At 47.2% G+C, this 103,320-nt stretch overlaps 5 protein-coding genes across 9 annotated transcripts; 2 read left to right on the top strand and 3 right to left on the bottom strand.

The window, feature by feature from the left end:
- Positions 1-2,099: 2,099 nt before the first annotated feature.
- Positions 2,100-32,476, bottom strand: Smg5 (SMG5 nonsense mediated mRNA decay factor). 2 transcript variants are annotated; one of them, XM_059265604.1, is made up of 22 exons: positions 32,249-32,476; positions 25,605-25,703; positions 24,766-24,889; positions 24,227-24,383; positions 21,436-21,525; positions 19,945-20,034; positions 18,994-19,072; positions 17,095-17,220; positions 16,927-16,995; positions 15,975-16,186; positions 15,351-15,488; positions 14,590-15,192; positions 12,341-12,516; positions 11,350-11,425; positions 10,599-10,774; positions 8,969-9,127; positions 5,796-5,855; positions 5,304-5,463; positions 4,847-4,937; positions 4,017-4,091; positions 3,540-3,678; positions 2,100-3,396 (listed from the first exon to the last, which is right to left on the bottom strand). In XM_059265604.1, exons 1-22 carry the CDS (start codon positions 32,320-32,322, stop codon positions 3,313-3,315), a joined length of 3,057 nt encoding a protein of 1,018 aa, XP_059121587.1. In that variant the 5' UTR covers positions 32,323-32,476; the 3' UTR covers positions 2,100-3,312. The 2 variants fall into 2 exon arrangements, with proteins under 2 accessions (XP_059121587.1, XP_059121588.1); XM_059265605.1 differs by lacking the exons at positions 2,100-3,396; positions 3,540-3,678; positions 4,017-4,091; ... (1 more) ...; positions 5,304-5,463; positions 5,796-5,855 and adding an exon at positions 6,126-6,297.
- A 2,148-nt stretch (positions 32,477-34,624) lies between these two features.
- Positions 34,625-40,497, top strand: Tmem79 (transmembrane protein 79). The gene is made up of 4 exons (XM_059264785.1): positions 34,625-34,923; positions 35,441-36,412; positions 36,649-36,862; positions 39,567-40,497. Exons 2-4 carry the CDS (start codon positions 35,650-35,652, stop codon positions 39,778-39,780), a joined length of 1,191 nt encoding a protein of 396 aa, XP_059120768.1. The 5' UTR covers positions 34,625-34,923; positions 35,441-35,649; the 3' UTR covers positions 39,781-40,497.
- Positions 40,498-41,131: 634 nt separating this feature from the next.
- Glmp (glycosylated lysosomal membrane protein) lies at positions 41,132-44,583 on the bottom strand. Its single transcript, XM_059264784.1, has 6 exons — positions 44,437-44,583; positions 43,709-43,963; positions 43,312-43,512; positions 42,819-43,037; positions 41,752-42,008; positions 41,132-41,639 (listed from the first exon to the last, which is right to left on the bottom strand). The coding sequence occupies exons 1-6, from the start codon at positions 44,551-44,553 to the stop codon at positions 41,474-41,476; spliced, it is 1,215 nt and encodes a 404-aa protein (XP_059120767.1). The 5' UTR covers positions 44,554-44,583; the 3' UTR covers positions 41,132-41,473.
- A 5,288-nt stretch (positions 44,584-49,871) lies between these two features.
- Cct3 (chaperonin containing TCP1 subunit 3) lies at positions 49,872-71,671 on the bottom strand. Its single transcript, XM_059265599.1, has 14 exons — positions 71,400-71,671; positions 69,041-69,102; positions 67,561-67,611; positions 67,421-67,483; positions 66,086-66,182; positions 64,439-64,556; positions 59,856-60,042; positions 57,941-58,090; positions 56,302-56,434; positions 56,038-56,119; positions 53,585-53,765; positions 51,191-51,436; positions 50,523-50,654; positions 49,872-50,196 (listed from the first exon to the last, which is right to left on the bottom strand). Exons 1-14 carry the CDS (start codon positions 71,428-71,430, stop codon positions 50,092-50,094), a joined length of 1,638 nt encoding a protein of 545 aa, XP_059121582.1. The 5' UTR covers positions 71,431-71,671; the 3' UTR covers positions 49,872-50,091.
- Positions 71,672-71,771: 100 nt separating this feature from the next.
- Positions 71,772-81,955, top strand: Tsacc (TSSK6 activating cochaperone). 4 transcript variants are annotated; one of them, XM_059265602.1, is made up of 4 exons: positions 71,772-71,874; positions 73,625-73,684; positions 79,851-79,976; positions 81,725-81,955. In XM_059265602.1, exons 2-4 carry the CDS (start codon positions 73,648-73,650, stop codon positions 81,940-81,942), a joined length of 381 nt encoding a protein of 126 aa, XP_059121585.1. In that variant the 5' UTR covers positions 71,772-71,874; positions 73,625-73,647; the 3' UTR covers positions 81,943-81,955. The 4 variants fall into 4 exon arrangements, with proteins under 4 accessions (XP_059121585.1, XP_059121583.1, XP_059121586.1 ...); XM_059265600.1 differs by having other exon boundaries at positions 71,851-71,934; XM_059265603.1 differs by lacking the exon at positions 71,772-71,874 and adding an exon at positions 71,891-71,987.
- Positions 81,956-103,320: the final 21,365 nt, after the last annotated feature.

Below are 103,320 nucleotides of genomic sequence, written 5' to 3'. Positions count from 1 at the left end.
ATCTGAGGTTGCTAGGCAGGAGGCTCCAAAAGCAATTTCAGCTGCATCTCAGAAGGCATCCCTGCTTTGCCCTTGGTGAATGTTGGTCCATCTGGGAAAGACAGACCAATCGACACAACAATGTGGGAGCCCGTTTTGAGGTTCCTCATGACTTTACCCAGCAAGTCTGCATAGAGAGGATGACTGGACCATGGGCCTGAGTGCAGGTGTCTGAGATGGTCTGCACTTGGCTGTGCTGGGGGGAGGTCTTTTGATCCACCCCTTGGCATTTCTATAAATACCTTAGGGTGGAGACAGTCAAGGCCCGTTGGAATAGGTTCTAGGCCCTCTAGAGGCTATCCTTTATTTTCTATCTGATTATCTCCACAGTCTAAATCTTTCTAATATTTCCTGCTGCTTGCACTCAAGAAAACTCTGGGGAAACTGTGGGGTTGGTGGGTAAACACCCCACACGAGTTGCCAATCCAGTGGCGCTAGGTATAAAGAACCTTAGCTTCAAGTCTCATTTCTTATTCCCCCTGGAGGGCACCAAACTAGGCCCAGGCAGTAGATTTCTTAACACTGTTCTGTAAACCAGGAATGGTGATGCTTCCTGGGCTCTCTATCCCAGAATGGAAGGAACCACCAAAGTCCAAGGCCAGGTTGGTTGTACAGCAATTTAGAAGCCTACCCGAGTTCCCTGGACTCTAAACCACAAGTGTTGGTGATACAGTTCAGTGGTAGTGATGTTATAAAGGACTAATAGATTAGGAGACGTTAAGTCACGTGAATTGAATTTAGCTAAAGGAGCACTACCTCCAAAGTACCCCAAAGGTTAGTAATCTAACCAGGCCTGGTGAGATAAGTGGGTGCTAGGATGTAAATGTTTACACACCAAGAGGGACAAGCCATTAGGCTGTCTCATGACAAAGAGACAGTGGTTTATGGGCCACCTAAAGCAAACCTCTTACAAGGAAGCTTAGGGCAATGGAGGTCACAAGTGTCACTAAGTCCAGGTCCACCATTAAGTCTTCTTTGCTGTATCAGGAAAAACAAAATTCTGCCAGGTGGGCAAGACCCTGGGTAAAAACTATTCAAAAAAGAGAACACTGGCCTGTTGGTTGTGGCACACGCTTTTTAAAATTTTTTCCCAGAGCTGAGGACCGAACCCAGGGCCTTGCGCTTGCAAGCTCTACCACTGAGCTAAATTCCCAACCCTGGCACATGCCTTTAATCCCAGCACTTGGGAGGCAGAGGCATTCGGATCTCTGCAAGTTGGAGGCCAGCCTGGTCTACAAAGTTTCAGGACAGCCAAGACTTACACAGGGAAACCCTGTCTCGAAAATAAAAAACAAAACACTGGCTAGGCATAGTGGCACACATCTTTAATCCCAGCACTTGGGAGGCAGAAGCAGGAGGATCTCTGAGTTCGAGGCCTGCCTGGCCTACAGAGAGTTCCTGAACAGCCAGGGCTACACAGAGAAACCAAACCCTGTCTCAAAAAACCAAACCAAACCACTTGTATGCTTAAAAAGTTCTGGCAATATGTTCTGTCTTTGCTGTGTAAATCTACCTGCTTAAATGCTTAGACTTGCAGTCTCCTGTTCCTGTTTAAATTAAGTGCAACCTGGGGCTGGGACCTGAAAGAAACTTGATGACAGTGTTTGTGGCATGTAAAGTATAAATATGTCAGTAAAATTTTCTGTTCAAGGTCCATTTTGTGTGAGTTTGAGTATTTTGCCTAGATGAATCCACACCATGTGTGTGCCTGGTGCCTGTGGAAGCCCGAAGTGGATGACATCAGATCCCCCGGAACTGGGTTATGGATGGCTGTGAGCCACCATGGAGTGCTAGGACTTGAACTTGGGTCCTCTGCAAGAAATAAGTGCTCTTAGCCACTAAGTCATGTCTCCAGCCCCATCAAGGCAGACTCTTATTTGGGCCTTAGTCTCAGTTGGCCAGGTGCTTAAGAGGTCTCCTTTTCAAAGTGTGCAGTGATTTCCCACTGAAAAGGCGCATCACTCTCTAACAGTAGAGTACTTCCAAACACATCAGGTTCCCCGCCCCCATTCCCACCCCCAGGGGGCTCCAGTACAGAAGGCACAGCAGACAGTGTGGGCTTGGGGGAGGGGTCTTTATTAAGTGATGCTTGAGTCTCAAGTCTGCCAGAATTGGAAATGGGATAACCCCACCTGTCCCCTGGTTTTCCCAGCCCTCTGTCTTAGTGGAAGGCAGGAAGCCAGCTCCTCTAAGCACAGCCAAAGCAGCTAGGCCAGTTGGGGTAAGGAGGGGAAAGATCCCAGCCCAGCTGTGCTCGGCTTCCAGGCTGAGGGGTGGACCTGGGGTAGCCATGGCCAGAGGCTCCCCTACAGCTCTGCTCTCAGGGCACCAGTCTGCCCCTGAGCTCCTCATGATCTCTGCCCCTGTGTCACTTGACACTCCAAAGCCAGCCCATGTTAGCCCGCCACGGCTCTAGTCCTGGGGATGGGCAAGGAGGGTAGTTCAGGGCAGAGGCCCTGAGTAAGCAGCTTCCAGGGATCTTGCCTCTCTGCCACCCTTCCTCCAGCCCTCCCTGGATGGTGAGAGGGGTGGCCTTGGCCCTCACTCCTTCCTTGGCACCCTTTACCCCAGCACAGCAGCCAAGAGCACCAAGCACAGTGACTGGAACTGGTGGAGAAGGGATGACCACTGGCATATAGCCAGCCAGCCCACACCCTAAGTGGGCCTGGAAGCTGGGCAGCAGCAGAAAGGAAGTGGGGCCTTGGAGTGTGCAGCCCCTACTCTGTGGCGTAGGCCATTTCAGGCCCTGCTTCCCTAAGAGCCACCACAGCCGGCTCCAGGGCTGCCCTGTCCCCCATGGGAGACGAGGGAGAGGGTCCTTGAGGATGGGCAGGGTCTGCAGAGAACTGTGCAGACACTCAGTATCTCCCAACTCTTCCCTGAGAGCCAGGGGCCCCAACTCGCAGCCCCACCCCCCCTGTATCTTGGGTGAAGACAGGGTCCTTCTCAAAGTCCAGGAGCTGCTCCAGTGGAATGCAGGCCCGTGCCAGCCCCGCCCCGGGGACACAGGGCTAATGTGGAAGGGGCCAGGGGTCCGCAAGCCACTCCTATTCCAAGCCCTCCTCACGTCCCTGATTCCGCCTCAGCAACAGCCCATCCTCCCGCTGGCTCCCGGGCCCTCCCTGCAGCCTCCGTGCAGCTGGCCTGCCTTCCTGTTGGCCTGCTTGAGTCTGCGTGTGGGGGGGGGGGGGTGACTACAGGTGGTGGTCCTGGTTGCCAGAGAGAACAGGAGAAATCTGGAGTCAGCCCCACTGCAGGGCCTGTGGGCCAGTCTCAACCAATCTCCTTCCACTGCCTGTAGAAGTCCAGCACATTCTTGACATCCACACTGGCATGGGCAGCAGCTTGCAGGGCAGCCTGTGGAATGGTGGAGGCGGGAAGATGAGGGAGGGCCTGACCTGACATGGTGGGAAAGGGGCAGCTTCTCTGGAGCGGGTGTGTGTCTGAAGATGACTCCTAATCTCTTCCCGACTCCATTCCCCACCTCACCAGTGACCTACCTGCATGGGCCCCGACAGCACACTGGGGTTGTCCAAATGAAGGCCTGTGATGATGGTCACCATGCCACTCGGGTCCTCCTCCCCTGCCCCTTGGGCCAGAGTTAGCTGTCTGCAGCTGTCCAGAATCTTATAGAGAGTCCTGAGAATGTGGGGTAAAGGGAACAAGACCAGACATGACCATAATCTACACATGAAAATCTCCACGCGACAGGGCAAGCTAGAGCCTGGGGAGCGTCAAGAGACAAGAGCCAACAGGCAGCTGGTGGCAGTGGGTCCAGAAGCTGGCCCTGGAGTACGTGCTGGGAGATGTAGACAAGATGTTGAGTACAGGCGTCTCTGGGCTAAAGTGACTGAGATCATGGGAGGGCCCTGGTAGGTTATGCTGGCCCATCCTGCTCCAGGGGTAGGGGTAGTTCACAGAGGGGCTGGCAGAGTCAGCTCCTGACAGTTTCTGCGGGGAGAGGGCTGACACCTTACCAGGCATCTGCATCCTGCCTCTTCAGTTTATGCCGCTCAAAGCTCTTTCCCACCTCCTTCTGGCAGCGAATGTATCTGCAAAGGAGACCGCAGAGGTGGAGAAAAGGACAGGGAGGGCACTTCACACAAAGCAGGCCATTGTGGCTGGGCAGGGTGTGTCAACTCAGGGAGACAGGGTAGCTATGTCCCTCCCATCAGGCTGTTTGGAACCATTTTGAAGTAGCTTCTTGGATGCCAGGCTGGCTTTCTCTACTGATAACATCGAGTTTCTGGTTTTTCCCAGGGGAGGAGCTGGGAAGGCAGTAGAAGCAGATGCTTTCAAGTCAGAGCTTCTAGGGGTGACCTCCAAACAAACCAGCCTTGTGTAGCTTCCTGGCCAGGCAGGCCAGAGGCAGGGTAGAGGAGGAGCTCTCTCCTCTCCCGCTCCCTCAACCCCAAAGGCTAGGAGGGTGGGGTCTGGGCTGAGTTTCAGCTTCTCCCTGGGTGGCTTAAACAGCCTCCATAGTGGACAAATAGGGAGCCTGCTCCTTCAGTCTCCAACTGAAGCATAACAGCTCCTTCAAAGGAGCCGCGGCCTGGAGCTGGGACCCAACTGCTACGTTCTTCCAGCAGGTGCTATCCGAACTCTGCCTCAGAGACACAGGGCAGCAGCTCTGCCTCCTCAGGGCTTTCAGCTCTTCTAGCCTCCTAGTCCTAGCAGCTGAGACCCCCCAAAGCGGCACAGGAAGCACTGACGAGGCCCCTTACTTGCAGGAAGCCAAGAGCGCCTAAGTACAGCTAGATAGCGGCCCCAGGCTGCACAAAGGCCCCAGCTAGACCTAGGCTCTCACCTGTTTCCTTTTTTAAACTCTGCCTCCAGGTACCGGATACCATCCCGGGCCCCTGGCTGTTCCTTCTTCAGCAAATCCAGGCCATCAATCACTAGTAGGCAGGGTGGGAATAGGTAAGGACAAGACAGTAAGCTCAGACTGTAGACCACGCTGCAGGAGGTGTCTACAGGGAATGGGAGATATGTGTAGGACTGTGATGCCCACAAGATTCTGGGAATGTCTTTGAAAATGTGACCAGCCAGCAACGTGCTTGACAACTCACCAAGCACTTCCACTTAGGTTTCTCATTCACTTGCCCATATCTTTTGCAGTGATGTTTAGCACAGATGCCTATGCTGAGGCTGCAGTTCACAAATGGTAGGACTTGACCAAGACCACATATACACTGGACATCAAATAAGGCTTTCTCAATCCCAAGGCACACACCAGCTGCACCCAACCTTCCTGATAAACTCACCTGTCCTGGGAATGATGATGATAAAGCGGCCACTCGTGGCCAGCTGGCGGATGAGAGGGAGGTGGTAGCACAGGGCCTGGGTGTCAGGGATGAGGTAGGGAGACATGGCTGACTGGGCCTTGGGCTGCTGCAGGCTCCCTTCCAGCTGGGAGACCTCGAGCTGGGAAGAAAAGGCTGAGTGGCGGGAGCTGCACAGAGCCCAGCGGGCCGGGTCGAGGAGACAGTAAGAAGACACTAGGCCAGTGTTAAGGCGGCTTTTACAGGGCTCCTCCTACTGCTGCTGGGACAGAGGGGTCTTTCTACCAGTGACCTTGAGGGTAAAGTGGGCGAAATCGGGGTAAAGAGACAAAGAAAGCAGAAGGAAGGCTGAGCATCAGGGAGAATATTCCGGAGGCCAAGAGCGAGCTCTTGGAGGAGTGGTCCAGAGGCACGGCGGGAACACCTGAGGACGGACAGATGGACCAGGAGGAGGGGGGTGTGCACACTGCGCACCTGTAACCGTAGCTGAGCCATGTCTCTCATGAGCCTGTTCCGCCGAGCCTCCTCCGCCGCCTACAAGGAGACACAGCTGTGAGAAGAAGGGCCGTGTCCCTCCTCTGGAGTCCAGAGGACTAGATACACAGTTTGTGGGAGGTCCCGACACTCCTGTTCCAGGAGGGGAGGAGGGAGGCACGGAAAAGGAGTCTTTTCTGATTGCTCTACACCCCTGAGACTGACCCAGGGAGGGTCACGCCCGTTAGAGTCCTATGGAGAGGAGACAGCTGAGGATTTCCAGCATGTATGACAATGCCTGCTGAGCCTTCCTTCGGCTCTGACCTCGGTTCCTCGGCTCCTTCTAGCCAGGCCCCCCTCAGGGGATACCAACCACACACCCCCTTGCCTGCTCTCCACCTGCCCGTGCTGTCCAGGACACACATGCACTGTCTGTGTCCAGCAGCCCCGTCCACTCTTCTCTGGGCAGCCTTCCGCGGCTGCTTGGTAAGTGAATCACTGACTGTCAAAATTAGAACACTTCAAGTGGCTTATGTCTGTCCCCTCTCAGCACATACATCCAGTGAACCTCTGACTACACACCAACATCCTTCCCTTACCTCAAGAGCACAGGACGCTCTAATCCACGCTGTCCTGGTCTCCTTGATTAGTCCCTGCTCTCTCACAAGAGTCCCAACAGTTCTCCAAAACTGCCCGGTGCCCACCGTCACCGTATCTGGAATTCTTTCCGTTTTCAAAATGAAGTTCCAAGCCCTTCATACATCCCAAATGTGGACAAGGGTGAGACCTCTTTCCTGTGAGGTGACTGACCACCACTGAAGGCTCTTAGGTGAGCCAAGTGTGTCCTCAGACGCCATTCTAATGACACCAAACCAGACAACTCTATAAAGTGACTGGTTAGTTCTCTTCAAACAAGTCAGGGAGGTAAAAAAATGTGCAAAGCTGAGGATCCGTTAGAGACTTAACCAATGTCACGGAGGGGGTCACACAGAATTGGTGGAGATGGATAGTCCACAGTTAAGAGTACACACCAACTCCAGTTGCTCAGCTTTGATAATTATCCCAGGGTTATACCTGACTCGCTCCTATCCTGCAGACTCTTGCATGGTTAAGAACTACCCTGCCCCAAATGCCAACCATGCCCCTTTGAGGGGCACTGGTAGAGGAGGAAAGAAGAACCAAGCTGACAAGTCACATCCTGACAGGCTAGCCAGAAGACAGAAATGGAGAACACAAACTAGACAACATCCCCTCTTCTTCACTGAAGAACTGAGCCTATAAACCCGACTGTTTATGTGACATCGTCCCTGGGAAACTCCGAGATCCAGAAAGGGGCTCAAGGCCTGAGGGATCAGTGCTCGTGAGGAATCACCTGAATGCAGGAAGGGGAAAAGCCCGTCATCACCAGTTCAGCAGCTCAGACAGATGTGGGTCTGCTGGCCTCGAGGGAAAACCTCTCTTCAGAAGGGCCAGTGAGAGAGTTCCTAAGCCTGGCAGCCACTTGGCAATGGGACAACAGCTCCTGGCAAGCATATGGGCTGCACAGAACAGTCAGTTTGAATGCTCATGGTTGGCACCAGGCATGGTGGCATACGCCTATAACCGTAGCATGGCTAAGAAGTCTCAAACTGAAACAAACCAGAGAACTCAAGTTTTCTCTAAGACGTCAGAGCCCTGGTCCCCAACTTGACTTTGGTGTCTTGGAACTGTCCATAGTCTTCCCAGACATAAAATGAAGATACAGGCACCCATGCCACAGGAAGGCTGTGGGTGAAATGACAGGGCACTTGCAAAACAGATTAAGCACACAGACTGCTCAGTGTGTGACAAGAGATGGCAAACTTGGGGTCAGTCAGTGACAGAGGCAGAGTAGGAAGCAGGGTGGCCTGCAGCATCCAGAACCACACAAGAAGGTACTCACTGGCCCCTGTCCCTACCTCTTTGGGAGCTGTGAGTTAGAGAAAATGCCTACAGAAATTCCAACTGTCTTGGTTTGTTTGTTTGTTTATTTATTTTCGAGACAGGGTTTCTCTGTGTAGCTTTGGGTCCTGGAACTTGCTCTGTAGACCAGGCTGTCCTCGACCTCACAGAGATCCACCTGGCTCTGCCTCCGGAGTGCTGGGATTAAAGGCGTGCGCCACCACTGCCTGGCAAAAGCTTACCACCTTTTTTTTTTAAATTTTATTTTATGTGCATTGTTATGAAGGTGTCAGATCCCCTGGAACTGGAGTTACAGTTGTGAGCTGCCATGTGGTTGCTGGGAATTGAACCTGGGTCCTCTGGAAGAGCAGCCAGTGCTCTTAACTGCTGAGCCATCTCTCCAGTCCCCCCAACAGTTTTATTTTAAAGCTGTGTAACTTCCCTCACTATTTTTGTAACCCCACCTCTGTCTTCCTGTACCAGGATAACAATAAAAGCCTTAACACAAAAGCTTGCTTTTAACAAAATGTGCTTGTACCTAAGGCAGCAAGGAAGGGAGCTTCTGGGTGAGCATGCTCCCCTTTTCAGCCTGTCAAAGTGTCCACAGCAATGGGACTCAGAGGGTCAGGAAGCTGCCAGGTCAGAGGAGACTGGCTGACACACAAGGAACTAATTCTCATGCCTGACACCCACACTCCAGCTCAGGAAGGACAACACTGCCGGGGCTGCACATGCCCAGAGAGACGCACACTAATGCTCACGGAGCGGATGGCCCACAAATGAAGAGACCGCCATATTTACTGCTTAACCCCAGTGTCTAATGAACTGACAAGCCTGACAGAGTGAATTCTCAGTGTTTGTGCTGAGCATTACAGGCCACTGCTTGCTCTCTGGATGGGACTACATCTGAAACAAGAGTTCCTCCATGTTTAAACTCCCCATTCTGTTCCATTCCCCAGTCTTAACCTCTGGTGAAAAGAAGGCGTGGGAACACCTGCTGCGCATCAACAGGCAAGGAGCCGACTGGCACCATCATTCCATCTTCTCACCTACCCATACACAGCCAATTCTATGGATTCCTGTCCTTGAGTATCTCTCATGCCCTACCTAGCAGCTCCACCCCTCAGGCCTTGCTGGGCCTCTGAACTGGCTTCCTGGTTCTTCTGAACTACCTGTGCACCTGAGCCCCCCGCTTACTGCTTCTTCAGGAAGCCCAGTGGGAAGAGTTCCCAGGGAAGGGAAGGCTGACTCACCATACGGAACTGGGCCTGAGCCTGCTGCAGCAGGCTCTCTTGCTCAGACTGAGCGATGCTGACGAAGATGCCGACCTCTGGATTGAACTGCAGGATGCTGCCTTGTAACCGAGCAACAAAGTGCCCGAAGCTGCGGATGCAGCAGACGCGCACCACCGACTGGGGAGAACGGAGACAGCTAATCCGAGGAGGAGACTCTCAGCAGCTCCCTCAACAGCCCTCCCCCTCCCCCTCCTGCCGCCCCGCTAACCCAGCCACCTCAGCAGCAAGGGCTCCCTGGAAAGGCATGTGGTCTGTAGAGTAGGCAAGGGCACCAAGATGCAGACCCACTAAGCACTAACTGTAGAAAAAGAGAGGCTAGCGGGACAAGGAGACTCCTAGGAGATGAGAGGGCCAGTTCTTGGGCTGAAGAGAAAGTAAGAGACAGTGGGAGTGGGGCTGAGGTTAAGAGCTCAGTGTAGCTCAGTGGTACAACGCCTGCCCAGCAGGTGTGGGGCCATGGGTTTGATCCCCAGTACTCCAAAAAAAAACGAAAAAAGGGAAAAAAGGCAGCAGCCCAGGAGTGAGGAGGCAGGTTCTAGAGCCATCTCTCCTAAGGCTCTTAGTGCCTCACATGTAAAACGAGAGACACATTAGGATCACACCTCTCAATTTTATTTATTTCTCTCTATATCTATCTATCTATCTATCTATCTATCTATCTATCTATCTATCTATCTATCTACTTACTTAATAAGTATACAACATTCTGCCTCCATGTCTGCCTGCAGGCCAGAAGAGGGCACCAGATCCCACTACAGATGGCTGTGGGCCACCATGTGGGTGCTGGGAATTGAACTCAGGACCTCTGGAAGGGCAGCCAGTGCTCTTAACCTCTGAGCCATCTCTCTAGCCCCACACTTCTCAATTTTTTTTGGTCAGTAAAGCCCTTCTTTATGCCCCTCAGATAAAAATCTGGCCTACCTTAAAATATAAAAACAGTCGGGTGGTAGTGGCGCACGCCTTTAATTCCAGCACTCAGGAGACAGAGGCAGGCGGATCTCTGAGTTTGAAGATAGCCTGGTCTACAGAGCAAGATCCAGGACAGGCTCCAAAACTACACAGAGAAACCCTGTCTCAAAAAAAAAAAAAAAAAAAAAACAAAAAACAAAAAACAAACAAACAAATACATATAAAAACAAGTGCAGCCATGCTTCTCTGGTTGTGGAGAAAGCAGCCAGGAGAAAGGCTGAGGAAACGTGGTAGCCTGTCTGCTTGGCTTCCCTTTGCTGCCCCCAGATGGCCTATGTGGTAATAGACTCAAGAGAGAAAGCTGCTGACCAAAGTGGACGGACCAACCGACCGTTATGTTCTCCAGCTCTGCCAGTCAGGCAGATGTTCAGTTCTAGCCTGACCCAAAGCAGCTGAAAAATTCCAAGTCCTGACTGAGATGCTCTGCCCTCAGCAGACAGAGGGAAGAAAGGAAATACTACTAGCAGCACCCCTTTGGAAAGATGCCTGTCAAGGTAAGCCTGGAGCCTGGAGGATGGATGTCCCCGGTCTACGAAGGTGTCCTGCCCAGCCAAGGAACCCTGCTTTGCTGCGGTGCGTGATGAAGGCCTGGCCTTGTGGCAGGAAGCAAGTCCCTTACCTCCTCTAAAGCACTGAGCAGCGGCCGATCTGCATCGAAGTTAAAGCGTCTATGAGCAGTTCGGAGAGGAGGTAGGTTCCGCAGCGCCATATCCTCTGGGAGCAGCAGGCTAGCAGGGAGGTCAGGCAGCTCACAGCCTTCAAGGAGACCCTGGACTTCAGGACACAGGGCCAGGCCTAGGCAGAAGGAGACTGTCAGAGCACTGCCCTGGGGAATGGCCACAGGAAACACAAACCTCCTACAGGATGACCAGGCTGGTGAGGCAGGACGGCCCTAAGACGAACGGTAGATGGAGGGAAGGAAGAGACACACCGGGCCACGCCGGTGGAGCTCTAGGACAGCAGAGCTGGAGCCAGAGGAGAAAGCAGGAGGAGAACAAGGACAGTGAGCCTGGGGAGGAAGCTCTTGGTGAGTCTCAGCAGGAAGAACAGCAGGAGTTTTCTAGTGGGAAGGGGGTAGAGCGATGACCTGACCAGCGATGGTGTCAATCCTCAACGCCTACAGGCAGCACGGTGAGGACACGACAGCCTGGCGCCTCTGCTCTCACCAGCCCGTTCCTTCCCCGGGAGCACACCTCCTCGCACACAAGACCACCAGCTCAGTAGGAGCAGTGTTGGTGTGGAAACTACACTGACTGCTAGCTATGTGCTAGGGAGGCTCCTTACCCCCAAATCTAAGTTAGAAGAGGGGGACCAACCAGGTTTGATGGGGCCAGTAAGAGAGAAGGAGAATAGTCCTAGGGCCCACTCACCAGAATCCTGGAGTTCACCAGCTGCTGGCAACAGATTCAGCAACACAGACAGGCGGTTCCACAAACTTTGAGAGCTCTGGGGAGAAAAAGAATACCTCCAGACAGAGACAGTACAGGAAAGCGAGGCAGGTAGCACACCGGGGCCTTGTGTTCTGAGACTCAGAGGGACTGGACAGCAGATTAACAAGAGGAAGTGCATGCAGGATTGGGAAACTGGATCAGGTTAGAGCAGGCAGTGTGGCCCCAGGAGGAGCTTTGGAGACTGGGAAAGAGTGAAAGCAAGACCCATGAGCTGGCTTCTCCTGTCTAATGGACACTCACAGGGAAGGACAGGGCTCTTCACAGTAAACAAGACTACAACACCGGGCATGGACTGCAGCAAGCTCAAGACTGAGGCTCTGATCCGTGGGGGCGCAGGCATGGCCCCACCCAGCCCCTATGGCAGCAGTCTGACAAGACCAGCTCCTAAGAGTGCCTCTCGAAGCCACAGCCTCTGCCTGGAACAGCCCAACTTTGCCCCAGTTTTTGTATCTGTTGCTGTCCTCTACTGCGCTGTCCTTTTTTTCCTTCGAGACAGGGTTTCTCTGTGTTCCTGGCTGTCCTGGAACTCACTCTGTAGACCAGGCTGGCCTCAAACTCACTGAGATCTGCCTGGCTCTGCCTCCTAAGTGCTGGGGTTAAAGGCGTGTGCCGCTGCCACCACTGCCCAGCCTTTGATGCCTTTCTTTCCTTTGTATTCTTTCATGTTTACTGAGTCTGGCCCCCAACATTTCCCACAATGTCAGCTATTAAGTCAGCTTTGGGAAAATAAAGCGGAATTGGCAACTTCCTCTCCCTCCCCTGGACATAGGTTCTTGGAGGGAAGAGCTCACGCCCATTCCTGCCAGGCCAATCAGGTTCTTGGCAGACCACAGACAGGCTACCTAGGCCCCTTCTGATCTCACACCCTTCCAACCTTGTGGACCTGACCATGTGGGATGTGGGTAAACACCTGCGCACAGACGATGATGAGGTCAGGATTGGTCCGCAGCCAGTCGAGGAAGACCTTCACAGCAGGAAGGAGGCCCTCAGCCATCAGGGCCTGCAGCTTCTCCTGAAGGCTGCGCTCATTGCGACACGAGCGGCTGCTGGACTCGCTCCCCTCCGACTCAGAGCCATCCTCAGAGGCTGGGGTGGGGCAAAGGAGAGAAAACCGGGGTAAGCAGTGAACAGCATTTGGCAACAGGCCTCCATACTCTCAGAGAATGTTACCACCCACTCCACCCACCTAGAGTCTCAGTCACTGTCAGACCCCTGCCCCGCTGTACCTGGCCACTGATTTTTTTTTTTAAAGATTTATTTATTTATCATGTATAGAGTGTTCTGCCTGCATATATGGCTGCAGGCCAGAAGAGGGCACCAGATCTCGTTACAGATGATTGTGAGCCACCATGTGGTTGCTGGGAATTGAACTCAGGACCTCTGGAAGAGCAGTCAGTATTCTTAACCGCTGAGCCATCTCTCCAGCCCCCAGGCCACTGATTTTTAAACTAAGAGCTTCATGCTGGGATTAAAAGTGTGTGCCACAACACCTGACCTTGTTTAAAATTTCTTAATCTCAAAAGTTCCACCCCATGCCAGGCACTGTGTTAGGCATTAGGAACACAAACAGAGAAGATATATTATATTTAGTTCTCCTAAAGCTCAGTCTATCTCAAGACAAGTAAGCCAGTAAAGTCTCACCAGACAGGAGAGGGTAGAGGCTGCAGTGGAGCAGATGGTACAGGTTACCCACAAGGAGAAGATGTCACTGGCCTCAAGCAAATGCCAGATTAAAAAAAAAAAAAGAAATATTTCGGGGAGGTGGTGGCTCACACCTTTAATCCCAACACTGGGGTGGCAGAGGCAGGCAGACCTCTGTGAGTTCAAGGCCAGCCTGGGCTACAGAGTGAGTTCCAGGACAGTGAGGACTATACAGAGAAATTTCGTCTTGAAACAAAACAACCAAACAAACAAAAACTAAAAAAAAAAAAAAAAAAAAACAAAAACAAAAACAAAAAACAAAAAAAAAAAAAAAACAACCAACTAAACAAACAAAAAACAAGTGGTGGCCTTATTAAGGCGAAAAAGGACATGCTTCTGCATCCTTCAGACAAATGGGGCACTGTATACGAAGTCTGGAGGTTAAAAACAGCATTTAGGCCAGACGGTGGTGGTGTACACTTTTAATCCCAGCACTTATGAGGCAGAGCCTGGTGGATCTCTGTGAGTTCAAGGCCAGCCTGGTCTACAGAGCGAGATCCAGGACAGACACCAAAACTACAGAGAAACCCTGTCTTGAAAAACCAAACAAGCCGGGCGGTGGTGGCGCATGCCTTTAATCCCAGCACTCAGGAGGCAGAGGCAGGTGGATCTCTGTGAGTTCGAGGCCAGCCTGGGCTACAGAGTGAGTTCCAGGACAGGCTCCAAAGACACACAGAGAAACCCTGTCTCGAAAAACCAAAAAACAAAAAACAAAAAAAAAAAAAAAACCCAACCAACCAACCAAACAAACCCAACAAAAAAACAGCATTTAGAACAGGGCCGGGCTAGAGATACGGCTCGGTGGTTAAGGGCACTGGCTGCTCTTCCAGAGGTCCTGAGTTCAATTCCCAGCACCCACATGATGCTCACAACCATCTATGGTGGGATCTGATGCCCTCTTCTGACATAAAGTCAAGAGAGCACTCATATACATATAAAATAAATGAACCTTAAAAAAACAAACAACAAAAACAAACAAACAAACAAGAACAGGGCTGGCAGCTCTTCCACTACAGATTGCTAGGCTGAAGGCAAAAAAACACCCTAACCCCTGGGGATGCTGCCCAGTGGTTAACACATGACCAGCATGCAGGAGCTCCTAGGCTGGCTGCACAGTAGTAGAAAAAGAAAAGACAATACTAAAACAGTCTAGCCTAGAGCTTGACATAGAACAGGCTCCACAGGTGCTGCTGTTGAAGAATGCTCCCTCTACAATGATGATACTTGAGTGACAGGAACACTATGTCCAGCTTTAGGGACCCCTGGGGGGAGCTGGATGCCTTGAGGGAAGAAAATACAATGGCCGACAAGGAGGAAAGAGCCCAAAGCCACAGGGCAGTGTGGTGGAAAAGGACTCCTGATAGCAAAGCACCAAGGGTGAGGTCACTCTAAGAGAAGGTGGTCTCTCACAGCCATAGTATAGAGATGTGCACCCAAGCAGGAGGCAGACTCAGGTACCTGGCTCTAACGGCTTGTCCACATCTCCGTTGACACAAGACCTGGGACTGGACACACTGTTGGGTTCCGTGGTGGGCTGTAGGAGCAGGTTGCTGAAAGTGGGGGCCAGTCGGAAGCAGCGCTTCGTCTGGAACATCTGGGTGGACATGGCCTGGAGATTGCTGGCAATGCTTGCCTCACTGGGGCCCAGAGGGCCGTTGAGGGAATCAGGAACCTCTGACCTGGCCTGAGGGGGCTCCAGAGCTGGAGACCTTGTCCCCTCTTCATCCTCCATGTCCTCCAGGTCTGAGCGGGACTCCTGGCTGTTCATTTCTGAGTCTGTCTCTGCATCAAACGCAGTGCCCCGGCCTTCCAGGCTCTTATCAGAGCCGCTGTCTGAGCCGTCACTGGCCTGGGCAGAGTCACGGCTCGAGTCTGATTCAAAACCTTCACTCAAGTCGCTGTCGTCACCAGCTTTAGGAGGATGGTGGCGGCGACGGCGACGGAGACAAGAGAGTCGGGAGTGCTTACGGTTCTTTCTACCCTCCTCAGTTTGAGGCACCACAGTGGGAGGCTCAGGCTCCGGCTCCTCCTTTTCTAGTGGTTCTTTTGACTCTGGTTCATCTGTATACAGGTGAAAGTCAGGGGAGACGAACTGAACAACACTAGACCTGTAAGCTGGAACACGCCCTCTCCCACCAGCTCTCCCACAGTACGCAATTCCCTCCTTATTCCCCGAGTCCATGCAAACTTTCCAGTCCCAGCCCGCCCCGGCCTCAAACCTGTGCCATCACTCTGAAAAGCCGAGACAGGGTTCTCGCCCTCTTCCAGCTCCGCCTGCAGCCGTATGTTGACATGATTGACGAGGTGGGAGAAGAGGGCCAGGGTGAAAGCAATGGCTGCACTATACTGCTTGGATCCTAGAACCAGGAGAACAGGAGTAAGCATCATCACGTCCAACTTGTCTTACCTCTCTCAGTCATCCAATGGGCCAACTACTCCTCAAAGCTGGTTCTTGACAAAGGTTTCTCGAGTCTCTTGAATAGTATCCACCTTCTCACAAACTAGAATATACCAGCTCACCCCACACTTTTCATGTAGGTGTATCTTCTTGCCCTAGCTTATCTCGCTCAAGCTTTGAGACTGTTCCTGGTAACCCAAGATTCTTGGCATCTAGCACCGCCTCTCCCACTACCTCTGCCAGAAAGGTTTCCAGATTCTTCCTAAGTGCCCTGATACCAAGGCCTGGGCCCTGGAGAGTACATGACTGTCTATGGAGGAAGTCCATTGGTAGGCTTCCTCGGCCTCCCTCTACACACATACGCAAGGAAGGGACTACTTGTGGAAGGAAGTCTTGTCACACTGCCAACAGGACAGTGGGGAGCAGAGGGACGCCGTACGAGTACCTGCTCTCTTTAAACTGTGCACGCCCATAAGGCAGATGATGGCCATCTGAAAGATGAGGAGGTCAGGGAGGTAAGCATATCCACTTTCACATTCTTCCTCATCCTCGTTCATTAGGCCAAGGTTGGGTGAGGAGGGCAGGTAGAAGAGACAGAGGTTGAAGTCCTCTAGGACTGACTGACAAAGTGAGGTCAGCTCAGAATCCATGGAGCAGCTATGGGGAGGAAGAGGGACAAGCGATGTCAGTGATGGTGTGGGGTGGCACAGAACCGACAACCAGAATCAGAGACTAAGGATGTAGCTCACGTGTTGGCCAAGAACGCCTAAGGCCCTGGGCCCAACCCCTGGCACACCCAACAAACACGTAAGTCACCTAGGCATGATAGTACATGGCTTTAATGCCAGCACTTAGAAGGCAGAGGCAAGCAGATTTGATAATTCAAGGCCAGACTGATACATATAGGCACACAGTGAGTTTCAGGCCAGTAACACCATTTTTCAAAATAATAATAATAATAAAAAAAAGAGGAAACACTAAGGGATCCTATGGAGACTATGGGGACTTGAGAGTGGGGAGACACAGACCAATGTCAAAAGATAAAACTGTCTAGTTTTTGAAGTTGTCTAGTGTGAGCAAGGCCCTGCTTCAACTGATAAAAACAACAAACAAAATAATGACTGTTTCAGACCCCACATGAAAGAGGGTTAAAAGCCCCAGGAAAGGCTGTGGGTGTCTATTCAGTCAGTCACTACTTCAGCATCTAGTAAGCACTCACTTGGTGTCAGCCAGGATGGGCCCAGACACAACCGTGAGGGACGCCGAAGATGAACTGACTGGTGAGCCTTTCCCACAGAAAGCACAGTGCAGCAGATGCTCCTTCCTTGACCCATGTAAGGAGCAGCCAAGGCAGGGGCTTGCCTGACCCCATCCTGTTCACACTCACTCCTACTCACCTGCTTTTGGGCTGTAACAGGCTTTGTAGGTACATGAAGTTCACCAACAACCTCTTAATGTCTTTACATCTGGAACGAGAGGAACCCAGAGTACACGTTGAATGGTCTACAGTCTCTGTGGTCGCACTGCAGCCACCACAAACGTCCCTCCCCTCAGGCCCCACTGACCGCTTCTTGCTGGGGGACAACTTCCTGGTCTCAGACTTCTTCAGCTGATGGTACATTTTGGTTGCCTTGTCATACAGCCTCTTGAGGTTCCCATAGGCTCCCTCGAAGGACACCTCTGACTGGATGCTGAAGGAGAAACAGGGGTAAACTACTGCATCTGGACAGGGAATAGGAGGAAATGGGAAAGGTCACCTGCTGGGACCTTAAGAAGCTATTACTAGTAAATAGAGGGGGTTTCAGCCTCAACTTCTTTGTACATATTTGGAGTATGGACACAGACAGATGGACATGGACACAGACACACAGACACAGACACAGACACAGACACAGACACACACACACACACACACACACACACACACACACACACGTACAGGTTCATCCAAGTAAAGGTATTATTTTCCTTACTTTCCTCTCTATATAAAAGGGAGCAATTAATCCTACTTTGTTACAAGTTTAACTTACCATCCCTTAAATATATTATCTCAACTTGCAAACAAGGCAGCACCCTATAAGCATTTACTACAACTAAGTATATTTATCTGCATTCTTTGTTAATGCTGCAACACCTAATCTGGGTCAGGCACACAGCATACCCCAATACTATCTACACACAAGATAAGGAAAAGAGCCTGCAAGAACAAACTACCCAAGGTGCTTACACACCTGGCACACTGTAGGCTCCATCTTCAATGCAAACCTATTTCACTACAAAACCAACAACTTTGGCACTATGTGACATGTTTATCTTGTTTTGTTTTTTTTCCCTTGAGACAGAGTCACATAAGGCTGGCCTTGAACTCCTGCTCCTTCTGTTTCCAATTCCTAGATCCCACAAGGGAGTTCACAAGCATTTATAACTCTAGTTTCAGGGATCTGATGCCTTCTTCTGACCTCCTTGTGCATCAGGTACAAATGAAAATAAAGACATACATGTAGGCAAAACACTCATACACATAAAATAAAAAAAACAGGAGCTGGAGAGATGGCTCAGCAGTTAAGGGAACTGGCTGCTCTTCTAGAGGACCTGAGTTCAGTTCCCAGCACCCACATGGTGGCTCACAACCATCCATAATTAGATCTGGTGCCCTCTTCCGGCATGCAGGCATGTATACAAGCAGAACACTGTATACACAATAAATAAACCTTTAAAAAAAGAAGAAAAAATAATCCCAGCACTCGAGAGGCAGAGGCAAGCAGCAGATCTCTGTGAGTTAAGGTCAGCCTGGGCTACAGAGTGAGCTCCAGGACAGTCTCCAAAGCTACACAGAGAAACCCTGTCTCAAAAACCCCCCCAAAAAAAAAGAGGAAAAAGAAAACAACAACAAAAAATGAATTAAAAAACAAAACAGGCTAGATGGTGGTGGCACACACCTTTAATCCCAGCCCTCAGAAGGCAAAGGCAGGAGGATCTCTGTGAGTTCAAGGCCAGCCTAATCTACAGAGAGAGTTCTAGGACAGCCAGAGCTGTTAAGAGAGAGAAACCCTGTCTTGAAAAACAAAACAAACTCATTTCCTTTTAGAGAAAGCCAGCAATCCTGGCTGATATATATACACGTATGATCCAGCAATCGGGAGATAGAGGAAGAAGGACCACTGCAAGTTTGAGTCAGCTTCAGCCAGCCACAGGTACACAGCAAGACCCTGTGAACAATCTCCCATTTACACTGTGTTGTTATTTTAATGTCCCAAGGACCTATCAATCCACGTGGCTCTGTAAAACACAGCAGGGCTGTGTCAGCATACCCCTAAGTGAAGAGACCCTCAATCTAGCATACTTCAATTTTAGCCAGAAGCTGGCAAAAGACAGAAAAAGTAGAGATGGGGGAGTGGGAAATCAGGGATGACAGACGGGAAAGCAGGACTGCAGGGCTAGGGAAAGAGGTGGCGAACACTTACCAGCGCAAGTAGCAATACATGGCTTCCACATTGTAATACTTGCTGCCTGCAAGGGTGCCCAGCTGGTTGAAGGGCATTCCTGGAGTCAAAGACAATTCATGCAGTTAAAGTCCACAATTCCTAGTCACGATTGCCAGGCCCAATCAACAAACACTAAGCATCAGAGAACTCCAGGGGAAAAGCTAGGAGCAGCCGGCAACCCTGGAACCTCAGATGACCAGCACACCAGTCTCCTCCTCAGAAGAATCACTAGTTTCTTTTCCCATCATTCCATTTTGGTTTTCTGGGATTTACCTGACCCCTGGTGCATCCCTTCAGTTACACTGTGGGTCTTTAATGGAGTCTTCTCCTTTCTTCTAGCTCAGTTGGTTTGTTCAAAGTCTGAGTTTCTTACTACACTCTACATGTGAACCCCATTTCTGTCTCTAATAGCATCTTTAAAAGTATATATATTTTGAGATAGGCTCTCATGTAGCTCAGGCTGGTTTCAATCTTGGTATATAGCCAAGGATGATCTTGAACTTGTGAGTTTCCTAATTCTACCCCTCAAACACCAAGATTATAAGTGTACACCACCAGGCCTGGCTTCTGCGGTGCTAGGGATCAAACACGGGGTCTTTATGCAGGCTTGGCAAGCACTCCATCAACCCCTGTATTGACTCTCATCCCTGCTCCCACTACCCCTTCTGTGGGCAAGCTGATGTATGATCTCTTCTTTACAGAGACCTCACAGAGAGAGGAACCATTTTCTCATTCTTCTCTGTTAAGACTTGTCCATTTCTCGCCCCTTCCTTTGTCTTCTGTGTGTCACAAAGGGAGAATATATGCCCATGGTGAACTAGGAGAATGGGAGAATCAAGGACCTGGAGGAATGAGCACAAGGCCTGTCTATGACCAACAGAACTTCCTACCTCGGAAATGATCTGATTTACATCCAAGGAGGACACTTACCAATCTGGGGAGCTACTGACAAGGCTTGATAGTAAAATCTCTCAGCTAGCAGCTCAGTGTCCACACCAGCCAATTCATTCTGATAACGTGCTATATAAGAGAGAAAGGGGGGAAAAGTGATGATTTTAGATTTTAGAAGCCCTCCCTGAAAAGCTGTAAAGAGCCTGGGAGGCAGGGACATGAACTAACACACAGGCTGTGAGGTCTTTGACACAATCCTAAGTCTGTGTGACTATACACAGCACTCAACTCTCTTTCTTGCTAATGATTCAAAATGTAAAGAATCTGCTGTGCAACAATCCTTTTCTACACTATGAATATGTATTACTCTCATTGGTTAATAAAAAAGCTGACAGGCTGGTAGCTGGGCAGAAAGTTAGGAAGGAAAGCAAAACTGAGAATGATGGGAAGAAGGAGGGCAGAGTAGGGAGAGATGCCAGCCTGCTGCTGAGCAAGCAGAATATATAAAAAAATGTGGTAATGGGCTGGAGATACGGCTCAGAGTTTAAGAGCACTGACTGCTTTTCCAGAGGTCCTGAGTTCAATTTCTGGCAACCACATGGTGGCTCACAACCATCTGTAATGAGATCTGGCGCCCTCTTCTGGCTCGCAGGCATACATGCAGATGGAACACTGTATATATAATAAATAAATAAATCTTTAAAAAAAAAAATGAGGTAACAAGCCATGAGCCACATGGCAAAGCACAGATAGAAAAATGGGTTAATTTATGTGTAAGAGTTAGCTAGAAAGAAGCCTGAGCTATCAGCCGAGCATTTATAATTCATATTGAGCCTCTGAGTCAGTTATTTGAGACCTGGTGGTCAGGACAGGAAACGTCTGCTTACAAGAGCATCTATAAACTGAGCAGGTTCATCTTGAGTGTCTCTTCCCAATGTAGGGAGTTGCAGCAAATACAGTTGCTTGCAAAAAACCTCTGGTATTTGGTTCTGGAATGCAACTGGTTGATTCTACAGGAAGACGCTGGTCCAGTTAATGTAAAACGGAACTCTATGCATAATAGTGACCACAAGTAGATAGACCAGGAATGGGGTGGAGACAGAGCCAGAAGAGCTTCTGGTCAATGAAATGTAATGCGCCCAGCATATCTATATCAGCAGCCCAATACGGAATGGACGTCTACAAAGACTAGAGACTCAGCACCTTTCCAGCCACTTACCACGCAGTTAAGTGCTCTCTGAGCTTCCCGATGCTCAAGTTCCTATCCACCTAGGAGCCCATAGAGATAACAGAAGGCTTCCAAGGAGAAGGACCCAAGCTACAAATTTTCCTGACCTACTGAAGTAATGATCAAAGGCATTTCCCCATTCCTAGCTCTCCAGAGAGCTGGCTCACAGGCATGAAAGACAGAACACTATAACCAACTGTTTCTTCAGCTCTCCAATACATAAAAAATGGTACCAACAACTGAAGCAGTCTGCACCCTTCCCATAGCCCAAGGCAGAGAAAATGCAAAGTGAAGATTCTTACACAAATCTCCCAGGTACACCAGACATCGGTGGCATGCCATCTGTGCCCAATCCATCTCCTTTCCTGAAGCAGATACTGGCTTCTTGCATCCTGAAAGGGGGTGGGGTGGGGTGGGGTGGGGAGGAGAGACAGATGTTGATTTTTTTGTATTGTTTTGTTTTTGTTTTTCCTGGAACTCACTTTGTAGGCTAGGCTGGCCTCAAACTCAGAGATCAGCCTGCCTCAGCCTCCCAAGTGCTGGGATTAAAGGTGTGCCCCACCATCGCCCAGCTCAGATATTGATTTGTGAGTCCATTCCTCTACACCCACCTAGGTAGAAACATCTCCTAAGTGAAGAGGAGATGCTAGGCCAGCCTTGCAACTGTATCATAGAGCTGAGAAGACACTTATTAAGAAGAAAGTAGACACACAGAGGTACAAAAGAAAGAAGACCCTCAAAAGAGGACAGTGCTCAAGAGGAAGGTCATCTGAAAGGTCAACACAGGAAGTCTAATAGAAAGGGATGAGGCTCCAGTATTAGGAGAGGAGACAGGAAGAACTACATCAAAGCAACCTATGTGAAGGTACAAAGTTTAGTAAGATTCACAAATGCATGCTACATTGAGGGTTTCTTCACTCAAGAGTACCCTGACACATAGCTGGGTGTGGTGGTATTGTGTTCCCCAAAATACTGTGTACCCTAATAAATTTATCTGGGGTCAGAGAACAGACAGCCACTAGATACAGAGGCTAGAAAATGGTGGCACTCACGCCTTTAATCCTAGCATTCCAGAGACAGAAATCCCTCTGGATCTCTGTGAGTTCAAGGCCACATTGGAAACGGCCAGGCATGGTGACACATGCCTTTAATCCCAGAAAGCAAGCCTTTAATCCCAGGGAGTGGTGGTAGAAAGCAGAAAGGTATATAAGGCGTGAGGACCAGAAACTAGAAGCATTTGACCTGGTTAAGCATTTGGCTGGTTAAGCTTTTAGGTTTTGAGCAGTAGTTCAGCTGAGACCCATTCTGGATGAGGACTCAGAGGCTTCCAGTCTGAGGAAATAAGATCAGCTGAGAAGTTGGCCAGGTGAGGTTAGCTGTGGCTTGTTCTGTCTCTCTGACCATCCAGCATTTCACCCCAATAACTGGCCCTGGGTTTAATTTTATTAATAAGAACTTTTAAGATTCCTGCTACAGCTGGGTGTGGTGGTACATGCTTTTAATCCCAGCACTTAGAAGGCAGGGTGACTGTGAGTTCAAGGCCAGCCTGATCTACAGAGCGAGTTCCAGGGCAGCCAGAGATACATAGTGAGACCCTAACTCAAAACAAAACAACATTTTCAAAGAGCACCTGGCCTCATGCCCTGTTGCTTTGCTGGTCCCCTTGGTAGGGAGTCCCGCTCTGAAAAACTTTTCCTGATGTTCCTGCAGACTTTCTACTAGACTGAATGAAAACACCAAAGAGAAAAAGTGTAGTGTTTGGGGACCGGAAGGTCTGAAGCAAATTCTGAGGCTGTGGACCCTTTCACTTTCTAGTAAAGCCTACAGACACTGCCTCCACACTAATCTTGCTGCTGTTTTGTGGAACTGGGGCTTGAACCTAAGGCCTCACACAGTCAGACAAGCACTCTATCAATGAGCTGTAGTATGTCAGCCCTCTTTGCTTATGTGTGCGTACACATGCACATGTTGTGTGAGAACAATATGTATAAGGGCCAGATGTAGACACTGGGTATCTTCCTCAATTGTTTTTCCCTCTTTACAATTTTTTATTACATTTACTCTTTATTTTATGTGTATATGTGTATGTAGGTGGGTGTGTGCATGCCACAGTACACATGTGGAAGCCAGAGGACAACTTCTAGGAGCTTATTCTCTCCTTTTATATGGTGGATCTCAGCGATTGAACTCAGGTCATCAGGCTTGGCAGCACGTGCCTTGGCCCACTAGCCATCACACTGGCCCTCTCCACCTTAGTTGAGGAACTGAACCTGAAGCTCTTCAGGTCAGCTGGACTGTCTGAACAGCAAGCCCCAGGGATCTTTCTGACTCCACCTTCCTAGAGCTGGGGTCACAGATCTGCAAGAGTCCTACGTGGTTTTTTACATGGGTGCTGGAGATCCAAACTCAGGTCCTTATGCTTCTGTGGCAAGCACCTGACCCAGCTCTTCCTTTTGTTTCTCGGTATTTTAAGAACACAAAGCACAGATGCTCTGCATCTGACAACAACATGTCAGGTGGTAGCAAGGACATGGCTTCCATCTCTGACAGAACGTCTACCTCCTAGTGAAAGCTGGGGCAAGGCTCTAGAGGAGGGAAGAGTACCTACAGAACAGGAGAGATGGAGGGAGGGCCTCTAAAGGGATCTGAGCTAAAGGGAAAGTGTGAGCTCCAAAGTAAAGCCACTGCTGCTAGGACCTCTGTTGGCTGCACTTCTGGAAAGACTGTCAACAATTTTCCCAACATTTCTGAAGATTTTAAAACTTTAACCAAATATGGAAAACATTCCCTAAAGCTAAAAGCAACAGGACCAGCAGAACTCAACTGGAAGAAGAAAACAAAGGTTAATAGCATCTTCTAGAGCCAGATCTGCACTACAGCCAGGTCCCCTCCCTTAGCCTCCACATTACTTCACAATTCTGGGCCTCTCATTACTTACAACCTTCACTGTAAGTAACTCACGCTTGTTTGGATAAATCTGATTTTACAAAGCATCTGAAGGTGTTCCACTGCCTGGCTGCTCACTAGTTATTCCGACTTTGAAGATGACAAGGCACAAGAACCTATTCCTCAAGCCTTTCAGGTTTCACTGACCTATGAGGGGGTCCGTGACATGAGTCCAGTCAATGCAGCACTGTAGTTCAAGCTGGTAGTGGGACTGGATATAGAGAAGGAGATGCTGGTAGAAGCCAATGCCAGCGACCAAATGAGTCCTGTAGGCACATTCCAAGGTGCTCCGGCTGTGGATATGCTGGAGATCAGAAAGGCAGAGAAATCAGCCCAGAGAACCACTCCTCTGCCACAACCTCTTCATCTAACTGAGGAAATAAGCTTCTGTTCTTGGCTCCAGGATCTCAACCACATCTCTCTTCCCACAAAAAGTTACCCCTACAGCCTCAGATCAACCTCTCTGGTCCTCTCATGTGAAACTAAGCTCCCTCCCTTCTCCAATTTCAATTATGTATAACTTTCTCTTTCCTCTCTTCTGTCCGTGTGTCCTTATCCCATCCTAGGTCCGTTCCCACCCCACCCCCACCTCCAAGAATGCTCTGGACCTACTTTTCTAGCTCTTTTCCTTGCTCAACTTCGCCTCTTTAGACAAGTTTTGTTTCCAGTCCTAGGGCCTCCCTTACCTTTTTGTTAGTCTTGATAAGCTGGATAACTTCATAGTATACCTTTCTCCACAGAAGCTCCTCAGCCTTCCTCCCATAGTCTACCGGATGCAAGAACATAAGCTTCACACAGAGCTCACGCAACCTGGGGAGGTGTAAAGGAGCATGAGGTACTGCCATCCCTTGACAAAGAACACACAGAGCTAAGGGCAAGGCATGGGCTATTACTGACACCAACAGATCTCTGCCTCCCAAGAGTCATCAGTGTCAATGATCGGAACTACAACCTAGGAAGTAAGAGGAGCCCCCAAAAGACAGCAGCAGCAAGTAACAAGAATTTTTTTTTTTTTTTTTTTTTTTTTTTTAAAGATTTATTTATTTATTATGGATACAGTGTTCTGTCTGCACGTATCCCTGCAGGCCAGAAGAGGGCACCAGATCTCATTACAGATGGTTGTGAGCCACCATGTGGTTGCTGGGAATTGAACTCAGGACCTTTGGAAGAGCAAGCAGTGCTCTTAACCTCTGAGCCATCTCTCCAGCCCAAGTAACAAGAATTTTAACAGTCTTCATTCCCCCTAGAGTCTCTTCTCCATTTTATTTCCTTTTTTTCCCTTCACATGACCAATCCCTTCAATTCAAATGCCATTCTTATGGTACCAATCTAGTGGATGTACAAGCTGTAGACGGAATGAAGGATTCTCATTTCTTCTCTCAGGAAAGCCAGAGACTTCATGGTTCAGTAGTGTACCACGAGGTCAGGAGGTTAAAGGTAACGTACATTTATTTATACCCAGCACAGTTAATAGATAAGACAGGGAGGGCAATAGTAAGACTCTAGTTCAGGATCTCCAGCTTACTTGTTCCTCAGGCTAACGTTCTCTGGTTTGAACACTTCTTGATAAGCAGTTTTGTTGCAAAGGATGAGGTCTAGCCGATGCACAGCCTCCACCACAGCCCTGCAAGGAAACAAAGAGCCCCTGAGCCATGTGCACAGTTTGAGTGCTGGGTTACTGATTCTAAAGAAAAAACTCAAAGGCAGAGGAGAGGGAAGGGAGGTAACAGGAAGGGAAGAGTTAGGGTTAAGGAAATGAAAAGACAGGCTGTAGGCTGAGCTCTACAAAACATGAAGATAGACTTCATCCTGATACAACAGCCCCCAATCAAGGACACATGGCAATGATGGAGAGAACGGTTGTCCCACTTGAGGGAGGTGCTACTGGCATTTAGTGGGTGCTGCTAGAAATCTTTTGATGCATAGATGAGCCCACCAAAATAAAATACTATCCACACACATCCACAAAACACACACACACACACATTTACAGATAGATACCCTTGGAGATCAGCAAGAGGATGACAGATGCCCTGAGCTAGTGTTACTAGCAATTGTGAACTATGGGTTCCAAGGAGTCAAACTCAGACCCTCTGGAAGAATACTATGTGCTTTTATCTCTCCATTCACAGACACATACATACATACATACATTCACATGAATACATGTATATGTTTACTGATACTTTATTCACTATAACAAAGAATTAGAATCAGCCTCATTGTCCACCAGTAGATGAACAGCTAACTAAAATTCAGTATACAAAAAAATGGAATACTATTTAGCTATAAAGAAAAATGAAGTTAACAAATCTTCAAGAAAATAGACTCAGACTAACAATATTAAGTGAGCTCACAATCTAGGGAAGAAAAAAATTCCCACATATTCTCACTCATATGTGAAATCCAAGTACATGTGTGTGTGCGTGTGTACATATGTAAACAAATGCACCTGTGGGTACAGTATAAAATGAAGAAAAGGGAACATGGAAATATAAATATAAAGGAATGAGGGAAGATGGAGTGTTGTGGAATATTTGTTTACATTGTAAGATGTGCCAAGGTGCCTTCTGATTGGTTTAATAAAGAAATGAATGGCCATTAGCTAGGCAGGAGGTATAGGCAAGACTTCCTAGCAGAGAGAGAGGAAGAGGAATCTAGGTGCATAGGAGATGCCAGGGGACGGACGCACAAGTCAGAGGTACAGAATGGAAGAAAGTTTAAAAAATCACACGGTAGAATGTAGATTAAAACATATGGGTTAATTCAAGATATAAGACCTAGTTAGAATGTAGATTAAAACATATGGGTTAATTCAAGATATAAGACCTAGTTAGAAACAAGACTAAGCTATAGGCCAAGCTTTCACAATTAATATAAGTCTCTGTGTCATTATTTGGGATCTGGCTGGCAGGACAGAGAAAGACTCATTAAAATGGAGTGCAGGTAACAAGTTATGAAAGAAAATATAAAGCTAAGTGTTTTTTTTAGTTCTAATTCTGTAGTGAGATTTTTTTTGTTTGAGTGGTGTGGTCGTTGAATGTAATGGGTCACCATAAGCCTATAGTGAGTGGCACTACTAGGAGATGAGGCTTTGTTGGAGTAGGTGTGGCCTTGTTGGAGGAAGTGTGTCACTGTGGGGGTGGGCTTTGAGATCTTCTTCGCTCAATGTGACATTAGTCTACTTCCTGTTGCCTGCATATCAACATGCTGTAGTTCCTTTTCCAGCACCATGTCTGCCTTGCAACCATGCTCCCTGCCATGATAATGGATTAAACCTCTAAAACTATAAGCAAACACCTCAACTAAATGTTTTCCTTTATAAGAGTTGCTGTGTAGTCAATAAGACAAAAAGACAGCCTACAGAATGGGAAAAGACCTTCACCAACCCCACATCTGACAGAAGACTGATCTCCAAGGTATATAAAGAACTCAAGAAATTAGACATCGAAATACGGAACAATCCAATTAAAAAGACTATGAGATACCATCTTACACCTGTCAGAATGGCTAAGATCAAAAACACTAATGACAGTCTATGCTGGAGAGGATGTGGAGCAAAGGGAACACTCCTCCACTGTTGGTGGGAATGCAAACTTGTACAACCACTGTGGAAATCAGTATGGCGGTTTCTCAGAAAATTGGGAATCGATCTACCTCAAGACCCAGCCATACCACTCTTGGGCATATACCCAAGGAATGCTCAATCATACCACAAAGATACATGCTCAACTATGTTCATAGCAGCACTATTTGTAATAGCCAGAACCTGGAAACAACCTAGATGCCCGTCAACTGAAGAATGGATTAAGAAAATGTGGTACATATACACAATGGAGTACTACTCAGCAGAGAAAAACAATGACAGCATGAAATTTGCAGGCAAATGGATGGAACTAGAAAAAATCAGAACCAAGGAGGCTATATAGCAGGGGGGACCCTAGGATGACTATGGCTTATAATAAGTTTTGGTTTTACTCAATTACTGGGCAAGCCTCAATCAAACGTTTCACTATTAGGATAAGAATTTATACTGTATCAAGCTGATAATAGAAAAATAAATAAATAAATAAGTAAAAATGGGGGGAAAAAGAAAAAAAGAAGAAAAAAAAAGTTGCTGTGGTTGCCAGGTGGTGGCAGTGGCGGCACACACCTTTAATTCCAGCACTTGGGACGCAGAGGCAGGTGGATCTCTGTGAGTTTGAGCCAGCCTGGTGTACAAAGCAAGTTCCAGGATAGCCAGGGCTACACAGAGAAACCCCGTCTCAAAAACAAACAAACAAACAAACAAACAAAAAGGAGTTGCCATGGCCATGGTTGTCTCTTCACAGCTACAGAAGCTCTAATCAAAACAAGTGGTATATAAGTCCATAAATTTAAGGAGAAGCATTCCAAGAGTATGTATATACACAAATAAAGGCAAAAAAAAAAAAAAAACCCTACAAACAAAATTGAGCAATCATGTATAATCCCAGCATTCATGAGGCAGAGAGGCACATGAGACTTCATCTCAAAAAGGGAGAAGGTGGCATGGCATGATGGCTCAGCTAAGGATTAAGACACTTGCTATGAAACCTGATGACCTAAATTCAACCCCTGAGACCCACAGGGTAGAACTGACTCCCAGAAGTTGTCCTCTAACCTCCATAGAGGTTCTGGCACCCATATCAGGGCAAAAGTATGTTCACACACATATGTGTGTCGTACATCTTCCACACCAGGCCCTCTGGAGGCAGAGGCAGGTGGATCTCTAGAGTTCAAGGCCAGCCTGGTCTATAAGAGGGAGTGCCAAGACAGCCAGGCCTACACAGAGAAAGTCTGTCTTGAAAAAACAAAAACCAAACAAACAAAAAGTGCTTCAGATTGAGTGTGGGCACATGTGATCCCAGCACTACAATTGTGTTCTGTGTATTTCAGAACAGCCTGAGCTACACAGCAAGTTTGGGCCAGCCCAGGCTATACAGCAAGACCATATATCAACGACTGTAGGCTTGGCCAGGCATAGTGGTGAACGCCTTTAATCCCAGGACTCAGGAGGTGGGGCAGCTGTATCAAGGCCATAACTATCCACATAGTAAGTTTCAGGCCAACCAAGGATGCATAGTGAGTCTGTCTCAACATAAACAAAAACATAACACAAAGATTATAGGCTTGGAACCAGACTCCCTGGTTCAAATTTCATCTATATTCATAACCAGCTCTGTGGTCCGGCACAAGATATCCAACTTGTTTATGTCTCAGTTTACCCTGCTATAAAACGGGAATATGATAATTACCTACTTTTGTTAATAAACAAAACACTCGTGTCAGTGCTTGGTAAATGTTCAGTAAGCATTAATCTCCCTCCTTTTTGTTATATACTGAGGTGTTTGACTTTAGAAGCTAAGAAGCTAGTCAGTCATTAGATCATTACTCTACAACAGATACCCAAAAAGGCCCAAAGGTAGCTCTTCTCTAGAAGGGTAAAACACAAGAAGCTATGGAAGCTGGCACATTAGGCTCATCTGTGGATGCAAAGGCAATCCAAAAACAGAGACCGATGATTCCCAGAACAAACCAAGATGTGTTCTTAGGCCAAAAAGTAGACCACAGCGGGCTTAGATTCTGTATGGCCCAGCTGCACACCACTAAAAGCTGCCCTATACAGGGCCAAGTGATTCAGCACTCAGCTGAAGGGGTGGGTTGGAAAGCAAAGCCTTCTCACAGGCAAGCTTGACATTTCAATATTCTAGAATTCAGTTACCTTTCAGTCTACCTCGAGGTAAGAGCCAATCCCTTCCTGCAACCTGGACTTCAATGCCACAGGCAGCAGCTTAGTTCATTGGACAGAGTTTTTTATTTGCCTTTTTTTTAGGGTGGTGGTGGTGGTGGTGGTGGAGGGCAGAGGATCTTGCTGTCCTCAAAGTCCTGAGTTCAAGTGATTATCCTGCCTAAGCTTCCTGAGCCTTCGGTGCCACAGACACATGTAATAAGAGTCTAAGTGTTTTATTTTCTGATGTTGCTGTAATCCTGAACCCAAGGCCTCCACTAGACTACACCCTCAGTCCAGGTGTTTGTATTTTATGAACAGGATTCAGAGATTTCCTTACGTTCTCAATTTAAAAAAAAGTAAGTTAATATCTCATACTCCAGAAAGCACCAAGGACAAATGCTTAAATCAGAGAGCACTTAGCAGCTTCCCCCCATTGTCTATCATATCATAAGCTTCTTCAAGAAACTGTAATCTCCCTTTGATAAACCATGAAAATTAGTCTTGACTCAAATCAAGGTAATATAAATTTTTTTTTTTTTTCCGAGACAGGGTTTCTCTGTGTAGCTTTGGAGCTTTTCCTGGAACTCACTCTGAAGCCCAGGCTGGCCTCGAACTCACAGAGATCCTCCTGCCTCTGCCTCCCGAGTGCTGGGATTAAAGGCGTGCACCACCACCGCACAGCTAAAGAAAATATTTTTAAAACAAGTACAGAACTAACTGGCCTAATAAATAAAATGGTATTTGAAGATTTCCCAGCAACCCTTTTCCTGCTTCTTTTTCCCTAGATAGCCTTAAAAGATATCAAAATGCCACATTTGTAGACAGGTAGCTATGAGCATTTCTCTATTTGAGTTCAATGACAGCTCCACAGTCTAACAACACATTTATCATAAGTCAAGACTGTTATTCATTACCTGTGCCTTACACACACTGGCTGCCTCAAACGTTTACCCTACTCAAAACCAACACCATCACGGATAACCCATATGCACACATACATACATATAAGCCATGTGCTGCAAACACACAGCTCGATCTGTCAGTCCTATGAAACAAAGGTTTGAGAAAGCCAACTGGACACAATCAGTAGATTGGCCAGCGCCATCAGCCAGGCTGGAGACAAGGAAGACATATCACAGACACTGGCCACGCTGGCCTGACAGGCAGCTCGGCACTTCGCAGCATTGCTAGTTACACAGGCCATCTCCAGGGAACTCCTCAGCCTGGGGACTACTCCTTGGGGCCCCACAATGGGAGGCCAGGGACTGCTGATGGGGATCACCTTCCTATTTCTGGAAGAGCCTGTACTGCCCAGAACACGCAGGACACACAAACACAACCAGCTCTTGGTTCTTAACTACCAAGACTGGGCAGGGCCAGTACTCTTCTCAGGCAGACACCTCCATTCAGCAGGGCCTGAGGTAAATGGGAGCCCAAGGCCCACCTTCCACTAGAAGGCAGAAAACTCATCATCGTGGTCTCTATACTTCATCCTACTGTGACTCAGCTCTGGGATCTAGGCTCCACTTGAGCTACACAAGAGTGTGGACGCAGACTGTAAGGAATGAGTCAGTGGGGGACTTGAATACTAGTCTTCTGGTTTTCTTTCTCATTTAGAGTCCACAAAATCCAAGCCAAACTTCAGAGTGTGTGCTAATCAAATCCATTTTCTTTTTCTTTTTCTTCTTTTTGGTTTTTCGAGACAGGGTTTCTCTGTGTAGCTTTGCGCCTCTCCTGGAACTCACTTGGTAGCCCAGGCTGGCCTCGAACTCACAGAGATCTGCCTGCCTCTGCCTCCCGAGTGCTGGGATTAAAGGCGTGTGCCACTAACGCCCGGCCATATCCATTTTCTATACATTGAAGTTTCTTTTTTAAAAGATGATTTATTTTTATTTTTTGTGCATTGGTGTTTTGCCTGCATGTGTGTCTATGTGAGGGGCCAGTGCCCTTAACCGCTGAGACACCTCTCCAGCCCCAGGCCCTTCCTTTTAAGGAAGAAGAAACTGAGGCCCAAGGTCACACAGAGTGAGAGGGGGCAAATCAAGGACATGGACCTGTTTTTGCGTCAAGGGCTGTTTCCAGTAAACCACTGGCGCTCAGCAGGGTTCTGAGCACCACTCCCCTTCGGGTTTTTTTTTTTTCCCACCTGTGACCCCCTCATCCTCACCTATCCAAACCCTCCCAGCCTCCAATTCCCACCGGATCGCTCCAGTTCCCCGCGCCTAGCCCCGCCGACGGCAGCAACACGCTCCCAACCTCCCACCCACCCAATTCTTCTCAGCTCCTCCTGGCTCGCTCGCCCCAAAGCTCGCAGGCTGCACCCCCGCCCTCGTCGGGCCCGCCCGCCCGCCACAGGCCCCGCCCCTCGCCGGCCCCGCTTCCCCACCGTGGCTGCACACACGCCCCGGCCCTCTCACCGGTAAAGCCGCTTGGTGTGGAGGACCTTTGCTTCTGGTTCGCTGCTCTCCACCGGAGGGGGGCCTTGGCTCATGGTGCCGAGGCCCGGGGGCGCCTCCCGGTCACAGGCCCCCGCCACCCACCACTGGTTCCTCCACTGCCGTCTCCAGCCGTAGCCGCAGCCGCCACCGCCGCCGGCCCTGCTCGGCCGCCATCGCTGTGAGGCGGCTGCCTGAGATGGCTCCGCCTCCGCCTATCAAATCTCGCGATAGCTGCCGCAGGGCTGCGGGCCGGTGACCGCTCCAACCAAATCTCGCGAAGGATTGGTTCCTCTCCGGGAAGTTAGCCGAAACTAACTCTGGGCAGCATGGCTTCTGCTGGGTTCGTCTGACGTCCTTGAGGAGAAAACTTTATTGTCAAAGATGTCGTCAGAGAAACCGGGCGTCCTAGAGCAGGCTTATCGTCCTAGCACTTAGGGAGCCTAGGCAACCTGCAGCAAGTTCCCAGCCCGCTACCTAGTGAGGCCCCTGTTTTCAAAAAATTAAAAGTACCAAATTTAAAAAGAGCGCGCTGGCGAGGTGACTCAGCGGATAAAGGCGCCTGCGGCCAACCTAAGCTCGACCCCCGGCACCCACATGGTGTAACGTGAATCGACTCAGGCAAGTTGTCCTGACCGCCACACACGTGCTCCACGGCATGTCCCCACCCCGTGATAAAATGTGATTTTTAAAAAAGTTAAAGATCCTAGGGAAGGAAAAAAAGACTGTAGCGTGAACAGCTCTAAATAGGACAGCTAGGGGGAGATGGCTCAGAGCACTGGCTGCTCGTCCAGAGGACCCGGGTTCAATTTCCAAAACCCACATGACCGCTCGCAACCACTGTAACTCCAGTTCCAGGGGATCCGACACCCTCACACAGACACACAGGCAGGCAAGACACCAATGCACAGAAAATAAAAATTAATAATTTAAAATAGGCAGCTACCCCCAAGACACAGAAATCATTGCAGAAGAGGAGCAGCGAGAAGATTTTAAGAGTGGAGATCTGCATCAAAACGGTCCTTGCCAGACAGGAGAGTGCTGTTGACACGGACTCACAGAGCCTGTGACTGTGTCCCAGCATGGATGTGGGGAGGAGGACTAGAAGGTGATGGCTGCTGGGGAGGGACAGTGGTTTTTGTTTGTTTGTTTGTTAAGGAATTCCTCCAGAGACATTACTTTCCTTTATTATGTGTGTACCTGTGTGGTGGCCTGTGTTCCACCTGTGGTGGTCAGAGAACCTGGGGAAGGCAGTTTTCTCCTTCCGTGGCGTAGTTTCTGGGGATCAAATTCAGGTAATCAGGCTTGGTCGTAAGAACCTTACCTGGTAAGCCATCTTGCCGGCCCTATTGCTTTCTTAACCATAAACCTAAAAACAGGGTGTTTGGGGTCCTGTATGTATACACATTATCATGGCGATGTATGTACCGCTATGCTCCCGGCTCCAGCCACCAAGCCGCCTTTCTCTTCCTAACACAACCTGAAGTCGTTTCTGTCTGTCGGCCTTTGACTTGAAGTTCCTCTATAATGGAACAGTCATACTCCTGAACGCCCATTGGGTTTCGACTTAAATGTCACCTTAAAGAGGCTTTCCCTTACTGAATTTCTCTTACTGATTCAGTGTGATTGTTGTTGTTTTGTTTTTCAAGACAAGGTTTCTGTGTAGTCCTGGCTGTCCTGGAATTTGCTCTGTAGACCAAGCTGGTTTACTCATTCACAAAGATCCACCTGCCTCTGCCTCCTGAGTGCTGGGGTGGGATTAAAGGCGTGCACCTGGCCGGGCGGCGGTGGCGCACGCCTTTAATCCCACCCCAGCACTCAGGAGGCAGAGGCAGGCGGATCTCTGTGAGTTCGAGGCCAGCCTGGGCTACCAAGTGAGTCCCAGGAAAGGCGCAAAGCTACACAGAGAAACCCTGCCTCGAAAAACCAAAAAAAAAAAAAAAAAAAAAAAAAAAAAAAAAAAAAAAAAAAAAAAAGGCGTGCACCAGCACTCCCAGGCTCAGTGTGAATGTTTAATGCCTGTTACTCCAATAGCTAGAAACCTTGATTGTTACTTTGTTCTCTTCTGTCTCTGTGCCTAAAATAGCACTTGTTGGTTGGAATTTTTTGTTTTTTTTGTTTTTGAGACAGGGTCTCTCTATGTAGCTCTGGCTGCCCTGAATCTTGGCTTCTAGACCAGCCTGTCCTCAGACTCATAGAAATCTGCTTCTGCCTCCTGTGCTGGGATTGAAGGAGTGCGCACCCCAAGAACAGCACATTATTGAATAAAATAGATACACATTTACAGAAAGAACAAACTGCAAGTGTGGTCTTTTCCCAGCTTACTCTGAGTACCCTTTGGCATACAAACCCACTTTTCCCCTGACGCTTTCCTGAACTGGAAGCTCTTACACATCCCAGAGCACCTGAAGTCCACACCTCTGTGTCCAGCTACACCCTCACTTTCAAAACGGATGACATCTTCCTTTAGCACTCTTCCAGTCCAGTCGGCAGATTCTGTAGGGCAGGGCCTGCGCCTTTAATCTGAGCCCCACCTGCTCTGGTCAGACAGGTTTGGAGACACAGGTCAGGGGAGGGAGACTGGGAAATACTTGCCGAGCCAGCCAGGAGCTAGGCAGTTCCTTTCCTGGGATCCTCCGCCTCTCCGCAGATGTAAAGTAAGAGGGTATGGTGGGTCCAAAGGGCAGGGGTAGGAGGGGCCCTAGAAGTGAACAAAGAGAAAGAGTCTGCCCACAAGCAGTGGACTGGAAGGTGGCGGGGAGGAAAACGCAGGAAGGCCTGGGAACAGCCGCACTAGAGCTGAAAGTCTGAGTACAGCCCAGCCCGGCTGAGTTGGGTGAGCCTGGCAAGGGGGGCGTTTCGAAAATGACTGCCTCCTGGAATGGGGACTGAGGAACTGGGTAGCCGGCAACTGGTATCAGCTGCCAAGAGAGTTCAGGCGGGGATCTGCGGGGCAAAGGGCAAGTGGAAGGGTGAAGGGGCAGTTTCTCTCTAGCATGATGCTGAGTTCCTCCCATTCCAAAGCCAGAGTGGCCATGAATCCGGGGGTTTTGGTGGAGAGAGTAGAAGGCAGGTGTGGGCGTAGGCTGAGGCCACAGCTGCCAGGGCTTGTGCCCCTGACTCAGCCCTGTCCTGCTGGATGACACTTATTTTGAAAGTGTTTCTCCATTTCAGCCCTCCGCCGCCGCCGCTGCCCTGTCTGTCTCAACTCGACCTTCCTCCACACTGTTCTCTCTAGAGTCCCATGAGGCCGGCTGCTCTGGTGAGTTCCAGTCTGAGGAACTGTCCCGGGGCCAGAAGACAAGGTATTTTCACAGAACTTGCCCACTCCCTTTAGGATGGTATCACCTTGGGATAGACCTCAGAACTGAAGCCTCCTCGCAATGACAGAACCAGAACCAGAGACACTGGCCCTGCTGGAAATGAAGGGGCCCGAGGGTCCAGAGAAGAGCCCACCACAGGCTTTGGTCCCCACCGGCCGGCAGCCAGAGGGAGAAGGTGGGACTGAGTCCCCTGGAGCCGAGTCCCTCACCGTGGCGTCTTCAGTTGGTTCTCCCGTAGTCAGAGAGGGCCCCGAGGATGGTCCAGACAGCACTGTGAGTGAGGCCGCCACTTTACCCTGGGGAACCGACCCCCAGGCCAGCGCCCCACTTCCGGACCCCCCAGGCTGGCGAGATATTGAACCAGAACCCCTAGAGTTGGAACCACTCACCAAGTCGGAGGACCCACTCAAAGACGATGCCAGCTTGCTCCTTGAGAAGACAGTTAGGGCCTTCGTGCCCATTGACTTACAGTGTATCGAGCGGAAGCCCCAGGAGGAGCGCATTGTGCATCGGGAGGCCGGACAGGGCGAGCGCAGGAATTTCCTGCCAGCCCGACTCAGCTACCCCGAGCCTGCAGAGTGCAAGTGGGCTGAGGCCGTTGTGAGACCCCCTGGCCGGTCCTGTGGGGGCTGTGGGAGCTGTGGAGGCCGCGAGGCGCTGAGAGCCGTGGCCTCGGTGGTGGCTGCCCTCATCTTCTTCCCCTGTCTGCTGTATGGGGCATACGCCTTCCTGCCCTTCGATGCTCCGAGGCTGCCCACCATGAGCTCCCGCTTGATCTACACCCTACGCTGTGGGGTCTTTGCCACCTTCCCCATCGTGCTGGGTGAGTCTGGGCCGTGGAGAGGGCTACCTAGGAAGTGGGCTAGAGGGGCTTGGTTGGAGTGGTTTCTCTTCATTCTGCTGGAACCACTCAGGGCGTCCCAAACCCGCCACTCTCTGCTCCCGCTGTTGCAGAGAGCGCTTGTGTCCTCTCTGCAGTCCTGACCCAAGAACCATCTTCCCGAAACCCTGCCCAGCCCTCCTGCCGGTTCTGACCCCATGTGCTTCCTCCCCTGCCAGGGCTCCTGGTCTACGGGCTGAGTCTGCTGTGCTTCTCCGCCCTCCGGCCCTTTGGAGAGCCGCGGCGGGAAGTAGAGATCCACCGGCAGTATGTGGCCCAGTCCGTACAGCTCTTCATCCTCTACTTCTTCAACCTGGCCGTCCTTTCCACCTATCTGCCCCAGGACACCCTCAAGCTGCTCCCCCTGCTCACCGGCCTGTTCGCAATATCTCGGTGAGCAGGGCCTGTGGTGGCCACGGCCAGGGCAGGCGGGAGGGAAGTGAAGGTGTTGTTAGAGCCTCCGGGGGGGGGGGGGGGGGGCTGCAGGTCTGGAGATCCGAGGTCGGGGTTTCTGCATGTGCACCATGCGGCCGTGAGCCCACCCTGTCTCTTGCGCTTCGCTGGGTAGCCAGCAGGTGGTCAGCTCCCATCTTCCTTTCAGAAGTTGATCTCAGAGGCGTGCCAGTGGGGAGCTTTTGAATGTTGTTTGTCTTGGTACAGAGACTCGAACCTATTGCCTCATACATCTAAGCACAGGGCTGACCATCCTAACCTCAGGTGTCATTTAGTATGTCCACTGAAGGTGCTCCTCTAGTCTGTGACACTCCATTCAAATAGCTTTAAAAATTGGCTATAGGGGACATTTTTTTTTTTTATAAAGATTTAATTTATTATGTATAGAATGTTCTGTCTGCATGTATGCCTGCAGGCCAGAAGAGGGCGCCGGATCTCATTTCAGATGGTTGTGAGGCACCATGTGGTTTCTGGGAATTGAACTCAGGACCTCTGGAAGAAGAGCCAACTCTCCAGCTCCCTATGTGGGACGTTTTCTGTTTTATTTTGCTTGAGACAGTCACCATCTCACTATGCAGCCTGGACACAAACACTTGGCAATCCTCCTGTCTCAGCCTCTTAAATGCTGGGATCACCACCTTTCCAGGTTTTAAGAGTTCTAATTGCTAGAAAGTTCTTCCTTATACAGTGCTACAAACTGCCCTAAAGGCGATGTAGTGGCTGCTCAGGCCTGCAATCACAGTACTTGGAAGACTGAGATAAGAGAGCTGCCCAGCCAGGCGGCAGTGGCGCACGCCTTTAATCCCAGCACTCGGGAGGCAGAGGCAGGCGGATCTCTGTGAGTTCGAGGCCAGCCTGGGCTACAGAGTGAGTTCCAGGAAAAGCGCAAAGCTACACAGAGAAACCCTGTCTTGAACAACTTAAATAAATAAATAAATGAGAGAGAGAGAGAGAGAGAGAGAGAGAGAGAGAGAGAGAGAGAGAGCGCTGCCCAGAGTTCAAGCCAGCCTGAATTGCATAGTGAGTTCTGGGCCAGTCAGTCTCAAAAAACAAAATGAGCAGAGGCAGGCAGATCTCTGAGTTCGAGGCCGGCTTGCTCTACAGAATGAGTTCCAGGACAGCCAGGACTACACAGAGAAACCCTGTCTTGAAACCATCCCCCCAAAAAAGAAAAGGAACAAATAAATGAACTTGTCTGATGCCGACCTTACACAGACCAGTTACTGCACTCAAAGGGCCTCCTCTTCGTGGTTAAATGGCTCCGGCCCCTCCCTCTCTGGCAGGAAATCTGCTTGTCGGTGAGCAGAGCCTTGGTTAAGGGCGCTGACCTTTACCCAGAGGTAGTTTGTGCTCATGGCAGTCTTAATACTTTTCTTTCATTCAATATGGAGTCATCGGTGAGTTTTATTTTATTTTGGAGACAAGATCTCAAACTGTAGCCCACACTGGCCTGAAACTAGGTAAATCAGTCTGGCCTCAAACTCTCTGCAATCTTCCTGCCTCAGCCTACTGGATATTGAAAGTGAGCTTTTGTTTTGTTTTGTTTGAGACAGGGTCTTTACATAGCTCCGGCTGTCTTGGAACTTTAGACCAGGATAGCCTCAAACTCAGATTCGCCTGCCTTTGGCTCCTGAGTGCTGGGATTAGGAGCCTGTGCCACCACCCCCAGCAGAATCTTGGTTTCTTTATCTGCAGAGGGTAAATAGAAAACACACTGGAGCTGTCTAAGAATGAGAACGGAGCCTGGTGTGCAGTGGCGCCTAGTCCCAGCCACCACTCAGGAAGCAGAGGCACGAGAATCAGTCCATGTTAGAGGCCATACAGGGCTGCACAGTGAGAGTCCAGCTCCTAAACAGACCAGAAATGAAGGAAAGAGCTGGGAGTGGGGGAGACACTGAACCAGGGTGCAGCTCAGTTAACTGAGGGTATGCCTGGCATGCATGGGTTGTAGCTTCTCCCAGCCCCCTGGGGCAGTGTGCCTGTCTGGCCCCCTGGGGGAGTGTGCCTGTAATCCCTTCATTTGGGAGGGTGAAGGCAGGGCTGGGGGTGGGTGTGCGCTGGGGATACAGCTCAGTGGTAGACCACTTGCCTACCTTTGTGAAGCCCTGGACCACAACTAAGTTTTTGTTAATATCTATAAAATAGAAATGACTCAAGAAACTGTAGAACTGGATGCCTAGGGTGGAGTATCAGAAAAGAGGAAGACAAGTTTGGTTGGTTTTTGGTTTTGTTTTTGTTTTTTGAGACAGGGTTTCTCTGTGTAGCCCTGGCCATCCTGGAACTAGCTTTGTAGACCAAGCTGACCTCAAACTCAGAGATTGCCTGCCTTTGCCTGCCAAGTGCTGGGACTAAAAGTATGTGGCACCACTGCCCGACAGGGGAGGCCGACATTAAAGTTGAATTCTCATTTAATTCTGAATCAACGCAAGTGAACATTTAATTGTAATTTAATCAAAAACGAAATTAATTGGGAAAGTAAACACTGGGAACATATATATTAACCGTATGTGTGTTTGTAGTAGTTAGCAGTAGTCCCAAGTAGCACCAGCCTCGGCACCCGCTCCCCTCTGGTCTCCCGCTGTCTGTCCCTGACCTATTGGCTGGGCCCTGGAGAGTAGATAACCCTTGTCATGCTTCCAAACAGGCTGATCTACTGGTTGACCTTTGCTGTGGGCCGCTCCTTCCGAGGCTTTGGCTACGGACTCACTTTCCTGCCGTTGTTGGCCATGCTGATGTGGAACCTCTACTACATGTTCGTGGTGGAGCCGGAGCGCATGCTCACTGCTTCCGAAAGCCGCTTGGACTACCCGGACCACGTTCGATCCCTCTCTGACTACAGGCCTCGCTCGTGGGGCTGAGCTGCTCTAGGGCTGTGCAGGGTCTTTCAGGCCTTCCCTGAACCAGTTGCAGGCCTGGCCTTTGCCCAGATCCTGGACCTTCGATGTGAGGAACCTTGCTACTGCCCCATAGGGGCCCCATCCAACGGGGCCCAGACACCCCAGTTCTCTCCTAGCTGTTGCGTTACCCCTGGAGCGCCAGAGCCTAAGGGAGAGACTGGGGAAGCACGCTTCCTTCTTGGGCAGCCTCCCACCATGCCACACTAAGGCTAAGGCTGGATGGCTGCCTCATTCCCCAGCTTCCTGTGGGCCACAGGTGCAGAGCCACAGCCCAACCTGAACTGTCCTTGCCAGCTGTCTAGATGAAAGGTCAAGGAGATGAAAAACTGCCTAAGCCCAAGAGTAGAGGTTGGTATCACATCACATAAGGGCTTTGATATCTTTGACATTGGGTGAAAACCTTCCTAGGGGGCCTGGGTTCAAGGCCCTCTCTACCACTGGACTAACTTCAAGGCTTTTTTGCCTCAGTCAAGACTCTTACAGCTGTTGCCTTCCCTCTCCCAACCTGCATGGGTTCCTGTAACCTTCCACTTTTCAAACTTCCAAGAAGTCCCGTTATAAAAAAGGTGGGGTGCAGAGATGAAACCTCCGAAAGAAGTGTGTGTGTATGCACATGTAGTGGCTGGGATGGCAGAGAGACTGCCTGCCCACTTATATGTGTGAGTATGTAATAAATCACTGCCAGCCTCCCACGGCTCTTTCTTCCTGCTAACCCCCAACACCCTCAAGGCACAAGCCACCTCCTAAGCATCCAGTTCAAGGGGTGGAGGATGGTTAACAGAGCCTTGGGGAGAAACCACTAGGATTGGTGAGAAAATGTGCCCTCAATAGAAATTGCCTTCCAAGCCTATCTCTGTCTTCCCATTTGCTGAAACCAGCCAGGCATGGTGGTGCACGCCTTTAATCCCAGCACTCAGGAGGCAGAGGCAGGGGGATCTCTTGAGTTTGAAGCCAGCCTGGTCTACAGAGTGAGTGCCAGGGCTCCACGGAGAAACCTTGTCTCAGAGAGAGAGGGAGGAAGGGAAGGAGGGGTGCCCGGTCTGGGCTGGAGAGATGGATAGCTCAGCGTTAAGAGCATCTGTTGCTCTAGCAGAGGACCCTGGTTCAGTTCCCATTACCCATATGGTGGTTCACAACCACCCGTTAACTCCAGTTCCAGGGGATCTAGTGCCCTCTTCTGACCTCCACAGACAACACACACACACACACACACACACACACACACACACGCAGACAAAACATTCACACATGTAATAAAATACATAAATCTCATTTAAAACATTCACACATATAATAAAATACATAAGTCTCATTTAAAAATAAGAAATTGGAATCTTTCATGGAAAAAGTATCTATTTCATGCCCCTTAGGGCCACCAACCAGTCATTCTCATTGCAGACCTTCAAGTTTTATCCACAGGGAAGGGGAGTGGTAAGTGACAGAGGAGGAAACTCCAGTAGGGCCCTTCCCTCTTACCAGTAATTCCAGCCTCTCCCTAGGGGAGGAAGGACATCACCCAGGGAGCCCCCCGCAGTTGAGGCTGGCTTCTGAGGTTCTGCAGAAAAGCAGATCACAACACTGACCCTCTACCATCCGACAGTTCGAGGCGCAGCAAGGAGGGTGTGGTCCTGCCTTTCCCTCTGGAGAATGGGTTTCAGTTTATGGCCTGGTACTCAGAAAACTGCTTGTGGCGCAGCAGCAGAAACAGGCCTCCCCCCAGCAACATGAGTCCTGGGGTTCCCAGGGCCACTGCCATGATTCCAAGGACTAGTGGAGATAAGGCGTCCACTGGAGGGATGCCCACTCCCAGAAGCATTGACCTAGAGCGAGAAGGTTAAAAAAAAACACAAAAAGAGGTCAACAAGCTTAGGAAGGGAGGCTGAGGGGCTCAGCCCTCCTCCACTGTGCTCTCCCCAAATCCTAGGTTCTTACCAGGAGAGATAGTGTTGGTCCCAGTAGCCAGGGCCTGTGGGATCCCCAAATGTCAGATTGAAGGCACAGAAGTTGTTCGGGGACCCAAAGAATGCTCGGACAATAGGTGACTGAGGGAGAGAATATGCCAAGGTGGGGTGAAGAGCGGAAGCCTGGCAGGAGAGGGCTGAGTCTCGGCCCCGCTGCTTCTGAGAGAAAGCCACTGGTCGCCACTGCATGAAGCCAGATGGTGAGGAGCCCCACAACAACTGGTCCAGCTGGAGAGGCAAAGGAGGCAGGTGAGATGGACCAGCCTGGGCTAACCTGTGTTCCCCCTCTCCCAGACTGCATGCCACTAGCAGTACAAGCACTAAGGCCAGTAGGAGTCCCCAGTACTGAGCGTGGTTCTGGAATCGAGCAGGGCCCAGTCTCTCCAAACACAGCCAGAGCCTGCCCGCCCTGCCCTTGCTCCCTCTGGGCCCCAGGTTAAGGAGAATCCCTTCTGAAGATCATGAAGCACTGTTTTGGTCTGCTTCCTCGGAGGGCAAGAGATGTCAGGCGATACATTAGTACAGCCCAACACTAAAAGGAGCCAGAGAAAGTGTTAAATAATAAATGGGTGTCCGTGTGTGGTGGCGCATGCACCTAATCCCAGCTCTCAGGAGGCAGAAGCAGATGAACCTCCGTGAGTTCAAGAGTTCAAGGCCAGTCAGGACTACAGAGGGAGACCCTATCTTAAAAAAACAAAACAACAAAACAACAAACAAACAAATAAACAAAACCCTTTAAAAAATGGCTGGTGGTGGCCGCTGGTGCTATGGCTCCGTGACTGAGAGCTTGCTGCTCTTGGAGAAAACCCAGATTTAGTTCCCAGCACCCATGTCAGGAGGCTCACAACCATTTGTAATTCCAGCTCCAGGGGATCTGACGCCCTCTTCTTGCCTCCCCCAGGAACTTATCACACACTCAGACACACATACAAACTAACAAATCTTTTTTAACACTAATACGTGGTTGGTTGAGTTTCTGGGGTGTTAACGGGATCCCACTTCTCTCCCCGCCCATCTGCCTCCCCCTGGAAACCTGACCTGGAAGATGGCAGGAGCATACTCGTCATCGATGGAGTGCAGCTCTTTGACTGTGGGGCAGGCAGCGCCCGTACCCAAGGCGGCTACCTCTAGGCCGAATCGGGAGTGGTTTCCACGAGGAGAAGCTCCAGCCAGGGTAACTTCTAGCTGGCAGGCATCTGCTGTGTGCAGGAGACGAGGGGGCTGGGCAGGTCGGCCAGATCCAGAAAAGGCCTGGACCTAGGAAGGAGAAAGCCATGTGGGGAGATCGGAGCTTGAAGGATATTTCCATCCTCATAAATCAGCTTTTTTTTTTTTTTTTTTTGGTTTTCCGAGACAGGATTTCTCTGCGTAGTTTTGGTGCCTGTCCTGGATCTCGCTCTGTAGACCAGGCTGGCCTCGAACTCACAGAGATTCCCCCTGGCTCTGCCTCCCAAGAGTGCTGGGATTATAGAAGTGCGCCACCACCGCCCAGCATAAATCAGCCTTTTGAGTTCCTTCCCCATAGCCTCACCTTCAAGGCCAGGCTGCCATTGGCAAATGCTCCAGCAGGGTCGTCTACAGGATGGCCTTGAAAAGTGGCGCTCAGAGTGGCAAGATCCAGTGAGTTGTTGACATTGTTCCAGGAGAACTCAGCCAAGGAGTAGGGAGGGTATGGTTTTCCTGAGGGCTGGGCTGCCCCCTCGGGCACCTTGGTGCTGTCAAACTCAAGCAGCTGGGGACAGGGTGAAGTGGGATGGGGCTTGCCTCCCTCTGGCTTTCTCTTGAATATTGTTCCCGCTCAACCCACCCCAAACTGCACCCACTTCACCCCCCCCCCCCCCCCCCCCGTCTTAAACCCTCCCCTCTCCCTTGGGGTAGATGAACTCCGTCCCTGGGCTCTTCTCTCCGAGCTCTTCCAGCCCCCTCACCCTGGTGAAGACAAGAGCAGACGAAAACTGGATGCTGTTCTTGGGGAGCACCATCAGAGCCCCCTCAGGATCAGGAGACAGTAGGAGACTCCAGTTGACACTCAGGACACTCTGAGTGGTGTTGGTGGCCACCAGCACCACAGCTGGAGGCCCTAGGGTGCTCCATACGTAGTGCAGGGTAGAGTTGGTGCCCACTGCCTGGATATGAAGCAGGTTCTGGGGAGTTGGGCATCCAGAAACAACCTCCATAGACACCTGGAACGTGGGGTAGTGGGGTGGAGAGAACAAGATCAGGGATGATCACAGGCAAAACAGCAGGCCCTGGGCAATGCGAAGGCCTTTGAGGACTAGACAAGAGGATGTGTGGAAATTGAGGGGCTCTTGGAATCAGGGGCAGATGTAGGGTTGAGAAGAAACAGGGTAGATTCAGGATTACCCTGACCCTGGTGAGGAGATCAAAGCTCAGGGCTGAGAAAGCTTTTTAAATCCCCAAACTTGCCTGTTCCTGAGCTACACTAGCTGAGCGGTGGTTGACACCACCAGAAGGCAGGAAGCAGTCATGTGGGCTCTCTTCACAATCCTTCCCATCACTCCTGGCTCCATGCTCACTCTCCGGGTTGATACCTCTCTAACCTCCAGCCTCCACCCCTCTGTTGCCCCAGATTCCCGTCATTGTGGACAGGTTGTATTTCTGGAATCATCTGTGACTTTAATTTCAGAACCCTTACCTGGCGAGTCTCTTCTCCCAACATGCCAAATGGAGCTGCACACACGAGACTCAAAAGGAGCCATGGGGTGGGGCCACAGGGGACCCAGCCCCAGGAAGGTCCCCAACAGCGGCACATACAGCTGCACCAACTTTAACTCCGCGGAAGAGGCTCAGTCACATGACTCCCTTCCTCCTGATCCCTCTAGGGGGCGGGCCACCAAACCAGTTCTTAAAGAGACCGCGTCCTCTAGCACGGACGTCAACACAAGTTGGAACAGCATCAGGAAGACTGAAGGTAGGCCTGCAAAGCATTCCAGAGCAGCTGTGCAAACACACTCCTGCCTCTCCTCAGACACCCTGCCAGTCCCATCCAAGTTACCTGTGGTGAGCATGCCCAGATGTAAATTCCATATGGAACCTGTACATTGCTACTCTGTGGTAGGAAGGTATAGAGGAACTGTTGTATTAGATTGATTTAAAGGAACCCTTTCCAGGGTGGAGGTGGCTCACACCTTTAATCTCAGCATGCAGGAAGATCTCTGGAGTTCAAGGCCAGCCTCTTCTACAGCCTGATCTACTAGTTCCAGGACAGCCAAGGATACACAGAGACCCCAGCTGGGAAAACAAGACAAAACAAGAACCCTTGGCGGGCTGGGCCGTGGTGGCGCACACCTTTAATCCCAGCACTCAGGAGACAGAGGCATGGGCAATCTCTGTGAGTTTGAGGCCAGCTTGGGCTACAGAGTGAGTTCTAGGAAAGGCGCAAAGCTACACAGAGAAACCCTGTCTCAGAAAAAAAAAAAAAAAAAAAAAAAAAAAAAAAAGAACCTTTGGGGGCCAGCAAGATGACTCAGTGGGTAAAGGTGCTTGCCCCAAGTTTGACATGACCAAATGGTGAAAGGAGAAAAATAATTCCCAGAAGCCATACCCTGACCTACACATGCATTTTGGAGTATGCGTTGTCACCCATTGACTACATAAAATGAGTAAGATAAAATGTGCAATAATAATAATAATTAAAGAATTCTCAGGTATGATAGTCTCAAAAAACAGAAACAAGTCTGGAGTGGTGGCTTGCTTCTGTAACCCCAGCTTTTGGAAGTCTGGAGTTGGAGGGCCACCGTGAGTTTGAGACCAGCCTGGATTACAGAGTCAGCTCCAGCTAGAATGAAGAATTGCCTTTAAAAAAAAGGGGGGGGGGGGGCGGGGGAGGACTGGAGAGATGGCTCAGAGGTTAAGAGCACTGGCTGTTCTTCCAGAGGTCCTGAGTTCAATTCCCATCAACCACATGACGGCTCCCAACCATCTGTAATGAGATCTGGTGCCCTCTTCTGGTGTGCAGGCATACATGCAAACAGAACACTGTATTGTATACATAATAAATAAATCTTAAAAAAAAACAAAAAAACAAAAAACAACAACCTGGAAGGGCTAAATAGCATGCATGAAGTCCTGGGTTTATTCTGCCAACCCTCAGGAAGTAGACACAGGAGAATCAGAAATTCAAGTTCTGGGGCCTGTGAGATGGCTCAGCAGGTAAATGCACTTGACAAGCTGGATGACCTGAGTTCAACCCCAAGGACCCACATGGTGGGAGAACCAACTTCTGAAAGTTTGGCACGCGCGCACACACATACACACATACACACATACACACACACACACACACACACACACACACCACATAATGAAAACACCCCAGAGGGTTCCTTTTGATGATATATTTATTGGATTCCCAGGTACGAAGGTTTTCTTACTGGAAGAGTGCTGTGGGATGGTCTGTATGTCAAATGTGTTGCTCTGATTGGTCAATAAATAAAACTGATTGGCCAGTAGCCAGGTAGAAAGTATAGGTGGGACTAACAGAGAGGAGAATTGAGAGAACAGGAAGGCGGAGGGAGACACTGCCAGCCGCCGCCATGACAAGCAGCATGTGAAGATGCTGGTAAGCCACGAGCCATGTGGCAAGGTATAGGTTTATAGAAATGGATTAATTTAAGATGTAAGAACTAGATAGCTAGAAGCCTGAGCCATTAGACCAAACAGTTTAAATAATATAAGTGTTTGTGTGTTTATTTTATAAGTGGGCTGTCGGACTGCCGGGGCTTGGCGGGACCCGGAGAGAAAATTCTCCAGCTACAGAAGAGCTCACAATTTTATTATGTTTTATTATGAAGTTACCACAGATAATAATCTAAGAGAGCAATACAACAATTTATCAAAACATGTGCTAAAGGCATGCTCTTTTTGCTTAATTTTGTTTTGTTTTGTTTTGTTTGAGACAGGGTCTCTCTACATAGCCCCGGCTGTCCTGGAACTCACTATACAAACCTGGGTCCTCTGGAAGAGCAAAAGTGCTCCTAACCACTGGACCATCTCTCCAGCCCCAGCTTAACTGTTAGAGAAATTTGAACCAAGTGTCCTGGTAAAGCCTTTAATCCTAACTAGCCAGTGCTATATAGAACACATTGTTTCAAAAAAAAAAAAAAAAAAAAAAAAGATCACCTACTTGAGAATGCTGATTATACCCCCAATCTGGCAGCAGTGTTTTCTGTTTTGGTTTTGGGGGTTAGTCTGTGTAGCCCTGGCTATCCTGGAAGTCACTCTGTAACCAGGGTGGCCTTGAACTCAATGATCCTCTTGCTTCTGCCTCCTGAGTCCTGGGATTAACAGCATGTGCCATCATCACTCTGTGGGATCTCCTGTTTTAAAGATTATTTTGTTTTGTTATTGTTATTTGTTTTGTTATTATTTGTTATTTTGTTTTGGTGCCTGTCCTGGATCTCGCTATGTAGACCAGGCTGGCCTCGAACTCAGAGATCCGCCTGGCTCTGCCTCCCGAGTGCTGGATTAAAGGCGTGTACCACTACCACCGGCTTTGTTTTTATTTATGTGTGCATGCCACATGTGTGGGTGTATCTGAGGATAAAAGAGGGACTTTCTCCTGGAGCTGGAGTTAGCTATGAGCCACCCAATGTAGATGCTAGGAATTGAACTTGCTTCCTCTTGGAGAGCAGCAAGCTCTTACACACTGAGACCTGGCATCACACTGTAGTCTAGACTGGCCTTAGACCTAGAAGAATCCTGTTTTGTAGCAAGTCCAAATAAAGACATGGAGACTTATTTAAATTTGAAAGCTTGGTCTTAGTTTAGGCTTGTCCCACTAGCTCTTATAAGTTAACTCATTTATTTATTTTTTGGTTTTTTGAGACAGAGTTTCTCTACGGAACAGTCCTGGCTGTCCTGAAACTCACTTTGTAGACCAGGCTGGCCTTGAACTCACAGAGATCCACCTGCCTCCGCTTCCCAAGTGCTGGGATTAAAGGCTTGCGCTGCCACCCCTCGGCCACCACCACCCAGCCCAAACTATTTATTTTGGTCTATGTTCTGTCATGTGGCTTGTTACCTCATCTCTCTGTACTGTTCATGCTGCTTTCTCTGTATCTGGCTGGTGACCCAGCCTTTCTTCTTCCCAGAGACCTCTCTGTCCCCAGAAGCACCTAACTCCTTCCAGCCTAGCTATTGATCATTCAGCTCTTTATTAAATTAGTCACAGTGACACATCTTCACACAGTGTAAAGGAATATTCTGCAACATTCTATCTCAGCTTCCTGAATGCTGGGTCACCGTGCCTGGCCTTTTAAATTAATGTGATGTAAGTGCAGGTCAGCCTATCTGAATGGAATGGCAGAAGTCATAAAGCCAGTACAGCTGCTTGACAAAGATCCAGCAGAGCTGAGCCACATCATGGCCGCCATGCCACCTTTGGTTTTCATCTCCACCTGTTACATACTTGGGGGGACTTTTAATCTTTGTACAATTTGGGGATATTGGATTGATGGAAAATTTCTTATGAATCATTTATGCCTTCTCCCAGGAGTACTGCTTCTAAGCTTCCCCAGGAAAGTCCTGTACACACTGCCCCTCCTGCTTTTAGGGGGATATCCTTATCTACTTGAAGGTCTTCCTTACCTTGGAGGTTGTGACACACAAAAAAGGCAGAGCTCTCTTTATGAGGCTATGAGACATTCTTGAAACATCTGCCCCTGTACTTACTCAGGGACAAGATAGTCAAAACAAAGTAAACTTAAAAAGTCAACAAGATTCAGTGGGCTAGAGGAGTTGGCCACAGTTCAGATTGCAAACCTCTTCCCACTATACACTCAGGCAATTACGTGGCATATACAGCAACAAAGTTAGATTAGCTGAAGCTACCTCTGCCCCACAAAGAGACTTATATTGATGAGCAAAGTATGGAATGGAAAGATAAAAGAATGAGATGTCAGGACCTTTCTTTAAAAAGTTAGCACAAGCAGAGCCACTATGGTATCATTTGAGCAAAGAACAAAATGCCAGGATTAGACATAGACAACTTCTACAAAGATATAAAAACCTTAGGCCAGAATTTGAGTAACTGCAGCAGCTTTGGCCTGAGGACTTTCTTGGGCACTCTGATCACTGCTTGGGACATGGCAATCTGCCTGGGCTGGCTTATAAATTGTTTTGGTCTAGCATTCTTGAAGCAACCAGAGCTACAAACCTGAGAACAGGCTGTCATATGCCTCTAGATTCTTAAAAATTGGGTTATGGAGTTACTGAGTAAAAATAATAATTCATTTAATCAATGTCAAAACTTGTGGGAAAATGATTGGAAAAAACTCTCTTCTGTCATAGTTTATCAATGAAGATTAAAAGATGAGCAAGAGGAAATGAAACACATGTCCAAAACCAAAAATTTTATGACCTACATTTGGAACAACATGAATCTATCCCTGCTTACTAAATTCTGTATAAATAAAGCAGCACTCTGGCTGCTAGTCAGTCAGGCTGCAAGATTCTCCCAACCATCATGCCTGGCTCCTGGCATGCCACGCCGTGCACGTGGAGGTCAACGGACAATTTTTGGGAACCATTTCTTTTTCCACCCACTACGGTATTTGGGGACTGAACAAATGTCACTGGCTTTAGTGGCAAGCATTTCTGCCCACTGAACAATCTTACTGGTTCAGCAGATTTTGTCTCAGAGACAAGTGTAATACAGGCTGGTCTACTTGCTATGTAGCTCTGACGGTTAGTGTGCACAGTCAACTTTACAGCATTTGGAATGAGCTAGAAGGCAAGCCTCAAGACATACATGCTTAAAAAAAACCCACCCAGCCAGGCAATGGTGGCACATGCCTTTGATCCCAGCACTTGGGAGGCAGAGGCAGCCAGATCTGTGAGTTTAAGGCCAGCCTGGTCTACAGAGTGAGTTCCAGGACAGCCAGGGCTACACAGAGAACCTGTCTCAAAAAACAAAACAAAACAAAAGAACAATTAACCAACCACTCCCCACCCCAAAAGGTAGCGATCTCAATTAATCTCCTTTGCTCCTAGTAAGGTTTTCTGCCTCCTCTTGCATTGCTAGGAGGTAGAGATGTGCCTAAGATTGAAAAAAAACACATGACAACTGTCTCAAATGACTTAGATTTAATCATTGGAAGCAAACTAAATGGAAAGCTTACAATAGAGAAGAGATACATGTCAGTGCTTTTTGCAAACTGAGATGGGACAGACTGGGGCTGCCCCTCAACTTGATCCTTTGCAAACAAAGATGTCCACAGTGTTCCTGGAACTCTGGCTCAGGAAAGGGGAGACTGCTGGTTCTGCACACTGAAGTCACCTTGCTCACCACTCACTCCTGGCCAGCATCTGGAGCACTGCTTTGCCGGCTCTGGTCATCACCCTTCTTCTTGTGGCCAGAGACAATGTCATCAATCCGCAGAAGCAGAACTGCAGTCTAAGAGAAAAACAGTCCAAAGAGGTCAGCAGAGAAGGGAAAGACACTGCTTTCTTTTAGCTGTATCTCCTCCCACAGAATTACCATTTTATCTGGAATCTTCCCTTTCAGAGTCTTGAATGAACAATGCCACCCTCCCTAAGCAAGGGATGTAGCTTGTGCCCCATTACACTGTTTTTGTGTAAGCTAAAGGTAAGCAGGGAAATGGAATTCCTTGGGGGGCGTCTTTGGGGATACTCTGCCTTTGACAGCCCCTCCCTTCCAGGCAAAGCACAGCAGCTGGTTGTCAGGACAGAAACAGCACACGCACACCCCAGGTGTCTTACCTCCACTGCGGTTTTGTACGTCTGTAGCTTCACAGCCAACGGCTCCCATATACCCAGCTCTTTCATGTCCACCAGGGTACCAGTCTCACCGTTGACACCCCAGGTCTCACAACTCTCCTGTGTGTGCTTGGCCTGCGGGTGGAACAAACACAAGTAAGAGCACACAATGGAGCCAGCTAGCGTCAGAAAACAATCAGCAAACAAGGCCGAGACTGAGATTTTAAAGGAACGAGCTGTAAGAAAGCCCTGCTGAGAAGAACATCTAAGGTGGACTCTGGCCTACATACAACCCACACCCTGTGAATGTGTGCATGAGTACAAGCACATGTGTGCTCACACATATGTGAGCACACACAGACTGGCAGAAAACAAAACATCTTTTTTTGGTTTTCCGAGACAGGGTTTCTCTGTGTAGCTTTGCGCCTTTCCTGGATCTCACTATGTGCCCAAGCTGGCCTCGAACTCACAGAGATCCACCTGCCTCTGCCTCCCGAGTGCTGGGATTAAAGGTGTGGGCCACCACCGCCTGGCACAAGATGCATTAAAATTTTTTTTTTTGAGCTGCAAGCACTCTACCACTGAGCTAAATCCCCAACCCCACAAAAACACCTTAGGCCAAACACAGCTTGCCTGACGTTGGCAAGGTATGAGCATAGGCAAGAACTCACCCGAAGGGAGGTAAGTAGACGAATGGTACTGGCCCCACAGTTCTGGATCAAGGTACGAGGGATGACCTCTAAAGCTTGGGCCACAGCTCTATATGGCCATTGTTCCACGCCAGTCATGGCCTTAGATTTTTCTGTCAAGGCATGGGCCACAGCCATCTCCGAGGCTCCACCACCAGGCACCAACTGAGGGTCCAGAAGAACGTTTCGGCACACTTGCATGGCATCCTGGAGGTTGCGTTCTACTTCCTTGGGGAAGCAGAGAAATGGTATAGTCAGCTCCATGATTCATGGAGAAATCAAGAAGCATCAAACTATTTCCTGCCTAAGTAGTTTTTAGTAAACCACAAAGGTGTGTCCAATGGACAATCCTTGTGACTCCTACTGGTGAAGGGCACAAGTTCTGTTCTTAGGAGGCATAACTCAAGAATGTAAGTGAGCACAGGAGGGGCCTACAAGAGGATTAGGGGAGGGTACACCTCAACTATGAGGTTAGGTTTTTATGTACTGAACCAGAGAGAAACAATGTGCATCTCATCCCGCCCTCCCTAGCTGCATCCTTCAGGAGACTGCACAGTGCACTGCCAACTGTCTACTGCTTACCAGTTATATATCTTGGGAAAGTTACTCCCTCTGAGACTAGGGATGGGGTTATAATTTCAGTTTAGAACTAATTAAGGAGGGGCTGCAGAAACGACTTACTGGCTCAAGGCTCTTGCCAACAAGCCTGACCACGCAAGTTTGATTCCTGGGACCCATATGGTAGAGGAAGAGAACTCCCCAAATTGTCATCTACTTCTATACTAGTGCCATGAAATATGTCCCGCGACATACATGAAAAACAACATACATAACATGGAGGAAAGGGAGGGAAGAGCTGTAATGCTGAGTCTGTGTCTCAACTCTCTTAATAGCATAACGGAGGCTGAGGCAGGGCTGCCACAAGTATGAGCCCACACTGAACTACCCAAGTGAGATCCCGACACTCTCTCTTTCTCTCTCTCTCTCTCTCTCTCTCTCTCTCTCTCTCTCTCTCTCTCTCTCTCTCTCTCTCTCACACACACACACACACACACACACACACACACACACCGTTGTGTACTAGGAATGTAACTCAGTTGGTAGAATGCTAGCCTAGCACCCTTAGTATGACATAAACAATGTGTTCAAACATGCCTATAATCCTTTCACCAGAGCGAGGAAGGCTGGAGGACCAGAATGTTAGTTATCCTCAGCTACACAGCAAGTTCAAGGCCAGCTAAGAGGACCCCTCTCCCCACACACACGCACAGGGTGGTAAGGGTAGGATTCATAGCCACTGTTCCATTAAGTAGGAATTTTCTGGTTGCAGACAGGGCCCATGTCACCCTTGCTGTCCTAGTAAGTAGACCAGGCTGGCCTTGAACAAACCCAGGAGCCACCTGCTTCTGCTTCCTGAGTGCTGGGATTAAAGACTGTACCACTATAGCCAGTTGTCATTTCTCTTCTTCTTTTGTTTCTAAGATCTGCTTATTTTGTGTGTACGTGTGTCCACAGGAGTTTATGTGTACTGTGTGTCTGGTGCCCTTGAAGGCCAGAGGATACCCTGGAAGAGCACTAAGTGCTCTCAACCACTGAGCCCCTCTCCAGCTCATTTTGTTTTGAGACAGGGTCTCACTATGCAGTCTTGGCTGGCCTGGAACTCTTCATGTAGACCAGGTTTCCTTCAAACTCATCAAGATCCACCTGTCTCTGCATCTGGAGTGCTGGGATTAGAAGCATTCACCACCACATCTGTCCTGTTTTTATTTATTGTTGTTTTTTCAAGACAGGGTTTCTCTGTGTAACAGCTCTGGCTGTCTTGGACCAGGCTGGCCTCGAACTCACAAGAGATCCACCTGCCTCTGCCTGTCAAGTGCTGGGATTAAAGGCGTGCGCCACTATGCCCAACTTGTGTTTTCCTTAAAAAAAGACAGGACAGGGCTACACTTTCAAACTTGCACTGATCCTTCTGCCTCAGCTGGGATCACAGCCATGAGCTACCACACTAGGCTTCCAGCTCACAGCTGTTAAATGGACAACAAGATCACTAGAGTTTGTTTCTAGACTGTCTGTGCCTGTCTCATTCCCTCCCTCCAGCCTTTAAGATGAGGCTGGCCTCACATTCTGTATGCAGAAGGAGGGAGCCATCCTGCTCCCCCTCCATGCCTGGTTTATGGGGTGCTAGGGCCCGAACCTCTTCTCACCATCAAGGGAGTGCTTCTGCTCTTTACACATTTATGCAGACATGTAGCCACAGGCCAAAGGATCATGGATTGAAATAAAAAACTGCTGAAATAAGTTTGCCACCGTGGTGAGAAGCTCACAATACTAGGATGGAACAGTGTCCTTTCCTCACTCACATCAAGGTTCACTCACCGACAGTATCTCCTTGCTGGCTCCTCGAAGAAGAATGGTGCAGGCCTTTGGGTCTTTGCACTCAGTGATGAATGTGAAGTACTCATCTCCAATTTTCTTGATTTCCAATAGGCCTGCACCTGTGCCAACATCTTCTTCCCTCAGTTCCTCTGGTCGGCTGACTATCCGTGCTCCACAGGCTCTATTGGTGGAGAAAATAGAGAAGATATGATTTCAGACGCTTTTATCCATCTAGTAGTCTACAGTCTGTGGTTAGAGATTAGAATAAAATATATTACTAAATCGCTCAAGTGGTTTGGACTGACAAGTGGAAAAGATTTTAAATGTACACAGGCCAAGTTTCTTAGACTAACAAGGCTTTAGTAATAACATTATACATACACATGGCAACCAGTTACTAGTACAATCAGGTACAGCTGGATCCAATGGACAAATGAATTCCACACATATCTAACATGTACACATTATACCTATCAAACAATGGTGAGTTCTAGATTTAATTCAGTTGAGTCTGAATGCCTATAAATAAGGTTGTTAGCTCACACCTTTAATCCTAGCACTCCAGAGACAGAGGCAGGTCTACAAATCAAGTTCTAGGACATCCAGAGCTACACAGAGAAACCTTGTCTCAGAAAACCACCTACACACACATACTCTCTCTCTCTCACTCTAATCTTCTTACATTGAACTGTTAGGTCTGTAATCAGCTGATTATAGAATTTACTCCAGAGTATACAAGCAAGGGCATGCACAGCTGGGTTAAAATTTGGGGAAGGAGGCCACCATGTTTTTCTTTTTTGTTGGTATTTGTTGCAAGATATTTGTTTACACTGTGTAAAGATGTATCACTGTGATTGGTTTAATAAAAAGCTGAATGGCTAATAGCTAGGCAGGGAGAATAGGAGGGAATTCAGAGGAAAGTGAGAGGAAGATGATGAATCTAAGCACTTGCAAGAGATGCCAGGAGATGCAGAGCAACCAGGATGTGCAGGAGGAGAGGTAATAGCTGCGAGCTAGATGGCAAAATGTAGATTAATATAAATGGGTGAATTTAAGTTATAAGTAGTTAGAAGTAAGCCTTAGCTATAGGTCAAGCTTTCATAATAAATAACAAGTCTCTGTGTCATTATTTGGGAGCTGGTGGGACAAAGAAAGACTTGTTACAGTACTTTTTGACACTGTTTCTGGCCTAGAACTCACTATGCAGACCAGGCTGGCCTCAAACTCAAATAGCCCATCTTTGCCTCCAAATGTGCATCCTCATGGCCAGCTGTAAAAGATGGAAGACTAGCTAGAAAGATAGCTCAATGGTTAAGAGTTCTTCCAGACCTAGTCCCATTCCCAGTCCCTACACATTATTTGTCTAACAACTGCCTGTTAACTCCAACTCCAGGGGACAGATGCTGTATTCTGTCCCCCTTGGTCACCTAGACTCACACAGACACATTAAAAATTTTGAGGGGCTGGAGAGATGGCTCAGAGGTTAAGAGCACTGGCTGCCCTTCCAGAGATTCTGAGTTCAGTTCCCAGCAACCACATGGTGAGCTCCAATCATCTGTAATGAGATCTGGTGCCCTCTTCTGACCTGCAGGCATACATGCAGGCAGAACACTGTATACATAATAAATAAAAATCTCAAAATAAATAAATAAATAAATAAATAAATAAATAAATAAATAAATAAATAGAGACAAGGTGTCACATAGCCAAGATTGGCCTGTAAAGATCACTTTGAATTCTTTTTTTTTTTTAAAGATTCATTTACTTATTATGTATACAGTGTTCTGTCTGCATATATTTCTGCAGGCCAGAAGAGGGCACCAGATCTCACTACAGATGGTTTTGAGCCACCATGTGGTTGCTGGGAATTGAACTCAGGACCTCTGGAAGAGCAGTCAGTGCTCTTAACCTCTGAGCCATCTCTCCAGCCCCACTTGGAATTCTTAATTATCCTGCATTTGCTGAGTGCTGGAGTTATGGGCAGACATCACTATGGCAAGCAATGAAGTAAGATATCCTGAATATAGACATCAGTGTAGAAACAACTACTGAAATTCAGTTTCATTCACTAGCAGAAAACTAATCCTTTTGCTATATTCAGAGCCAGTTAATATAGGTTACCAGCCCTGAGTGGTAGCACACACCTGTAAGCCTAGAACTGGGGAGGGAGGGAGAGAAAGGAGGATTACTGCAAATTCAAAGTCAGGCTGCTCTTCAGAATGAGTTGCAGACCATCAAAAGATACAGGTCTTGTCTCAAAGAACCAAAATCAGTCAATCAACAAAGACATTATTTTACCACTGAGCCATCTCACTGGCTGAAAGAACAGAACTTTTTGACAAGCAGTTATCACATCCTGTACCATTTCAGGCAGTAACTACTATGCAGCTTTAAAAAAAAAAAAAAAGAGAGAGAAAGAGAAAAGAAATACTGCCTTTAGTTGGCTTACTTACCTAGCAATGCGATTATTATCTGTCTTCCGGACTCTGCGAATGGCTGTGACATTGGCCCGCATGAGGTAGTGCTGAGCTAAATCTGAAAGTCAAGAAAAGTATCAGCCAGATGCCCAAACTCCGAAATCCAAACTGGTTTTATCCCTAAAGTATTCATACAGCACATGATGTGTTTTTGCCAACCTGAGGGACAAAACCAACCAAACCCACCCACCCTCCCTCTTCTACCTCAAAGGCAGATGTGAGAGGCAGACGGAGCCCCACCTGAGATGCCCTTCTCTGTGATGACCACGTCAGGCTTCAGTTGGATAATGTCATCACACAGCTGCTGGATGTACTCTTCTTCCATCTGCAGAATCCGCGTGAAATCCTCCTCTCGTGTAATCTCAATGTCAGTCTATGAATGAAGACAAGAGCTAAAGCTGGAGAGACGGCTCAGAAGTCAAAAGCAAGTACTGCTCACAGCTGTCTCTACTTCCAGCCCATGCGCTCCAACAGCCTCTTCTGGACTGCACTCACAGACACACGGTGTTCTCTAGACCTCCACATGCATGTCCAGGCACACACACACAAAATTAAATAACTTCCAAATCTCCAGACCGATGAAGCTATTCAAGTGTTACCCTAATTACTGTATTCCCTTCACCTTCACATGTATCCCAGAAATTATGAATCTGAACGTCCAAACTTCACACCCCTGTAACCAGGTGTAACTTTACTTACTAGCTAGTTAGTGTGCACGAATAACTTTTAGGTCTTAATTCCTCTCCCCCACCTTTGGGTTTTCGGAACAAGGCCTTACTTTCTCTACCCAAGCCAATCTCATTCTCAGCCTAAGCGCTGGGATTACAGGTGTAAGCAACCACTTGCCTGAGTTAACTTGATTATTTCCAATCATTTTTTAATAAGACCTACTGGCCTTATTAAAGCCTGTAAGCCCTATACTCTGCAAAGTCCTTTTAGCAGTAAGTTAAAGAACTCAGACTTTAGGTGCTCCTGATATATTAGAAGAGGTGGGTCATGGATGGTGGGTGGTGGCACACTTTAATCCCAGCACTTGGGAGGCAGAGGGAGAGCCAGGTGGATCCCTGTGAGTTCTAGGCCAGCCTGGTCTACAGATTGAGTTCCAGGACAGCCAGGGCTACTCAGAGAAACCCTCTCTGGAAAAACCAAAACCAAAACCAAAAAAAAAAAAAAAAAAAAAAAAAGGGTCACACCTGTAAGTCCAGCACTTAGGAGGTCGAGACAAGCAGAGAGATTGCTAGCCCACTCACATAGCAAGTTCTAGACCACCCAGGCTACAGGTAACACAGTCTAAACCTTCCTAACCCAATCCATTAAAAACAACAACAAAAAAAACCCAACAACAACAACAACAAAAACCCTAACCAAAGCCTTACAGAGCTAGGTTTAAACTATGACAAAGTCAAATATAGAGAAAAGTGAGTAAGTACACTGTCTAGGTTGGTCTTGAACCAAGTGATCTTCCTGCCTCATTCATCTCATTGACTTTTTTGGTGTGTGTGTGTGTGTGTGTGTGTGTGTGTGTGTTACTATTCCCCCTCAATTCTGGGCTTCAGATTCCTTCAATATAGAACTGTTTTCAAGGACTACCGTGAAAACACAGTGGTAACAAATGTGAAGAACAATAAATGGCAGTTGGCACACAACTTTACTGTCGCATTCCCACATTAGTAGTCAAGAATCCACTTTAAAAAACAAGACTGGGACGCCAGGGTGGTGACACACACACTTTAATCCCAGTACTTGGGAGACAGGCAGGCGGACTGATCTGTTAGTCTGAGGCCAGCCTGGTCTACGATGCAGGTTTCAGGACACCAGAGCTATGTAAAGGGAACCTGTCTCAGAAAAATAAAGAGCCCCACAAGGCTCGGCATCTTACCTGGCTTTCTCCTTTCTTGTACTCCAGAGAAGAGTCCAGTAGCACAATCCGAGGGTTCTTGATATAGCGGCGCATGCGTGGGTGGGTCACATCCTTGTTAATCATGACTCCACGAAGGACACACGAGTCTTCAATGATGCCCCCAGGGATCTGAGCCAAAGGAGATTTACTTTACTACACAACGTTTACCGGGACTAGGGCACACCACCCAGCACTTGCTTGCCTGGGTCCTAGCCTCAACAACACACAGACCTCAACTCCACCTCCTTATATGCTTCCTTCCCAATGACTATTCCAAGACTCCAGGGCATCTTTCCTCCATGAAGCTCAAAAACAAAATACTGAGTGCGTAGGCAGTGACAGGCTTGCTGTAGCTTCCAAGGCCAGCCTGAGATACACAGTGAGTTTCAGGTCCTTTAGGAATACGGTAAAATAAATGACTGCAAATACGTTCTTGTTTTTGTTTGTCTGTGTGTTTTGGAGAAAGAGTCTCTCTGGCTGTCCTGGAACTCATGGAGATCCACCTATGTGGATCCACCAAGTGCTGAGATTAGAGCCCCTTGCCACTAAGCCTGGCTGAAGCTATGTTCTAGGAGGTATGCTAATCTTGGGCCATGACACTTAACTTGAAGGATGGCTAAGAACCACAGAAATTCACTGTCTTGACAAAAGATCTGAAAGGATCTTCATTAGGATATTTCCACATTTTTAGACTTGGGCTCCATCTGCTGGCTATAAGCTAGTACACTAGCTACTACACTTACACTTTGATCTTAAATTTATGAATGTTTTCATGTTTTATTAGCACTTATTAGATATTACTTTTTTGTAAATTTTATTTCTGAGTGTATGACAGGCAATCTTGGCTGTCAACTTGACACCTGGAATCAACTAAAACCCAAGCAGCAGGCACACCTGTGAAGGATTTTTCTCGTGTTTGTTTGTTTTGTTTTTTTTTTTTTTTGGTTTTTTCGAGACAGGGTTTCTCTGTGTAGCTTTGCGCCTTTCCTGGAACTCACTTTGTAGACCAGGCGGGCCTCAAACTCACAGAGATCCACCTGCCACTGCCTCCCAAGTGCTGGGATTAAAGGCATGCGCCACCACCGCCCGGCTGGATTTTTCTTGATTGGATCATTTGAGGTAGAAAAGACCCACTCTAAATCTGGGTCACACCTCTGGTGGCAGCCAACATTAAAAAAGGGTGTGGAAGAAGGAAGCTTTGGGGGCTTGCTCTCATTCTCACTGGCAAACTCATCTGTCCTGCTGCTGAGGATCAGAGCCCATTTCTTTGGGATTCCAAGTAGACTGAAGACCAGCTGAGACAACCAGCCTAGGGGACTGAGTGAATACCGGAGTCTTGGTTTTTCTGTCAGGAGACAGCCACTGTTGAACAGTCGCTCTAATAAAGCCCCTTTTAATAATCATTTTATCAGTGCTGTTCTCTAGAGAACCCTGACTGTGTTTTGCCTGTATGTATGTGCAATACGTGTGTCTGGTGCCCTCACAGGTCAAAAGAGGGAATCATGTTCCCTGGAACTGGAGTTATGGATGGTTGTAAGACACCATGTAGGTGCTGGAATCACACATGGGTCCTCTGCATGTGAGTGCTCTTAACTGCTGAACCTTTTCTCCAGCACTTGTAAAATGTATATCCTCACCGGTGACTAATCGATATCCACACACATAAATAAGGACATACTAAAGTATTTCCTTACCCTTTGTTAACCTTGTGTACAGAAGGCAGTGAAGCCAACAAAAATGATTTCAGGAATTCTTCCTTGATACTCTCAGGTTTTTCTCTTCCAGGCTCTCAGTCAGTCCAGTTCTCCTTTCTAGTTCTAACTAGAGACACCCTCCTCTGAAGTGGAGTAATCATGCCATATAGTTAACTCTCAAACACACTGGACCAGCTTACCTTTTCCACTCTTGCATACTTCTTGATGTCAATTTCCTTTCGGCCATTCTCTTCAAACTGCACAGTCTTGACAGCATCCAGGGCTATATTGCATGCCAAAGAGGACCACCGACTGATGACTTTTGTAGTAATAGAGCTATTGATGATGTTCAGCATTACATCACGGTTATTGACATCAACAGGGGTACTGGAGAAAGAAACCCAGGTAACATAATTTCATTTTTATGGTTTCAGCAGTCACCATAGAATGTTTAACACAGGACCTCAGAGAGTATAACTACAAGTATACAGAGTATACAGACAGTATAACTACAGGCCAAGAGACAGAACGAGAATGAGGGGTCTATTCCTTTGTAGGAAACTTTGCAGAACATACACACCCACACTCATGTTATACACACAATAATAAAAGTGACGAGAGCTTGCTCAGCTTTCATATACTGCTAAAATTCCTAAAACATGATATAAGGCATGTATTGTAACATACAATTATCAAAGAGGTTCTAGGGAGGAGACAACAGCTTCCAAAAACATTATCTAAGTTAAGTGTTCTAGATAGGCAGTTACTGGTTGATAAAAAGTTTCTGAAGTAGCCAGGGATGCAGGCAGATCTCTGAAGTAGGCTGTAAACCCAGCACTTGGGAAGTAAGAAGGTCTCAGATCCAGTCTGAGAAACACAGATCAGTCTCAAAAAATTAATACTCCCAGGTTCAAACCCAAGCATTGCAAAATCCAGGTGTGGTGAATCCCCGTAACAGCACTTAGGCTGACACAGGAGATCAGAAGTTCAACTTCTTCAGTGCTATGTAAGTAAGTTCAGGCTAACCTGGGCTACCTTGAGCCCATGTCTCAAAACAGCTTCTGGGGCTGGAGGTGTAACTCAGTGATACAGTGGTTGGCTAACATATGCACAAGGCCCTGGGTTCAATACAACACACCCCAAAACCCATGTTTTACAACTCATAGAAATAAATCTAAAGGTGGAGGACAGAGAGAGATGGCTAAGCAGTTAAGAGCACTTGCTGTTCTTCTAGAGGACCTCAGTCCAGTTCTCAGCTACCAAATCAGGCAGCACAAAACCATCTGTAACTCTAGCTCCAGGCGATTCAACACCTCTGGTCTCCTCTGATATCTGCACTCATACACATGCAGACACAAAATTAAAACAAAACAAAAAATTCAAGCATGGCAGATCACACCTTTAAATCCTAGCACTCTGGTGGCAGAGGCAGGCTGATCTCTACAAATTTGAGATCAGCTTAGTCCAAACACACTGAGTTTCAGGTCAGTCAGGGCTATATAAAGAGACCCCGTCTCAACCTGCTCCTTAAAAATCTAAAGAATGATTAAAAGGGGGGAGGGGAAGAGTCCTTAATGAGGGTACAATGGAACACAAGCTGTAAAAGGATGAAATGTTTTTTTTGGGGGGGGGGTTTGAGACAGGGTTTCTCTATGGTTTTTTTGGTGCATGTCCTGGACCTCGCTCTGTAGACCAGGCTGGCCTCGAAAACACAGAGATCCACCTGCCTCTGCCTCCTGAGTGCTGGGATAAAAGGTGTGCGCCACCTCTGTCCTGCAGGATGAAATACTTTAACTGGAAGTTAAAGGTTTAAGTGGGGATAAGAGTTGGGGGATGGGGAAGAGCAGCAGTGATCAGTGGGTTAGCAGTAAGAATGCATAAAGAAGCCTCATGGAAACCCGCTTTGCAAGCTAATTAAAAGTTCTAAAGGGGGGTGGGGGTGGATAAAGATGTTTGCAGAAGACATGGTCATTTAGGAAAGTATCAGTACCAGGCACAGGATAACCCCCCCACCAAATAGTTATCAGTCAGGAAGTTCCCAAAAGAGAAACCATCACCACTGTTCTTGGTGGTCTACCATAACTAGATGATAAAACCTTATTAATGAAGACATTGTACACTTTGATTGCAGGACATAGATTATGTCCAGATCTAGATTTGTGCTGTTCTCAGTCTTGGTCAGAGAAGCTTCTTTTGTCTTGAGCAGCAGTTAATACAGTGACTGTTCAGTTATAAATGGGACATCTCAGAAGAATGCCAAGAGCTGGTAGATGGGGAGTACCATGAAAAGCTATCTTCTGGCCAAGACAATTCCACTGTCTTCATCACCTCACTGCAGTTGTGGCTGCCTGTTCAAGATCAAGCCAATCAAAATTCCAGCATGGAGAGGGGTTCATAAGGCCCAACACTTAGCTGAGGAGCTATTGGGAGTTGTTGGAGGAGGGAGGGTCAGTTTTCTTTGGGAATGTGACCATTGGTTAATTACCCGTGCTCTGGTGGATGGCCCTGCACCCATATGGGCAGCACCAACTGGTCTTAGTAGGTCATATTGTGTGTGTGTGTGTGTGTGTGTGTGTGTGTGTGTGTGTGTGTGTGTGTGTGTGGTGTTTAATCCTAGCACTCAGGAGGCAGAGGTCTCTCTGCTTGGCCTACATTTCCAGTCCCAGACCTGCTGGGGCTACACATGAACAACAGGAACAAACAAACAGAAACGTTGAGAGGGTGACACTGAGAGAGGGTCCAGGGAAGAGGGAGAAGGATATGTAAATTGGGCATTGTGGCATATGTCTTTAATCCCAGCATGAGGGCAGGGGAGCAGCAGCAAGGCCAGCCAAGGCTACTACACTGAGAGACCCTGTCTGAGAGAAAAAGACAGACAGACAGACAGACTCACAAGGCATTTTTGTGTGTGCATGCACACACAAGTAAGCACAATGCATGAGGCAGCAAGGAGACCTAGAGTTACAGACAGTTATAAACCTCCTGACATGGGTGCTGGGAACCAAACTCGGGTCTTCTGAAAGGGCAATCTCTCCAGCTCCTTGGTTTTACTTTAAGCAACAATAAAAATTTCATTTATGGCAAGTGTGGTGGCATATGCCTTTAATCCCAGCACTCAGGATGCTAGCCAAGGTTATCCAATGAGATTTTACCTCGAAAACCCACCCAAATAATATTTTCTTTTATAATATCGTGTTTTATGAATCTTATCATTTTGTAACTAAAATCCCCAAATTAAGTGAAGGTTAGAAGCCATACACTTTTTTTTGTTTACAAGTTTTTAGTTTTATTTTTTTGTTTTTGGAGACAGTTTCTCTTGCAGCCCTGGATGTCCTAGAACTGGCTTTGAGATTCACCTGCCTCTGCCTCCTGAGTGCTAGAACTAAAGACATGTACCACCACTGCCTGTTTTTGTTTTGTTTTTTGAGACAAGGTCTCACTATGTAGTTCTGGCTGTTCTGGAACTCACTATGTAAACCAGGCTGGTCTTGAACTAACAGAGGTTCACCTTCCTCTGCTTCCCATGTGATACCACATCTGGCTTTGTTTTTGGGTTTTTTTGAGACAGAGTCTCTCTTTGAATCCTAAGTGCTGGGATTAAAAGCATGTACTCACTCACCCACTCAGACAGAGTTTCTCTGTGTAACAGCCCTGGCTGTCCTGGAACTCACTCTGTAGACCAGGCTGGCCTTGAACTCACAGAGATCCGCCTGACTCGGCCTCCTGAGTGCTGGGATTAAAGGCGTGCACCCTGACCGCCCAGCAAAGGCATGTCCTTTTATACTTCATTCACTGCACCATTAGCACCAAGCAAACACAAACTAGTAAGTAGTTCTCTACAGTCAAGCAGCATTTTCAGGTGGGTCCTCTTCATTTTCATGGAGAACTGGTGGCTGCTTTCTTCACGGCACAGAGCACTGCATTACCTGTACTCACATATGATAGTAGGGTACTTTCAACAGTAAATCTTGAATAACTGTCAACATCTCACTCCTTATGCTCCTTAGTAGACGCTAGTATCTAGGAAGACAGGCCTATTTAAAATACATTTCCCAGCCGGGCAGTGGTGGTGGACGCCTTTAATCCCGGCACTCAGAGGCAGAGGCAGGCGGATCTCTGTGAGTTCGAAACCAGCCTTGGTCTACAAAGTGAGTTCCAGAACAGTCATGGCTGTTACACAGAGAAATCCTGTGTCAAAAAACAACAAAATTTCCATGGCAGCCACTAACATGGCTTGTACCTAAAATTATTTTTCTCTTGGTATGTGCATGTGGTGCGTGTAAAGAACAGAAATCAACATCTCATGTCATCTCAACCACTCTCCACATCATTATTTAAAGATTTTGGTCTTTTACTGAACCTAGAGTTTGCCAGTTCCAACAGACTAAGCCCCAGGAACCCTCCTGTCTCCACCTTCCTCATACTGGATCACAGGCACAGGTGACGACTGTCTTTGTGTATGTGATATGTGTGTGCATAGAGCACGTGTCTGAGGTCAGAGGACAACTTTGTAGAGTCCTTCCTTTACATGGGCTCCAAGTATGAAACTTGGGTCATCGGTATTCCTTTTAATATTTATATACTTTAAATTATTTTTCCTAAACACAAATTTCCTGACTTTCTCCTCCACTTTGATCTCATCTCTCCTTACTAAATGAAGCAGAATAGAAAGCTATCGAGTGTGCGTATGTGTGTGAGTGCGCATGTGTGCTCTGTGCTTGGCTTTCTTAAGACAGATCAGTCAAGCCTCCCACACTATCCATCCCCAGCCCTGCCTCCATACCTGATTTTCTTCAGAGTGCTGATCATGTCATCCAGTGCCATGCGGTAAGCACTGATCACCACTGTTGGGTGCATCTGCTGCTCCAGAAAGTGCTCGGCCACAGACAGCATTTCTCCTGCTGCAAAAAGGACACAGGCATCATGGCAATGCATTTGAAAGTACCAGGAGATGAGACAATTTAATTTCCTCACGCTTCTAAAAGATACTTTTCTAAAACAGATTCTCACTAAGATATGTATTTGGCTGTTAATACTGTTCCAAAATTTACATTTTCTAGATACCAATTCATAAAGAAAACATATTAGACATATTTTAAATTATCAGACTGGTCCTATGGGCTTACCCTTCTCTTTTTAATCTTTCTAATTAAATATATGCTATAATTTCCAAAGAAAAAATGAAAATATTTTTCCTGAAGAAAGAAAAATACACAGGGAACATTTACTAACTCAGTACCTTAGGATATGGCTAAACTGCTGGCACTGAAAACAGCACAGACGCTGGGCTCACTAACCCCAGCTCCAGGAGGTGGAGGCAGGAGGACCAGGAACTCAAAGCCAACTTTGAGACACCTTTTGGCTGTTCTTAACAGACCATAACTTATTTCAAGTTATCTTGCCCAGGTATCTACCATCATTCTATTTTTCAGATTTTATTTGTGTGTTTTGTTTGTGTATATATGTATGTGCACCATGTCCTGCTTGGTGCCTGAGGTGAGAAGATGGCATGGGATCCCTTGGAACTATAATTATGGAGGTTGTGAACTAATATGTGGGTACTGGAAAACAAACCCAGGTCCTCTGCAAGATCAAGTGAGGCTGGAGATGGCTCAGAGTCAAGGCACTTAACCGCTCTTACAGAGTGCCTGAAATCAGTTCCCAGCACCCAAGTTCGGTGGCTCAAAACCACATCTAACTCCAGTTTTGGGAGACCTGACAGCTTCTTCTGACTTCTGTGGGCATCTGTACTCCAGAGAACACAGACATACATAAAATTCTACCACCCCCAAAGATAAAAACTCTCCCCACGCATACAAAGACAAAAAAAACAATTCACGTAAATTCATCTGCCTTAAGAGTTTATATATAACAACAGCCTGGCTTAAAAACAAAATACTCTAAGCAAATCAATTCACATACAATAAAATATGCATTAGTTGAGGAAAATGTTGTGATCAGAGGAACTTATTAACCTTGTATTGTCTCTACCAATAAGAGTTTGGAATTCACTACTTGTTTGTGGTGACTTCACAGAATGTAATGAATTTGCATAGCTCACACCGTAAACATAAAACAATTCATCCTATTCAAGAGTACTACACTCTATTGCAGAAAATACATAAAAAATTGGCAAAGAGCTCTACAACACACCTCATTTCTTTTTTACGTGTGTGCATGGATATTTTGTTTGCAGGTATATATGGGTACCACATGTACGCCTGGTGCCTGAGAATGCTAGAAACCAGCAACAGATCCCCTCAGACTGGAGTTATAAATAGCTCTGAACTGCTATGTGGGTGCTGGGAATCAAACCCTGACCCTCTACAAGAGCAGCCCTAGTGCTCTTAACTGCTGAATCACCCACCCCCTCTACACACAACACACTTTATTTCTAATTTCCTTTTTCAACCTCCCACCCTCCTCTTACCAAGGATAATTACTGATGTGGTCCCATCTCCAACCTCTTCATCCTGGGTCCTGCTAATTTCAATCATGGACTTGGCTGCTGGATGCTGGACTTGAATCTGAAAGAAAAATGAACCAAGACTACTCAACGACTAAAACAACAATAAAACAACAACAACAACAACAACACCAACACCAACACAACCCCAAAGACTTATTTATTTTTGTACCCGTAGAGACCAGAGGACAGCTTGTGGTAACTGGCTGTCTCTTTCTACCATGTGGATGCCGGGGACTGAACTCAGGTAATCAGGCCTGGCAGCAAGCTGAACCATCTTCCCAGCTCTCAAAGACTTCTCAGTTTGGCCCTACCTCTTGAATTCTATTTCCATACAGACTGCCTTCCTCCTTTGTTTTACTGTATCTTTAAAATTAAAAACAGCCCCAGGCCAGGGGTGTTAGCTCATGTTTTTAATCCCAGAGGCAAAGGCTAGTGGATCTCTCTAAAATCTAGTTCAAGGCCATCCATACATAGCAAGCCCCAGGCCAGCCTAGGCTACATAGTTGAGACACTGTCTCAAAAAATAAAAACTCCAGGGGCTAGAGAGTTGTCTCAGTGGTTAAAAGTGCTCACTGCTCTTCCAGAGGACCCACCCAAGTTCAGTTCCTAGCACCAGTGTCAAAGGGCTCACAACCACCTGAAACTACCTCTAGAATAGCAGTTTTCAACCTGAGTCCCATCCCCTTTCACAGGGTTGCATATCAAATATCCACATTATGATTCATAACAGTGGTAAAATTAGTTATGAAGTAGCAAAATTATGAAAAAAAATTTATGGTTGGGGGTCACCACAATATGAAGAACTGTATTAAAGGGTCACAGCACTAGGAAGGCTGAGATCCACTGTTCTACAAGATTCTATATCCTCTTTTGGTCCATGGGCAGGCACACAGACACACACACACACACACACACACACACACACACACACAGTGCCTGCCCCCTCCAATATCTTAAGCAGATCACTTTTCCAAGTCCTCCTTTTGTGGGAAAAAGTGTCACCAAGAACTCAACCGTTAAAACTTCTTGAGGACAGAACATTTTCTTCAGCTTAGTATTGCAAGCACCACAATGGATGAAATGTGTCCTCTGAAGATAGACACAAAAGGCTTAGACCTGTGAATGTGGCTTTACTTGGAAGTAGGTCTGTGTATAAGTAATCAAATTAAAACAATGTCACACTGGTTTAAGGTGAGTCCCATCATTTTTTTAACACATACGGGACACACAAGAATTATAACAGCACATGCTGAAACTGTTAGAAAAGGTGAGAAAAAAAACCAAAACCACACACACCTCTCGAAGAATGGCATTGCCATCATTGGTCATCACGATGCCTCCCATTGGGTCCAAAAGCATCTAAGAAAAAGCAGAAGTGTTATAGATAACAAAAAAGGACGACCTGGAGTCAGAGTTCCAACAAAAGATAGTCCAACCTTCATCATAGATTTAGGTCCCAAACATGTCCGGATGATGTCTGCAATTGTCTGTTGGTAAGGAAACACAAAACAAGTAGTATAATCAGAAAACAATGTGTTTTGGAGAACGGTCTGTTTTCAACAGGGTCTCACTAGTAGCTCTGGCTGACCTTGAACTCAGAGATGCTTCTGCTTCTCAAATGGTGGGATTAAAGGCATGCTCCACCATGCCCAGTTCAGAGCCAGTGTTTTAAACATTCATTTTAATAGGTATGAGTGTTTTGCCTGCATACATGTATGTTTGTGTACCGGATGCATGCCTCATGGTCACAGAGGCCTGAAGAGCACGTTGGATCCCCTGAAACTAGAGTTACAGAGGTTGTGAGCTACCATCTGGGTTAGCAGAACCCAATTTTTCTTCTATAAGAGTAAATGCTCTTAACTGCTGAGCCAACTCCAGTCAGAGTCAGTGTTTTAACAGTGACACTTAGGATGGTAACTACTTTATACACAGCAATAAATGACTTTACGCATGCACGAATGCACACACAGCCTACTACAGTTTTAATGTCCTAAGAGTCCAGCCTTAATATTTTCACTGACAGTGGCCTTCAGGCCACCTGAAATCAAGTCTTATATCACTCACTCAAAAGATATTTACTTGTGGGAGACAGAGGCAAGCAGATCTCTGTGAGTTCAAGGGCAGAATGGTCTACATAGTGAGTTCTAGGCCAGCCAGACAAGATCCTGTCTCCAAAGGGGGTAGGGGCAGCGGGCCTGGAGAGATGACATAGTGCTGTGGGATGGTCTGTATGTCAAGTGTGTTGCTGATTGGTCAGTAAATAAATCACTGATTGGCCATTGGCTAGGCAGGAAGTATAGGCGGGACAAGGAGAAGAATTCTGGGAAGTGGAAGGCTGAGAGAGAGACACTGCCAGCCGCCACCATGACAAGCCGCATGTGAAGATCCCGGTAAGCCATGAGCCATGTGGCAAGGTATAGATTTATAGAAATGGATTAATTTAAACTGTAAGGACAGTTAGCAAGAATCCTGCCACGGCCATACAGTTTGTAAGCAATATAAGTCTCTATGTTTACTTGGTTGGGTCTGAGCAGCTGTGGGACTGGCGGGTGACAGAGATTTGTCCTGACTGTGGGCCAGGCAGGAAAACTCTAGCTACAACACAGTAGTTAAGAGCACCAGTTGCTCTTCCAGAGGACCCAGATCCAAGTTCCAGCACTCCCATGGTAACTCCAGTTTCAGGGGACCTGACCACCTCTTCTAGTCTTCTTGTGCACCAGGAATGCACATGGTACACACACAGACATGCTTGCAGGCAAAACAAACCTCCCTCCTCATACCACTGTTAAGGTATTTTTTTCCCTTTGTTTAACTGAATACTCTGAAGCACAGATCCATAAGAAGCTTCCATCCACAAATGCAGAATTAGGGAGTCAGCCAGAGCAAACTTCTATAAACACTTAAAACGTGTGCTACCTTAGCAGCATTGATATTCCCGGACTGAACTTTTCTTCCAGATTCACGCTTTGTATTCTGACCTAGAACAGACAGAAACACATGTCAACAGCCCAGTATACACAAGCAATTTATTTCCCAATTAAAAGAAAACATTTATATTTTTTACATCTGTATATGTATGTGTATGTCAGGTGCACATATGCTCGGCACAGTGTGGAGATCAGAAAACAACTTTCAGAGTTACTTCTCTTTCTACCACATGTATGCCAGGGTTAAACTTGGTAATCAAAGCTAGGTGTGGGAAGCATGCCTTTAATTTCAGCACTTAGGGGGCAGAGTCAGGAGAATCTCTCTGAGTTGGAGGCCAGCTTGATCTCCATAGAGAGAACTTATCTCAAACAAAACAAACAAACAACAAAACAGACCTCCGGTTATTAGGTTTGGTGACAGGTGCCTTTTTACCACTGAACCATCCCACCAATCCTATTTAACAACTTTTGAAAATAAATACAAAGGCTTCCTTGTTTGATAACCAGTTGTCAATTATACCTCAGGAAACTGTTTAGGGCTAGGCATAGTAACACATGCCTTTAATCCCAGCACTGTAAAGACAGATTGGTTTCTGTAAATTCAAGGCCAGCCTGGTCTATGAAGTGAGTTCCAGGCCAGCCAGAGCTACAAAGTGAGACCCTGTCTCAAAAAACATGTTTAGAGGCTGGAAAGATGACTCAGTAGTTAAAAGCATGGAGGCTCTTGCAGAGGACCCTGGCTCAATTTCCAGCACTAACACGGCAGCTCACAACCAACTACAGTTCCAGGAGATCTGATGCCCTCTTATGGTGTCTGCAGGCACACAGACACACATGCAGACAAAACGTACATGAAATGAAGACAATTAAAAAGCAAAACAAAAATCTCCAAAACTCAGCTCTTGACTTCTCTGTTTTAGCCCCTGGTACACTAAGAGATAGCCTGAAATACTTCAACTTCAGAATCTTGATCAATACTTTTCTTGTAGGCTCACCGATTTCCAGCAGGGATTCATGTCCTAAGTTCCCTGAATGGGCCTCAGTAGGATGGTGATTTTTCTCAATAGTAGGTGAGAAAAACGAGGTAAGTGCATACCCCTCACAATCCCCTGGGGAGAGGAGCCACAGCATCTCAAAGATTAGTGGCCAAGAAAGCCTGATTGTGAGGCTGGAAAGATGGTTCAGTGTTTAAGAAAACTGGCTTCTCTGCCAGGATCCAAGTTAGATTCCCAGTCTCCCATGGTGGCTCACAACGGCCCGTAACTTCACTTCCAGGGGATGTGATGCTCTCTACTGGCCTCCACAGGCCTGAGTCACATATGCGGTACACAGACATACATTCAGGCAACAAAACACCCATACACATAAAAACAGAAAAAAACAAACCTACCAAACACAATGTAACCAAAGAAAATTGAATTCCCAAGGAATCTCAAGCTAGATTAAGAAAAAGACTAACGCCTGGGAGCCAGACAGGAAACTGGTCTCGAAGGAGACCAGAGCAGACAACGATGGACTGACTCCTTATGCCTCTGGCCTGCTACTTGAGGCTAAACCCCATGGACTTGTCTGTGTGTGTCTGGGGGTGGTGGTGGCACCGAACCCCTTTGTGACCATACCGAATAATCATCTTTTTGTTTTTCTATTTACTATGTCTATCTGGCTGAACCTGGCGTACTGAGTTCTCCTTAATAGATAGCTCCGTTAACAGACAAGGAACTGGTGCTCTTTACTCAAGAGATGAACGGCCTTCCCTAAATGGGAAAGAAAACCAGGGGAGGAATCCCGAGGAACTTAACTGGTTGAGGCAAGGAGTGTCATTTCAGAACAAGGGTCGCTGGATGACCGCTGCCGACAAGATGCTACTCGCGATCTGCCAGCAAAGGCAGCTTTACCAACTTAACTCACAATTCTTGAAAAAACTACTACAGCCTCCCAATACTGATGCTAAAGCACAAATTGAGCGATTTGCCCCAAGCCACGCCGCTAAGGGGTGGACCCATGCAGGATACGAAGCCAGGCCTGACGTGACGAATCATTATCCACTAACTACACGCCAGAAACCACGCTGTAAAGGACACGGGGGCGTGGAGGGTGGCGGCCAAAGAGCGGAACACGAGTGGGATGGAGCACATGTAGAACACGAGCGACTCCGAGAGCGGGAAGGCATTTTGTCGGAGGAGGGCGACGGGAGATGGGAGGAGAGAAAAAACCCAGAGAAGGCGCTTCCAAAACGAAAAGGCGATGGGAAGGTACGAGGGGACCGAGTCATGGCGGGACGGAGCTGGGCAACACTGGCCAGCGTGGGGAGAGAGGGGCGGAGGGAACCACCGCCTCCCTGAACTCACTGAGCACGAGCACTGGACGGTGGCCCATCATGGCGGCACGATGCAGAGCCCAGTACCCAGAGCTGGGGGAACCGGCAGAACCTTCTGGAGAGAAGAGCAGCGAGGAAAACGCTACCTCCTCAGGACTGACACAGAAACCTGCTACCCTCGGAAGTGCCGCCAATCACTAAACCCATCTCATTGATTGGCACGAACATCGACCAATCGACAGTATTAGCCCCGCCCTCTACGCAAGAAAGGTAAGGCAAGTTAGATGGAGAGGGCACGATGAGGGGGCCTGGGAGACGCTAGCGCCTGCGCACTAGTGTGGCCGCTCCCGGCCGCGTGCGGACAGAATGTCTGCGCAAGCGCCTAGGCGAGGGGCGGGAGCGGGGAGGGGGTGGTGGTGGTGGAGGAAGCGCGCTCGCTCTCTACAGCGCATGCGTACCAACTACAGGGTGGGTGCTGGGGTGGAGGCTTTGGATTAGTGCTGCAGGTGAGGTCATGAAACTTATTTTGTTCATCGGTTCTCGTCCGACCGTGAAGGTCAAGAAAGGCATGACAGTTTTCCACTTTTCAATCCAGCTTTAGCACCCGGGAGGAATAGAGGTTCGGGGATAGCGGCCGTGGCCGGAAGGGTTGAGGCGGGGAAGGGTTACGGTAGTGGAAGTTGTTGTCTTACAGGGCGGGGCGGCAACGGCCCCTTTCGGCCCCCGAGCACTCTGGGAGTTGTGGTTTACCTCCTCTAGACTCGCTGTTTTTCTTAGAAAGAAAAGAAAAATCCTGTTTTTTAGATGTACTGATTTTTTAATTTTTTTTGCGTATGATTGTTTTGCTTACACGTATGTATGTGCACATATGCGTGCCTGGTCCACGAGGAGGTAAGAAGAGAGAGTCCGATCCCCTGGAACTAGAGTTAGGATGGTTGTGAACTGCCATGTGGGTGCTGGTAACTGAACCCGAGTCCACTTCAGCGCCAGCTAGTGTTCTTAGCTGTTATCTCGCCAGTCCTAATTTTTTTTTTTTTTTAACTTCTTAGAAAAATACCTTTCATTTTAGGCATTAAGACAGAATGAAGGGCCGGGTAGAGGTGGCGCACGCCTTTAATCCCAGCACTCTGGAGGCAGAGGCAGGCGGATCTCTGTGAGTTTGAGGCCAGCCTGGACTACAGAGTGAGTTCCAGGAAAGGCTCCAAAGCTACACAGAGAAACCCTGTCTCAAAAAAACAGGAAACAAACAAACAAACAAACAAACAAGAAACAAAACAAAACAAAAAAACCAAAAACGGAATGAGGAGGATCGCTTACATTTCCCCCAATAACCTATCTTTTCGCGAGCGTTTCTTGTAGTGTTTTGAGCCTTTTTTTTTTTTTTCACCACTCACCCTGACCACCCATCTTCTAACTCGTTAGAGACAAAGGGGAGGGAGCTGGAGTCCCATGGTTGGCCTGGAACTCCCCATGGAGCCCGGGCTGGCCTCAAATTGGAGACAACTCTCTTGCCAGAGCACCCCACGTGGGGTGGGTGGGTGGGGGGAAGACTCTAGAAGTTAAACACTTAGAAGACATGAAGATTCGTGATGTGTTTGCGATAGATTTAAAGTTTGGATTTGGTATGTTCTGTCTTCAATGAAAAACAATAACACAAATTAGTCCGCTGAAGGGAACTGTAAAAAAATGATCAAGTTAAGCACAATTATTTGCCTGGTGTGGTAGCACACTCCTGTAGTGAACTCCTGAGGCTGAGTCAGGACCACCGCGATATTGATGGCTTCAGTTAGCCTGGACTACATACATCCTGGAGTGGTTAGGAGGGTATACTACTCCTTGCAGAGAACCTCAGTTCCGTTCCCAGCACTGATGCCTGGCTGCTCACAGCCACCTGTAACTCCAGCTCACATATGCACATCCACACATACATGTAACTAAAGATAAATTTTTTAAACATCAGCCACCTGTATTAACTATGAGACAGTGTACACTATATTTTTAGGATTTATTTTAATGTATACAGCGTTCTGCCTGCATGAATGCTTACACACCAGAAGAGGGCACCATGTAGTTGTTGGGAATTGAACTCTGGAATGCTCTTAACCTCTAAGCCATCTCTCCAGCCCCAAGATGGTATACACTATTGTATTTCTGCCTCCCAAAATTAGAGCAGCTGTAGCCAATTTGAATCTGCTGTGTCGAGCTTAGGAAACAACACTCTTGTCTGACCATGTGATGCTATGATTCTTTTCCCAGGCACGATACCTGTTGCTGTTGAGATGGAGCAGCACACTAGTAATCCGACTAATGACAAAGGTGTGTCCTAGGCCCACACCCCTTCCTCAGAAGCCAGCTCTATCTCTCCACGTGTGCAGAAAGGACTCCGTGTCGTGTATGCCTTGTCTGTTACCTGGTTATGTGGAAAGTACTTGTGGAGGTTTGGGGGTGAAGGAGGAGACAGGTCTCACTTCACTACCGTAGCTGGCTTGGAACTCACCATATAGCCTAGTCTGCCCTTAAATTTGAGACAACTCTTGTGCCAGAGCACCCCACATCCCAACTGCTGGGATTGCAGGCATGACCCACTGCGTCCAGCTGCTTTGTTTGTTTGTTTGTTTGTTTTTTGAACTCACTCTGTAGACCAGGCTGGCCTTGAACTCACAGACATCCACCTGCCTGTGCCTCCCGAGTGTTGGGATTAAAGGGGTGCACCACCACTACCCAGCATTCTTTTCTTTTTTGAGAATCTTGCTGTTATAGTCCAACCTGGCCTCCTCCACCTTGCAGTAGCCCTGCCACAGCCTCCCAGCTGCTGAGATGATTGGCATGGTCTCTGCACCTGGCTTTGGTGAGTTCTTTTTCTAGCGTTTCTAGAGTAGCAGTAAGTAGAGCACTTTGCAGTCTAGGGACCCAGGTGTAGTTCCAGCACAGCCATGTGATAGTTGTGCAATCCTGACCAAATTTTCCTGACATGGGATTCCTCAAGTACAATGCTGCTGATACTACCTACTTCTTAGGTCACTAGAAAAGATAGCAGAGGACCTGGGAGATGGCTCAGTGGATGAAGTCCTTGCTATGCACCATGAGGACCTGAGTTTGGATCCCCATAAGCCATATAAAAAGCCAGGTGTGGTGGCATATGTCTGTAACTGCAGTGCTTGTGGAGATGGGGTACATAGAGTAAGTACATAGGATCCCTGGAGTTCACTGGCCAGACAGTCTAGCTGAATTGATAAGCTCCAAATTTGGTGAGAGACTCTGTCTCAGAAAAATAAAGTAAGGCTGGTGTGGTGGCCAATGGACCATAATCCCAGCACTCGGGAAGCAGATACAGATGCATCCCTGTGGCTTCGTGGCCAAGCTGGTCTACATGGTGAGTTCTAGGACACTCAGGGCTACATAGAAAGACCCTGCCCCCACCAAAAAAATACTAAAAAAATAAAGTGGAGGGGACTGGATACATGGCTCAGCAGTTAAGAGCACTGGTTGCTCTTCCAGAGAACACAGGTTGAATTCCCATCACTCCCATGACAGCCCACAACTGTCTGTAAACTCCAGTTCCAGAGGATCCAATGCCCTCATCTGACCTCCAAGGACAACACGTGTGCATGCAGGCAAAGCACCCATACACATAAAATTTTTAAAAATAAGTAGAAAGCAATTGAGGAAGATACCTGATGTAGATCTCTGGCTTCTACACACATGTACATACACAAACACACACAAAAGAAATATGTATGTGTGTATATGTATGATACATACACATGTATTAGAGGCTAGACATGGTGACCTTCACCTATAAACCCAGCCCTTAGAAGTCTGAAGATTGCTGCAAAATCCAGGGCAGTCTGAGTTGCATAGCCCTGTCTCAAAAAGCAGTGTGTGTGTGTGTGTGTGTGTGTGTGTGTGTGTGTGTGTGTGTGGTATTGCATACCTGTAGTCCCAGCATGTGAGTAGCAGAGACAAGAAGATGGTCACAGGTTCAAAGCCTGCCTAGGACACGAAGTGAGTTCCAGGCCAGCCAGGACTATATCTTCATACCCTGTGTCAGAGAGATGGCTCAGCAGTTAAGAGCACTGGCAGCTCTTCCAGAGGCTCGGCATTGAGGATCCCACACCCACATGGTAGCTGACAGTGGTCTGTAATTCCAGTTCCAGGGGATCTGACCCTCTCCTTTGACCTCCAAGGGCACTAGGAATGATATATCACACATGCATACATTCAGGCGAAACACTCAGAGACATAAAAAAAAAATAAAAGATTTTTAAAATTTTTTTTTTTTTTTTAAAAAGAGGAGTAAGCTGTGTGGTGGTAGCACATGCCTTTAATCCCAGCACTTGGAAGGCAGAGGCAAGCGAATCTCTGTGAGTTCGAGGCCAGCCTGGTCTACAGATTGTGTTCCAGGACAGGCTCCAAAGTTACATGGAGAAACCCTGTCTTGAAAATAACCATAAATAAGTAAATAAATAAATAGAGCAGCTGACAGAGCAGAGCAGACTTCCATTTTATAGATCAGTGACATGTGGACATTGCCAAGCTTGGTATGCATATGTGAAAATGACTTCTAGGCAGTTTCTTCTGTGGCACTTGGAAAAATGGACAAGAAGAAGGCATCTTTTTTGGCAGAGGTGTGGCACACACCTGTAATCCTGGCACATGGGCAGTGAAGGCAAGAGGGTTAAAGAATACAAGGCCAGCTGCATGAGACCCTGCCTCCAAAAGGGGGAAAAAATCTTTCCTACAACACTTGTCACACTACTGCCCCCAGGCTTGTTTCATAACAAGACTCTTCTTTTCCTTTGACCCTGTCTGAGGTAATTCTTCAGAACATTTCCCAAGCTCCACTGACACATTGTAGGCACTTAGCGATCTTATACCTGTGTAAATAAATGTTATTAATTTTCCTGTCTTTTCTCCCCTCAGTGCTGGGGATCAAACCCAGGGTCTTCCACAGGTTAGGCAAAAGCTCTGCCACTGAGCTAAACTGTCAGCCCTGTCCTTTCTTGATCTTTACACTATATACATGTTATTCATGTGCACATTCCAGAGCTAGTGAGTAAGTGCGTGCCACTGTGTGTATGTGCATGTCAGAGGCCAGCTTGCCAGAGTTGGTTCTCTCCTACCGTGCGGGTTCTGGAGATTGAACCCATGTTCTCAGGTGTGGTTCCAGTAGCTTCTACCCTCTCAGCCATCTTGCCATTCCCTTTTCCTTCTTTTTCAGAGAGGGTCTCAGTCAGTAGCGTTGGCTTTGCTAGCCCCATTTTCTTTTTCTTTTTTTTTTTTTTTTAAAGATTTATTTCTTTATTATGTATACAATGCTCTGCCTGCACATATCCCTGCACACCAGAAGAGGGCACCAGATCTCATTACAGATGGTTGTGAGCCACCATGTGGTTGCTGGGAATTGAACTCAGGACCTCTGGAAGAGCAGTCAGTGCTCTTAACCTCTGAGCCATCTCACCAGCCCTGCTAGCCCCATTTTCAACCATGCTGTTCTTGCTTCCTCGACGTCCTCTTCCCTCCACAGTCTCGTCTCCTTGAACTCAAAATGTAGCCAAGGATTCAAGGAGCTCTGACCCCCTCTCCCACCTCCCGAATACTGGTATTGCATACATATGCTGCTTTACCTAATTTATGTGGTTCTGGGGATCAAACCCAGGGTGTTGTGTGTGCTAGGCAACCGGCCTCTACCTCCTTCCCGTCTCTCCTGGTCCCAGCTTTTCTGCTCGCCATTCATTGCTCTTCTCTCCTCTCTGTCACCTTTTCATCCTTCAGATGCTTGAGAAATTACTCCGAGGTCCAATTTTCTTTCTTTTTTGCTATAGAGAGCTAACTTATTTTTCTTTTTTCTTTCTTTCTTGGTGGGGAGGAAGGGGGTTTCAAAACAGGGTTTCTCTGTGTAGCCCTGGCTGTCCTGGAACTTGCTATGTAGACCAAGCTGGCCTCAAACTCAGAGGACCACTTGCCTCTGCCTTCCAAGTGCTGGGATTAAAGGCATGCGCCACCACCACTGGCTTTTTTTTTTTTTTTTTTTTAGCTTCTTTTTCCCTTTTAGTGGCTGGCTATCAATTTGACCTTCCATCCAAACTTAGTGCCACCCCTTGTTCTTATTTCCTGTTTGATTTTCTACTTTCACCTCAGAACCTTTAGTTCATCTAAAATGTGATTAGGATTAAATGACAGAACCCCAACTCAGCTGCCTTGAACACAGAAGGTAATTTAGGGGCTTGTGCAGGTGGGTTACAGGAGCTCGAGCGCTTCAGAAGCTGGAGAGCTGCGACTGGAACTGGGGCTTCTGCCTGTTGGAATCTGTTCATCTGTCTGTCTCTCCGCCTCTCTTGCTGCTAATCCTGCTTGTACCCACTTCTCATGGTATACTGGCCAAATGCAGTAGCCTCCGTTAGGCCCAACTTTATGTCCTCCCAGCACAGCAACTAAAGAAAGTGGGTCTCTGTTTTTTCTTTTTCTTTTTCTTTTTTTTGCCTTTGCTTGTTTTTTTGAGACAGTCTTACTATGTAGACCAGGTTAGCCCAGAACTTGCAGTCCTCTAGTCTGCCTTCCGGGTGTTTGGGTTGTAGGTGGGCACGCTACTGTACAGTCTAGCTAAGATGGGAAGGTTCCAGTGCTCAGAGCCCTGCTGGCCTCTGCCTCCTGGGATGTTAGGATTAAAGGCGTGAGCCAAAAGTTTGGTTTACTCAACTTTCTAACCTTTAAGGTTGAGGGGCAATTACGTTAAGAGAAAGCTTAAACATCTCAGATTTGGTTACTCAGAGAGGCTTCTCTGGCCCATCTTTATGTCAGTGATGAGCGCCCCCTTCTCTTGCTCTTCCTCCTCCTGTCCTGACTTGGCCAGTTTCCCAGGGTTTCTCACCCTCCAGCCTTATTCTTGCCTTTTGACCTACATTCATGTTCTGTTATCCCCCTTCCTACTCTGTTCCTTCCAAGCTTTCCACGTTTTCAGAGCCTCCAAGTTGTCGGAGCCTCTGTAAGGATTGGGGGGCCCTCAGAATTGGCTCAGAACACACCCAGTCACCAAGTTCTTAGCATAAAGGAGATTTATTACCCCAGAGGGAAAAGCAAGTGGGGGGGGGGGCTGTCTCTGCATTGGGCCAAAGCAGACAGCAAGCAGCAGGCGTTGGTTTGTTTGTTTGTTTGTTTTTTCAGGAGAAAAGAGGGAAGTCTGTCCTAGGTGAGTTAGTAAGTCCTGATTGGACATGTTAGCCAGTGTAGCCAAATAATGAATTTTGAATGCTGAACCTTAGTGTTTAGTCTCAGGAATGAGTCAGTGGCCAAATAAGGGAATAGCTTTAGGAATGTAATCTGACCGTTTAGCAAGCAAGAGAGAAGGGTAAAAGGCAAAGCCTGTCGCAGCCATGTTTGCCATGCTTGGCCTGTTGGAGAACCCTTCTTAAATAGGTGTTCCTTATAATCCCCCCTCCCCGCCCCCCTTAAACCCTTACTTTTACATTTGTTTACACACTTGGCCTTAGCTGGGTGTGCTCTCCCACAACCCCAGTAAAAACCTCACTTTTACCTAGGTATTTTGTTTTGTTTTGTTTTGGTTTGGTTTTTGTTTTTCAAGACAGGGTTTCTCTGTGTAGCCCTGGCTGTCCTGGAGCTTGCTTTGTAGACCAGGCTGGCCTTGAACTCACAGAGATCGCTTGCCTCTGCCTCCCGAGTTTACCCAGGTTTGAAGACTCACTATACCTTGTGTTGTTTCTCCTGATTCTTTTAGTTGTCCAGAGAGAGTCTCGTATAACCCAGGCTGGTCCTGAGCTTGTTGTTTGGCAGAGGTTGACCTTGAACTTCTGATCCTCTTGCCTCCACCTCCTAGATACTGGGATTACAGATGTGCACCACTGTGCCTGAAGATAATGTTTCACTTGATTCAATTTGTCTCCCTAAGTTGGTGATGAGCAGCTAAGAAGCAGTTGTACGTGTCTTTTGTGTACTTCTCAGTGTCTAGTGGAGGAGTAAGCATGTAGTGTACATCAAGCAAGTGAATTAGACTTTCCTCCTGCCAGCTTGGGTTCTCTTAACTCTCACTGATTTCTTTGTTGTTGTTGTTGTATTTTATTCATTTATTTAGAGATGGGGTTTCTCTGTGTAGCTTTGGAGCCTTGCCTAGAACTCATTCTGTAGCCCAGGCTGGCCTCGAACTCACAGAGGTCCACCTGCCCCTGCCTCCCAAGTGCTGGGATTAAAGGTGTGCACCACCACCGCCCGGCTGACTTTTGTTTTCTGTATCTTCTCTTTGTATGTCTTACTGATACTTGGGTAGGACCTGGTGTCTGCTTTTATAGACCAGGCGCAGTGATTTAATCAGAAAGGCAGTCCCATGTTTGAGAGGCCAAGGCAGGAGGGTCTTGGGGTCAAGGCCAGCCTGGGCTATTATCTTACAATTAAAAGAGGAGAAAAAGGGCAGGGGAAGGCAGACTAACCCTTGTTAAAATGAATGTTGATTTAATTACCTCATTTTCAGCCAAAGAGGAAGATAATGATGCTGTGTGTCTTTGTCCAGCAAAACCCTCCCCCAGTTATATTAATCTTCAAGCAAATTCCCTGCCAGCCACTTTCTTGAACATCCAGACAACAAAACTGCCTTCAGGTAAGTCTTGGGGGAAGGCTTCCCAAGCAGACCCAGCCAGGAGAGCAGGTGCAAAGTAGCTTAAGCTTCCCCCAGGGCAGTGCTAACTCCTCCTCAGAGCACCCGTTGCCTGGTTTCACTTTCGGGGTAACTTGTTGATTGTTTGGTTCTGTTGATTTCATTTGCTTCCCCAGTTTTACCAATTCCTGTTCTTTTCTCATTTGTTAGCTACTTGGCTCAAGTGGGCAGGGGTGAGACCCCGGTCTTTCTGCTTGCTGCTCCTGAGAGTTAAAAGGGACCCAGGGAAGGAGATAGTGACTGTTAGCTTGGACTCAGCTTCCTTGAATTCTCTCATTCTTCTTCTTCTAGGGAAGTCAGTGGATGGTTGAGTACTTGTGAGGAACTCAACTCTAGATAGCCATTACCCCCAAATGCAGACAGTATAATTGTTGAGGTTAACTAAGCTGCCTATGGACAATGTAGTTGAAAACATTTAAGAAGTAAGCTGATCACCAAGAATGGTTGGAGTTAGACAATGGAGGAGCTCCAGGTCCCTAAAAGGGACTTAGTTTTTACCCACTCCGCAAAACAAACAAACAAAAACCAACCACAAAACAAAACCCTTTTTTTGGCTGGGAATATAGCTGAACTGATAGAGTTCTTACCTAGTGTGCACAAGGCCCAGAACCACACAAACTGGGTACAGTGCCATATGCTTGTAATCCCAGCACTTGGAATGTGGAGGCAGGAGGATTTGGAGTTCAAGTTTACCCTCAGCTACATGGAGTGCTCAAGACCAACATGGGCTCAATTTTTTGTTTTTGTTTTTTTAATTTTATTTTATTTATTTATTTATTTATTTATTTATTTATTTATTTATTTATTTATTTTTCAGAGCTGAGGACCAAACCCAGGGCCTTGTGCTTGCTAGGCAAGTGCTCTACCACTGAGCTAAATCCCCAACCCCTGTCTCAGTTTTTTTTGTTTTTTCTTTTAAATTTTGTTGTTGTTTTGAGTTGCTCTGTAGCCTGGAACTCACTATGTATCCCTCACACTTGCCTCCTGACTCATCATCCCAAGCACTAGGATTACTGATGTACAGCACCCTACCTGGCTCAAATAAAATTTTCAAAGATTTAAGTGGGTGTCTAAAAGTTGAAGGCCAGCCTGGTATACATATTAAGTTCCAGGCCAGCCAAGCCTACATAGTGAGACCTTGTTTGTTTGTTTGTTTGTTTGTCCTTTCTGAGACAGGGTTTCTCTGTGTAACAGCCCTGGCTATCCTGGAACTTGCTCTGTAGCCCAGGCTGGCCTCAAACTCACGGAGACCCACCTGCCTCTGCCTCCTGAGTGCTGGGATTAAAGGCGTGCTCCACCACTGCCCAGCTTTTTAAATGTGTTTTGAATACTTATGTACAGTGGCTTCTCTAGATGCTGGGGATACTAAAGTAGACCAGACAAAAGTCCTTGCCTTCCTGGAGCATAACTCAAGCAGAGAACTTAGACAAACATGAGCACATTACTGAGTGTGCCAGATGACCATAAATACTACAAGAAAAGTAGAAAGGGGAGGAGCGAGTTGCAATATTGGTTTCTAATTAAAACAAAGTTGGCAGGTAAGCCTCTGGGGAGATGACTGCTGAGCAGAAGTGAGTCTGGTTGGGTTGTTCCTGGGAGGAGGATTAGTGCTCTTATGGACTCCTTCCAACCTCACTGCAGTTACAAAGCCTCTTTCCTGTGTCCCTTCGTACCCCTATCACTCTCCCCAGGAGCTGGCCAGAAGCCGAAGGAATGCCTAGGACTCCTAGAATGTATGTCTGCCAACCTCCAGCTTCAGACCCAGCTTGCCCAACAACAGATGGCTATTTTAGAAAACTTGGAAGCATCCCTATCACAACTGGGTCCCGGGAGGGAAAGCAACAATGGTTCTTTCCCAGCCTTATGTTATAATCTGTTGTTAAATCACCTGCCCCAGTTCCATAAATGAACTGTGGAACACAGATACTGTGTGTGCTTTCTTTTCTTCCTCTCCTAGGCTGTAGGTGGAATCTGGCCGTTATATTCTGTGTGTGTACTTGGGAATTGAACCCAGTGCCTTCTGCATGCTAAACATACGCCATGCCACTGAGTAACACTCCTAGCCCCTAAGCATGTATATTCTACGTATGATTAGTCTACACATTTGTAATAGGCACCCACTGAGTGTAAATCATTGCACAAGGCACTGCGGCTGCATATCATGTATATTAGTGTTCTCAAGAGGAACAGAACCAATATGGTGGAGACATATATGTGAAGAATTTATTAAGCCAGTTTACATTGAAATAGTAACATCGGCTGCTTCAAGGCTGGGAGGCTGCAAATCCAATAGTTGCTCATGCCTTGAGGCTGACTGCCTTGGCTGTCTCAGTCTGACATCACAACCCTGGAGGGTTCTTGGGGAGCTGCTGGTCTTAATCAACGACAGCAGCCTGGAGGTGCTGGTTCTGTTATCTGTGAAGGAATCATCATCATCATCATCATCATCAGCAGCAGCAGCAACAACAACTGGAGAAATCAACTCCACGAAGGAGAAAAGCCAAGCTACCAAAGGTTGAATAATCCTCCTCTTACCATTGCCTTTTTAAATCTGAGCCCATACTTGAAGGTGCCACCCACATTTGGGGTGGGGCTTCCCACATATGTTAAGATAATAAGGACAATTCCTCAGTTGAGGTTCCCTGCTCAAGTGAGTCTACTTTGGGTCAGGCTGATATTAAAACCAACCATTGTAGCTGAAGTTTTCCTGGTCCTGCCTGGCCCACGATCAGGACAAATCTCTCACACGCCAGTCCTGCAGCTGCTTGGACCCAAGCAAACACACAGAGACTTATATTACTTATAAACTGTATGGCTGTGGCAGGCTTCTTGCTATCTAGTTCTTATATCTTTTTTTTAAATTATTTATTTATTATGTACACCGTGTTCTGCCTGCATATATGCCTGCAGGCCAGAAGAGGGCAGCAGATCTCATGGATGGTTGAGAGCCACCATGTGGGTGCTGGGAATTGAACTCAGGACCTCTGGAAGAGCAGCCAGTGCTCTTAACCGCTGAGCCGTCTCTCCAGCCCGAGTTCTTATATCTTAAATTAACCTATTTCTATCAATCTATACCTTGCCACATGGCTTGTGGCTTACCAGTATCTTACATTATGCTTCTCATGATGGTGGTCTCTCTGCCTCAGCCTTGCACTTCCCGGAATTCTCCTCTCTCCTTGTCCTGCCTATACTTCCTGCCTGGCTAATGGCCAATCAGCACTTTATTTATCAATCAGTCATCCACAGCAAACCATCCCAGATATAAGAGACAGCTCAAGGTTTCTATCATTTACCAAGCAGGGGAGATAGATAATTCATTGCTGTGGTGGTTTGGATGTAATTGGCCCCCATAGTCTCATAGGGAGTGCCACTATTAGGAGGTGTGGCTTCGTTGGAGTAGGTATGGCCTTGTTGGAGGAAGTGTGTCACTTTGTGTAGCTGGAGAACTTTTCTCCAGCTCCCTCCACCAAGTCCCGCCAGTCCCAGAGCCCATTTATAAAATAAACATATAAACTCTTACATTATTTAAACTGCTTGGTCATTAGCGTAGGCCTGTCATTGTCTAGCTCTTACTCTTATATTTAGCCCATTTCTATTAATCTTTACTTTGCCTCATGGCTCATGGCTTATTGGTACCTTACATCTTCCTTGTCCTGGCAGCGGCTCCAGCCAGTCTCTCTCCTCCCCCTTCCTGTTCCCTCAATTCTCTTCTCTGTTAGTCCTGCCTATACTTCCTGTCTGGCTATTGGCCAATCAGAGTTTATTTACATATAGCGATATCCACAGCACTTTGGGGGCAGGCTTTGAGGTTTCCTATGCTCAGGATACCGCCCAGTGTCTCAGTTGACTTCCTGTTGCCTGTAAGATGTAGGACTCTCAGCTACTACTCCAGCACCATGTCTGCCTGCACGCCACCATGCCTGCCTTTATGCCACCATGCTTCCTGTCATGATGATAATGGACTGAACCTCTGAAACTGTAAGCGAGCCACACCAATTAAATTTTTTTTTTTTTGTAAGAGTTGCCCTGGTCATGGTGTTTCTTCATAGCAACAGAAACCCTAACTAAGACAATTGCCCAAACTGAGAGGTCATCTGAGGGGATCACTGAGGTTAAGAGGCACATTGGGTAGTACTAGGATAAAGCTAGACCAATCTTGACCTCAGTGGAGAGACTGACTTCATGATACTGTGTGAAGACAGGGAGTGATGGGGTGACATAGACAGGTAATTCCTTGGCAGAAAGTTTAGATGAAATCCTAGAAGTAAGAAATAAATCATTAGAAATATAGTCATCAAGGAAGACATCCATCGTTAGTCTCTGGCATCCACATGTGTGTGCATAGCCTCACATATGTGCTTATAAATGCAAACATACATACAGACACACATGCAGTATGCAATAGTTTGCTCTCTATTGCTGTGATATATTGCTCTCTATTGGTTAAGAAAAGTTTTATTTCAGCTTTACAGTTATAGTTCATCATGGAGGGAAGTCTGAGAAGGAACTCAAGGCAGAAACCTAGTGGCAGGAACTGAAGCGGAGACCATGGAGGAGTGCTGCTTACTAGGCTGCCCAACCCACTTTCTTACACAACCCAGGACCATCCACTCTGGGGTGACACCACCCACCATGGGCTGTACCCTCCCAAACTAAATTGTAGGGAGGAGAGGAAGCCCTGAGTGAATGAAGTGTTAGTGAATGTGTTCTGTTGACATAGGCATGACCATGTCAAGAACTCAGAAGGAAATGGTGAAGCCTCTTCTGGTCCATGTGTTGATGTTGGTAGTGTATGCAGAAATTGTCCACCATAGCTTTCACCCACCATGGATGTTTATGGCCTGAAGACTCCCCTACAGAGACTGCACCTATCAAGATTAGCTAAACCCATCTCCTTGATCCAGCTGTATACTGTAAACTCCGCCTTCTTGCTTATCTGTATGTAATAACTCCACCTCCTTGTCCAGCTGTATGCAATAACCCTGCCTCTCTGTTCACACTGAGCTTCTGGGGTGCTGCACTTTCTCCAACAGAGAGCCCAACTTTCTGTCTCTGTATCTATCTGTACTTGTCTTCTCTCCATCCCCTCATCCAACCCAGTCAGGTCCAGTCCTTGGAGCCATACTGGATGTGGTAAATCATTAACCAAGAAAATGCCCCACAGACTTGTCTGCCCATAGGTCGCTGTGATGGAGGCATTTTCTCAGTTGAGATTCGCACTTCCCAGATGACCCTAGCTTGTGTCAAATTGACAAAAAAAAATAGCCAACACAATTGACCCCTTGTCAGCATGACACACAAACATATCACTATTCAGTTATAACCTTTCCTTTTTCATTTGTCCTCAAGATGTCATATTAATATTAATATCAAAATATAAAACTTGATATAACTGTAAAATACCACAGTCTTTAAAATTGTCTCTTTAAAATATCCAGTCTCTTAACTATGGGCTCCTGTAAAAAGTCAATTACATACTTTCTTCTTTTCTAAACACACCTTAAAATAATATTTCCCCAACATTTCCCCTTTTTGTCTGAAAAAAAAAAGAAAGGTTTTAACTTTAACGTAATAAGACTGTACACTGGGCTGGAGAGATGGCTCAGTGGTTAAGAGCACCGACTGCTCTTCCAGAGGTCCTGAGTTCAATTCCCAGCAACCACGTGGTGGCTCAAAACCACTTGTAATGAGATCTTGTGCCCTCTTCTGGCCTGCAGGGACATATGCAGGCAGAATACTGTATACATAATAAATAAATAAATCTTAAAAAAAAAAAAAGATTGTACACAATAAGAACAATTATCAAGTAAAGGTTACATTCACAATGTAATGAATTCCAGTTCATTTGTGTCTGGCAAATTAAAAGCAAATACTCCATTATCTATCATATCTTAATGAATCTAAAGTTTTAGACCATATTTACTCTCTGTCATAACTAAGAAAAACTGCTGCTATAACTACCTAGTCTTCAGCTCCATCAAAGACCCAGAAGGAGGCCGGGCGGTGGTGGCGCACGCCTTTAATCCCAGCACTCGGGAGGCAGAGCCAGGCGGATCTCTGTGAGTTCGAGGCCAGCCTGGGCTACCAAGCGAGTCCCAGGAAAGGCGCAAAGCTACACAGAGAAACCCTGTCTCGAAAAACAAAAACAAAAACAAACAAACAAACAAAAAGACCCAGAAGGATATTATTGAGTAAACAAAAAGTGCATTGCAAACAACTTCCAAAACTCCAGCAATGACAGAAACATCAGACCGCCTGGACAGTCACCCAAAGTTCCTTCCGCAACCTTGGGGCATCCATCTTCAGCTTACAGGTTCATACTATCTGGCAGACTTCTCAGTGAAGCAGGAAATTTTACATACTTTCTATTCCAAGAGGAAAGAGCCAGGGCACAGTTACAATCAAAGAACCCCCCCACCCCCAACAAACAAACAAACACAAACAAACAAGCAAACCCAGTGGCCAGTGTCTGGGATTCACAATCTTCTGGGCTCCAAAGGGCTTGGGCAGCTCCACTCCTCTGCCCTTCACAGCAAACACAGCTAGTTTCATAGGCTCAGGCCTGTTCTACTCCACAGCAGCTCTTTTCCTGGGAGTCATCCCAGGAACTGGTATCTACAATATCCTGGTTTCTCTGCTGTAACTGAGGCTGCACCTTCACCAATAGCCACTCCTGGCACCTCTTTTGGGACTCTGGCCCTGTCACACAGCACCAAGCCTCAGCTGCTTTCCATGACCCCTTCATGCCTTCAAAACCAGTGTTACCTGGGTGACTTTTATACATTTACAAGTTCGGCTGCCAGCTTGAGATGCGGCGTTGGCCCTCCTGGACCACAGCTTCTGTGTGCCGACTCTGAAGAAACTTCCCAGAAGATTTTGCCTCAGTGGCGCTGGTCTCTTGTTGGTCAAAGCTGATTTGATTCTTCAATCGCAGCTGGCCAGAAACTACATATCCATAATTCAAAACATCACATAACAGCCCTCATAATCTTTGCTTCACTCTGAAACAAGCCAGGCCTCCATTGTTAGCGTCTCTTTCAACATTCCTATCTGCCAGGCTCCTACCATAGCTTGTTACGTTCTGAGCACTCAAAACATTTCCTTTCATCCCAAAGTTCCAAACTCCTAGAATTCTCCCCCAAACATATAGTCATGTCTGTCACAGCAATACCCCAAGAACCTGGTACAAATCTGGTCTGGTTTGCCTTCCATTGCTGAGACAGACATCATGACCAGAAGGAACTTGGAGAAGAAAGGGTTTGTTTCGGCTCACAGTTGCAGTGTCTCATGAGGGGAAGGGAGGCCAGGAACTCACAGCAGAGACTGTAGCAGGGGCCGTGGAGGAGTGCTGCTTACTGGTTTGCTCCCCTTGGCTTGCTCAGCCTGCTTTCTTATCAACCCAGGACAGATGCCACAGGGAGCTGGGCCCTCCTACATCAAGACTCAATCCCATCACTCGGGAGGCAGAGCCAGGCAGATCTCTGTGAGTTCAAGGCCAGCCTGGGCTACAGAGTGAGTTCCAGGAAAGGCACAAAGCTACACAGAGAAACCCTGTCTCAAAAACTAAAAAAAAAAAAAAAAGAGGAAGAGAGAGAGAGAGAGAGAGAGAGAGAGAGAGAGAGAGAGAGAGAGGGAGGCCTTCTCACTGGCCTTCAAGTCATTGAAGGATTTTTTTTTCTCAGAGAAACCTCTTTATTCTATAAAAATTAAAGAGGACAGAGCAAGAATAAGATTGGCGGATAAACTTGAGGACTTATAATTCTGCATTAATAATTTCTGATCATCTAGGCTGTTACACAGACAAAGAGAATGTGGTAATCCAGTTTTAGAAAAGAAGTCCTACCTTTAACCCCAGCACTTGGGAGGTGGAGGCAGGTGGATCTCTGTGAGTTCGAGGCCAGCCTGGTCTACAGAGTAAGTTCTGGGACAGCCAGGGCCACACAGAAAAATGATGTCTCGAAAAACAAACAGACAGACAAAAGAAAAAAAGAAAGGATGCCCCATTGTTGTAGGAATTAATTCAGTCAACCAATGGGCGAGAGAAAGGGGTCGCTCGCTCTCTTGGGGTGAGGAGACTGGGTCAGGCGGCAGAAAGTTGGTCCCCATCGGCCTTGAGGAGGAGAACAGAAGCTGGATCAGCAGCACATCTACCTTGCTTTGTATTAGTGAGTCTGTTTCCCCATCACACTCCTTAATAAATTTACACACACACACAGACTTACACACACAGACACAGACACACACACACACCCCTCTGTGGACTCTCGTATCATCCCCATATTTTTAAGCATGAACCTAACTTTTGATTCATAAGGAAGGAGAATTTATATCTAGAAGTTTCTTTTTAGTCCTACCACCTCATAATTATAAAAACACAGTATTTGGATAAAATATTAATTGGATTCCTTCCCTTGACCAGTGATCTCTCCACTTACACTTAAGTCTTAACGTAAATGGCAATGAAAAGATATTCCACATTCATGGATAGGAGGATTCAGTACTGTTCTTCACACACCCTATGGCTTGACCCAGAAAACTATACTGTGGCTATTGACTAATTATTCTAGAGCTTACCTGGAAAGGCAGAAGACCCAGAATACTCATTAAAGGAGAAGCATAAAGTCAGAAGACGGAGGTTGATAACCGCAGCTCCACTAATAAAGACTGGTGTAGGTGAGAGAATACAGACCGGAAACAAGCAAGTCACTGTCAATGTAGATCAAAGGAGCAGAAACAAAGCCCAGGAAAGACGCCTGTGACAGGGGACAGTGGCAGCCAGGTATGATAGCACACCCCCATAATTACAGCACCTGGAAGGTGGCCACAGAAGGATCCAGAGTTCAAGGCCAACTTGGGTTTAAGAGACATAATCTTAAAAAAAAAAAACAACACAAAAACAAAACAAACAAACAAAAAACCAGCAGTGTGAGGATGTAGCTCAGTTGATAGTGCTTTTACCTAGGACGCACAGGGCCCTGGGTTTGATTGACTCTTGGCGTCATATAAATGCCTAAACTGGCATGGCGTGCAAGTCTGTAATCCCAGCACTCAGAAGGGAGGCAGTCGGCTCTGAAGTTCAAGGTCATCCTTGGCTACATAGGAGATCCAAGGCCAGCCTAAGCTTTATGTGAGACCTTGTCAAAAAGTGAATGAAGAATTGGTTCAGGCCCCCCCCCCCCCCCCCCCCCGGGGAAGGGTGACATTCTTTTTTGCAGTATTAACCACTGTAGGTATCCGTGCTCCTGCGAATAGCCCCCGCTGTGCTCCTGCATGAAACACCAATAACTCACTGGGTCACACACACAAAAGTGGAAGAGGACTGATTGGGAAGCAGGAAACAGGAGTGGGGGGGGGGGCAAAAGAGGGCGTGACTACAATAAAAAGTCATCTACGTGTATGACGATGTCATAGAGAAATCCATTATTATATATAATTAATATATGCTAATAACACATTTATAAAATCAAGGGCAATCCAAATAGTTCTGGAACAATTGGGTATCCCACGGTGGCAATGATGACCTTAGAGCTTGAGAGGATCTTAAAACAGTCATCAACTTAGCAGTATCAAATACCCCTAGAATTCCAAGACTCAGGAAGGCAGGGTCTTAAAGAATGATTGTTCCCAGGTTGCAGGAGAAATACGAGATGGGCCTCGAGCATCTTCTCTCACTAGACAGAAAGGAGCTGCTGAAGCCTTGGCGGGTGTCAGGGGAGTGACATAACCATTTGCAGCAGGTTGCTGCTCTTGTAGAGGACCCGGGATTGATTCCTATTGCTCACATGGTGGCTCACAACCACCCACAACTCCAGGTCCCGGGGATCCGACACCTTCTGCCCTCCACAGGCACCAGGCACATACGTGGCACACATGCATGCATACATACAGGCAAAGCATCCACGCATGAAATAAAGAATAAAAAGAATAAAGTTTCAGGTGGCATGCACCTGTTATCTCTGCGCTTCTGTGATGAAGGCAGGAGGTTCAGGGATCAAGGTCAGCTTCAGTTGCACAGCGAGTTCAAGGTGAGCCTGTCATACATGAGCCTCTATCTCACAAAGGGACAAAAAAGACTATTTAAAAATGTTCAATTTTATTTTATGTGTATTGGTGTTTTGCCTGCATGCACATCTGTGTACCACTTGTGCCTGGTGCCCGCAGAGTCCAGAAGAGGCCATCAGATCCCCTGGAAGGTGAGTTACAGACAGTTGTGAGCCACCATCTGAGTGCTTGGACTAGAACCAAGGCCTTCTAGAATAGAAGCCAGTGCTCTTAACTGATGAGCAATCTTTCCAGGCCCCCCCCATTATTTTGTCATTGTATTTATGTATGTGTGTGTGCGCCATGGCACATGTGTGGAGATCACAGGGCATCTTCGTGGAGTTGGTTCCTTCCTTCCATCTTTATTGGGACCCAGGGATCCAACTCCAGTTGTCAGGCTGGTATCACAAGCGCCTTTACTCTCTGAGTCATCTCCAAAGCCCCAAATAAAGATTTAAATACAGAAGCACAGTTAGCCGGGAGCACACAGGTGAAAGTGTGCTCCCCAGAAAGCAGAGGAAGACCCAATGGCTGAATTGATACGATCTTCAAGACAAATGGTTGCGGGATATTTGATCACACTGTGAACCCCAAGATTGCATATTTACTGGAAAAGCCTGCTTATTGCTGTGGTGTGGCTCAGCCCTAGAACACACCTTTAATCCAAGAGCCTCCTGCTTGAATATTGTAAACAGGATTGAATAAAATCATCCGTAGGTCAAGAGGTGGAGCAAGCAACCAGTTGAACATAGGATTATTAGGAAAAAACAGAGAGAGTGAGAGGCAGTCAGGAGGATGGAGAGAGAGACGCATGGGAAGTAGAAGGGAGGGACATTTGAGTCTGAGGAGTTTTTTGAGACTGTAGGAGAGGAGAGAGAAGGACTGGGATGTTGGCAGAGGAGGAAGGTCAGCTGGGTGCTTTCTCCGCCTCTCAGAGTTAGCAGGCTTTCAGCCCAGCATCTGGTAAAATCTAATGACTGAGATTTTTTTGTTGTTGTTGTTGTTTTGAGACAGGGTTTCTCTGTGTAGCTTTGGAGCCTGTCCTGAATCTTGCTCTGTAGACTAGGCTGGCCTCGAACTCACAGAGATCTGCCTGGCTCTGCCTCCCAAGTGTTGGCATTAAAGGCATGTGCCACCACCACCCAGCCTGATTGAGATTTTGATAAAAACAACATACTATTATGTAAGAAGGGTCATTTTATGATGACACAAACACACTAATCTTAGATCATGATGTCTTGGGCTGCTCTAATCCAGGTAGAGGTGATTAGGATATAGATGAAATAAATTAACCATATAGTTAGTTATTCTGAGTGATAGCCATATTAGATTAATTACACTATTCTCTTTTTTGTTTTGTTGTTTTCTTTTGTTTTTCAAGACAGGGTTTCTCTGTGTAACAGCTCTGGCTGTCCTAGAACTCGCTCTGTAGACTAGGCTGGCCTCAAACTCACAGAGATCCGCTTGCCTCTGCCTCCTAAGTGCTGGGATTAAAGGTGTGTGCCACCACCACCCAGTTTATTCTCTTTATTTTTTAAACATTATTTTTTCCATAATAAAATTTTATTTTTATCTATGTTTTTTTTAGACAGGGTTTCTCAGTGTAGTCCTGGCTGTCCTAGAACTCTCTATAGACCAGGCTGGCCTAGAACTTGAGATCCACCTGCCTCTGCGCCTCTATAGCCCCTCAATGCATTTCTTATATCAGACTAAGGAGGTGATACCAGACCTCCATGGTGGGCTTTCTGGTTTTGAGGCTTTTTTTTTTTTTTTTTTTTTTTTGGTTTTTCGAGACAGGGTTTCTCTGTGTAGCTTTGCGCCTTTCCTGGAACTCACTTGGTAGCCCAGGCCGGCCTCGAACTCACAGAGATCCGCCTGGTTCTGCCTCCTGAGTGCTGGGATTAAAGGCGTGCGCCACCACCGCCCGGAGAGGCATTTTTTTTTTTAAAGATTTATTTATTTATTATGTATCCGAAAGAGGGTGCCAGATCTCATTACAGATGGTTGTGAGCCACCATGTGGGTGCTGGGAATTGAACTCAGGACCTCTGGAAGAGCAGTTGGTGCTCTTAACCTCTGAGCCATCTTTCCAGCCCCGAGGCATTTTTTTTTTTTACATAATGTACCAGCTTGGTCCTGCAGATTCCCCTGTAGTCATGTGTCTCCAATACATTGTAACCAGAGTAAATGACTCTTTTTGGATTTTGTCTTTATCACTCCAGATTATTATTTTTTAATATTTACTTTTATTGTTTTTAATTGTGTGTGTGTATCCATGGGAGTGCAGGTGCACAAAGAGGCCAGATACATCAGATCCCCTGGAGCTAGAGGTGCAGATGGTTGTGAGCTGCCCAGTGTGGGTGCTGAGAACTGAACCCCATTCCCAGGCAAAGTAGCAAGTATTCTTAACCACTGAGCCCCCTCTCCAGCCCCATTCCAGTCCAGATCCTTTCTTTTCTTTCTTCTCTCTCTTTCTCTCTCCCTTCCTTCCTTCCTTCCTTCCTTCCTTCCTTCCTTTTCTCTCTCTCTCTCTCTCTCTCTCTCTCTCTCTCTCTCTCTCTCTCTCTCTCTCCCTCACTCCCTCCCTCTTTCCCTCCCTCCCCTCCTTCCTTCCTTCCTTCCTTGCTTGCTTTTGGTTTTATTTTTATTTTTATTTTTTTTGAAACAGGGTTTCTCTCTGTGTAGCTCTGGCTGGCCTGGAACTTGCTATGTAGACTAGGATGGCCTCAGACTCACAGAGATCTGACTACCTAAGTTCTGTGATAAAACACGTATGCCATCATGCTTGGCACTACTCCAGATTCTTATGGGGGAAAAAATAATGCCATATCCAAAGACAACCATCCCTTTACAATATTAAAGAAATAAAAAAGGCATGTGCCCCAAACCAGCAGGAGTGAGGGTCTCGAATGAAGAGGTGTCGAGTGGAGGAAGGATTTGGGATGAAAAATAGAAAAGACAAAAAATAAAACAAAAGCAATAGCTGGGACCAGCAGGTCTTCCACAGCTGATGACTTATGCCAAGCAAGCTTCTTAAGAAGCACAGCATCATATATACTATTTGCAGGGGAAGATGGCCAGCGTCAGCTGAGAGCTGAGTCAATGTTGGCAAAGAGAACAGGGGACACCTTAGACACAGCTGCCTAAGGACTGATAACCATAGCCTAGAGGGAAGAGTCAGGGTCTCAGAAGCCACAACCTTGACTGTACAAGACACTAGCTCCAGGGTCAGATCGGCCCTGCCAAGTCCATTCTTGGACGAGGACGTGGAGCTAAAGTTCCCTTTGTCCTTTCATCAAGGCCTCGGAGGAAATCTTGGGTCAGTATGGTTCCCCACAGGCACGATCCTTGGCCGGGCAACTTGTGAGTCCTGACCTTTGCTGGTTAGGAAACTGTCCCTGCCAAAAATATATCTCTCAAACTGGGGGAACATGCTACTCCAATTCCCAGTAAGATTTTGGGTCTTGGTCTAACTAACCAACATAACTAGAACCGAAAGGCACATGATGCTGCTGATTCCCAGGCAACTTGTGGGTCCTAGTTTGCAGGAGTCAGGAAACTTGAGCCCTGCCAGTTAAAGTAATACTGGGTCTCCAGGTTCCCAATCAGCATGCCCTTTTGATTCATGTGTATTTCCTCTGAGGTTTATTTCCATAATTAGGACAAAATCTCCCACCCTTAAAAGAAAAAAAAAAAGTTGCTGGGTAGTGTGGGGCATGCCAGCACTTGGGAGGCAGAGGTAGGTGGACCTCTGTGAGTTTGAGGCCAGCCTGGTCTACAAAGTTCCAAGACAGCCAGGGCTATTACACAGAGAAACCCTGTTAATTTGGACAACAGCCAGTTAAAGAAAATTCTTTTTCTTTTCCCTCCTGGAGCTGGGGACCAAACCCAGGGCCTTGCGCCTGCTAGGCAAGCACTCTACCACTGAGCTAAATCCCCACCCCCACCCCTTTTTTTAGGGGAGGGGGTTGAGACAGGGTTTCTCTGTGTAGTTTTGGAGCCTGTCCTAGATCTCACTCTGTAGACCAGGTTGGCCTTGAACTCACAGAGATCCACCTGCCTCTGCCTCCCGAGTGCTGGGATTAAAGGTGTGTGCCACCGACGCCCAGAAAATTCTGAGGAGATGGCTCCGCAGTTAAGATGATCACTTGATGCTCTCACAGAGGACCTGGGTTTGGTTCCTGGCACCAACATGGCTTTTCACAACAGTCTGTGACTTCAGTTCCAGTGGACCTTCTGGCCTCTTCTGGCCTGCATGATTACTGCACCCATTTGGTGCTCATTCAGACATCCAGAGGAACACTCAGTATTCTAGTTTGCTTTCTGTTACAATAGACTACCAACCAGAAGCAACTTGGAGGAGAAAAAGGTTTAGCTAGCTTCCTGGTTAGTCTGTGACCCAGGTAGGAAATGAAGCAGAGGCCATGGAGGAGCGCCGCTCCCCCGGCCTACTCAGTTCCTTTTCTTCTGCAGCCCAGGGCCACCTGCCCAGGGATAGCTTTGCCCACAATGGGCTGGGTCATCCTCCATCAATTTTTTTTGTGGGGGGGGGGGTTGAGACAGAGTTTCTCTGTGTAACAGTCCCAGCTGTCCTGGAACTCACTCTGTAGACCAGGCTGGCCTCCAACTCAGAGATCTGCCTGCCTCTGCCTCCCAAGTGCTGGGATTAAAGTTGTGTGCCACCACCGACCGGCCATCCTCCATCTATTAACAATCAAGAAAACACTCCATACCCACCCCTGCCCAGGTGAACTCAAAGCCAAAAAGGCTCCAGGACAAAACTGTGCTAACAAAAGAGAAGAGAGGGCCAAAGGGAAAAGAGGTTGAAGGAAACTTCAGAAGATCTGCCTACAGAAAACAGTGCCTGAAAATGAGAGTCAGCCCCTGGAGGGGAAGAGAAGCCAGGCTTGACTAACCAGGCATCCTGTCTAATGTGCGCCCTGTCTCCCTTGGACAATGCGGAGGAATAGTTTATCAACTATTTTGTAATGCAAGTGTTTTTAGTAGCTCTAGAAACATTTTAAAGGGCGAGTGTAAATCCCACCTCAACCCCCTTTTTATGTAAATGATTTTTTAAGAAGTGAAATGATCCAGGTGGTGGTGGTGAACACCTTTAATTCCAGCACTTGGGAAGCAGAGGTAGGCTGATCTCTGAGTTCGAGGCCAGCCTGGTCTATAGAGTGAGTTACAGGACAGCCAGGGATACACAGAGACACCCTGTCTTGAAAAATGAAAACAAATAAAGAGGTGAAATGACTGAAGAGGGTAGGGTACTGAATCCTGAGAGACTGTGACCATCAGCATAACCTTCCATCGTGGGCCTAGTTTTGTATCCTGCAGTACAAAGCACACCAAATGGCAGTTTGGATTCTCCGTTGTGCATTTGTGTACAGGATATTTTAAGTTACTTCTGGTCTCGAGTGTCTAGTTTTCTACAAATCTACTCCAATCTTGTCCTGTCAAAACTGGTCATGGTGGTTCTTTTTGCTAACACTTTTGACAATGTGTGGTAAAAGATGGGAAATTTGAATATGTATTGTATGCAGCTAAAATTGTGGATCTGTGGAAGTCAAGATTCTGAGTGTTTGATGTGACATGAGGTCCTCTTGAGGAAAATCTGCCACCAAGTTTGAGTCTGGAACGTCACTAGAATAACTGTTCAGAGAGAAACGACAGCGATTCCTCAGAATTTGGTGCACGTGTTGAGAAGTTAAAAGTTATGTGTGGTTGCCAAGTGTGGTGGCACACGCCTTTAATCCCAGCACTTGGGAGGCGGATCTCTGTGAGTTGGAGGCCAGTCTGGTCTATAAAGTGAGTTCCAGGACAGCTAGGACTCTGTTATACAGAGAAACACTGTCTCAAAACAAACAAATAAACAAAAATAATGTATGAGCTGAAATATCTGTGTAGTTTCCTCAACAAATAAAGTCTCAGCTGTGAAAGAGAGAAAAAGAAAAGAAAATGCCCCATTATATTGTCTAGTTTTATTTTATTCATTCATTCATTTAGTTAGTTAGTTAGTTAGTTAGTTTTTTCAAGACAGAGTTTCCCTGTGTAGTTTTGGCACCTATCCTGGAACTCACTCTGTAGCCCAGGCTGGCCTCAAACTCACAGAGATCTACCTGCCTCAGCCTCCCAAGTGCTGGGATTAAAGGCGTGCGCCACTACCACCTGGCTGTATTGTCTAGCTTTATATCAATTTGACTAGCATTGTAGGAGGAAGGAACTTCAATTGAGAGAATATCTCCATAAGATTGGGCTGTAGAACATTTTCTTAATTAGTGATTGATGGGGGAGGGCCCAGTCCATTGTGGGTAGGGCCATCCCTGGGCTGGAGGTCCTGGGTTCTATAAGAAAGCAGGGGCACCTTGAGAGCTTGTCTGGAGGGTCTAGCAGGGGAGTGCAGCTCTCGTATACCCTTGACGGAAGACCAGTCCTCCTCTATTCGGGGAAGGCCGTCCTCTTTGACTGAGCGCACAGCTTCGGGAGGCAAAGCAACTTCTAAAACTTTAGAAATAACAGACATCTGGCTGCCTGGACAGTCGTCCAAAGTTCTTCTGTAATGTTGGGGCATCCATCTTCAGCCTACAGGCCTAGAGTATCTGGCAGACTTTTCAGTGAATCAAGAAATTTGAGGGACTGTCCCACCTACATTGACAAAGTTCATCAGTTGCTTTCCTCTGTGTCCTGCAGAATGTCCAGCAGTTTCTTTTGTGAAGCAGGAACCCTGAAGGACCATCCCACCTTGTTTTGGTAAAGTTCAGCGGTCACTTTCCTATGGGTCCTGCATGTCCAGTTTGTACAGCATACTGTCAAGCAGTCCAGGCAAGAACAGTTTCTTACCCAAATGGCCACATTGAAAGCAAACTCCATGAGGAGTTTCTTCGATGCCATCATCCTCTTTGAAGTAATTGGTGCTGCCAGGAGCAGATGTGTCTCACTTTGAGAAAAAGTCTAAATTCTTAAAACATTTTAAATGTCATATTTAAAAGCTGGATGAGCAGAGCGGCAGTGGTGGCAGAGGCAGGAGAGCTAAACTGAGAATTCTCAAAACAAGAATCACAAATGGCTGAAAGGCATTTAAGGAAATGCTCAACATCCTTAATCATCAGAGAAATGCAAATCAAAACAACTCTGAGATACCATCTTACACCTGTCAGAATGGCTAAGATCAAAAACACTAATGACAGTCAATGTTGCAGAGGATGCGGAGCAAAGGGAACACTCTTCCACTGTTGGTGGGAATGCAAACGTGTACAACCACTGTAGAAATCAGTATGGTGGTTTCTCAGAAAATTGGGAATCCATCTACCTCAAGACCCAGCCATACCACTCGTGGGCATATATCCAAGGAATGCTCAATCATACCACAAAGATACATGCTCAACTATGTTCATAGCAGCACTATTTGTAATAGCCAGAACCTGGAAACAACCTAGATGCCCATCAACTGAAGAATGGATTAACAAAATGCGGTACATATATACAATGGAGTACTACTCAGCAGAGAAAAACAATGACAGCATGAAATTTGCAGGCAAATGGATGCAGGCAAATAGAAAAAATCATCCTGAGTGAGGTAACCCAAACCCAGAAGGACAAACATGGTATGTACTCACTCATAAGTGGATTCTAGATATAAAACAAAGAACAATCAGACTGCAACCCACAGAACCAGGGAGGCTATATAGCAGGGGGCCCCTAGGATGACTGTGGCTTATAATAAGTTTTGGTTTTACTCAATTACTGGGCAAGCCTCAGTGAAACATTTCACAATTAGGATAAGAATTTATACTCTATCAAGCTGACAATAGAAAAATAAATTTTAAAAAAAGTGAAAAAAAAAAGTGAGATGAGCAAGTCCTGTGAAGCAAGCTAGTCTTGGCCTCTGCATCAGCACCTGTCTCCAGGTTCTTGTCGTGTTGGAGTTCCTGTCCTGACTTCCTTTGATGATGAACAGTGATGGGTAAGTGTCAGCCAGATAAACCCTTTCCCTAGCTTGCTTTTGGTGGTGGTGTTTTTATCACAGCAATGGTAACCCCAGCTAGTACAGGCTGATTCTACTCCTTGTATGCAGCTCTCTGTGAATCCCACCACGAAAGAGTAAGACCACTACCACAGTTTTTGAGCCAAATTTGAGTCAAGCTTTATTAAATACTTGCCAGGACAATGGGCACTGGCCAGGTCCATACTGGGATTCCCAGAGAGTAACCACAGATAATGTTAGCCAGGTGCTCATAAAGGCAAAACCCCACAAGGCTATGTACTTCCCTCCTTCATTCTATCAGGGGCAAGCATACATCCTGACGTACTTCCTGCCTACATGTGATCAAGCACATCCTGTGCAGTTGGGGCAACCAACCTTGTTTACAGAAGTGAAAACATATGGCTTGTAATCTTACGTGAACAACAGCCCCCAGCATTCCATGAAATTATTTGTCCTTGGGCAAGTGGGGCTTACAGGTTAAATAAGGCATGTTTGTTTCATAGCTCTCTTAAACACAGTAATTTAAACTTAAAACATAACATTATCCCCCACACCCTCTTGAAAGATATCCATGGCTCTGTCATCTCCAACGTCTTGGGGTCTCCTAAACAATCCAGGCGTCACTTTCAGATTCATGCAGTGGCCACTCAGGGCCGCCATGCAGGGACTCCCCCGCCACCCATCTAACCTCAGCAGATCTCCTTAACAGTGGAGGAAGATTACATCAACCATTCACTAGTGTGTCTTTCACGACTCTAAAGCTAGCACCATGTGGAGAACACTTCCAAGCTTGGCTGCCAAATTGGGTTAAATGCTGCCCCCCCAATCACATTTGCAGCAGATTTTATTTGTTGTTGCCTTTTAGGAGTAGAAAGTTGCAACATGTCTTTCTCTGTCCTGCCAGCCAGCTCCCAAATAATGACATGGAGACTTATATTAATTATGAAAGTCCAGCCTATAGCTTAGGCTTGTTCCTAATTAGCTCTTACATCTTAAATTAATCCATTTTTTAAAATTTACATTCTACCACATGGCTTTTCATCTTTCTTTCATTCTGTACCTCTGACTTGTTCTGTGTCCCCTGGCATCTCCTGTGTGCCTAGATTCCTCTTCCTCTCTCTCTGCTTGGAAGTCCTGCCTATACCTGCTGCCTAGCTATTGGTGCATTTCTTATTATATTAGAAAAGGATTTGGGAGCCAGGCATGGTGGCACACACCTTTAATCCCAGCACTCAGGAGACAGAGGCTGGTAGATCCCTGTGAATTCCAGGTCAGCCTGGTCTACAGTGAGTTCTAGAAGCTACACAGAGAAACCCTGTTCCAAAAAACAAAACAAAACAAAACAAAACAAAAAAGAAAAGAGCCAGATGGTGGTGGTGCATGCCTTTAATCCCAGCACTCAGGAGGCAGAGGCAGGCGGATCTCTGTGAGTTCAAGGCCAGCCTGGTCTACAGAGTGAGTTCCAGGACAGGCACCAAAACTACACAGAGAAACCCTGTCTAGGAAAACAAAACAAACAAACAAACAAAAACAAAGAAGAAAAGAAAAGAAAGGGGAGAGGGGGGAGGGAGGGAGGGAAGGGGGGAGAAAGTGGGAGAGAGAGGGAGAGGGGTTAGGTGGGCCCTAAAAGGCAATCAGGTGGTGGGTTCTCACATAGTACGTCCACTTACAAGCTGCACCTCTTTGGCTTTCTAAGGCTCTCAACACCATGTCAAGTCAGTTTTCGTATTCCCACCTCATCTGTAGTTGTTGTAGCTGAGCTTCCAGACAGTCTCACACTGGCTTTTCCTTCGAATGAGTGTGCTGGTCGAAAAAACCTGGAAAACTGCATGTGTGTAAAATGGGTTCAATGGACAGTGCATGCACTTGTATGTCAGAGCGTCCCCGGGCTCCGACAGCACCCTTTCCCCTCAGGTGTGACACAGGCTCCAATGGGATAAATTGCATGCTAGTTGCGTTACAGGATATGGTTGCATGAGGAGGTAAGACTGGCCAGTCTGTTGCACTTTCTCCTGGCAGTATTGAAAATCCCATCAGAACCTCCGTCTCAGTAGGGATAGTGAAGTAATCCCACAGCTCACAGGACAGGGTGTTAAAGCCTGTCCCCACATCCTGAATGTCTTAAGCAGTAAATGGGCAGCTGGCAATTGCTCTGCAGTTCCTGTCTTTTTGACACAAGATGGCGCTGTGGAAAAGAGAAAACTTCAAGCTTTCCACCTGACTAGTATGGAACCTGCCTGCTGGTTCAACTGGCCCTGCTCTACCGTGGCCTTGAATTCTCTTCCTCTTAGCAAATCTAATCTCAGGACCATGAGATCCATACTTGGGTCCTTTGATGTTGACATGAGTGTACAAGAGTCTGTTTTGTGACAGACTTTTTCTGGGGAGACACAACAAACACAAAGGTCTCCTCGCCCCGGACGGGGAAGGCCACACAGGCCAGAGTGTGGCTACCACCAAAGTCCAGCGTGGTAAACCAAGGAGTTTTATGGAGGTCACTCGCCAGAGCAGAAATGACTCAAAGACAGTTGCACCATCCAAGCCCACCCCAGCGTGGGTGAGAGCCCACAAAAGCTGGGCACTTGGGGCATCCAGTGCGGCCTGCCGCAGCTCAACAGTGTCTTTTCCAGGCGGTTCATTTGGACTAAACCTTTGCCAGGCAGCTGGCTGGTTTCTGCGTCTTTCAGACAGCTTGGCGGCTCTCAGACTTCGTTGCCACATGTCTAGGAATGACTTATTGTTTATTCTTAGGAGGGAGGGGCCTAATGAATCTATTCAGTTTTGGGGGAATTCCTGAAGCTATTTCGAGTTATTTACTTTCTGTCTTAAGGAGCTTCCTTGAAAGATGTTTCAATGTAGCAAGAAACTGATACACGACAGAGTCCTTAGAGGGCATTCCAAAGAATTTAAGGCTAGAAATCAAATAGCTACAGGATTTTTAACAAAAAAAAACCCTATTCTGGTATCAACAAAAACCAAGAATGTAAAGTAACCAACACAGATCTATCACTTATGCCAACTGGATGCCAGCAGCTGAGCAGATTGGGAGAACAGGCTCACATTTGGAATGTTACGGGCAGCACAAGGAGAGGAAGGCGGTGCATTTTTATTACCCATAATGCAGTTCTTGAAGGAACAATTGCAATGGCTCTTCAGGGACTCACTACTCTTCTACCCAATGAGCCAGTGGAAAGTTCAGGAGGAAACTGCCTCTTTTCTAATCTTTTTTTTTTTTTAATGTGTATGGATGTTTTCCCAGCATGTATGTTTGTGCACCATATGTATAACTAGAGTTATAGACATCTGTGAGCTGTTATGTGTTCAGAATTGAACCCTGGGTCCTCTGGAAAAGCAGTCAGTGCTCTTAGCTGCTGAGCCATTTCAAAGAATGACGGCTTGGAAGCCGGGTGGTGGTGGCGGCGGCGGCGGCGGCGGCGGCGGCGGCGGCGGCGGCGGCGGCGGCGGCGGCGGCGGCGCACGCCTTTAATCCCAGCACTCGGGAGGCAGAGCCAGGTGGACCTCTGTGAGTTAGAGGCCAGCCTGGGCTACAGAGAGAGTTCCAGGAAAGGCTCCAAAGCTTCACAGAGAAACCCTGTTTCAGACAGAAAAAAAAAAAATGATGGCTTGGAAAGTGAAAAGGGATAATGACCTCAGAACTGACTTCCCTTGTGATGGTCCTAGTGTGAGTGTTATTGTAGCTCTGAGGGGAAAAGCTTCCCTGACGGAGACATTGTAGCTCTGAGGGGGAAGGCTTCCCTGATGGAGACATTGTAGCTCGGAAGGGAAGGCTTCCCCGATGGAGACATTGTAGCTCTGAGGGGGAAGGTTTCCCCGATGGAGACATTGTAGCTCTGAGGGGGAAGGCTTCCCCGATGCAAGTGTTAACGCTATGAAGGGAACGGCATCCTGGCAGCCAGAAACCAAGGAATACCTCAAAGTGACACCACACAACATCCCTCACACAAGAGATTTATTGGGAGGGACACAAGGTGGCCACCTCTGCTCCTGGGAGAAGCAGCAGGGAACTAGGAAGGAGACAGGCTTATATAGGATTTTGGGAGGAGTTTTTAGGGTAGAAATTTCCAGGGTGGGGATTGGTGAGATTTCAAGTCCTGAGCCTGGAGGGAGCTCAGGGATTGGTGGGATTTCATGCTGTGGGATTTCATGCTCAGGAATTGGTGGGTTTTGGTCAGGGATGTCATCTGGAAATAGGTTCAGACCTTTTACCCACACCTAGGAGTCATGACTTCAGTTGGGTGTCATGTCATACTGAAACAGGGGTAACTGCCTAAATTCCTACAGCTTATCATAATGTGTTCCTGTTGAATGCCACAGAACAGGAAAATATGACAATGGTAATTGAATTTGAAGGAAGGAGTAAAATGTATTATAAAGAGTGTGAAATTGTGGGGAATGCAACAGAAATGTTGCATTTTTCTCTTTTTCTTTTTCTCTCTCTCTCTCTTTTTTTTTTTTTTCTTTTTCCGGAGCTGAGGACCGAACCCAGGGCCTTGTGCGTGCTAGGCAAGCACTCTACCACTGAGTTAAATCCCCAATCCCGTCTTTTTCTATCAAAGGGTTAAGTAAGACAAAACTTCAGCCAGGGGTGATGGCACATATCTTTAATCCCAGCACTTGGAAGACAGAGGCAGAGGATCTCTGTGAGTTTGAGGCCAGCCTGGTTTACAAAGCAAGTTCCAGGACAGCTAGAGCTGTTACACAGAGAAACCCTGCTTGAAAAAACAAACAAACAAACAAACAAACAAAACAAAAAAAAACAGAACAAAACCAAAAAAACAAAACAGAACAAAACCAAAAACAACCTACTTCATTTAAAAAATTCTGAAGAAGTCACTTGGCAGAAATTTGAATTTATCCACAGTCAGCACTTCCTGAAATGAAAATATGTGCACAGGGTTTCACCTTGTGTTCCAGATCACAGTCTGCTTATCTAACTGCCTATCAACCCTTTGTGTTAGGAATGAAAAGTGGGAGATCCACCCCTGAGTGTGCTCGCCTGTTTGACTGTGCACCCTCTGTGTAAGTAAAAGTTTCTGTCTTGCTGAAATACTTGGTGTGGTCATTTTCTTGGAGCCCCAGAGTGCTGGACCTGGGAGGGACCCGAGGGTTTTCAGAATGGGTGCCTATTGCAATACTCAATGGTTTATTTTCAGCACCTCATGACTCGAGTCTCAGAGAGACTTGCCATGGTTTTCTTTTTTCTTTCTTTCTTTCTTTTTCTTTTTCTTTTTTTTTTTTT

The sequence above is a fragment of the Peromyscus eremicus genome, chromosome 6 (assembly GCF_949786415.1).
Source record: "Peromyscus eremicus chromosome 6, PerEre_H2_v1, whole genome shotgun sequence".
In the NCBI taxonomy this organism is placed as follows: domain Eukaryota; kingdom Metazoa; phylum Chordata; class Mammalia; order Rodentia; family Cricetidae; genus Peromyscus; species Peromyscus eremicus.
This window is presented reverse-complemented; position numbering and strand designations above follow the sequence as displayed.

Excerpts from the sequence above, each read along its gene's own strand:
- Tsacc (XM_059265600.1), top strand. The coding sequence starts at position 71,883 with ATGAAACTTATTTTGTTCATCGGTTCTCGTCCGACCGTGAAGGTCAAG. Across the intron at positions 71,935-73,624 it reads GACCGTGAAGGTCAAGAAAG|GCACGATACCTGTTGCTGTT; the intron begins GCATGACAGTTT and ends TTCTTTTCCCAG. Across the intron at positions 73,685-79,850 it reads TAATCCGACTAATGACAAAG|CCAAAGAGGAAGATAATGAT; the intron begins GTGTGTCCTAGG and ends CCTCATTTTCAG.
- Smg5 (XM_059265604.1), bottom strand. The coding sequence starts at position 32,322 with ATGAGCCAAGGCCCCCCTCCGGTGGAGAGCAGCGAACCAGAAGCAAAG. Across the intron at positions 10,775-11,349 it reads TGGTGAACTCCAGGATTCTG|GCCTGGCCCTGTGTCCTGAA; the intron begins GTGAGTGGGCCC and ends CCTTCTGCCTAG. Across the intron at positions 3,679-4,016 it reads AGGCAGGATGCAGATGCCTG|GACTCTCTATAAGATTCTGG; the intron begins GTAAGGTGTCAG and ends CCACATTCTCAG.
- Tmem79 (XM_059264785.1), top strand. The coding sequence starts at position 35,650 with ATGACAGAACCAGAACCAGAGACACTGGCCCTGCTGGAAATGAAGGGG. Across the intron at positions 36,413-36,648 it reads CACCTTCCCCATCGTGCTGG|GGCTCCTGGTCTACGGGCTG; the intron begins GTGAGTCTGGGC and ends CTCCCCTGCCAG. Across the intron at positions 36,863-39,566 it reads GGCCTGTTCGCAATATCTCG|GCTGATCTACTGGTTGACCT; the intron begins GTGAGCAGGGCC and ends GCTTCCAAACAG.
- Cct3 (XM_059265599.1), bottom strand. The coding sequence starts at position 71,430 with ATGATGGGCCACCGTCCAGTGCTCGTGCTCA. Across the intron at positions 60,043-64,438 it reads AGCACTCTGAAGAAAATCAG|TACCCCTGTTGATGTCAATA; the intron begins GTATGGAGGCAG and ends TTCTTTCTCCAG. Across the intron at positions 58,091-59,855 it reads AGTATGCAAGAGTGGAAAAG|ATCCCTGGGGGCATCATTGA; the intron begins GTAAGCTGGTCC and ends CCTTTGGCTCAG.
- Glmp (XM_059264784.1), bottom strand. The coding sequence starts at position 44,553 with ATGTGCCGCTGTTGGGGACCTTCCTGGGGCTGGGTCCCCTGTGGCCCC. Across the intron at positions 43,964-44,436 it reads TGGGAGAAGAGACTCGCCAG|GTGTCTATGGAGGTTGTTTC; the intron begins GTAAGGGTTCTG and ends CCCACGTTCCAG. Across the intron at positions 41,640-41,751 it reads GACCAACACTATCTCTCCTG|GTCAATGCTTCTGGGAGTGG; the intron begins GTAAGAACCTAG and ends TTCTCGCTCTAG.